Below are 119245 nucleotides of genomic sequence, written 5' to 3'. Positions count from 1 at the left end.
TATATAATTCAGTGCTTATTTACGTTGATGGAGGGTAGATTTTCAGTCAGTTACGATAAACACAACTCGACCTAACAGTTTCATTCATTTGAATGGAATCGTGTTATCTACAAACTATTTACCAGGTATTAAAATTATCTAAGATGTAAATGAAAAACATAAATTTGGTTTTGCGTTTTAGCATTTTGTCTCTTTTCCACTCTGATAATCCTATTAATCCCAAAATTCTATCAAAACATTTGGATCAGAGTGAGAAAATTAAAAAGATAATAATAATTTCAGCAAATGATATGAACGAGAGACTGTCAGAAGAGTTTGTAAATCGTTGACATAAATGATGAATGAGGGGGGACCAAGAAAACTTCCTTTCGGGACGCCAAAATGATTGATGGAGAGCACACAATAGGACAGTGTTGTGACCGTCTGTCACAACAAATATTGTTTTCTATCGGTGAGGTAAATTCTTGATAGGATTTCCCACCCAATTTTCATCAGACTTGCATTCCAATTAATAGAAAGAGTGCAAAACCAATCGTTTTTGGTCGCTGTTCCACCCCCACTGTTCATTTTGAGTCTTCGAGCAATCGATTACGTTTCAAGTCATTCCTTTTAGTTTCTTTTTCCTTTAATCTAGAAAGAAATTCATTAAATCTAACGACTCAATATTGGCATTCAATTTGGTGCCACCTGGATAGGAGTTTGATTTCGTCCCAAGTACTGATTTTAATTTCGTTACTAAGACGACTTCGCAACATGAATTTTCGAATTCAATCAACAAGCTTCTGCACGTTTCTACGGGTCCTCATTTTTTCCACTGTGATATGTTAAATAATATACTTTCATTTTTCATGTCAAAGTTTCATTTGATCAGTTAATTTTGATTGTAGTGTAGGGCCCTTCGGGCACGTCACGAGACCGACACCCACGAGTCATAAACAGCCCACGAGTCACACAGCCCAAGAGTTCGACACTATAAGCAAACAAGGCCCACGAGACCGACACATTAAGCCCCGTGTTGCATCCAGCGAACTCTTGTTACCTGGTGTCGAACTCGTGGGCTGTATGACTCGTGGAAGTCGGTCCCGTGGGATGATCCCTGTATTTTTTCCTGTCGACCTTTCTTCCGCTTTTAATAAGGACCGGCTTTTTTCTTTCGTTATATCGAGATTTCGTTATAACCGAACAAATAAACAATACAAAAAAATAGAGCGGATAACGCTGCGGAGTGAATTTTTACTTCGTTGTAACCAGACTTTCGTTATTATCCGTGTTCGGTATAACGGGAGTGCACAGTATCCCCACCAGTATTGTTGTATACATTTAGGGAATGGCAATATCTCAGATTATTCATTTCTTACGTCCACATCCATTTTACATTTTTTATTCCATTCCTAACTTCCTCATATCCATGTCATAGTGAAAGTTGCCAATATCGGCTCAGTTGCAGACCTGTTTACCCCAAGGGTATTGCCAGTGGAATAGTCGTTTAACTTCGCTTTGTTCATTTTATTTCATTTCCAAGAATTTGAATACACATAAGGGCTTTTTACACTTGTAAATTTTTGCTTAGTCCCGTACCAACGGTGGGGCTAAGGGGGGCCTTAGCCCCACCGTTGGTACGGGACTATCCTTAGCCCACTTTCTGTTTACACTCGTTTTTGCCAAAGTGGGCTAGCCCCACCGATAGTCCGGTACTATCTGGCCCTGCAAAATAGCAGGGTTAGCACCGCAATTGCGGTGCCAAGCAAGTGAGTGTAAACAGAACGAAAAAAATAATCCTGGGCTAAGCGACGGAGACGAAGTCCGACCCTCACTGACCAATCAGAAACGAGGTAATCAAGTGCTGCCGGTGCGTGCGTGTACGTGTACAGTACACAGCGTAATCATGAATATTCATGTGGTTTGGAAAGGCCGGGGCTAAGAAATACGAGTGTAAAAAGGTCAGTTTTCTCCTTAGCCGCGGACAAGAGATAGTACGGGACTAATTGGCCAGTGTAAAAAGCTGAAAAAAATTGGTACGGGACTAACGATAGTCCTGGGTCAGAGAAAGTCCGGGGTTAAGAAACACAAGTGTAAAAAGGGCTATAGATCTCGCTGGTTGTCAATGCTTCACACACTAATTCTGTCCGTATCCGAGATATCCATGCGCGCTCTACTCCGGCCGCAGCTAAAGTCGTATTTCGACAAAATACTCAAAAGCTATCAACTATAGTCCAAGGCAAAAGTCCCATTTCAAGGTAGATACATTAAGCTTGTAATACTTATATATTCAAACAGATGAGTAACTAGAAAGAATATAAACAACAAAAAAAAATCTGTCTGTCAATATTATGTTGTAAACAATTGGTTAATGTTTGCCTTCTCGCCAACTTGAATTCCCCAACGTTCTTCACGGCGGTACTGATGGGAATTTGAATGCGTTGCACGTGCATTAGAACGAACTTTTTACACGTTTACTTGAGAAAATCATGACATCGCACGCTGATGAAATTAAATTAATGCACTAGTTACCTTTTTGAATGTTGATCTCTGTGATCATGCCAATTCACCAGAACTTGAATGATCGCATCGTTAAATCGAATGCAAATATGAAATTGGGAGGGACAAACTTATTAGTAGTGTCATAACCCAGCAACGAAAAAATATTTGGGCTTAGGCATATAACATGCGAAATCTTTGACCGAAATTATTATGTAAGAATCATTAGAGTATTATTAACAACAGAAGAGAGAGCTTTCAAGTAATGAAATAATCGCCTTTTCTAATTTCTCGGTGAAAACATGTGAAACCTTCGGTTTCAACCATTTTCATTCTTTCAGCTCTGAGTTTGATTTCTTCCTCTTCTTTAGAATGCTATAATATGATTTCGTCAGAGTTAACTTTTTTTCGCTATAAGTCAGCTTAAAAAGGATGAATTGCCCTTAGAGATGAAGTATTTACATTCATAACACACACACTCAAATACACACCCACACACACGCATATGCCTTTACCATTATCATGATGATGCGTCTGCTACGCCGAAAGTGTATTGACAATTTGGGCCTCTTTGTTAACGATGTCTCGAATAAAGCGAAAAAAAAAATATCAAACAACAAACATTAATTTCACCGATGGTTGCCAGTGTCACTTAAGATCCAGGAATTTTGATGGGCCGGCGGAGAAAGCGGGCGTGGGCTTTCACTTCAATTATCAAAACACAGAAAGTTTGTCCCCTTATTGCTCAAACTCATTCTGTATGAATAAGCTGCACAAATGGCAGCAGCCCGATGTCCAACATATCTTTCGTCGCTTACTTCTCTTTGACACACCCGTGTGACAAAAACTGACAATAGTAATTGCTTGTCTCCTTGGACTTGTCGAGCATTTTTCTCCGGCCGTGTCACTGGTCCGGAAGTTAGCGCGTGCTAAATTCTCGTTATCCAATCACCTTTCTTCGTTTCGACTGCCCACCGCGTGACTTTTGTCTGCCTTTGCTGGTCTCTACATCTGGGTAGTCTCCAAGGACGGTTTAAAACAATCATCTTTTTTTTTTCTAATTACGTGATCCTGCTTCGATCAGTGTCATTGGAACAAACGCAAGGTGTATTCAGTTATGACCATTTCATTGATTACTACTCACCAATGCAGCCAGGGGTTGTAGACGATTCACGGTTACAACAAGGTCGTCTGACAATCTATACCCTCTCCAGCAAAACAAACAAAACAAACACACCAAAACAAACAAAGAAAACATTACAAAACAAAGCAAAACAAAAACAAAACTAAAGCCAAACAAAAACAGAACAAAACAACAACAGACAAACAAGCATGCAAACAAATAAAAGGTAATAACAATAATAATGATAGTAGAAATAATGACAGATGATATACGATTGTACCTAGGATGGGTTGGTACCTTCATCACGGTCGTTCTTGAAAAGCAATTAATTTTCGTGTATACCTTATCTGGATTTTCGCCTACCATAAAACGAACAACAATAATTATGGAAATGTGACCTGAGTGGATGGCAACCACACCATGGCCGTTGTCGAAAAGCAATTAATTTTTGTGTACCAATGCTACTGATTGGTGACTGAAATTTCAAACTAATCTTGGATCAAAGAGTACAGGCTATAATGTATTGTATTGGCCTACAATATTATATTGTATATTTATATCGTATCATATTATAATTTATCATATTATGTTATATCATATCATGGTATATTATATTACATCATATTACATTATATCATATCATATCATATCATATCATATCATATCATGGTATATCATATTATATCATATTATAGCATATTATATCATATTATATAAATGTATTATAATTATTATTTTATTTCATATTGAATCGAATACGTTATCAATGATCCCATATATTCGTGTTTAGGAAGGTGAGACAATAGGGAGCTTTTAACAGATTTGTGACGCGGACGCTTCAGACAACGACTGCGTTGACCGTTTTCCTCATTTTCCGCGTCGTGATGCAAAGTAGCTTTAGATTACGCGGAGACGCTGCCTATTCAAAGTAAAATGGCGCGGCCAATATGATCACTGCGAAGTACCTGCGTTGAAGTTGCCTGCGACGTGCTGCAAGTAAGGGCCCCCTACTGGTGTTGTGCGTGTACCTCTGGGGACAAACCCTCGCGACTCACCCGGAAAAAGTTTTGAGCATGCCCAAGGCCTTGTCATACCGTATCTTGGGAAGTTTTGCGGCTTGACTTGCGGGGAAATAAATTCGCAACCCGGAGCTCTCCATAGTTGGCCAGCACCTGACAATACCTAGCACGTATCTCACCCGTAATCGCCCGGAGATCAGATTTACCCGCAGCAAAGTTTTGAGCATGACCAAAACTTTTTCCGGGTGCGTCGCGGGGATTGCCTGCAGAGCCCCACGCAGAACAACAGTAGGATGCCCGTAGCTGCCGCAAGTCACAAGCAGTTGACCCGCTTGAAGTACGTAGGTTGCCCGTGGATCTATACAGGCATCTATGCATCAATGCAAGATAATGGCATTCTGTGGGGGTACGGGTTCTGCCATATCAAATTCCTTCTGAGGGATTCCTCCACCGAGATGTCAGCCCTCACTCGCCACCCATGCGCCTGACACGCAGTTCTCATGGAATGCACGTAGAACGGATCCAGCATGTAGGGCGCACGCGAAACTCGCCTAAGATCCTTGTCCGTCCGCAAAAATTGTCCTGCGTGCTGGAAAATACCCATACGCAACAAAGCCCGTGTATAGCTTGCCCGGAAAGGTCTATGTGACACACCAACAAGCAAAAAAAAATCTCCCCTACACAACACACTTCACCCAGCCTGACCACTCAATTGACAATGTAAAGACCACCGGCATCGAGACAATCAGAACAAAATCCCGCCAAATAATCCTCCATAGAGAATCCTTCTGGATAAAGAAACTGAAAACACTGAACCCCAATGGCATTAACGTCGACCAATGAAACCCAAGCGCCCCCTTCCCGAACCCCTCACTTTAACTCCACACTCATAGTAGCAGCACACCCGTAGCAGAACACTCAGCCATGATTAGACAGGACACATAGCACAACACACTCAGGTGAAACACCCTAATAATTTTCAGTTTAGATATATCGCAACTGTTGAGATTTCATTTGTATGTACCGATATCTATTGTATGATTACAAGATATATGAATAACGTTGAGTGTAATGAGTTTATCTGATTCGATATGAATGAAATGTATAATGGTGTATGATGGATTTGGAAATATGTATGATTTTGTTCGATTGTACACTTTTATGTAGAATAATAGGTATTACGTTTAGGCATTAGTTATTGTGAAATGCTGTTGATATTTATATTGCATGATGACACGATACACGATTAATGTTGAGCATCATAAGTTGATTGGATTGGATATGAATTATATGTACCATAGTGTATGATGGATTTGGGAATATGATTTTGCGATGTTTTGATATGACTATGTTTGATTGTATATGTCAAATAATAGGTATTATGATTGAGTGTTAATTATTGTATTTTCTTGACAGAAGATGAGCACATGGTGCTGTGATGCAGGACATCACGTCATAGTATACACGTCCCAGGTAATTTATAGAATGTTATTGTTGTTTATATATTTGATTTGAAAGTTGATATACTTTGGCAGTTGTCAAGGTTATTATATTTTGGTAATATAAAAACATAGAAATATAGAAATATATAACATGTTGAATTAGATAATGTTATATTAACGGTAGTTATGTGTGTGTGTGTGTGTGTGTGTGTGTGGATATGTGTGTGTATGTACAACGTATGTGGGTGTGTGAATGTATGTGTGCATGTATACATATACAATGCAAATAGACATACATGAACATATTATATTATATATACATGTATATGTCTATATTTATAATGCTATTTTGTTTATAATTATTATGCTTTGAATGGTGAGAAAATATCATTATTGTATTTCAGCAGTTTGATACAATAATCTATTTATATATTTTTTGGTTACTGATGTATTTTGATTGATGAAACGATGTTAGGTTAGATTGGACTTTTGTATTGAATTGAATGATTGAATTGTGTGTACAAAGGCAATATTTCAGAAGATTGGCATTATATGTCATTGCATTATATCATGACACATCAGATTACTTAGATAATAACTGATTCTGTTGGTTGGTCCTGGTGAAGGCCTAATTACAGGCCGAAAGCTCGACTGATTAAAAGGGAGACTCAAGATCGAGAGCAACGTCCGCCTCAGTCCAATTTCTTTCAGTATATATTATATATATATTGTTCGTATATAATGTGTGTGTGTGTGTGTGTGTGTGTGTGTGTGTGTGTGTGTGTGTGTGTGTGTGTTTGGTCGTGATAAGTATGCGCCCCACAGATATAATTTATGGGTATAGGCCCGAATTCACGAAGGCAGTACAATCTTTGTCCATGGTTTAAACCATGGTCTAAGTGTGTACCAGGTTTACATACACCACGGTTTCAAATGTCCATGGTTTATAAAACTCGTACCACCTTCGTGAATTCGGGCCAGAGTGTCGATGTCCCGTATCTACATGAATCAATGTGCGTGTGGTGACAGCAATCAAACAAAGAAAAACAAAACCGTTTGATTTCATGCCCCGCGGGTTGGGTCAAATTTATTATGTACATACATATAGATACAGCAGGTTGTATAAAAAAGGGCAAATTTTATATAAATTGTCTCATTTCTGTGACTAAAAACACGTGTTTCCCGCTCAGTGGAATCAAAATACTTGAATTGCTTTTCATATAAACAATGACTCCATATGATATCACATTTCATTCGTTGGTTTACTTTTACCTCAAAAGCCTTAATTCCAACATCTTTTTTAAAGATATTTTCACCAAAAAAAAAAAAATCACTGCTCACTGTTCCACAAGGATTTGCCATTACAGTCATATCACCTTACATTAGCTTCAAACACTGCGTCCCTCCGTGTCGTCTACACGTGAAACATCCCTCCTAGAAAATGGATCAGTCCACTTGCTTGACATAGGTTATATAACGTTACAGATTCTTCCGGGACTGTTCCATTGCCAGTGAGAGGGGTGTCACTTGAAAGCCTCTTAACCAATACACTACAAACAAAACGAATGTGCTGACTTATCAGGGCGGAATATTTTCTTCTTCTTCTTTTCTTACACAGAGCTTGCCGCGATGTGTCCATTCTTTGCCGACACAAACACAAATTTATTAGAAACGATTGCATGGTTTTAACTTATTGCTGAGAAAAATTAATAAAAGACGGAAATTATTCTGCACAGTCAATGACATTAAAAAAACGAACAAAATACAATCTACAGCCATTCGCAAAAATGTGATTTATTTTTCCCATTAGCAGGAATTTGGCAACCAAGTTTTTGCAGAAAAAAAAAGGAAAGAGAACAGAAAGTGATGCAAACAATGAAAGCGCTTTCAATACATGCACCCAGTCCACCAAAGTAGAGCCAAGAGAAGGTACAAAGCTATTTGCCTACAAGGTGTACACCTTACGTCCCCAGGGGGCGCACAAAATCGGTCAAATTGTGCAGCCCTCTACCCATCCAATCTACAACACTTTTCTATTCATCGGACGGCACACGCGGACTGCCAAATAAACGTTGAGCGATGCGCCGACTGTTAAATGGTGACTTGCTATTAAAGAGAGATTGTACTCCTGTAACACACCCCCGCTAAAAACAAAAAAATGATGAAAAGTGGTGTTTGATCCGAGGGTGCACGCCTTCCGTTGTGTTCTACTTTGGGGACTCATTCGGAAGATTCCTTCTCAACTTTGAGCAAAATTTTCCCGTCACAGAGTCTAGGACTGGTGCGAACCACGGAACAATTATTCTTCGTGCGACTGTGGACACTTATGCAACAAAAGTTGAAAGCAATATTTCAGTGAATATGAGGATATGAAACCAGAATACAAGCTACAGCACGGAATAGGCATATTATCGTGCTAATAATAAGCGATATCTTTGCAGTCAAGATACAATCACACAACGTCCAATCGGTTACTGTCTCGGAGTGGGAAAACCTGGTGAACCACCGCTACGAAATAGTACAATGACATTTCCTTTCACTCTTTGTCTTCTTTCAAAAAGGTATTACATGGTACGGAATACTTGGCAACTGCATTATACCTTCGGCCCGAATTCACAAAGGTAGTATGCATCAATTCCATGGCGTAAATCCGCAAGTCCACAGACTACAGCTAGCCCAACATAGGCATACTTGCACGGCAGGTCTGCCAACATTCCCACATCCAAATCAGGGAGATTCCACACAGTAATCAGGGAGATATCTGTGTGTTACATGTATTTCAATGGGCGAAAATAATTCCCACATCAGGAAGATTTTAATAGGGTACATTTTCTTATTCAGACATGAACAGATTTTGACATTTTCAGGGAGACTCCTGCACAATCAGGGAGACTTGCCAGCTCTGGCATAGGTGCGTGTCAGCATGCGTTCATTATTGGATACTTGTTGGCTTACAAGATGTGTCCTCCGCCTTTTTGCGCAGTGGAAATTCACACGATCCACAGATTATATTAAAACTATGTACCTTTGTGACTTTCTACCTCGTCTGTGATATTCTGAAGGTTACACTCTGTCCAGTTCATTTCTGTTTCAAAAATGTGCAGAGATTTCAAATGGGTTTGATTTGACTAGCCGTAAAAGTGAAGAGTTCCTGATGATAAACGTACTAGCAAAGTTTGTACATCTTTACCAGCCAATCCCTACACTTTCAAGTCTGCATCAAGATTAAATCATGATCTAAAATAAGACAAATTATTTATGGACATAATATGTGTGCTCACAACCTTCACACTTCACCAGACGTTATTGTATACAGCATGCCATCATTTACAACTCAAACATTTTTTATCAAAGTCTGTGCAGAAGTAGTTGAATTTTCAGATTTGTCAAAGTAAAATCAATTGAAGTTGGTAATGAATAAGTGATGCACTTGAACTCTATGCACCCAGCACTGTGTCTTCAAAGAACTTGGAAGGCTTCATCAAAGATAATTGAATTAATGATGTATGTACTTCTTGAACAATAGCACTTCATTCTACTGGTGGAAGCCTATACTGACTTTGCCCACAAGAGGGCACTGTTTCATAAAGGTCCGCAGTGCAATTAGCCAGTTCGGAGCTCCGCTTTGCGCATGAGCAGAAAAAAGGGTCATTTGTACCGATAGGCATGTCGGTTTTTGTCTTGTTTTTTAATTCACTGGGATAAGCATCTCTGATGTAATGTTTATTCAAGTACTTCTTATAAATGCCGCTTGACAGCATATTATCCACCTGACAACAGAAGTTGTATTTGGCAATACTGTACCAACAGAAAGAGATTGTTAAAGGGATGGTATAGTATTGGTGGAGATGATGATTGGATTTTTATATTTTTGAGAGATTCCAAGGAATCACTTATGAAGTAGTACAGAGCATACAATTCTAAAAAGTATTCAAAGTTTATTTGATGAAAGTCAGTTTTGGAATGGCTGAGATATCCAAAAGCATAGTCAAACAAAGCAATCATAATAAAATGTGGGTCCCACCTTTTATTACAATAGCTCTGTTTTGGATATCTCAGCCATTTCAAAACCAATTTTCATCAAAGAAATATTGAATTCCTCTTAAAATTACATGCTCTTTCACATTTCTTAAGGAGTTTCTCATTATCTCACCAAAATATGTTAGAAACTTGAAGTTAGGTCTCAACCAAAACTATACTATCCCTTTAATACATGCACATTCAATGCAAACTAATGAAATGGATGCCTTCCCGACTGTTAACTGACGGATCATTCTGGTCATTTGGACTGCGCAAATTCATTTTTTGTTTGAACAGGATTGATGAATCCCACAGATTGAACAGGAAATTAGTGCGATGCTATACATCACTCCTACCTTCCATTGCTAGATTTACACCTATGAACACATCCCAAAATCCAGCAAATAATTCCATCGATAGCAGAAATGCATAATTGATTGGCAATGTTCAAGGTTTGAGAGGTCTCTGAAGGTTCTTTTTTTTCCTATCTAATTAATGTTGTCTTCAAACCTACTCTATTTCATTCTTTCTTCTTCTTTTGTCACACACTCCTGTTACAGTCCTTACACAATTATTTGACGGTAAAACCCAAATGTAAGTGCATAAGTGACGAGGGAATATGTCAATTTATAGTACCAAGCCAGTTTGATTTACTTCTCAAGAATAAGCTGTAAGTCATTACTATGTGTGAGCAGATACATGTATGTGCATTACCCCTTCCAATATGAACCGATAAATTCATGCTGATTTGTTAATTTTGGACAACCAAATTTTGCTCCCCGAATGAAATCAGTTCTTATAAAATGGTGATATGGAACATAATAAATTGATTGGACAAGAGCTATCATGTGACCAGTCTTTACTTTGCCTGCAGGTCCAACTCAACCATTAACCGGTCACAAGTGTACGAATTAAAAGTACTAATGACAACTTGCCTGCACTCAGATGGACTTCCCGTAAATTGCAAATGAATCGCAATTGGTTCTGTGTTCAGTTCAGTTAGTTTGATGCCGATGCTGGCATGCAAATCTTGCGAGAGTGGCTGCTGGGGGATTCACATCATGTCACCATTTTATAAAACATATAATGCACATCACTTGCCGAGGCATTTTACTAAAACCATCCAACCTCCGTAACATTTGTACAGTACAAGAACACACTCTGCTTCGCACTCATGTGTTTCTAGCTGTCAAAAAGTTAAAAGGTGAATAATTCTCACTAATGGCCTCTGTAAAGTGCACTATTAATTTGTATAATCATTATGAGCGCAAATCACACAAGGTTCATACACGACTGACCATCGCAAGTTTAGCCTTTGTACCTACTTCACTCTGCGAAAAATATCATGAAGGATTAAACATACATGATTCTAGCACTGCCTGTGCTGGATCTGTACTTCTTTTACCATTGTATGTTATCACACAGGATTTCACACATGAGTCATGAGCACACAGCCCTATTTCATCCGCTATCAATCGTTCTGTGGTACTCTCCAAACCACTGCGTGCCACTTTTACCACCATTTGTTTCATGTCGAAAGCTGTGAGGTTCATTGTGGCATCACAAAGAAAACACAACAACACGAATTAAATCTGAGAATTACAAGTCATGACACGAATGTTACATTTGAACAAAAGCAAATGGACTCTACAAATTCATTTTCTACTATAAGATTACCACAAGATCATAAACTTGGCATTCATTAGGGGCCTTGAGATCGCTGTTGTGTGGGAGATTCAATTCATTTACATTTGTCCAATAAAAGAAAATTATTATTATTATTATTACTATTATTATCATTATCATTATCATAATCATTATCATTATTATTATTATTATTATTATTATTATTACTACTATTATTATTATTATTATCATTATCATTATTATCATCATCATCATTATGATATTTAACAAAGAAGTTGGTGTGGCAATATTCAAGGTCATATTGTAAGCACTGGCCGTTGATTTCTGGAAAAGATGGATCACAAACCTTCAATGTAAATAGTTTGTTAAGGTGCCGTGCCTGTGCAAATTCCATCTTGCGCAGCTTTATTGAGCCAAAAATATTCAAATATTCAACTGCAGTCATCAATCAACCTATCCACCCTTACCTGTGTCACAGAATATTTAAAAGGATTTAATCACCAAGGATTCAATCACCAAGGTTGCAACAGGCCGCTCCCTCAATTCATATTCCAAGCAGAATATCACTTTGACAAGTCAGGACTTTTTACCAGACAGTTTTGCAAGTACTTCAATATGTGACCCATAACAACAGCAAAAGAATGAGAAATATGTATTACTGGTATCCCATATCATTAGCAAAGAAGTATGTATTATCCCATTTCATTATAAACAAAATATGTACTATCCCATTCCAGTAGCAAAGAAATATGTATTATCCCATTTCATTAGCAAAGAAAAATGTATCAGCCCATTTTATTAGCAAAGAAATATTTATTTCCCATTTTCATTAGCACAGAAATATGTATTACCCCATTTCATTAGCAAAGAAATATGTATTATCCCATTTCATTAGCACAGAAAAATGTATCAGCCCATTTCATTAGCAAAGAAATATCTATTTCCCATTTTCATTAGCACAGAAATATGTATTATCCCATTTCATTAGCAAAGAAATATGTATTATCCCATTTCATTAGCAAAGAAATATGTATTATTCCATTTTCATTAGCAAAGAAATATCTATTTCCCATTTTCATTAGCACAGAAATATGTATTATCCCATTTCATTAGCAAAGAAATATGTATTATCCCATTTCATTAGCAAAGAAATATGTATTATTCCATTTTCATTAGCAAAGAAATATTTATTTCCCATTTTCATTAACACAGAAATACGTATCATTTCGTTTTCAATAGCAATGAAATATGTATTTTCCCATTTCATGAGCAAGAGATTATATGTATTACCCCATTTAAACCAGCGAAGTTTACACTATCTCATCTCAGTGACAATATCCGCTGCATTTGTGCTGCAGAGAGAGAATGTTTTGGTCTGGCGTTACTGCTATGAATTTCAGTTGAATCGAAAAATGTGCAAAGGTAAAAATGGCATGAAATGTATGGCACATGTATACTCGGTATTTGCACCCTGCACAATGTGGTGTTCTGCACAGTACAATGTACAACACTGTGGTGAGTAGCAAAGCAGCAAATGACACGGACAATACCTAATGAAGAATAATAACCCTGTGCACTACAGGACAGAAATTTGACTTCATCCTATCTTTACATACACATTCTTAGTCAGAGGGGCACCTGGGATTTATTTTTCTTCATTCTTTGTGCTTAAAGGGATCATATAGTTTTGGTTGAGATCTAACTTCAGGTTTCTAACATTTTTTTGGTGAGATAATGAGAAACCTCTTATGAAATATGAAAAAAAAATGTGTATTTGATGAAAATTGGTTTTGAAATGGAAGAGATATCAAAACAGAGAGATCCTAATAAAATGTGGGACCCACCTTTTACTACGATCACTTTGTTTTAACTTGTTTTTGGATGTTTCAGCCATTCCAAACCCGATTTTCATCAAATGAACTTTGAATTCCTCTTAAAATGGTATGCTCTGTACTATTTCACAAAGTGTTTTCTTGGTTTCTCACAAAAAAGTTAAAAGCCCAATTCTCATCTCTACCAATACTGTACCATCCCTTTAATAAACTCACTAAGGTTAAAAAACAAAAACAAAAAAAAATGTAGCCTCACATCAGTCACCCAACAGTACTTAGTAAATAAAACTTGATTTACAGTGATAAGCATGGAATGGATGAAAGTGCAATGATGTTACAGATTTGTAGTCAAACAATTTGATGGGCACATTTTTCCACTCCTGAGGTTTTCCCCAAGAAATTTGTGACGATTTCCCCCCTCACTATACCCAGAATACAGCTAGCCACACTTCCATATGACCCGGCTCCTTGCTATAAGATTCTCCCATAATCTGATCTGTTGGTAGTGACAGCATTTATGACATTTAGATTCACTAACTTTCACAAAACTACCTCAGTTTGAAGTTTTTCTGTCTTTCTTTTTTTCTTTCTTTTTTCTTTTTTTTTTTTTTGGGGGGGGGGGAAGGGGTTATTACTGACTGATTTCTCAAAAAATAAACTATTTGCAGATGTGCTTATGATTTTGCATTGAGTTTCTTTTTCCTCCCTTTGTTCTAGGCCATGATCTGCTCTACATTTTATTCCAGACAATACCACAACTTTTCCAATTCCAACTGCAGAGCTGCCACCATTTGCGCATCAAAATAAGGGAGATATATTCTATGGAGCAATTTGGGGAGACATCTGTGTTTGCTTGCTACAGGCATGTAAATGGGCTAAAATAATTCTTGATTTAGGGAGGGCTTTGGCATTATTTGTGTGGACGTATACGGAGAAGGGAGCCTCCAGAAGTTATGGGGAGACTTACAACGCTAGCTCTGCAAATGTGACGAGCGGATAGTACAAAACAAGCAAGGAAAATCAAAAGAGCAATACAGGTGTGTTGCCAAGCATAGAGAGTGATTTTCTTTTCTTCAAAGCAATACTTTCTCGGTTCATTTTACTTCCTTTTTGGGGCTTTTTGTTCCATTCTCTTATAGCTTTTCCCTTCCTATCCACCCCCTGATGACAATCACCGTTTCCTTCACTTTGTAAATGGTCTTATCTTCATCCTTCTCGTTTCAACAAACACTGTGGGCCACATACATCATCCATCATATTATGCTTGTCATGAACTTGCTTCTATGAGCAAAGAGCATGAACTCATTTTGTTGGGTATGCCCAGTGCAACATGACATCATTTTACAAGTAATTCCATCTATGAGCAGTGACGTACCACAAGGGGCTACGGATTCAGTGTTGACAGTACAGCATGTCGCACAAGCATAAACAGGCTCTGCATGACCCATTCCACGTGCTTCAAGGTTTACTTCACGCTTGTACTCTCAGCCAAAATAATACGACAACCAAGACATCTGAATGAAAGTTTGAATAAATTAAGAAGTTCATTAAAAAGTTATATATTGCTTGATGTGTATCCTTCACATCGAGCACGTACATGTGTATATCTAAATCTGCAACATCAGTTTATAGTCACATGATCAGCATTCTTGTATGCTTTTTGCCCTGAATGGTCACATGACAAACTCACATGACAAGTCACATGACCTCTTTGACTCTGCAAAGCACTGAGACTTTTTCTGTACACATCACAAAAACAATTTGGTTTGACACTGTAAGACATTGAATAGATTGTTTTCTGTTTGTATTTACTTTGGCATGCTAAACCCAGGTCCCATGGGATCAGGTCCCATGGGTCCAAAGTTTGGATCCCCGTACGGTGGTCCAGTGGGTCCCATTGGTCCTGGATTCATGCCCCCATATCCAGGCATGCCTCGAGGTCCCATGTAGCCCATGGGGTTGTGGCCAGGAACTTGGCCCCTTGGTCCTGGGCTAGGCCCCGCTCCATGAGCCATTCCATAACCCTGTGACATCATCAGTTCTTGGTTCATCATGGTAGACAAGCGAGGGGCCGGACCCGCCCCGGGACCGCGCGGGAACGACGGATTCATGGCGCTCGGATTCATGGCGCTCGGATTCATGCCGCCTGTCACCATCTCCATTGGGAACGGAAGCTCAATTTGTTTTGGCCCCTGCGCTGGGCTGCTTCCCGGACCGGAGGGCAGGCCCGGATTCACATGCGGGTTTCCGGACTGCCCCTGTCCGCTCGACTGACTTGCATTGGAGGGAAAATACTGGAGAGTTTGTTTTGGTCCTTTACCATCCGGCAGCAGTGGGGGCGAGAATCTACTCTGTAACAGGGACAGGGGACTGTTGGCCTGGCCGCTAGAGGATGGTGGCATATTTGGCCCTACAGGCATACCCCTTTCCATACCCATCATATTAATTTCCTGGCCACCCTGCACCATTCCACCCCCCATCATCCCCGGGTGGGGCATGTTAGTCCTGCCCGGCCCAGAGGGCATCCCGCCCTCCATGAAGCCTGCATTGGGCATCCCACGGGGTCCACTAAACCTCATCATATTTGGATTCATTCCAGGGTTCATCCCATGGTCAAAGCTCATACCCTGCATCACTCCACGATCCATTGGGTGGGGCATCATCCCGGGGCCTCCTGGCATCGGGCCCGCAGCTCCATCCATCATGGGGTGGCCTTGGGGCACACCAGCTGCCATCATTCGCGACTGTGACATCATCATCCGCTGCTGCTCCCTGGTCATTGGTCCAGGCATGGGTCCCGGTTGGGGGCTAATCATGTCCACAGGGCCCATCGAGGGCGACATCATACCCGACTGGTGGGGCATGCTGTGGGACATCATGCTGCTCTGTGGTGAGATCATCCCACCCTGCTGGGGCATTCGGGCCGAGGACATCATGGGCCCCTGTCCAGGTATCATCTGCGACTGCATGCTTGGCGATGGCCCAGCCATTCTCGGATTCATCATCTGTCCCATCTGGGCCTGCTGCATGGACACCACAGGACCACCCATTCCCGGACCACTTGGACTGTGCCCGGGCCCGATCATTCCTGCCTGAGGTGGAGGACCATCCATACCTTGAGACATCATCCCGCTCTGTGGTGCCATGCCGCTTGGAGGCATCATTCCTGGCTGCGATGTCATCATGACACCGGGAGACATCATGCCACTGGACGGTGAGCCGATGGTGGGCATGTCAGGGTTCATGGGGCTGTTCATGGGAGGAGACCCGAAGTGCTGCAGCCGCCCGGGGCCCTTCATCTGCGGCTCCTTGTTCACTGCCTTCTGGTAGAAGGTGGAGGCATATTGCTGCGGGTCCTCTCCGCGTGGAGGGAAATTTGGTGCTTTGTCGCGATTCAGTTGGCTCGGAGGGAAATTGACGAGGCGCTGCTGAGACTGGACGTCCATGGGCTTAGACGCATCTGGTGTGGCACTCGCAGCTGAGCTCACGCTGGCTGCTGAACTTGTCGGGGTAGGAGCATTGCCAACACCTGCAGATGACGCAGCTGGGACACTTCCATTGCCGGCAGGAGTGTTCTGAACGAAGCGATCACCAGGTTTAGACACTGTCTGTTCAGGTGTAGCCTTCTGTGAACCATTTCCAGTGATGGCACTGACAGGAGGAACTGAAGCCGGTTTGCTGTTCATTGAAACAGAGTTTGGTGTACCAGGCTGCGAGGTATTTGGTGTGTTAAGCGAGGGTGCATTCTGCATGGACACGGAAACTGCACCGGTATTGTCCATTCCTACGGGGGTGCCGGGCTGGTTTGGTCGCGGGGATTGTTCTACGGCACCAACACTTCCCGGCGTTTGCACCATGACGTTCATGATTGGGTCACTGCTTGAAGGAGGTGGCTGGCTGGAGGGTACGTTCGACGCTGTCGGAGTGGGGGCACGGTAGGCGGGCTTCATTGGGCTACCCACTGACGCGTGAGGGGACATGGTGTTGGCCATTGGCACTGCACTCGCCGAGCTAACTGGACCAGGCGCTGATCCCGGTCCCTGGACAGCTGAAGAGCCTGGAGGAATACTGTTTGGATTCATGCTGGCAGGTCCCCCACTCATCACGGGCTGCTGGGCTCCACTCTGTAGTCCCGGCACCGAGTTGGAGCGGCTTGTCCGTGGCGACGGCATCCGCGGTGACATCGGGAAGGGCACGTTCTGACCGGACATTCCCGGCCCACCGCCTGCGGCGCCAGCTGGCATCATCCCTGAACCGGGTCCGGCGGGTCCCATCGGGATACCTCCCGACATGCTCGATCTCCTCTGCATTCCATTGGGCCCCTGGACAGGCCCTGCAGGCCCCGTTGGCATTGCTCCTGGACCAGCTGGATAGGGTGGAGGAGGTCCCATATTTAGTCCCATCATGTCGGGTGGAAAGGATCCAGGTGGATGTGCACCCATCATGGGATCACCACGCATTGGTCCCGGGCCGGGACCAGGGCCAGGTCCCATGGGTCCCGGGAATTCACCCATGCGCGCCTGCATCTTGACGTGCTCCTCCATGATCTTGCGCCGCTTTTCGAGGTAGAATTCTTGCTGTAATTTGTACCAGTCACGTTGTGCTGGAGTCATATTTTCCCAGTCAGGCGGAAGAGGGGGAATCATCATGCCTGAAAAAACAGACAATCAACAGGAACGCCCAAGTGAATAAGTTATCACGCACAAAATCAAACCATCTTACTACAATATACTTCAAAATAATCATGATAATGTTTTACCTTTTTTTTTTAAAGGTATTCTCAGTCTGTTTTTCAAGCCTTCTCCACTGTACAAGACTTTCTACACAACCCTCCATTGTAGTGAAAAGACATGTCTCACAAGCAAATACACTTCAGTATAAACATGCATAAATTCTTCAACCCTTTCCTTTATAATCAATATCTCAGTGCAAACTCATGAATATATTGCAGTACTCTTGGATTGAATTGTTTTGAACAACTGGAGTAACACCCCAGAAACACAAGGGACCAGGCTTTAACAATAGCAAACTTGAAGAGTCTACGTAATGTAAATTGCATGTTGACTTTTATTGATTACTAATACCCTGATCATGATGAATATAGCTGCAAGAATATCTAATGTTTGTCATATAGTCTGTCATAATTTTACCACCATATTTCTGTAGTATCTTGTCAACATACCAATTAAAAGAAAAAAACAATCCTAACCATGATTCTGTCAATGATATAATCTGTCAATCACTGTCAGACATAATCTGACTACATCCATGTGTCAGCCATCGCTTAACCAATTGACAACAGGCTGATTTTGCTATCACATCCATTTTCAATAGACACCTGCCTGAATATTCTCGGGACTCGTCCTCAAGGGGTTAAATACAAATATGATTAAACAAAAGACAATGGTATGCACCTTTCACTAGACAAAGAATAGTTTGCTTGTTTCCCTGCAACGTCCGATATTAAGAACATTTAGCAACATGGATATATACAGCTTCAGCTCAGTCCAGGATAAGGTGCATTTCAATGTCTTTTGTTAATCATATTTATACTTATTGCAACTGATTGACAAATTGGCCGTACATTGATGTAAGTATGCACTAATTTAATCAGTGTTTTGGTAGTAGCCAAGATAAAAATTCCTTTTATTATGGCGACTACTGAAACACTGATTAATCACTCATTCTATGTCATTATCATGATAAAATCTCTACCACACTGCTTGTGTGATTTTCATCTATTCAATGAAGTAAACTTAGACATGGTGCAAAAGTCTTCCATGAGCTAACAAACCAGGGACAATTTGTTAGATGGAAACCAAAGCCCAAATATGAATGTGGATTGAGTGAAAGCAGCTATACTTAGAACACATACAACTTTTAGGTGAAATTTTCAATTCAAATCAAACTTGATTCAAAGGTTGTGAATTTTTGAAGTTCCGGTGTCATCCTCGGATAAGGAGACTAGATTACGATACTTTATGGCATCATCATGAACAGCAATACAAAGAACGATTTTTTTTCTTTTTTCGTAATGAAAAATACATATTCCATAGACTTGTTACTGACATATGTCAAGGGCAAAATTACTTCTCCAGCTTCCTGAAAGAGTTACGTCAAACGCTTTTTCCTTACGCTAAATAAAGAGAAATTGTTTAATTTTCTTTTTATATTCTATATACTGCTGGCCATAATGATATAACAAAGTGCTGCAGTCTCCTTATCCAGCTAAGATGCCACCAAAATTTAAAAATTCACAACTGTTTTTAGTGTTTAATCAATTGTCCAATTTTCCTACGATTTTTAATGATCTGTTCTACTAATATAGCTGCTTTAACCAAATTGACCTCTTTTTTTAAGCTTTGGTTTTCTTGGAGAAATTAAAAGAAAGCCAGAATAAATTAAAATGATTTCCCGAAACTGTGTCTTCTTACCCGAGTGTGGCAGCATCATCCGCTGCTGCTCGGGGCTGACTCCCCTCAGGCCCTCCTGGGCGGGCATCCGGGGGTGCATGCCCGGCCCCATGCCCTGGTGCATCATGGGGTGCTGGCCGGGCCCACCGGGCCCCATCATCGGCCCGCTGGGGCCCATGGGCCGCATCATGGGGTTGGCTCCCGGCGACATCATGCCTGCAAGGAACGAAATTACAGGACATAATCAGCAATGATAACCTTGTAAATAGTATTGTAGTATTCTGAAGGCTGAAGAGGAATCCATGATTTTTGCCATTAAACAGTATTTCTACTTTTCCTGCTTTATGCATGTGTCGTAATACAATCTGGGGGGTAAAAGTAAAATATCCATAAAAACTGGAGGACGGCTTTGCAGAAAATATGGCAAAAATGTGATAGTTAGTGTCTCTGCATAATAGAGCCTTCACTTTAAAAGACATCACTGACCACAAACTCTGAGTCACTGACACAATGTACATCTTATGATGGTTACAAGTAACTTTCTATTGTGCTCCTCACAAATATTTCAATGAAAAATGGGCAATACCACTAACACTCAAGTGTATCGATAGGAATTTGTAGCGACGGGAAGATTCCTGACAATCATAATGACTGAAGACCTGGTACATGCGGAATCAGGGGTGGCACGATTGAACTGATCTTCATTCGCTCGCCACAAGGGTACATTTGAAAGCCACAAATCGCGCCCATCAGCGTGTATATGTGCATCAAAGTATACGCTCATCAGCATGAGTTAACTCCAGTATAGATTCTTTGGCTGTGTGTACTTACATAGAAATCAGTGATAAAGCTGTACACAATACCTAATGGGGATCCTCAAACACACATACAGTTGTGCTCAAAAAGTTTCATAGTGAGCCCCTTTAATATGCTATGCACATAATCAAGGTTTGATCAAACTACAGTAAATTCCTGTACGGAATAAGCTACTGTACATGACATGAAAAATCTCTTCTTCTTTTTTTTCTTTGTGCATTGCTGTGCTGTTAAGTCACCATATCATTATCAGTGACATTCACTGGAACACGTTTCTGTTTTTTTCTGCATGGAAGAAGTAATGCTATATGAAAAAAATCGCTTCTTTTTTGTGCTGTTCAGTCACCTATTCGTTATCACTGATAACCACTTGACATTTTTTGTCCTGCATGGAAAAGCTATACAGTGCACTCCCGTTATAACGAAATGCTCGGGACCGGCACTTTTCTTTCGTTATAACGAAATTTCGTTATAACCGAACAAATACAATATATAACGAAAACAAGGACACCACGTATATACAACATGTATATCATATTCTGTTTACTGAATACTCATCATACACTGGAAAGCTATGTGAAATGTGATGGGATAACTGTATCACAAAAAAAAACTCAAGTTCCTCTCAGAAACTGTGCGTGACACAAAGAGCGAACACACAGTGGTGTGAAGCGTTCACCCATGCAGAGACGCTATAAATACTTGTTCCGCTAGGTGTTTTCGAAAGCAATTCGCATTTCGTTGTAACGGAGCACATTTCTTTTGTTTTTCTTTGTCTGTGGCGCTCGGAAAAGACTTCGTTATAACGGAAATTTCGTTATAACCGTGTTCGTTATAAGCGAATTTTTTACCATAGACTTTAATGGTGATAATTTTGGGACCAGAAGATTTACTTCGTTATAACGAAATTTCGTTATAACCGTGTTCGTTATAACGGGAGTGCACTGTATCACATGGAAAATCTGTTCGCTTTTTTTTTTACTTCCATTCTTCTTGTTTGAAGTTGAAGATACTATGATGTCATGGTTTTTTTTTACATGCGTATGTCATGTTTTCTTCTTTTTTGTGTGTGTCTATTAAGTATGCTAATTCTAGTATTTGATTATTGCTAAAGTATATTATGTAATGTAAATTATTGTAGAGTTTTGTAGTTATGTTGAATATAATATTATGTTTTGGTATAATTATGATATATGTAAGGCGCTTAGAAACTGTGTATTAAGTGCGATATAAATGTTCATTATTATTATTATATTATTTGGGCTGCTGTTTGGTCACCATACCTTGAGGTTGTCCCATGGGGTCCTGGGGAGGGGGAGGCATGCCAGTGGGTGACATCATCCTGCCAGGAGAGGGCGACATACTCTGCTGGTCCTCGGGGAAGAGCAGCCTCTGCATCTCCTTGAGGGTCCGAAGTCGCTCCTGCCGATGCCGCAGCTGCTCCGGGGTCGGGTTGTCGATCTGCTGGGGAGGCTTGTAGTTGGGCAGGTCGTAAGGGTTGACAGGGGAGGCCGGGAGGGACTGGGACGGGTGCGAGGGGCTCATAAACGGGCGTGGTCCCTGGGGCTGCTGGGTCACACCGCCGGGGCCCATGGGCTCGTTGGCCATCATGAGGGCGGGGTTCGGCGAGCGCATGGCCGTGCGCATGGCAGGGTTCGGGGAGGCCATCCGCATGGGGGACATGTCTGGCGGGTAGGACGGTGCCATGGTGGTCGTCATTGTCTTTTTGCTCGTCGGCGGGTTCTCCCAGAGCGCGCTGGGGTCGAGGTTCTCTGTCTCCGTCGTCGCAGGCTGGTTGTGGAACTGGGCCTGCGACATGGGCGGCCGCATGGGCATGTTCTGTGGCGGGAACCCCGGACGATAGGGGCCCGGCCCGTACGGCCCAAAGCTGGGCCCGCTCGGCGGCATGCCTTGCTGCATGGGCCCGCCGGGTCCACCCTGTAAGTTCGCTTGCAGCGGCTGCGACGTTGAATTCGGCCGCTTGCGCTTCTTGTTCCCCTTGGTTGTCCCACCTGTCGGCGCACTACTCTCCAGAGGCGTCTTGCGAGAGTTCTCAGTATTCTCTGTGTTTTCAGGGACGCTCTGCGGAGTGCTAGGATTCTTCCCTTTCATGTTGTCCATCGCCTTCCCATCCACGCTGTTGGGCTTTCCATTTTGGCCGTTGGCAGTCTGGCCCGTAGTCCCATCTACTGATTGTGACGTACTGTTCTGCTGGGGTGTACCTGGCCCCGTGTTTGCATTTCCCGCGTGATTTGGAGCAGCGCCAGTATCCTACATGGAGGACAAATTGAAATATAAGGTTACAACTAAAAGAGCAACAACTGTGATAATTTACAGTCCTACAGGAAAAAAAATCAAGTCGTTTCATACATCAAAATGTGTTGCCTTCATATACATATATATATGTATACATGCATGTGTGTCCATGTCATACAATCAATAGCTTTCTTTGTATATGTACAATGTGAATGTGAGAGTGTGTGTGTGTCTATTTTGTACAAACAGTTCATCTCTCTGTGGGAAATTCTGGCATCTTTCCTCTTAACCCGTTGAGGACGGACTGACTTTGCTATAACACGCATTTCCTATAGACACCTGACTGAGTATTCTCGGAACTCGTCTTCCACGGGTTCATGTAAGACTACTATCCCAACAGTAGGACTAATGACAACATTAAAAGGAAGGTATAGTACTGGTGGATATGAGGATAGGGCTTTAAACTTTTTACGAGACACCAAGAAACCATTTATGAAATAGTACACATCATACCAATCTCAGAGGAATTCAAAGTTTTTTTGAAAATCTTCAAATTCCTGAAATTCTTCCGTCGAGATGCTTTCATTGCAACTGATTGACAAATTGCCCTACATCGACGTAAATAAGCACTGAATTGATCAGTGTTTTAGTAGTAGCCATGATTTTAAAAAAATAAAAAATCATGCTCAAGTATGTACGCCCATTTTTTATCATGTCTACTACTAAAACACTGATCAATTCAGTGCTTATTTACGTCGATGTAGGGCAATTTGTCAATCAATTGCAATGATGAAAATCTGTTTTTAAACGGCTGAGACATCCAAACACAAAGCGATCGTAAAAGAAAATGGGTCCCACCCTTTATGAGGATTGCTTTATTTTGGATATTTCAGCCATTTCAAAACCAATTTCCATCAAATAAATGTTGAATTCCTCTAAGAATTACATACTCTTTCATATTTCAGAAGAAGTTCCTCATTATCTCACCAAAAAAGTAAGAAACCTGAAGTTTGGACTCAACCAAAACTATACGACCCTTTCAATTGAAGGAGCAATGGTGTAAATTGATACTCCTGTCATTATGGTGACAAACCAGGACTTTTAATTCATTTTTGTATTTGTTTAGTAACAGACAGACCTCCTCGGGGTCCAGGAACTTCCGCTTGCAGGACTGGGCCCTGTGGTAGGCCAGGATGGAGTCAGTCTGCCCCGTGTAGACGGCCTGGGCCGCCCGGTTGGCCAGCAGAGTGGAGAAGGTGTACACGTGCTGCTGGTCCGGCAGGGTGTAGTTTGGTGGGTGAGGGTAGCCACTGATTTGCCGATGGAGCATGTTCATCGCTGTGGTAACGGAGAAAGAGAAAGGCAGAGGGAGATAGGTGTGTCAAAACAGTAACCTCTGTTATCCGGCCATGTAGGGACCAACACCTGTTCATATACACTATTAGCCAGATATGGGAGAAATTATGTTTATGTAATCATGTATATGACTATGAGTAGGCTTCTAGCCGAGTAGTACGTACAGTATACGTACAGTCAGTGTATACTGCAGCAGTGGTGTAATTTATGCTAGCTTACTCTAAAATCACAGTCATGAAACTGAAACTTTTCACTTAAAATGTATAATGATGTAATAATGATGTATTTTTTACGTTTTGAATGGTATTGAAATTTGTATAAGTCAACAGGTAATAATTCTTAGGTTCCCCCCTCAATTTTATATCAAAATTCCGTCTCCTTTTTTCCACTATTTGAAATTATTTCCCTTTCCTATCCTCCTTTTCTTTAATGATTTACGGACTTGGTATGATAACTTATATGTATTTCTGCTTGATGTTGTGTCGATATCACATTTTTTACTTTTAGTTCTCATGCTTTTGGGCATTGTTATTATTTACCCATTTCTACATTTTTACTTCCTTGTCCGCTTTTCTCCATCTTGCCATACTTGTTATTCTCTATACACGTAAATATCTCCTTACCTGTTGTGCAATACTCTCACCTATCCCATTTTTTGATGCTCAGGTCTGATGTGTATATTTTTTTTTCACGTATGCTTATACTATCAGTGTCATTTTCATTTCTTTTTTATGAGTCTAATGTAAAGCAACAGTATCAGCCTTCGAGCTGCTGTATTGTTATTCTATTTTTTTTTACATTTGCACAATAAACCACATTGAAAAAAAAAATTCGCACCACATGTTTCTAGAGGGAATACTAGTATCATCGATAAATTCCAAGTTTTGTACAAGTGTTAACTGTGTCTGAGATCACTTATATTTTCCCCTTCACTGCTCGGAGGTGTACGGATAATAGAAATGTCTGTGTAACAGACGGCCTGATAATTGAGGTCAGACTGTACACACATCACAAAAAGTTCAGATTATTCAAGAGAATCTATTCAGTATACCTCGATGGATTCTACATGCTATCAGGCCTCAACATGACAGCACTAAATTAATGATTCTCTTACAGAGTTGTATTTATTGCCACTGATTGGCAAACTGCCCTTCATCGATGTGAATAAACAATGCTTATTCAGTGTTTTAATAAGAGCTACGATAAACATCAAGGGCATACATGGTTTATTGCTCAGGTTTGACTCGAACAATGACCTTGTGATTGCTAGACAGGCGTCATACATCCACGAGACTAGTGAGCGTCCACTTGATAAAATGTGGTGGTTCTGATCCCTAATACATCCCCACGTATTACATATCAAATCAATGATGAAAGGCAATTTGTCAATCAATGACAATTCTAGCTGTTATCATATCACATTTTATTACGCAGATGCCTGAACCATTTTAGGGCTAATAGTGTGTGGGGTTTTTTTGGTTTGTTGGTTTGTTTTTTTTTGTTGGTTTGTTTTTGTTTTGTTTTTTTTGGGGGGGGGATATACTGTAAAACATGATGCTTTCGCGGCATGAAATTTTTGCGAATTGGAGCCGACGGCCTTTTTCGCGGCATGAAATTTTTCGTGAGTTGCCTCTAACATTCAATGCGTATAGTGTGACAAGAACTTTCACGCGCATTGATTTTAAATCGCAAATTTTGGCTCCCGCTAAATTTGTTATATCAAAATGCACGCAATCATTCCTCATTTTACCGTACATTCACTACTTGTACAGGGTTTAACACAAATTGTTTCTCCTAATTTTCAAATTGATATTTGGGTAAGGGCAGCAAACGTTTAACTCTTTACGCACCACAGTGCGAACCTCCTAAGTACCACACTATCCTGATACTGCAACACAGGCACTCTTTGGGAAAACATCCTTTTTTCAAATCTATGTAACTTTTTAAAGAAATGTTTAAGCTGGACATCCAGTGAGCAAAGTTGTAGAGAAAATTCCAATCTTTCCTTTGATTCTTAATTTGATTGATTTAATTTTTTTTTTTTTTTTTTTTTTTTTTTGGGGGGGGGGGGGGGGGAACAAATCAATGATTATTCTTCTTTCAATGGTCAGTGGGTGTGTTATTGCCCAGGCCTATATTTGTATGTATATTGAAACATCTACTACTTTACATATTTGTAGGTTTTTGTGTGTGTTTTTTTTTTGTTTTTTGTTTTTTGTTTTTTTGTTGTTTTTTGGTTTTTTTGGGGGGGGATTTCTGCGTAAGATGCTATTCACAAATTTAATAACACATGAAAATATTAACTCTGATCCTGGCATGAATGCAACATGCATGCTTACATTTTTCCATTTATCAATTTACTCCACAATCCCCAACTTCAAATACTCACAAAATTGTTGCTAAGTCCTCACTTGTGAAAAAAGAGGCACGCTGAATAATCGTATATACAGCTAACTGTACAAGCAGAATCCATAAAATAGAAGGGGAGTGGATTTCTTTATACGCCAAATATTTTGCGTGGTTTAAACTTTTGCAAATTTCACGAATCGTGTGGTATTCGCGAATTTAAAAACATGTGAAAATCTCAACTCCGATTCTGACATGTAAGTGACATGCACGCATACCTTTTTCTGTTCAGTACCGCACTCCACGATCGCAAATTTAACCACTCCCAAAACTGTCAGAAAGTCCCGATTTGCGAAAAATTTGACTCACTAAATAAATGAGATGTATGTGTGTATGTGCGTGTTGCGGGGTCTTACATTTATCATCTTGTGGCCCGTTTGTCATCATCTGATTGTTCATGTTCATGGGGCCCAGTTGGGTCATCCCGGTGCCATCCTTGAAGAAGACCGAGTCCAGGTCGTCCTCCTTTTTGAGCCCAACGCCCACTCCTCCGTCAATGCCGGGTATCTTGTCGCCCCCCTTCATGGGGTCCATCCTCAAGTGGGCGGGGTTTCCGGGCACCACGCCCCCGCCCACGCCCACACCTCCAGCATTCTTGCCCAGCTCCATACCTTTGATGCCCGCCTTGTCGTCGTGCTTCATGCCGACGGCCGCGGGCGGCCCAAGCGGGGCGATCTCGTCCTTGAGGTGCAGGGCGCGCATCTTGGGCGAGGCCAGCGACGTGTTCAGCTTGAGGTCAAGGTCGCTGTCGCCGGCCGCGCTGTTGGCCAGTTTGGCCAGCTTGGTCAGTTCTTCGGACATTTCTCTCTCTTTCCCTTTGGTGGTTCTCTTCCACGCTGAAATTTTTGATCTCGTTCCTCTCTTCTTCACTTCCAGTGTCCAGTGTCTCTGATCAACTAAGTTTTGTCCTATTTACGATCCATGTGGCATCACCTACACCTATCGTCAGCATGAAGTATACAGCCATTTAAGTACCTGCAAGAAAATCGCAATAGACACAAGATGTTAGAACAGTTTGAAAGTAAAAGAGATATATCCAGCTACAAAGACAAATGTAGTTATAACATGAAGCATTTTCGTTTAACAAACATATGCAGCATAATGTTTCCCTAATGCTATGACAAGCTAACAGCTCCTTCAAACTGTTAGATGGATACGTGTAAAGCATTACTATAAAAGCAGTGGTGGCATCATCAAAAAAAAAAAATGTCTTGTAACTCTTCAACTTATTTTTTTTAAGACTCCAAAACAATAAGGGTACAAAAAACCTTATGATTAATTGCCAACATTGAGATCATCAGGTGGAGTCCATGGATTCTTCACCAAGGCAAAAACTTCTGTATGTTAATAATAATTTTAGATTAAATTCACATTAAACAGAATAGATCAAGATTTTATTGAGTATTAATAATCCATATTGATCTCAAGTGTCAAAAGAATTTAAACAAAAGAAAGAAGAAATCATTTCCAAGAATGAATGCATCCATCTCTTCAAGTATCACATACGTTTTAATGCTGGGAAATATCAGGGTTAGATATTTAGAGAATTGTCTTTATTTAAACCAGTAATATATTCTACGATCCCTTTAGATGTCTTCTCCCCCCACCCCTCCCCATCCCTCACAGTGCATGAGCAGCTCTTCCAAGAGTTTCAAATTGGGGAGGTGGAATATTCCACCTTTTAAAACAGCTCTGCGAAAGGCAGGAAGATGTAAACGGTGCCTCTGAGGGTGGAGCTGAGCCTCTTCCATCCACCCCAGTTCCCTCCAGCCTCCCCCATCAACCCCACTGATCTGTCCAGCCCACAGCGATGATTCTCAGTTTAGTGAAAATTAGCCTATCGGGGGGAAATCACCCAAGCAGTCCCAACCTACGGAACATGTATAAAAGCTTGTGCCACGAGTGGTATGTGCAAGACATTACAGATGGCCCAGAATTCATTATAGTACAGTTCGACCTCGATTATCCGGCCATGTCGGGACCGACGCTCATCCGGATAAGCGAATTGGCCGGATATGGGAGACACGTAGCTGCCGTCCAAGCTGCCGTCCCAGTGCACTGGCAGCTACACAGGTAGCGTACCCCGCAACGGTGGTGTAATCTATGCTAGCCTGCGCAAAATTGTAGTCCCTTCTTCACAAAAATAAAGTATATCTTTATGTGAAAATCATACATGTTTTACCTCATTAGATATTGAGAAACATTGATTTTAAAGTCACTGTTTTTTCTCAATTTTTGGATGAAAAAAAAAGTCCTTCACTGTGTGAACGTGTCCGGATAATAGAGATTTCCAGATAAAAGGAGGTCGGATAATCGAGGTTGAACAGTATACATTGTACTCAAAATATCAAGGGGAATGAAACCAAAACATATGTACATGTATGCAGATTGAGTAAATATATACACTTGTAAATGTCATACTTGAACACATAAAGTGAAGTTTGAGGAAAATCTCACAATCCATTCAAAAGTTATGAATCTTTAGCCCCACTGCCACTGCTGGATAATACATAAGACTACATGCAAAACAATTTTTGATGTCATAGCAGAACAATGAGAATAAAGAGAATATATCAAAAGAGAATTCAACATACAGTGTATTTCAATTTTTTTCTGCATAATGAAAAAGCACTTGCCTTACCTCTTTCGCAAGTCAGGAAAATCTTTTACATTTCGTTACTGCCACTGCTAGATAATAAGACTACATGCACAACAATTTTTGATGTCAGAGTAGGACAATGATATCAAAGAAAATATCAAAAGAGAATTCAACATATTTCAATTTTTTCAGCATAATGAAAGAGCACTTGCATTACATCTCTCACAAGTCAGGAGAAGTAATGTTACCCTCAATGTATCAGTCCCCATTGAACAGAATGTCTGCCTTCTTGTAAGACATTAAAGGACAAGTTCACCTTCATAGACATGTGGATTGAGTGAATGCAACAATATTAGTAGGACATATTAGTGAGAGTTTGAGGAAAATCGGACAATCTGTTCAAAAGTTATGAATTTTTGAAGTTTCTGCTTTAATAGTCACGTCTGGATGAGAAGACTACTATACCTTGTGATGTCACATGAGTACAACGATATAAAGAAAGTACAAGGAAAATTCAACATATTTTCACTTTTCTCGCATAACAAAAGAATACTCGACTTCTCTCTTTCAGAACGCAGGGGGAATAATATTACCCTAATCATATGTGAGTAACAAGTCGGTACCAGTTCTGTCCGGAGTTCCACAGGGTACTGTTCTCGGACCGCTCTTCTTTCTTCTCTATATAAATGACATCTCTAATGACTCTTCTTCAACAATTCGTTTATTAGCAGACGACTGTATTATGTACAAGGAGATCCACACTACACAAGATAATCAGGCCCTTCAAACAGATCTTGATCGTCTGAGAACGTGGGAACAACAATGGCAGATGAGATTCAACAAAACAAAATGCTTCGTTATGCACATTTCACATAAAAAGAACCTAATTAAGGCAACTTATCATATTGGAGAAACCATCTTGGAGGCTGTTACAGATCACACTTACTTAGGGATCCAATTAAACAATAAATTGAACTGGGCAAATCACATTCGAGGTGTATCTTCAAAAGGAAACCAAATCCTTGGCCTCCTGCGAAGAAATCTCTTCAGTTGCTCGTCAAAAGTCAAATCCATCGCCTACAAAACCCTCGTACAACCCAGACTAGAGTACTGCGCATCAGTTTGGGACCCATACCAGAAAGAATATATAACTCAACTGGAAGCCATTCAACGACGATCTGCCAGATTTGTCCTCAACATCCACCAAAGAACCTCCAGTGTCACTGACATGCTTGAACGCCTTGAGTGGAAACCACTTGAACATCATAGGGTTGCCCTTAGACTGACATTACTCTATAAATCGGTCTACAATTTAAATGCTCTGGATACGTCTCATCTGCAATCAAGTCCACTGGAAAACAGCAGGACGACAAGGCAACAACAGTCCATTTTCTTCAGAAAGTTAAAAACATCAAAAGATTGTTATAAGTATTCTTTATTCCCGAGAACCTGTGCTGAATGGAATCTCCTTCCACCGGATATCAGAGAAGCTCCCAGTCTAAACTCATTCAAACGGAAGTTACATTCATTTGACCTGGGGAAAATTATCCAAAAAGCACATTACAAAATATAAACACTCCGCTTACTCGACCACGCCTGCACGTTTATATCCCTGATGTGGAGTTTGTGCAGTATCTCACCAGATCCAGATCCAGATCCAGTCGAAGAAATGTGCACTTTATTCAAAAAGTAAAGTTTTGTGAAATTTTCTTTTTATTTTCCTTATATCGTTGTACGCATGTGACATCATACACTGTCATAGTCTTCTCATCCAGCAGTAATTGCGCAGATACTTTAGAAAAACCATAAGTTTTAAACGGATTGTCTGATTTTCCCCAAACTTTCACTGATATGTCCTAAAAATATTGCTGCATTCACTCAATCCACATGTATATAATGGTGGGCTTGTCCTTTAAATCTTACGTCTAGTCTGGTGTAGTGTAATCTGACCTGGTCAGGTGTGTTAAGGTGTAACACTGTGTGGTGTTATGTGGTGATGTTTGGTGTTATTGGTGATGTTTGGTGTTGTGTGATGCAGTGCAGTGTAGCAAAGTGTGGCATGGTACGGTGTGGTGTAGCATTGTGTAGTATGGCATTCTGTGACAGTGTGACACGGTGTTTTTTTACGCAAACCTCGACCGCCATCAACGAGACTTACTCAGTGAGGGAATGCATGGCCCTTCCGTGGGACCAACGTCCGAAGGATGCAGGGTTTCGTGGGGCCCCCCTTGTGTCTTAGTGTATCACGTCTTCTACCAACAGTGCAAGTCTAGAAGGAGCTCTGTATCAAAAGACATAAGAGAAAGTATTGGCATATGATTAGTCACGATCATTCGCAACAACATACAGAAAAGAAAAAAACATTTAGAGTTGTTCCACCAACATTAGTAGCAAGACCACAAGAACCAAATCTCAATAGGGAGCTTCAGATTTGTAGCGCGGACGCTTGAGACGATGCTTGAGCTGGACGTTCTCCTCTCCCCTGCGTCTTGTTGAAAACTAGCTTTAGATTACGCTGGGATGCAGCCAACGTATAAAAAATTAAATGGTGCCCCCATATGATCGATGCATGAAATAGCTCTCTAATTCGTGAATTGAGCGGACATAAAAATAGCCCAGAACGCATAGCGAAAAACTCAGACGACGCAAACTATAAATAGATCATCTTGATGCGCGGTTATACGCATGCGCAGAACATGTTTTTTTCCTCTGAACGTCCCCGTCATGAAAATCTAAAGCTCCCTTTTATCTTGTGCGACAACTTTAATGCTGTTCCCAAATTTTGCAGCCCTACTCTGCAAACAACATGAACCCTTGGGTACAGGTTAACTCACTATTAAGAGCCATCCCTTAATGTGATGTTGACTTTTGCATAAACACTGATAGCAACAGCAACTTTACAATCATTTTCTGGTACCTGCAAACATAAAAGTGTATTGTGAGGATATGAAACTGCAATTTTTTACATGTAACCCAAGGACCTAGTTGAAACTTTAGAGTGGGAAGCTCTCAATGAAAATGAAAGGAAATCAAAGATGATGGCAAATAATCAACTTGTTACTGCTGCAACCACAGGTCTTGAAAGAAATCCTTTGCTCTGGTATCTATTCTATCTTTAGACAAACTATGCCAATACTGGACAGATCTCTAGGGAATAAAAGACAGGGCTGAGGAGGAAGAAGAGATATGAAAGTGACCAAATCACACTACGAAATAAAAAGACAAGAAACAAACATGGTTAGTTTCCATAATATCACTGTCCATAGGTTTTCTCACTCTATCACTTTCATAGTTGACTAAATACAAAAACCTAATTCTAACAATAAGAGAGACATACAGCTCTATAACACATACACAAAACGCATTAGATGCATTTTCTTTTCTTTTCTTTCTTTTTTTTTTGAGGGGAGGTTTCTATTTTGCAAGCATTCATTGTAGAGTACTGTGAATTTGTCATACACCAATGGCCATCTCATATTTTCATATATTTTGCACACAATATTTCTAAATTACTCTTGGCGTGAAATTTTTGTTGCGTAGAGAGGGATTACTTTTGTGAAAAACCTGCCGTCGCTGACCATTCGGATGTCAGCTTTCAATGGTCAAACTGCAGAAGACAAACCTGTGTCTTTGACCATTACAGACATAGTACTCAACATCTCGTAGCTTTTTCGCCTATTGCGTACACCCACTCTCGCGAGACGTCTTAATCGCATCATATCGGTGATGAATATTTTCCCAAAATACACGATGACAGCTAGCTGTGGTTACCCCTCAATTTCCTCTAAAAGTCACACGATGGCCTTGAATCAAGACAACTGGCCTCTTTATTCTGCCTCTAATTGTGACTTTGCCTTTCAAGGCGATGAATGCAAATTTCCATTGTGTTGACAATTCAAAACAGACTAACAGTCATTCTCAGAAAGAAAATAAAAATCTAATGCATTCATATTGTACTTCAAAGCAGTTTCTATCGTCAAAGTTTTACTCTTAACGGGTTGTTGCTAAAGCAGGCTGAAGATGTATTATTTAAAAATGACACATGAATAAGGCTTGAAGTCAGGCTAGCTGTGACACAGTTTTTTCCCCCCTCACCACTCTCAGGGTAAGGCCCACTCTGATTGAAGAACCAATGTGTTACACACACAGCAGGGTAGACAGTCTGAGATTCTCTCACTGACGGAAGCATGTCAGCAGGTCCAAGAGTGGTGTGCCTTGGCCCAATTCCCACTTGAAATCTAATCCCAACAACCACAACATTGTGTCTACAAATGTACATAATCCCCTTTCTTACTATCACCAAATGTTGAGCACGACTATGGACCTTAGAATACACAGTTGATAATCATGTAGGGTGGTTCATATTCAATATTTGACAAAACCATGTTGTAAACAACATCACCAACAAAGATTTGATGATAGTAAATAGGTAGAGTAAAATATGTGTTGTGATTGGTTAGATTGCTTCACGTGACTGTGGAAAGATCTTGATATAGTAGACGGTCGTGCCACTATTCACAAAATAGCGGTATTGAAGTCGCCTCCTTCACATAGATGTAGTTTTAACCAGAATCTCTCAGGCCTGATATCTTTTCTCTGAATAATTTGATTATTATTATACCAGGGATATAGGTATTAATCTCTAGCAATGGATATTTTTCTACATTGGCTTCCTTTATTTGTCTTGTTCATTTTTGTCTACTTGATATTATTTTGTTTTGTATTTGTTTTGTTTTGTCTTTTGTTTGGGAATTTCCTAATTTGCCTCTAAACTGGTACAAGCTTAACAACACACACACACACACACATACATAACAGGTATACAAGCGAGATCAAATGTACAGATTTCAAATGTCATTCACACACGCATGTACACATACACATACACATACACACACACATACATACAAAAAAAAGCATACACCAGAGATCAGCAATACATACACTTTTGTACAATTGCATGTACACTAAACACACACTAGCACACAAACACAGAATGTACACACATACATTGTAAAAAAAAAAATAATAAGTCTAAGTTTGTGAAATGCTGCCGGTTATAAATTCATCGTCTGCATACAGACTGAAAAGTCTACTCAAGTTGATTATATTAAAAAGCATTGATCTTTGCATTAAACATCTTCACAACCTTAGATGGTGTTCATTGCAATTCTTTTTTCCACTTTTTATTTCATGCTTGTTTGTTGATTTTTGTTATAGCTTTTTTGGTATTTTCCCCCCTTTATATTTTTCTATGGTACAAACAGGATAGTGGTTTCCTGCAAATACTGTAGCTAAGGCGTCATAAAAATGCAGCACCATATTCTACTATCCCACACACTAATGAATATGATGAGCACACATACCAACAAAAAAAAAAAAATACAAACAAAAAGTAAAACATATTACATCACAAGCACTATAATGCCTCATTAGCATATAGAGTGTGTTTCTTTGTACAAATGCCTCCAGATTCACTGGGTTTCCTTCATCAAACATGGAAGGTCCATGATACTTTTTTCTTTGTCTTTTATTTTCTTTTTTTTATCAAAGTTTTATTGCAACATCTGCCAGATTCTTACCAGGGGCAAGAAAAATATATAAATATCAGAATCAGATATTTATGGTACACATACAAACATATATTTATTCATACTGCAAATGGAATTTGGAATCAAAATGCAGATTGATTTTCTTCTTCAGTCTACATAAGTACAGCATACGGGTGGATTACATTCACCCGGCGCAGCATGGTGGATTCAATTTCCACAGGATGTCACTCAAGTAATAGACGGGAGGGGAAAATATCAACCATTTAATTGGAAAAGCATCGTCGCAGGTATCAAACAAGACTTATCCCCCTGCTGGATGTTAAGACAGCTATTTTTAAAGACACGGGGAACAAAAAAAAAAAATATCCAACATAAAGTTGTCGATGCATTTGTGTATTTTGTAGAAAAAGTTACAGTAAATTCTCAGACGTACTCGGCAGAAAACTTTGCAATGCACTGTAGATGACACGGGAAACGTCTCTACAACAAACAGCATACATCGTATACAAAATGCATGTAATGTTCGCTGCTTTTCAAATGGTGCATGATCTCCCGTGGCGTTAAACGTATCACTTTATTGATGTTGTTCTTGTTGCTGTCCTCACTTCCTAAATCTCTGAACACAGAAAACAACAGCAACAAAAAAAGAAATTGATTCATGAGACACTGAAATCACAGATGAGGCATTAACCTCTGCCTTCTTTAATGTGACCACACTGGGGAATTTAACCGGGCCATTACTGTTGGTGACATCCTAGTGTATTTCGTGCATTGCAATTTCCATAGGGTGGCACTATGTGGGTTAAGGATAGATGGTGATAACGCACATGATTGACGCTGCAAATCAAGTAGCCATTCATTCCACTAAGACACCAGAATCATCGCTTTATGCCGAGCAATTGAATGTCAAAATTATTAAAGGACATCGCTGTGACGTGGTAAATTTTCTTTACCGCTACCCAATGGTCCCGACACACTTGTGCATGGGTACTCTTAATGGATTACAGGGGCACGCAAATGAAACAGATAAAGATAGTGTTCAGCATGGAATTAGATACAAACCATAATCCTACAATGTGGTATTAATTAATATAAAAGAACAAAAGCAACAGGACAGAGTAGCATTTATTACTGCAATAAGTCTTAAACTCCCTCCTTTACAACATACACATTATACATAGCATACACAAACACAGAAAAATGCATACACAGAGACATACAAGTTGTACTTTGTAATAATAATTACATAATGCAGAGCAATTTATATTTTCGCAGCATGAAATTTTTGCGAAGTGGAGCTCACGGTCCTTTTCGCGGCACTAAATTTTCACAAATTGCCGTTGGCATTCCACGCATATAGTGTAGAAGAACTTTTGCGTGCATTTTAATTTTCCGAATCTTGGCTTTTGTGAAATTTCGCAAAACTAAAGTGCACAGTCCTAAAAATTTCTTGATTTACAGTACACACAGACTCAAAAATACATACACACAGGCAGACAAACACAAACGCACAAATACACAAATACACACAGACACACACATACACACACACAGATTCACGCACCCACCAATTTCAGTTTCAGGGCAATCGAAGCAGCAAACAAAACCATTAATTTGCGAGGCCTCCTCCACCTCTTGCTGTATGCCCAAATCTCCTTTAAACTTTGACATTTTAGCCAAAAACTCCAGCGAGTGTGCATTATGCATGTAAAACGAGATATCCCCTTGGGCCTGGGGAAGGAGAATCACGCAGGAAAGTGAGAGAGAAAGAGAAAAGAAAACGAGAGAGAGAGAAATGCCTCCGTATATCGGTTAAATGAAGGAGAGAATGAAGACAGTACGAAGATTCTTCTGCTAGGGAGAGAAAGGGGGGGGGGGAGGGGAGGGGAGTGAGAACACTTGGGATTAGTCTCTGCTCCCAGGCTTTTTAGCGCAAAACATTAGTATAAGTGACCAATGCTGGATTTCACAAGTAGTCTTTTTTTTTTTCAGGGTTCTTTTTTCCAGTTTTATGTACCATAGTAAATAATAATTTAAACTTAGGCTCAATGAGGATCGTTGCGATGTGGCAAATTTTCTTTGCTTTTTAGTGGATCACTCTTTTCCGTCACCATATTTATTTGTTTCTGTTGCAGCTGCATAGTGTGCATCGTTTTTGGGTTTTTTTTTTTTTTTGAGGGGGAACATTTGATATCACGCGTACACATAGTGTATCATGCAGTACTTGATGATTTGTCCTTTCAAATTGTTCAACAGCTGAATTGATTATTAAACGTACATCACCTTGCATTATGTATTTCCTTCTTTTGATGGAAATACAGTTTAACTGAATTTAAATTTAATTTAATTAAATCAAAGTAAATCCAACTAAATTAAATTAAAGTAAATTAAACAAAATTAATTAAATCAAATCAAATTGAATTGAATGAAAAAAAAAACACAGTTTCGACTTGAAAAAAAAAAAGTGGTATGAAAACATAAAGGGCAGAAAATCAATTCAACCAGAAAGTGCAGTTTTTCAGAGTGATTGGCTTGCACACATAGCATTGCTTGTTCGGGTTTTTCTTTCCTTGAATTGTTGTTGCTATGGTGTAGAATGTAACCCAATGCACTCTTTGAACAGGAAAGAAGATACAAACAAGGAAAAGTAGAAATTACGCGGTGCGTAATATATGTCCCCGCCGGAAGTAGCATTTAGTAGCAAAATGCACAATATAGGTAAAAAGATGAAGGTCAAAGGTCAAAGAAGTCAAAGGTCAAAATTCTATGTAGAAGTTTTGAAGCCCTCACCTAGTGCCATCACATAAAGCAAACGGAATCGAAATCGGGTTAGAAATGGCGAAGGAGTAGCATTTTGTAGGCAATGTGCAATATAGGTCAAAAATCAAGGTCAAAGGTCAAAGAAGTCAAAGGTCAAAATTCTGTGTAGAAGTTTTGAAGCCCTCACCTAGTGCCATCACTTAAAGCAAACGGAATTGAAATCGGGTTACAAATGGCAAAGGAGTAGCATTTTGTAGCAAAATGTACAATATAGGTCAAAAATCAAGGTCAAAGGTCAAAGAAGTCAAAGGTCAAAATTCTGTGTAGAAGTTTTGAAGCCCTCACCTAGTGCCATCACATAAAGCAAACGGAATCAAAATCGGGTTAGAAATGGCGAAGGAGTAGCATTTTGTAGGCAATGTGCAATATAGGTCAAAAATCAAGGTCAAAGGTCAAAGAAGTCAAAGGTCAAAATTCTGTGTAGAAGTTTTGAAGCCCTCACCTAGTGCCATCACTTAAAGCAAACGGAATTGAAATCGGGTTACAAATGGCAAAGGAGTAGCATTTTGTAGCAAAATGTACAATGTAGGTCAAAAATCAAGGTCAAAGGTCAAAGAAGTCAAAGGTCAAAATTCTGTGTAGAAGTTTTGAAGCCCTCACCTAGTGCCATCATATAAAGCAAACGGAATCAAAATCGGGTTAGAAATGGCGAAGGAGTAGCATTTTGAAGCAAAATGTACAATATAGGTCAAAGGTCAAGGTCAAAGGTCACAATTGAAATTCTGTATAGAAGTTTCAAAGCTCCCATGTAGTGCTATCATATAAAGCAAACAGAATCAAAATTGGGTTAGAAATGGCGAAGGAGTAGCATTTTGAACGTTTTGATCACACACGGACGCACACACGGACGGACACACGGACGGACGGACGGACACACGGACACACGGACACACGGACACACACACGTACGGAGCCCGTTTCATAGTCCCCTGCTCGAACTCGTTCGGCGGGGACAACAATGGTTCAATGATGAAAACTGAACACAATGCTTTAATATGCTCTTCAAGGTCATTTCCGATATTTCCTCAATTTCGACAGAATGTCCTATACAGATCAGCTATTCTTGCACACGAAAGAGAAATCTAACACTGAGGATACTATTAAAATCACGTTGTTTATTGAATGCATCATGCACATTCGACAAGTCAAGGTCAATTTCTTCCACGCACAAATACACACACAAACAAGAAAACACCACGAACAAGTGCATTCACACACTCAGACACTCAAACATGCACAAACAAACAAAACAAACTGCCTGATACAAAGTTGTCTTCTGTTAATATCCACATTACTGTCAAGTTTCAGAAGAGGACTTCAAGGAAGGCAAGATACAACAGATAAACTATTAAAAATGCAACAAACAAATTATTCAAAATGCAATTGTAAAAGCAACTCTGTCAAAAATTGCAGTGCTCAGACAAACTGTCAAAAAGGCAAGACACACACGATGAGATCGAACCAGAAGTGCTCAAGATTTTTAACTGTTAAGAGTATCACGTACAATCCAACAATACACCAACTCTCAGACATGGGTTATCAGAGTAAAGGCAATTCTTCAAAGGCTGACCGTACATCTACATGTACCTCTTGTCAGAGCGAGAGGGTTAATAATTAGCACCCCCCCCCCCACTCCCCGCACCATCCCATGCCCCTACATCCCCATCCTTACACATCAGAGATCATATGGATGAAATGACTTGTCAGTGGCTGTGCTTTTTAATAATAAAAAGAAAAAGTAGAAGAAGAAAAAATCAAGTCCCCTGTATGCATGACTTTCTTCATAATGAGTAACTTGAGCACTGTGGGAATTAGACTCCTTTCAAGTCTTTAATTCAAATTCAACTAGAGAGCTTTTTTCAGGAGCGCACCCGGAGATTGTCCACGGAAGCCAATGATAAACTAACGTGATTTTCGAGGGGGGGGGGGGGGGGGGTGGTGACCAGGCTTCTCGTGAATTATCAATAATTTCGCAGCAATTGCCAGTAGGCAGCAGGGATAGGAAACTCACTGGAGTTTTATTTACAGAGCATGAGTACATGCGTTATAACCCAAAAGAGAACACCCTGAGAATGAGCGTCCATATTTGAGTTTGGTGTTGCCGTGGATATCAGTATGCACAAATATATTGCAATGAAATGGAATGACAATATAAGTTTTAATAGATAAAAATAAATACTAAAGGATACCAGGGGAAGGACTGTACAACATCAAAACAATACAATAAAGTAAAATTTGCATATTGCATTAACACTTGTACAGCGCTCTCACAAACTGCAAGTTGTTTCACAGGGCTTCTACATCAATAATGAAAGAAAAACATCAAAACACTACATATCTTTGATTCAGGGCAAATATCAAAATGTTATCATCTCTCATTTGCCTTTAACAGATGGTCATTTGGGCAAGGGCAACATCTGTAATTCATGTAGGCAAGACACAATTTAATAGGTGCATCTTCATCAGGCCGAAGTTCAAACTAGCGGGCTATTTTACCGTTTGGAAATTATGAATGTTGTCTTCATTAGTTCGAAAACAGTCTGCTTTAGAAATTGACCAAAAATTAATGCATGCATTTATATATATTGCATCATTTCTCAGCTCAGTGTGTGGTTTGAAAGTGGTTCTCTTGGCAGGGCCAGTGATGGGATCAAGAAAATTTGGGGCTGATGGGGACGTAACCTGAATAGCACGCTAATTCACAAATCATCATCAGGTAGTTTTTAATACCCGTCTCAGTCAAATGGAAAAAGTAGGTTCTTCGTTCTTTCAGTCGAGTTTGGTGCAATATATGCTGGGCAATGTGATCCCAAAGCGGTGCACTTGTATCATCATTGTTTGTTTGTTTGTTTGTTTGTTCATTTCCATCTGAGAAGATGGCTGGATAGCCCATATTCAGCTACACTACGCTGGTCTTCCATGAGGTCCAGCTGGATGTGAGGCGGGACCACTTCACCAGGTTTATACACACCATGCTCTTTGTGATGAATGAATGAAGCGGGATCTTTTACGTGCATGAGTTGTGACTCTCTCATACACGAGACGTCCATTTTATGTCCTATCCGAGGGACAGAGTGTTTTGCCTCTTGCTAGAGGGGACGGTATGATTACACACAACATTGCTCAGTCCAGACTCGGGTTCGAACCCGGGTCCTTAGGATCGTGAGGCAGACGCGCTACCGACTGAGCCATCTCACCGCCCTTATGTCACATTGAAACTTTGTTTTGTTTTGTGTTATTTTGTTTTTGTTTTGTTTTTGACTCTTTCCAGCATCTTTCTTGCAAACACTCAAGACCAATCAACAGTTCATCTCCGGAACGTATCTGAGCACTGGTACGTCTCCTAAAACAGAAATTACAATGTACAACAACAACAACATGGAAAAATGACCATTGTGTGCTGATTCCGAGGGGCGACAGCAGATGTAAATTTCACTGGCTCTCCAGAAGGGATCCCTGGCTTTTGTTGATGAGCAAAAATAAAACTTCATCACATAACTCTTCTTCCCCCAATTCCACAATCTAACAAAACAAAACAAAAATATTTCACAAATACTTGTGTAGAGTTTTTATAATTAACATAAATGTACTTGAAGATATTTAACAATATACAATTGTTAGAAATGAAACAAAAAATGAAATTAAGTAATCATAACAATAATTACTATCATTATTTGATAATTGATAATTACTATTGAATAATTACTATTATTATAATTATTATATAATAATAATAATAATAATAATAATAACAACATTAATAATTATATCAATTATTATTATTATTATTATCATTATCCTTATCATTATCATTATTAATATCATTATTATTATTATTATTATTATTATTATTATTATTATCATTATTATTATCATTATTATTATCATTATTTATTATTATTATTATCATTATTGTTATTATTATTATTATAGTTCAGAATGAGGTATAACACATCCTGGTAAGAATTTTAGATTAAATGAAAAATAGCAACACTTTGAGACTAATCAATTGAAAGAGAAAAATTACAAGAGTCTTCATTAAGAATTACAGTATACTTCAACAAATCAACAGGAAGGGTATATTTATCAAAGTACTTACATGTTCCACAACAGGGGGAGGGGAAAAATACATGTCAGGTTCGAATTTGACATTTGAACACACTCACGGAATTACAGACAATAGTAAAAAACAAAAAACAAACAAACAAATGCACTGTTACCATATCAAATGGTACTGTAGTCAACGAATCCATACTTGTGCGCACTGGTTGTTGGCACGTTTTGGCTACAAAGGTGTTCAGTATTTGGGTGGCTTTTGTTTGTAGGTTTGTGATTTTTCAATTTTTCTTACTTTTTTGCTAATGAAAGCACTCCAGAATCATTCAATCACTTCAAAATTAACCATTTGGTATTAACCATTTCAGCCAACGTATTCTTGTTTGATATCTAAACTACAATGTATACAAGTCGCCCTTTAATATACAGTGTATTAAAGAAAAAGAAAAGAAAGCACTGCCTATGACAACAACTTTTATAGGTAATGTGATATTTGACAACGAAACAAAAGTGTGGTCGAGAGGACAGGTAGAAAGAAATGCTTCACAAGTACATTTTGTATGTGTAACTTTCGTATGGTGTTTCCAAGAATTCACACATCAAGAACTTGTCCTACATGTACAATGTATATGGTTGTTCAACTAAAAGTACTATTAATAACACAATGGCCCGAATTCATGAAGGTGGTACAAATGGAACCATGGTTTAAACCATGGACAAAAACCATGGAGCGCCAAGTGTCGCATGGAATATTTCGTTACGAAATCAGTCATTTTGTCAATGAAATGATTATTTTGTAACGAAATGACAACATTTTGTAACTAAATGAACATTTCGTCCACAAAATCACAATTTCGCTAACGAAACGGTCATTTTGTCGACGAAATGACCAATATCGTAACGAAATATTCCGTTCGACACTTGGCGCTCCATGGTTTTTGTCCATGGTTTAAACCATGGTTTCATTTGTACCACCTTCGTGAATTCGGGCCTATGTGACTATCAAAAGATCACAGTCATCATTAGAATGAACAATTATAATCGTCAAGAAATAGAGTAATGTCACACAAAACATTTTTTAAGGACAAGGTTTGATATTAATACACCCAGGCATTTGCATTAATACAACCATCACCAAACCCCTGCACTTCTACAAAGTCTTTCAAATGGTAGATTTTGTTGCTCGCCGTATTGGGGGAACCCCATCCTTCCTTTATTTTAATACCAATCACAACAGATAAAATCACAGCCAATGAATAACTCAGGACAGCATCTCACACGCTTTGTATGTTATTCAAACATTGACGCTCAGTTTAAGGTCAAAATGTGTCCGTGGCATTTCTTTTGCCGTGTTTGCTCAGAGCCTGTGAGTAAAGCCCTCATGTCTAGACATGAGGTAGGAATAGACACAGTACACAATGTGGGCCGACCAAGTGCAGTTGAGACTAGTAACACTTCAATGTTGCGCATTGTGCGGTGAACCATTTGTACACACAGGTGGGTATGCCACAATGTACAATCTTGCTGACTTATCAAAAGAAACTTCCAAGAATGTATTCAACAAAAAGAGGGGTTTTTTTTTTCTTCTTTTTTTTTTTTGGGGGGGGGGGGAGATGACAATGAACAGAAGTGCTACTGTGCATAAGGTGTACTTGTAGGCTTTGAAGCTTGTCAGTTTATTCACACACACAAAAATAATAAAATATAAAACAAGTGCATTGAAATTGCAGCATCTGCTTGGGTTTTATACCGAGTTGGAAGTCATTTATTAAAGATTTCTTTAAATTCAATTTGTTCTGCAAAGAGAAGTATATTATCAAATGTTGGTATAATAATATGTCCCACCATTTTTAAAAGAGGGCATTTATTGCATAAAATACAAAATACAAACATAACATAATGGTGAAGGCTTGTAATATCTGATCAGGCCACAATCAAGAACGGTATGGGAATTCAAACTTGCAAATGTATGTTTTCTCAGAAGTTTGATATTGGAAGCAACGCAACAAGATTGCTATGCAAAGTAGATCATGATGCTAATGATATCATTACTTGTCGTCACCTCATCATGCACTCTTTAAACTTTGGAAGCTTACATCATTCTGAAAGCATGGGACTAACAGAACACTGATGTGCTCTGGAAGACTATTTCAGCCAACATCACTGCACTGCGAAGCTTCCTTGTCTCACACAAAGAAACTGAAGGAAAACAAAAATAACCTCTGCAGTGATTTGAAACTCTAAATCTGATCCTGGAGACGTACAGTGTACCTTGGTAAATCAACAAACTTGGATGTAGGGAGTCAAATTAGGGACATGTGGCACGGGGGGAAAAAAAAGAAGAAATAAAATCCAGGAGTCGTTGCCAATGTTCACTTTTCATGCCTCCATTGGGGCCTCAAGTCGATTTCCTCAAAGCAAAATACTCTGCCCCGACGATGGCCACGAACAGACCGCAGCCTGCGCACAGTACCACTACTAGCTTTATACTTTCCCTTAACTGGTTACGAAGGAACACGTACAATTGTTTCATTTCCTCAGCGCCAGCGCAGCCCAAAGATCACAACAAGATCCTTGCCAGGCGATATGAGTATACTCAAGCCAGGAAAAATCTCTCCTCCTCTCTTTTTCTTTTTTTTTTTCTTTCTTCTTGTTGTTGTTGTATTTTTCGGGGGGGAGGGGGGGAGTGTTATGGTTGTTTTTCCTTGTTGTTTTTTTCTTGTTCGAATCCAACCATACATGTATGACATGCCTGGCAGCAGGCAAATGGGTGACATGCCCTACATTTCAAAAGTTCAATAGAGGATCGTTTACTCAAAGCCCCTTGCTAGCATTTGCAGATGATTAATAAAAAAAGCAGCATCAGTCCTTCTCAATACAGTGTAGTTCTAAAATGTGAAAATAACCAACATTGTTAATCAATTTGATCAACATCAAGTATTGTTAAATACATAAAATGAACAAAAGTTTCATTAAGAATTATTTTTAGAATGTAAGCTATCATGACAGTATTTTGAAAAAATTAGTAATATATTTAATTTGTGGCTTTACCGCTAATTTTTTTTTTGTACAGCAGTGTGCTTCATGATACAACTGAACTATAATATGTATCAAATGTGATTATTTGAACAACTGTTTAATCACTGCTCCCAATGACAAAGAGTTAATGACAATATCAATCTTCTCAGCATTTCAAAACTCACTTTTCAACAACACAGAAGAGTCAGGAGATGATCTATATTATCTGTGTCTTCGAGACCAACATGTAGTTAAGATTTCCACCCACAGATGTCACAGGCACTTTTAATAATTTCTTCACCTGATGCTACTCTTATACAGATAATAGAATTTCTGCAAATCGCACACGAAGGCTCCCGGAGAATGCATTTCATTTTTAAAAAAAAGAAAAAAAATTGAGAGAAAAGAAAAAAAAAGATCGGGAAGAAAGTGAGAGGCTGCGAAAGAAGAAGGAAACCCATTTGACTTTTAAATACGTGCATGAAGAAACAGAGCGAATTACGACGGACCTCGCACATCAAGAATGCATCAGGGGGGGCTATGGGTAGGAAGATCATCCCCGGGATGTGTATCAATTACAAATGTTGGGAAATGCGGCGGCAGCGCGGTCACGTTGGCTGCGCTCATTAAACTGCGAGCTCCTCTTCCAGGCAGGCAGCGCGGACCCATTCCAAAGTGGAAATCTACAACCTGATGAAGATGTAACTATGTACCAGCTACCAAGCAGTTGGTGAGGGCAAAAAGAAAGAGCGACCAAAAATACGAGAAAAAAAAAAGAGAGACTAGAAAAGAAATCAATGAGGCTGTAATGTAGTAAAGAAGCAGGCCACTCTTATCTTGCTTTCTGTTTACTGTGTCAAAATATCATCTCATCAAATGCTAATGCAGTACAAGGCATAATGATGGGGTACATCATGCACAAATTGTAAGAGAGCAAAGACAATTCAATCTTATGGATGCACCCAACTCTTCGATGTGACCTGACAAGCTACATACAAATAATTCCTCCCATTGGATAGCAGGGTTAAGTCCTCTCCCAACTTCTGGCTAGAGTGTCAGACAAGACTAACCCACTGCAAATCCAGAATGCGCCAATAGTCCCACACACAAGATACTGCGTTTGCACTGGATTCTTTGGAATTGCTTTGTTTTGTTTCACAGCACCTACATGTACAGGACAGTGTATCCATCAGTACCGTAGCATTAGATCTAGAAAACACTGCATGCAGGCTGGCCAGAAAATTCCAGTCGCATGGATGAAGGAAACTGTTGGTAGTTCTTTATGTTTAGTTTTCGGTTCAATTTTTCGGGGTGAGTGTAGTAGTAATAGATAAGTCTTTTAATTACCATTACTTTCGGTAACTACAATCACATGCTCAATCTATAAAAATAAACAGCAAGTAACACAAGAGGGAAAAGGCCTGGGGTTTTTAAAACTTAACCATCTACTGATAACTGGGCTGTCATGATCTCGAACACACACTAGCAGCTTATCACCGAAAATCTAACGAACATCACTGAATGCTTGTACAAACTGAAGTCATGCAGACTTCTGACATACACTGTACAGGTACAGTAATGACGTACGAAAATCTCGCACAACCTTGGCACTCTTTGTTACAGTAATGTGCACATTTAATATTCGGATGCATAAGAGTTAAAAGTGGCTACATGTACCTGAAAGTGGTATAATAGCTTCGTGACATTGATCTGCTGATGATCACGAAACTTCTAGTGCATGCAGGTGATAGACATTTCACATGCAACACACTGCTAACGCCACAACACAGCAAGTGCAAAGAGGGCGAGTGTGAACACAGCCCCAGCCGATACATTCTGACAGTTTCCTGCCCTGACCCCAGCAAGGGAAGACTGAATCAGCAGGCAACGTTCAAAATACGACAGAAAATATAGGTAACTTCACATCCTTCTCTTGAACAGTTCTTGTGTGCTATGAACTTTCTACCTCTCTTTCTTTCTCCCTCTCTTTTCACACACAGAGACAAAAAATTTATTCCATATAAACACATACCACATACACACACACACATACAAACATACTCACACACACACACACAATGTTTTCTTCTCTCCCTCCATTTCCATCTTTCTCTATCTCTATCTTCCCCTCTCTTTTTCTTTCTCATCCTTCCATCTCTTGCTCTCTCTGCATAATTCACTTAAGTCCTGCGTTCCTCTCTCGCCAGCTGAATGCAGCCCAATATCTCTTGCGTTAGTTGCGGTTTTGTCTGTTGCCAAACACTTTTCACCCTGCCTAAACTCTTCCCAGCGTAAACAGAACGGCAAGCTCCAACTCAGGTCCCATTCCATGGAAATCTTCAATATTGTGTGCACAGACATCAGGTTCCAACCAATTTTTCAGAAACCCTTCACTTAATTTTTTTCTTTCTTTCCGAATAGATTCTTCAGCAAATAAAAATTCTCAGGGCAGAGTTTCAGACTTGAAAAATAACTTGCAAACTTTAACTGATTAACTTGTGATTCTAGTCTAAACATCCAAAAAATCTTTGAGACTGCCAACTTTAGCTACAAGCTAATCATCAAAATTCAATCTTCCACCTAATCTTGAAGTTTCAGAACACTGTCTGAACGTTACGTACAAATTGATACACATTTTTGATTTCTAAAGATTCCACCTTCTCTTTATTAACATTTCCAACACAGAAGAAATCCCAAACTTCACAAAGGAAAAAAGTATGTATCATTTCATAGCACACGACACTCAGGTGCTTATCACTGTTGTATCGGTTAAATGTTGCGGATATTTCATGTGAGGAATTGATAAGCTAATTTTGTGCTTTAAAATTACTCATTTCCTGGTTGATAACTCCCACTCCGTAATGTTGCATACAGTACATCAGGAAAGAACGGGCTACCCTGTTTAACACTGCAGCTAAAGACCAGGTAATGTGGGCATACCATGAAGAGGGAACGCTGGTCCGGGTAAGATATGTATTCAAGAATCCCCGTAACGAAATGTACGGCTTTGTCACTGACCTCTATGTAAAGTACACACACAGCCGAAGTATCTCGACTGGAGTTGACCATTACCGATGAACATACATGTATGCTTCAATGCACTTGTATTCGCTGACCAATGCTATTCAAGATTTTAGAATTCCAGAGGCAATTCTCAAATATGTCACGCCATGAAAACGGCCGCTGACTCCAATTTGCCAACATTTTATGCGCGAAAAAGGTAGTTGGTTCCAATTCGCGAAAAATTTCGGGCCGCAAATATTTCTGGTTTTACAGTAATGTAAAAGTGGAAACTTTCTCCTTGCTCCTTTATATTTTGATTCTTTGGTATTAAAAACACACAAAAATAAATTTTACCCTGCCAAATGCAACAAATTACTCACGCAAAAATTTTGCTCTTTTACAGTACTGTAACTCATGTGTTCATTTAACAAGAACACCATGGTTAATTTTCATCAACACCAAACATTACACTCGATTTCGAAACTTCAGCCCGGCAGCGACATTGTAGACCCATTCAGACTAGAGGATTAATACTGATTTGGGAACAAGCAGTGGGGCATCGTATAGCAACAGTTGCAGCTCACCAAACAGGTTGCTGTTATACTGGAGCACATTTCAAACCCATGTGAACGGGGCAGGCCCTTCACTCTCTATTACCAGCCCCCATCCATTAATTAGCGAATGAATGGGAGTTTTAACAGGGCACTCAGTTGAAGGGGTGTATGGCTCTATTAGGGGTGAAATGATTCATTAATTACCCCCCTCAATTTCTTCGTGGGGGCTGGACGCTTTTCCGGGAGGGGCGGCGCGCGGTATTCATCATTACGCAGCCAATTTGTCAGAGACGATCGCGTCCTGATGGTTCGGAGGCTTGGACGTATTTAAGACGAAAGGGGACGAAAAAAATAAGGATGCAGAAAGTACTGTTGGCCCAATCCGATGCGTTTTTGGTTCAAGAAAGATGGAACAAAATGAGTCTGACTGGATCTCCAAGAATTACCCTGAAAGCTGGAATAAAACTTTACAATACAGCTCCATCACTCTCTTCCAAAATTTGTCCAAAATGATGCATATGAGTTTTAGTTCCAGTTTCAGTTTAGCTTATATACACATTTCTTCAAAGATAAACAATACACTGTGGTACTAACACAAAATACAATACAAGTACAAAAGGACGGCAAAGGAAAACATATGAATGAAATTCCCATACAGTGTACTTATAAATCAATTAGAATAGATATGGAAGAAAATGTCAGAGAACAAGAGGAAACTTTAATAAATCATTGTACACAGCTGAAGATGACCACAATGGAACAAGTTGTTGTTGTTTTTTAATTCTTGAAAAAAAAATGATCTTATAGGTACACTGTAAGTGAATTTCATTCATACATGTCTGTCTTTGCTCTTTTACATCTTAACAATCAGCATTTACCAATGAATTATGACTTTAATTGTATTCGATACAGAATATGAGAATAATTATTGAAAAAATTGATAAACCTTAATATGCTGTAAAAAATGCACACAGACATGGGCCTAACTGGAGAGGAAAATACAAACTTGTGCTGCCAAGACGACAACAGGCTCGAAAATTTCAGTTTATCATTTGCTTCTTCTTGCTTGATGGTAATAGTCTTTATAGTCTACTGCTACAGAGCCAATTGATGCAAGAGTTAACAGGAGAAGACAAACATGGTCTATTTAACACTTGGAGAGGATAAAATATCTCACATAACATACCAAAGCAATAACAACACTTGCATTTCATTGGCATGGCTGTATACATTCAGCGCACGTAATGATCGGCACACAGAGGTGAACTTGAATTCTGCCATCTCTCCCTTATACTCTTGTCCGGGTCCGGGGGACGCACGCTGAAATTCCCCGCCGGCCGCCCCCGCCGCATACAAGATGAACAGCGAGCCGGCGCTCTTGTCACAGGCAGCAACATGAAATTCGTCCGTCGCTGATTTATTACCCACAGTATACATATTTACCCTGGGCACGCACAGTGCTGCATACAAAATAAGTGTGGGTGTTGCGCATTGTTTCTTTCTAAGGAATTGCGACGGACACAATGTCACCAAAGAACTGAATTGTTTTTATTTTACTTTGTTTTCGGGGGGGGGGGGGGATAGTGCCTCTTACTGTACTCATTGTTTTTGATTCACTGTTTTGTTGCTGGGTTTTATTTTTCTGATTGCTTTATAGATTTTTCTATAAAATAGAGCTAGCAAGATGCCATCAAATAAAACATTTGTAAACTGTCTACAAGTCTCTCTTTAACTCTTTAACTGCAGGGCACCATGACTAAAAGATTAAAAGAGATAGTACAGTATTGGTGGAGATGAGAATTGGGCTTTTAACTTTTTGTGAGATACCAAGAAAGCACTTATAATATAGTACAGAACATACCATTTTAAGAGGAATTTAAAGTTTATTTGATGAAAATCGAGTTTGGAATGACTGAATCATCCAAAAACAAAGTAAAACAAAGCGATCGTAATAAAGTGTGGGACCCACACTTTATTAGAATCGCTCTTTTTTGGATATCTCAGCCATTTCAAAACCAATTCTCATCAAATAAATGTTGAATTCCTCATAGAATTACATGCTCTGTCATATTTCATAAGAGGTTTCTCACTATCTCACAAAAAAAAATGTTAGAAACCTGAAATTAGGTCTCAACCAAAACTATACGATCCCTTTAACCTCTACTACAATACTAGCATAGATGCTGCTTGTTGTATACTTTTGTACGTACCACAGTGAAGGGCTGTCAACTTTCAGGCTATATAACAAATGTTGCTATGTTAGGTAATCCATTTTTCCAACAGGACAATGCTGATTCTCTATTTTCTACCTTTAATAATCCCTGTTGTAATCAATCCTAATTTGATCCTTTGCTGTGTTCAATTTATATTCAATTTTCTTTCTTATTATGAATCATACTCTCCTTTATTATTCCTTCTCTCTTTTTGATATGTTTCTCTTAATATCTATCTCTTTTATACTATTCATTGCTTGTCAAAACACATTTTACTTTCTTTGTGTAATAACATAATCTCTCTTCTTCTCTCTCTTCCTTTCACTATCTGTCAGTCAGTATTTTTCTATCTATCTCTCTCTCCTATTATGCACTCACAAACTATGTCTGCCCTGTACATACTGGTAGTGCAAAATACATTTGAACTCCTTCTATGTCGCCCCCCCCCCCTTTCCCTTTCCATCAGAATACCCCCTTGTCCCTTGCCCCCTCCCCCATCCCCACCCTCTCGACTGACCCCAAATGCCCCTGTTGGTAGGAAGAGCATTGTGCAGAGTAGCCCTTTAGGACAAATTAGCAACCAATGGCCCCTGTAGAATCAGGTCAATGGGAGGGTGAAGCTTTTTGAGGAGTTTCTGGGCTAGTCTCGACCCAAGACCCTCCCTCTCTCTGCCGTTTTTAGTTTGCTCTGATAGAAGAGTTCCTCTTTCAGGGTGGGGGAGGAGGGGGGAGGGGGTTAGGTTAGGGGAGGGATGTAATCAAAAATAATTTCATTGAAGCTTTACGTAATCTTCCTAACCTCTCTTGTGATGTCCTGTGATGACAGATGTACAGTGAACACAATCAATTCTATCCTACCTACACTCGAGAAACTTTCAGTATTTTCGGAATATATAATGCAGAAATGCTCCATATTTTTTACTTTGTTCAAATGCTCCACACTGGCTAGAAACATCTGTGTAATGATATGGCGATGTATGGAGTCCTGCTCTTCACAAATACATGCATCTTGGGGATTCCACACATTTTCAGAGGGTGAAGAATGTACAACTTCTGACAAAGAGGGCAGCATCCCATCCAGCTAAGGCTAACTACACCGAGGTAAACTGTATGACCAGAAGGCAGAAACATAATTGCAGCATGAAACTTTCGCAAATTGGAGCCAACAACCTCTTTCATGGCATGAAACTTTTGTGAATCGTCACTCACATACAATGTATTGTGCAGAAAAACACTTTCACTTGCATTTCACTCTGGCTAAATCTTGCCTTGTCGCAAAATCGGCATACGTTTCATGCACACACAAATTTCTGGATTATACAATCTATCTTTCTCTCATGAATATCAAATCCATTCAAATTCATTCTTCAAAATTTGTATTAATAAATGACGTACGACATTGATGATGATGATGATGATGATGATGATGATGATGATGATGATGATGATGAAGATGATGATGATGATGATCGACAACAATTATGATTTGTATAGCCCCACATATCTGTTTTAGAAACATTCAAGGCACAGACTCCTCCAAGAGACTTAGAAATTGAATGCCTGGTGAAAAATGTGAGTCTTGAGTGAGGCTTTGAAGTGATCCAGTTTGTCAATTTCACAGAGAAAAGATGGGAGGGAGTTCCATGGGCGAGGAGCAATATAGGGACAAAAACAGAGGAGGAAAAAAAGATAGTGAGGATTCAGGCAGCCTATAACATTTGATTCTTTATTTGACTTTGTGTATTACAAGACTAATGATATTTTCAGATGATATGCCAACACTTCAAAAGTTATACTTCATAAAATCTGCCCAAGGGATCATACAATATCTTGCCTCAGCCATCATATATGACATTGATAACATTCTTATTCTTATCTCATCATTGTGTCTGGAAAAAAAGAAGAAGAAGAAAAGGTAAGGAAATCAAGGAACACTGGCTAAGACAAACACACGCCCACACAAATGCAGTGCAAAGCGTGACATTTAAGCTTTTGTCCACACCAGAAGATACTACATGGCCTTAATCTAAATCAACATCAAACCCAACCTTCATCTTTACAGCATTCACACCTAGCTCCCAGCTCCCACATTTGTGTGGGAGAGGTTTCAGACTTACAACAAAATTTCTTTGTAATCGCGCTGTCGAAACACGTTCCTAAACAGGCCTACAGGTTACTGAGTGTTCATGCTGACCACATGGACTCCAAACGACATTAGACACAATAGCGATGAATACTACTTTGCAAACTCCCATGTCTTGCCAAACAATCCTTTTGATGTGCTTGATAATGATTAAAAAAAAAAGAATGCAAGAGAACTTCAGGACATGCACACACAATAGCAGAAGTAATACTGATAACGATAAAACTAGCTCAGTCTAAATCAAGTATTAACAGTCAAAGCATTCATGTTGCCCCAATGTACACTGAGAGAGACAAGCAACGCTTGATTGGACGGGAACACCTTAACACCGCGAAAGGTCTAGCGGGACTGGAGGACTATCGCCAGTAACACGCGGGATTCAAGTTTGCTTGCTTTTATACTTTATAAGAATTACTCGATTAGTTAATGAAGCGTGTTTTCCCAAACACATTAACAAACTAATTCTTCGGACAATCTGAAACAAGCTCTGGGGACACACATCTTGTCCCCAGGTTCATTTATCTACACATCTCTGCACACAAAGACGTAATACTTTTTTTTTGGGGGGGGGAGTGGGTCTTTTTTCCCCATTTTGCCTTGTTTCTTGTCCCCCTCTTCACTCGGTCCCTCTCCTTCTCGGGAGACAGAATTCCATGCTACCACTCAAAAATTCTTAGCTTGGAGGAGAAAGAAAAAGAATCCAGGGATCCTTTGTGAGTTGAGCTGTAGAGGGAGAGAGAGAGAAAAAAAAAAGGAAAAGAAAAGGGACTAGAAATGAAAAATAGAAAAGAAAAATGCTAATTCCCAACCTCCGCAAATGCTCCCTCATCTCCTCTCTCTTTCTTGCATGCCCTACGGACCGAGGATGACTAGGGAGGGAGGGAGGAGAGCTTGTGCCCGACTTGCAGGGGACACACACTCACCCTCTCCTCCTCTGACTGGTGCAAATCATACCCCGTCCTACCCCAATTTCATTCTCTTCACCCTCCAATCCCCCTCCCCTCTCTCCCCATCACCCAATCTCTCCCTCTCGATCTCTCCCTTTCTCCGTCCCTTTATACCTTCCCCCATCTTTTCCTTCTCTTAATCTTCTATTTTTCTGCGCTTCCTACTCTCTCTCCTTCTCTCATCTCTTTTTCATCCATATTACTTTCCCCATCTCTTCTCCCTCTTCACTGGCCCTTCGCTCTATCCATCTTTTCTCCTTCCATTCCCTCCTCCAACTCTCTTCCTTGTTCTCTTCTCCTACTTGTCTTTCCCTCCTTCGCTCACTGGACTATCAGGTATCTCCTCTTCACTTTCTAGGGCTGTCTTTTCCTTCTAACATTTCTCGCCACTTATGCTGGATAGTTTAACTTCGTTGTTATACCTAAAAAATCTACTCTGTCAGTGTATTTTATTATTTCTCCTATTTTTCCCATCTCCTGAGTCTCACATATCGTCATAAACTGACATCCCTAGGCATTACCATGGCCACAATCATCATGAATCTAATCAAACTCTTTATTGTTATACTGATTATAGATTTGTTAAGCAATTACCAAATCCCTCATCACTTTTAAATCATCACCATGAAATTCCTTCATCATCAACATCCAATCTCAATGTAACCCCTAGTTTGTAGCCCACCTGTATCACCATCATTATTAACCATCCTCGCTTCCCATACAGGGCCGAGATACCTGCCGTCACCACGGTTTATAGCAATGATTATTAACACATTCATCACCACCACCACCACCACCACCATCACCACCACCACCATCCGCATCACCATCACTTTCACACATCACCATCATCACGATGTCTTCATCTTCATCATTGACATCTTCATCCTCATTAAAGTGACAATCAATACAACTTAATTCGCTCATAAAACAGTCATTCTTCTTATTCCATATTTATTCAAAGGGTTAAGCCTGTCTTGAAAGGAGAAACAACCATGCCCCCCTCCTCCCCATCCAACCACACCCCCAATACCCCTCTACCTCTTCCATCTCCCCCCTTCCCCACCCTACCCCATTCCTATCCACCTCCTCCTCTCCCCCCCCCCCCCCCAATCAAATGAACAGCTCAAACTGCCCAAACACTCACACGCACAAGGAAATTCCAAGCTGGAAAACAAAATTCTAGACATATCCAGCATCCCCCGAGCCACCTCCTGCCCACCGTCTCTGCGATCCATTCGGTTGTTGACTCGTAGCTAAGAGGGGCATGGGAAGGTAGCGCAGGAGGTATCGCATAGCCTCATGAATATTCAAAATTGCAAATGGCGTTTCACACTCTCGGGAACCGGACTCCCCCACTGCCGTTCTCCAGAGACAAATAAAAGCTTATTTTTCATCGAACAGAGCCCCTATCCCACCCCATCCTCCAATATCTATAAACTTTTCTTTTAAATGATAATAATAATAAAAAAAAATAAAACTCCTGCCTTCCTTATTTCAAGAAGAAATGGGTCTGATATGCAACTGATGTTTGTGGAGGAATGTTATCGAACTGAAGATGAATGCTGCTTCAAACGGGAGACTCTTTGTAAGGACGTTCTAAAGCAGTCATTATTCTCACTCCCACATCACCATCATGCAATGTATTACTTCGCAAACATGCATAATGTCCAACGTGGCCTGCGGCCATGACAGCGGTTTGCGAAGTGGTCTCCAAAAATAAGCAACGCTTTCCTCGAAATTCATGATTTATGAATAAGACATGGAATTTATACGCAGATATTATATACACTTGTACAAAAAACATGCACCAAAACTGGTCAGCATATAGGCAATCCCACGCAGATAATACAACTTCTCCAAACCTATCAAAATTGCAGCTTGATAGGAAATTTTTGGTCTTGTCTTTCAATTCTTAAGTTGACCGTAAATATATCTTGCAAAGTCTTCAGTAAAATTTTGGCGTCTCACGAACAAAATGCTCAGGTACTCCAAACAATTGGGAGAGCATAATACTGTAGGCCCTACAAGCCAAATATTTCGCAAGGATTTAATTTTCGAGAATTTCGCGAGTCGCGTGATATTTGCGAATTTGAAAACACACGAAAATATGAACTCTGATCCCGACATGAATGTGACATTCACACATAAAATCCTCCGTTCAGTATTGTACACTGCAATCACAAATTTAATGACTTGTGAATTTGTTGTAAAGTCCCCATAAGCAAAAAATAAAGAATAAACAAATAAACTCGTTAGAGTTTTCAATGAATATCAGGATGTTATTGTGTGTAATTGCTGGAAACATATCAGGGCAAATACCTCTCTTCAAAATCAGTTTTATAATGACTGAGATACTCAATACAGAGCCATCCTAATAAGAGGTGAGACCCACTTTTGTATTATGAGGATCCCTTTGTTTTACTTTTTTTTTTGGATATCTCAGCTGTTTCAAACCCAATTTTCATCAAACAAACTTTGAATTTCTCTAAATAGAATTGTGTCCACTCTGTAACATCTCATATTAAAGGTGGTTTCTAAAGTATCTCGCAAAAAGTTATGAAAGAATCCTCACCTCAACCAGTACTAGATCATCCCTTTAAAACTATGTGCCACTTGCAACACATTCTTCAGAAAGTGGGGAAGAAAGTAGACCACATTGCTCTAATTTTAGGGCCTTTACCCCTAGCCAAACGTCTTCCCTATCTAGAAAACCACATCTCCATGCCAGCAACAAGTGGAAAATCACCAAGATACACGAATATATTGTGCCATGTATGCCACTGGATCCCTACAACCCAGTTTCAATACCAGGGGTGCACTGTTACCCCCCTTTCTCTGAAAAGGTGAAATTCCGGGGCTCTTCCAGCCAAGAAGTGGTATTTACCTTCCTCTACTCCCCAGGTCAGATAAGGTCAACTACACAAAACCTTGAGGCTGTGGGTAGGGTGAATGGGTGTGTGTCTGTGTGTCTGTGTGTATGAAGAGGGGAATGGAGAGGGGGATAAAAGAACCATCTCCCACCTCCTCTTTTTTCTCCTCCTCCTCCTCCTCCTCCTCCCCCCCCCCCCCCTTCAAGTCTTTCTTTTGTTCTTTTAGTATGACCTAGACTCTCTTTCAACAGTTAGTAAACTGTTAAAACCAGAAATTTTTGCATTTGAAAACTTTCACACATTCTGTAAGCCAAGATTTAGAATAAAAGTAATATAACGCATGCAAAGAGTTCTTGTCTGCACAACTCATCCTCTGCCACCTCGCTTCGAGAAAAGTTGCATGCCACGAATGGTTCTGGTTTTGAAACAGAAGTTGCCAAATGATCACGTGCACCTTCATTACTTCTCCCCGACCATAAACCCCCCTCCCCCTTTACATCAACATGGAATTTGCTTATAATAACTCCCCTCCTCCCATCCCCTCCTCCCACTCCCCCCCCCCCCCCCCCCGCCCCCAGTTTCTCCTAGCTCCTTCTTGCTTTGGGGAAATTTTGTTCTCAATACTGGCATCAGGTCTTTTAAATAACTCTGAACTAGCCAGATAAAGACATTCCTTTCCATGCACAAAATATTAATAAAAAGGAAACATACACTGTAACACAAAAGTCGAAGAATGCAGGAATGTAAAAACTCCTACTATAAAGAATGGGTGTAAAAGGGGGGGAGGGGTGAGTGTACACAATTAATATGCCATGAGATATATAGAAAATGCGACATTGCCAAATGAAATGTAGACTGGGAACAGTGAGTATTCAATAGCAGTTCTAAGTGCATGACCTAAGAAAGTTCATTCAGTATGCCCTCCTTGTCCCGAGCTATCAAACTTGAATGTCAGGGAAATAAAAAAACCCTTGGCACATGTCCAGTTAAAAAGCAACCACTTTGTAGTACTAGTATCAACTGGATCAAAGTGATACACAGAGTGTTGTAGAATAATATTCTACAACACTCTGTGTATCACTTTGATCCAGTTGATACTACTACAAATACCTGGAACTTTATGCTATACACGTGTATGTCAGCTCAAACAAAAGACAATTATGGATTTACAGAGACTCTCCACTCTTTACAGCAACATTACCATCATAGTACACATCTCTAACAGTGTAATGTGAATGTAGGCCTACCAAGACCCCGTTTACAGTGCGAGGCTCGGCCGCGGCTCGGCCCGCCTTCATTTCAGTGTAAACACGCAAAAGGCCAAATGCGGGGCCAAAATTGGCCGCGCATTTGGCCACGCTCTGGAGGTGGTCTTGGTTGCGGCCTAGCCCGGCCTTTTCTCAGTGTAAACACAAACTGGGCCAAATGCGCGGCCAATTTTAGTCTGGCTTCCAAACCCTCTGCCCGTACTACTTTGTTATTCATGATATTAACCCCCTCAATGTCGAAAACTAGTATAATTCAATGGCGTTTTGTCCTGCAAAGGATCTTTCATTCGGCAAAGGCCTTTGCCCGAATGGCGACTTCGTCGCCACGGAATTCAGTTGGCAAAGGGTCTGAAAACCAGACTATACCAAATTGCATTTGTTTACAAGCAGAGCACCACTACGACAAAATATTGAAAGGTTTGAATTAAAAGCACGGCCGAGCCCGGCAATGTAAACGGACAAAATTTCGAGGCTCAGCCCCGCAATTTAGGCTGGGCTCGGCCGCGGCTCGGCCCAGCCCCGCACTGTAAACGGGGTCTTATTCTTTACAATAACTATACGTATACGGTCATTAGTGTCGTGCAATGCAGTGCACATTTGGTAACTCATCAAAGATTCTCACAAAGGTCAAGCAAGGTAAATTTGTTACCTCCTCCACCCCCTCCCCCCTCCATCCCCCAACCGCTTCCTTGGTAGAAGGTTTAGCAGTCCTTTCCAAAGTTGTACAAGTGGAAGTGAGTATAGGCCTGTAGCAGCGGCATTTCAAAAATTGTCAGTCACTGAGCATAAATGCTTTGAAAATCAAGTTTTGAAAACTTCTTGATGCTATGCCAACTTTCCCATTGGTCTAATAAATATGCACATAGCATACGTGTACATACAACCTCTTCTTCCTCATTTTCATCATTACTCTCACTGAACCTGCAAATGGGGATACAGCGTATATGGATCATAGAGATTGTGTGAAAGAGTCTATTGCCCTTTTGACAGGCTCAAGACCAAGTTTCCAGGAAATGGCATCACAAGTAGATGATCAAATAGACACCCCTATAATGGCACTGATCAAGGTACATGCTGTACACTATCTACAATTGTAGATTTCCAACATGTAAACCATACTTTGCAAAGAACAACTTTCTGGACTATTCTGGTGATACTGTGGGTAGTAGTGCTTTTAATAGAGAATCTTCCAGTCATCCAATCATGCCTATTTTCAGAAAAATGAATTCTTGTCATGAATATTATTCATATTGAAGGCAACACCATTTCGAATGAAATTCAAGGCAAAAGACAACAAAAAAAAAAATAATTCTTCAACAGAAACTTGTAGTCTCATTGGTGCCAACAGACAAAAGGTCAGGTACGACGGACTTCATTTTCACGACATACTTCTGGCATCAAAATCATCAAGGTCGTGATTAGAAAACTACAATTCTGGTACTATAACTCTGTACTTGACTACTGTACCCCTCTACTGGTCTTTAGCATGTTTGTTTGGAAACTGACCAACGAAGAAAGAACCAGCTTTCAATTAATCTATGCAGGACTACTGAGTGGTGTACACACACCATACTCAAACACAACTTTGGACCCTGATATGGATACTGCAAGAATATTTTGTCATCCACATTACGGGAGAAAGGACTGCACAAGATAGGATATGATGTAGGCCTAAATATTCGGCAGAATGGGACGAGGCATGCTGCCATCAGACACAGGGTTTGAGAGACTCTGTCCAGACAGCTAAATTGATTTGTACCACCCAGTGCCTTTGGCGGTGCAATGCATTGCACCGCATATTTTCTGAGGGTTGGAGACAGGTGGTACCCCGGTGGGAAGAATTCTGAGAATTTCTGCCATGTGGAAATGGTACAAGGAAATCAACAGGGCAGTTTCTTTGACTGAAGTGGGTACCATGGGCTTCGAGACTCGGTGACAACCTGGTGATTACTCAAGTCTCACTGGAGACTAGCCCATCTCTGGGGAATTGCGAGAGAATCAAACATGTTCAATTATTTTGGAGATTTTTTCCAGTCTACAGCTGGTCTCGGAGACGTCTCCTCGACGACTTCCTTAGTTGCGCACACGTTGCGGAAACTAATTCTGTCAGCAACATTGCCAAGACTTCTCCGCGACCTTGCGGAGACTCACTGGTCACCTACTAGAGACAGATATGAAGTTGTCACCTTGTTTTGAGACATCTCGAACATTGCCCAGGCGTCGCCTTCTAATAGTCAGACTGCAAGCCATTTATTGGTCTTGGTAGAGGACGTTCACATAAGTCGCGGTGACCAGTAGTCGCAGCAATAGCCTCCACTGAGATATACCATTATGTGATCGAATGTGATCAAAGTCCGATTTGCCTTCTCTAAAGTAATCTGCATTCTCTGACTTAACGGTGGAAATAATTTCCATTAATTGAATGGTTCGATGTTTTTGTGCTTTCAGGCCTGGCTACATTTCAATGATTCTGTATGAATTTACATTGTAATGTGACATTTTGCTCCCTTTTTTTCAAATACACTCTCAACAAATATCTAGGAAAATAGGAAGACTACGTTAAATGTGGACTCACGCTGCAAGACATAAATCATTGGAAGAGCTGACGAAAAGATTCATGAATTTTGTTAGCAAAGGGCTCTCAAGTGTATTGTCTAATATTGCTATACCTCCAACCAATAAAATCACTGTAACACTATATTCAACCAAAGAAAGAGCTTTAATATTAACACAAGCATCATATTCTATCTACATTATAGTTTAGTTTGGTTTGTTTTGGTTTGTTTTTCCAGAACATTTTTGATCGCCATGACCAAGGATGAGCATTGCGAATGCAAACAGTACATTGGACCATCAACATTGCCTTTGGTGACGCCGCACCCTCGGAATGATTATCAGGAATTGAAATCCAAACAAACGGTAAATAAACAAACCGGAAATATGAGCGAATATTCTCCCGGTCCAAAGTCTTCACAGGGCAGAGTGCGCAGGGGTGAAAAAAAGCAAAAGATTGAAGGAAAAAAATGTATAAATACGAGATGCAGAAAGTCCACACAGACATAGCATGAGTCTGGTCATAGGGTGCGTTTATCAACTCCTTTTTCTCGGCAGAAACAGGTTTTCCAAACGGTTTTCAGAGAATTTTTACAAGATGATAAACGTAAAGCTGTTTTGATTATGGGGTTCGGAAGGCCTTTTTGAAAACCGCAAATTTGTGCTTTCCGAAACAGGCTTCCGAAACAGGTTTCCAGAAACCTGTTTCTAGAAGCCCTTTGAAGTGAGATAAACGCAAAGCTGTTTTGAAACGACTTTGTACTGGCTTTGTACTGCGGTTGCGGATCAAAATGCGCAATGCAGCTGCGCAGTGACAAGGCAAATTTTTGTGTTCGCGATGAGTTGATAAACGCAACTATTTTGGAAGCCGTTTTTAAAGGGCTTTGGAAACGGCTTTTGAAAGCCGTTTCAAACAGGGGAAAGATGATAAACGCAGCCATAGTTTGGCAACTGTGTATCATTATAGACAGCAATATTTCTTGTTGCAATCATACCATGTGTCTATCACAAACACAATTGAACTCTAGCATTTAGTGCTTCACTGGCATAGAACATGAAAAGATTTTTTTGTATGTTATACTAAGAAAAATGGGTCAATTCAAAAATCAAATCTTTAGTCTTAAAAAAAAGACAAACAAAATGTTTTATTACAGAACAAGAAAGTAAAGCAAGCTCAGTGGAGTTCATATACTTCTGAAACAAAGAAGAGGTAGGTTTCTAAACTGTGAAGATGGACTTTATTCTATTCCCTGTTCAAACACACATCAAATCTACAGAAAACTTGCATTCCACAATGACAAACATAAATGCTAGCAACTAGAAAAACAGGCTGAGAAGATATCAGCAAAAAGCTGACCCCTCTCAAAAATAAAATCAAACAAACAAACAAACAAACAAATAAACAAGCAAAAGAGACCCTATCACTGACATTCACTATTTACACATTTCATGGGTTGGAGTAAAATGTACATTGCTGTTAACCTTCACAAAGCAAACAAACACACAAATACACACAAACATACATTTGTAAAGACACGTAGGCATCCGTCTTGCAGCAAACACAACCATGAAATACACAAAGAGGTGGACAACCAACAAACAAAAAAACAAAAAAAGTGACCACTTTTTTGAATGGTCAACCATGGTCAAGCTTCCTGTGGAAGGAAGCTATGTATCAAGGCTCAATAGCTCATCTGACCCACATAGAGAATGTTCAACACAATGTTCACCTTGGTTCACTTTGGTCAAAATCAATAGTGTGTTTTGAGTGCTGATAGGCACAGAAAACCCCATAGCACTGTAACACACTGTCCAAAGTCCCTCGCATAGAAAGGGGTTTACAATCAAGGAGAGAACATCCCTCTTACTACAAAACTTCTCTCTCAATTGGACACAAGGTGTAAAAGGTGTATTAAAGATGTAAAGGTGTGTACCTTTGCGAGTCTTTTCCTTGTCTCTGCCATGTTCCCCGGGCAAGGCATTGTAAGGGGGGCGTGTCCGGTGTCGTCGTTCGGTGTTCGGTGTACGGTACTTGGTGTTTGGTGTCGGTGGGCGGTGAAGGGGCGGGGAGAGGGGCAACAGGCTTCCCGCTGCCTGCATCAGACAGGAAAATGGCCGTCCAGCATCATGGTGTCATCTGCACAGATACACAAACACAAACACAAACACAGAGAGATTACAGCATATTGTATAGCATTCCTATAGTGTCATCAGACAGGAAAATGGCCGTCCAGCATCATGGTGTCATCTGCACAGATACACAAACACCAAACACAAGACACAGAGAGGTAATAACACATTGTATACCATTCCTGTGGTATCAATTAATGAACACTGGTCATCAAAAGCTCCAGGGAACAAGCTCTCGTTTCCACTGTCACATGGTGTAAATAGACAAGACATTGAAGTCACTTCATTGTAACTTAAAATAGCCATTCCTTTGAGGGAAAAGAGATATTTATTGAAGCCTTGCAGCTTTAAGAGGATGGTACAGTTTTGGTTGAGATGGGGCTTCAGGTTTCCAACTTTTGGGGGAGATAATGAAAAACTAATATGAAATATGAAAGAGCAAACAATTCTACTCTAGAAAAATTCAAAGTTTATTTGATGAAAATTGGTTTTGAAATGGCTGAGATATCCAAAAACCAAACGTAGGTCCGAAAAAAAGGTGGGGACCACTTGGTTTTACTTGGTTTTAGGACATCTTAGCAATTTCAACAACATCAACAACAAAAAACATTTCATCGAATAAACTTTACATTCCTCTTAGAATTTTGTGCTCTCCAATATTTCATACAAGTGGTTTCTCATTATCTCAAAAAAAGTTTAAACCTGAATCCCTCTTTTCAACCAAAACCATACCATCCCTCAAGAAGCCTCGAAGGAAATTCCCTTTTCCTACTCAGCTAACAGATTTTGCGACCATAGAGTCAAGAAAAATGAACGGATGAAAGAAATTATCATTTTCAACTGCCTGACTGGTGGGAAGTACGAGGGGGGGGGGGGGGGGATTGAGGCAGTTTCAGATGTAAAAGTCATCATAAATAAAAATCGTTGAAATCATACCTCTCCCTATGCAAATTAGCTTCATCTTTTTTCATGATATTTCAAAGTAAATGGAAGAGTGAAATAGCACACAGGGACTTCTAGGTTTACAGAGTGGGTGTTTCATTACACCTAAAGAGAGGGTGTCAAGTGTATAGCTGATAAATGTTTATGAGAGTGTATTTTCACATTGTACAGGAGTATACTTCAAAGGGGTCAGTTTTACATTAATGCGAAGGTGTCAGCTTCACTAGAATACATACAGTGGCTGTCAGCTTTATGTACGTGCAAAGATCTGATCATGTTCATTTTCACAAACATTATTTAATGGCAATTGTCACCAGGAAAAAATAAATAAATAAATAAACAAATCATCTATAGATAAATAGCAAAAGTGTACCAAGTTTTAACTGCCCATTTGTTCTGGTAATATTTGTCAGCCCAGCTACTAAGCATTGTCACAGTATTCACAGTAAACATCTAGGAAAAATCATCTTTAAAAAATGAGGTTTTTTTCAAAGAAAAGCAGCGGGAGAAAAAATGAATGAACAAATTCCAGGAAATTCTGCTAAAATAATGCCACCACCGTAGATCTACAAAGATTGATGATACATAGTTTGCTTTGACATTGTAAACCTGTCTAAACTCACTGTGCAACAGATAATCAAATAAATTTGACAGATTTTTTTCTTCTTTTGGGGGGGGGGGGTGTAATCACATATCAAATAAAAAAAAAAACATTGTCAAAAGAGGGCGCTCGAGAAAACCCTTCTTTTTTGTGATTGGCTAATGGTCCAAGGTCAAAAGTGGTCATTTATTTCTCTCTGCGAAGCTGTCTATTACTTTTAACATACGTTCGGAAATTATGCTATCTCAATTGACTACGACATGGACACGAATATGATACATTTGTATCAGGCGTCTTTTCTTCTTTCCTATTGCCAAAGTGCACTATTATCTACCTTGGAGAAAAGGAAGAAAGAATGATTAGTCACGACATTGCCATTATGGTACGCCCACACGTGTACAGTAGTGAAACCAAAACAGCTTTGATTGCAAATCCCAAAAGTCTATATGCAGACAAGGTGACTGTAATGTACATTAAATACAGCACATTTTAGAGAGTGTAATGTTGTCTGTTCATACACTATGACACAAATATTTCCTTCTTCTCTGCACCAAGTTCCTTTCTTTCTTCTTTTTTTTCAGGAAAACACACACCTACATTGAAAGATTGTTGTATGGCTCTTGAAGACATGACAATATTTATAACTGTGCAACATCGAACTCGATATTTCACACAGTGCAATATATTCCAATGTCACACTTCACCAGTCAATATTTACACTATATGCCAAGTGCCCACTGGGCACTATCAACAGTATGTCAGTCCTCAATGAAAGAGGAGGATACTTGTACATTGTGTATCATGGTGCCACATCCACTGTCCGGTACTTCCGAGAGTGACACGGCCTTGAATGTTGACTGCAGTCCCGACACTTCTGCGACACCGAATGGGGGGGTCGTGATACACCATAAGGTATATTGCCCCATACATTGTACATGCATGTGTGCGTGCGTGTGTGTGTGCGTGTGTGTGCGTGTGTATATGGTGTGTGTGTATCTGGGAATGACAATCATACACTGTAACACCGAATGGGGGTCATGATACACCATAAGGTACACGTTGTATGTATATTGCCCCATACACTGTACAATGTGTGTGTGTGTGTGTGTGTACAATGTATCTGGGAATGACAATCATACCCTGTGACACCGGATGTACACTTGAAGCAAGGGCAGGAAGCATTCGTTAGCCTCTTGACATCAACAGGTAGGAATGCTCGGGCAAAATACATGATTCAATGCTGCTTCCTCTTCTTCCCCCCCCCTTCCCCCCCCCCCCCCCCCCCCCCCCCCCCGGCTCGACTTACTCTGTCACTGAGCCACATTGCAGTACGTGAAGAGAGCGGATCGCTGGTGAGAGCTAATGATGCAGACACAGTATACAAATAAATACATGTACCAAAGTGGCGTGAATGACAAGTGGTGCTTCTCATGTCAGTATGTATGATGGGGTAAATATACTCACGACACATTTGTCAAAACAAATTATAAGAGGGAGGATTTAAGTCAAAGCAAAATAAGACAAACAGAAGAAGACAGAAATAAAGACAACACAATTGCAATGATCCAGACAACAGTTAAAGCTTTCGCATAATTTTTCGCACTTGGGCGGGTAAGAAAAGTTTCGGGTGTTTTTTTTTTTTTTTAATTCCGTGGACTTGAGGCATCAACCACTGGGACATACTATATGGCAAAGCACAAATATTGATGTGCATTTATTTCCGCGCTAGTTTCTGGTTGCGCGAAATGGACAAAAATTTCAACCATCAAGAAAATTTCAACTTTTACAGTACATTAGTCCATAAATTATTTCCTGCAGGTTTTGGAGCTCCTTTTGCTCACCAAAGTTTCGTTTTTAGGCAAATACTATCCAAGAAAGAATAATCTTGCTTCTCCTTTCTACGATGCAAACACTCTACAGGGGTTGCTCCAAATAGAGCTTCCATATTTTCCTATTGTAGATTTTGATCATAATACGTATTGTGGAGAAAATCATTTTAATAAATGAACTTCCTCCATAAAGACAGTATTGCAATAGAATGCCTATGGAATGAATGCCTTCTACTATACCCAAGTACGTAATACAGTATCTCTTCTACAGTGATTCCAAGCATACTGGTTTTTTCACACTTTAATCAACAATGAAGTTTCACAGTGATTTATCTAGATAAAAGAAATTGTTATCCTATTGACATAATTCTGAATCATATTCACAAGAAGATTGATTGATTGCAAATAAAATTCATTTTTGAATCGCGGTGCAAAAACCGACAGCTCCTGTGTGAATGCGGCTAATAACCCGCATCAAAGAAATTCACGGCAGTAGTTCTATTCTCTATATTGTGTTTGATAACAGACAGATCCTTTATTTAAACAAGCACATGTTCATCAAAAAAATAAAAAAACATCTACCAATATCACAAGGTCATATGTTTCCGGAACACAAGCAGGAAGAGAAAGAATCTTATATACGACTGTTTATGACCTTGGTAAAATAATAAGCCCATATTAATGGGCCCAGCAATCTCACTATGTCAACAATTTTTCGTATTTACCAAGCAGAGCAACGGTAAGGATTCAAGGTTAGAACAGTGACATAGTCTGTCAGAGACATTCTGCACTTAGAATTTCTGTTTGATCAGTACACGGCATGCACTTCAATAATAGCGCTGTTACACATTAGGGTAGCATACAAACTCTACATGATGTCAAATCTCTCACTCACTGTAAAACTCTTAACCCATTGAGGATGGGCTGATTTTGCTACAACACACATTTCCCATAGGCCCCTGCTCGAGTACTTGGGACTCGTCCTCCACGGGTTAATACATAGTAGATGTCAGGGATGGGGGGGAAAACAGAACGTGATACATGTAGATCTGTCCAGAGTTCATGAATAATTCATCAGTATAAATTTATGAATCATTCATGAATGGACAGTACTTATACAGTACATTGTATGAGGTCAAGCCACAAGAGGTAAATGCCTCCTTCGGGTCTGGGAGAAATATGGCTACCAGTACTACCAGGAGTCTTCCCCACTCCTCATCCTAGTCGCCATGGCAGCATCATCCTCATCCTCAAGATCTGAACCGCTGGCTCTACTACGATGTGCCATTCGTCTTGCTGCTGGAACACTTAATACATTGCACACTAATATCATCACATCACTTCACAGAGGAACATGTAATAAATCTTTTTCAGCATTAAATGTGCATGCATTGTACACATACACACACAAAAACATACACACACACACACGCACACACACACACACACATACATTTGTAATAGAAAGAAGTTCGTTTCCAATCAAAATCACAGCCGGCTTCCACTTTAGCGGATTCATCTTTCCTGCAATGATGTATGAGATAAAAACACTCATAACTTTTACACACCTGACATTTACTGTAAAACGAGAAATGTTCGCGTGCATTTTAATTTCGCAAATTTCGCGAGCGCGAAGATTCGCGAAATTAAAATGCACGTGAAAGTTCTTTTCTACACTATATGCATTGAATACCAGTTCCAGTTCGCGAAAATTTCATGCCGCTAAAAAGGCCGTCGGCTCCAATTCGCGAAAAATTCATGCCGCGAATATATCATGTTTTACAGTAGTTCATAACAGTCTATGTGTTATGCAAAAAAAAAACAACAGTAATAATAATAAAACATAAATAAATATCAAATTCATCATAACATTCATATAGTCTGAAATAGCTTATTTAACCCTGTCCACACTTGATCTTGTCTTCCGGTACATTGTACACACCTTGTGCATGCATTCATGGAATGCCATCCTCGCATCATAGCAATTGTTTTGTTTGTTGTTTTTTTTTATATACGTGTATGTTTCACTTCCCAAGACATGTATGTCATACACATAGTCATAACATGGTGTGTATCTTAATGCATGACGACAGCTTTTGTACACACTGCAATTCTGTAGCTTCGCATAGCTTACAGGTCGTGACAGATAGACAGATAGATAGGTAGGTAGATAATACGTACATACTATCGATATTCATGATCTCTTTCCATTAGCGCAATCTCTTCTTGCACACTGCGAGCACCTTGAAATGATATCTGTGCATAAGACTTTTGACGTCAGCATCGCTCAAGGTACTGTACGACGGTAATTACATTTCTCATTCCGTAATTCCACCACTCTTTCCTGGCCTTCTCCTCTCACTTTGGTATCCGTCCGTTATCGGTTCCTCGCTCCATCCATCCATCCATCCATCCATCCATTCATCCATCCATCCTTCTGTCTACTTTCATGTCTACAATGAACCTGCATTTTCCTGGATCTCCTTCTACTGCACACCGCAAACATATCTTCCAAATGTTCCGTTAACTTCTCTCTTCACGGATCGAAAACCGAACTACTACGTTTACTTTTGACTGAGCAATGCAGCCACCTCCATATATAATGGTGTCTCTCTCATAACTTTATGTTTGTAATATAATTCTTTCCACCGTCCGCACAAATACTGACTACGGTTTTAATATATCCAGCCACCATTATCCCTTCATTTCTCAAGCCGATCAATCTTCTCCCTTATATCTCTCTCCCTCTTCCTCCATCTCTCCATCTCTCTCCATCTCTCTCCATCTCTCTCCATCTCTCTCCATCTCTCTCCATCTCTCCATCTCCCTTTCTCCATATTTCACCCTTCTCTCTAAAATCTACTTCTCTATCTTTTTTTTTTCTTGGGGGGGGGTACATTTATGATATGGAATTTAATCTCCATATAACAGGCATACTTTGCTTCAATTAAGTTTTCAAGATAGTTGAAGATTTCTTAATCTTTCTGGTTCTATTCCATAATTTATACTTTTGACAGATAATGAAATGATTTATAAATACCACACAGTAGCCTGCTATAATTGTAATCAAATTCTCTCTTTCTGCCTTTTTATATCTCCCCCCTCTTTCTACATGTACTGTACACTGTATACTTATTTCCACATCCCTCCCTATCCCCTCTCTCCCTCTTTTAAAATATCTCCCTATTTCTCTATCTTTATCTCCCTATTTCTCTATCTTTATCTCCCTATCTATCTATCTCTATCTCTATATCTATCTATCTCTCGCTATCTCCCTATCTATCTATCTCCCTATCTACCTATCTATCTAGACTATCTCTCTACTTCTCTCTATCTCTCTATCAATCTATCTATCTCTCTGTCTCAATTTCGGATCAGTCTCTCTATCTATTAAATCAATCTTTACACCTTTTTCTTCTCAGCTTCCCCTCTTCTCTTTCTGTCTATTATATCTTTCTATTTCTACCTCATTTCGCTCTCTCTATCTCTCTTTTCTCTCCATCTCATCTCCATCTTCTGCCTTTCCCCCCTGGTCTCCCATCTCCATGACACTCTACTCCTCTTGTCATCCCCGCCCGCATCCCTGCCAATCTTGAATTAAACTGAGCCCGGCGAAGCTCCTCCGCATTTAACATCAGCCAGGAGTGCAGAAGTGTACACACACTGCTGGAAAATCCAGCTTGCACAGATATTGCGGAGTGAAAAAGAGAAAAGAGAGAGAGGGAGAGATCGAAAAGAAAAAAATATGCACAGTCGATATCAATGCACCCTCGAGAGCAGGGTAGCAGAGTATGGATGGCTTGCTGTGCAGCGTGGGTCTGGCTTCCAAGCTGTCCCGAGATTATGCGCCGCAATCTTGGTGCGGTGTTATAACCGCTCGCGTGCCACCAGTACGCTGCCATTACATACGGTGGTGCACGGTGCATCGCGATGTTTGCGAGCTTGTTTGTCTGTGGGTCTGTGTATGTGCGTGTTTGAGTGTGTGTGTGGTGTGCATGTGTGTGTTTGTGCGTATGAAAATATATGTGGGCCTTCTGGTAAATGTATCTGAGTGCTTCTGTGTACCTGTGTGTGTTGAGTGTCTTGAATGCATTTTGTGTATATGTGCTTCCCTGTGTCTGTCCGTGTGTATGGGTGTGTGTACATTTTATGCAAGTGTCTACAGATGTCTGCCTGTCAAGCAGCCAGCGCCACCGGTGGTAGTGATGTGATGTTCGGGCACATGACTTTGCGCAAGTGGTAAAACGTGATTGATTGATGGATGGGAGAACAGGGAAAAGGTAGAATGGAGGGGGGGGGGGGGTGGGGAGGAAAGAGTAAAATCTGAGCAGAATCCCACATCAGTAGGGCCATCCCCCATCTTTCATGGCATCGAGTACACGATGTCTCACCAGCCTCAAATTCACAACTGACACAAATCTAATGTCACTATAGATAGAAAAGGCCTAAACCCAATTAGAAAGCATTTTTCAACATCACTCAATTGTCATATGACAGAGATTTACAGCATTCTATTCAATTTCTTTCATAGCATGTAGTCCAAACCTGTGAAGAGATAAATATCAAAAAAAAGTTTTCAGGTATTCAACCCTTCTGCACACTCAGTGAAGGGACACCTTGTAAAGAGGTCACTGGGGTCACCAATTTTACCTAAGTACACATAAGTACACCTCGTTGGAAACGTATTTTTTAAAAGAGAGACCAGCTAATACAGTCATGGAAAGTCAGGATTATCCCAATTTCCCTTGTTAAAAGTGGAACCTTATTGTAGGTAAGCATGTAATAATAATAATAATAATGATACATACAATTTCTATAGCGCCGTTCTCCACTTTGATTAAATGCTCAAGGCGCTTTACAATTGTACATCAAAGCAAACAGACTGATTGAAATTGATTAAATGATTTCCCTATACACACGTACTGCCTTGGAGTTGTAACTCAATATAACAGCAAGGAGGGATAGTGAAAAAAAAAAAGGAATTCATGATTAAATCTTAACTAAACATTTCACACTAGGATGCATCCTTCTATTGGAATTCATTTAACTCTGTTAGCATCAAGTGTGACTTGCATGAGAATCAAAAGCAGACAGAATATTACGGGGTGGTGTTGGATGAGTTCAGCATTGTAACTACTTTCATACCCAAATTAGCCATTTACAAGACAGTTCCAAACATTGCATTTCTCCCATTTGTTTGAAAGGGTATTTGTTCAAGGGTTTTAAGAAACAATATTTTACACAGACAAGTTAACTGTGATTCCTTCTTCACTTGTACTCGCCCAAACAGTGAGTTTTAGTTGCCCCCTGGGCAAGCACGTTTGTGTAGCGCCCTGCTGTGAAATTATTACGCTTATCACAGCTTCAGAGAAGTGAATGACCGGCCACTTTATGGATGATCTGATTTCTCATTTGGAGAACAAGTGGCGAGTTCGGCCTGTACTGACATTTAGAGAAGTACTGAAATGCCGGCGCCTATACACCATCTGTGGCGGCTTCACAGATGTACAACAGGATGGAGTTTGTAAACGAGTGCTTAACGCTTTCTTGGACAGCAATTTGGCAATTGCGGAATAAATCATAAGCTGAAAGAACTGGCCGCAGGGAGTCACTAGTGAGCTGGTTAGTGACCGGACAACTCTTTAACAATATGACGTTGACACGAGGGGACAGCCGCTGACACGGCGCTGGATGCGGGGATGGACGACAGCTCGCCGATGGGGAATCGCCATGGCGACAAGGTGAAGTGTCAGGAAGGCTGTTGCCTGCAAAGGTGAAGATGTCCACTTCAAAATATTGAGCTGCATCGCTTGGACATTTGTCAGATGCAAGGAATCATGTTCTTGATGACAAATCTGCACTCGCATCCCTCACACTTGTACTTCACAGCGGAACCTATCATTGACTATTCCACTGTTATCTACATTGTGTACGTTCCTCATCTGTAACAATTATTTTATCACTGCCTCAATATCACTTGTGGGAATTTCATACGAATTAAAATGCAATTCTCCTCAAAACAGTCAATCATGCCATGGAAAATCACCAAATACCATGTTGCATGCAAAGGTTTCACACACACACACACACACACACACACACACACACAAATGATGATCAATAAATGCTGTGAAGTGACTTACACTTGTATTCAGAGTCTGGCATGCACACATTTTTTTCAAATAAAATGTCAGGACTAAAGAACCTATCGTTCAGTACTCTCTTTTTTCCCTGACAAAGATATGAGTACGTTGGACTAAGGACAGCAAAATCTTTAATATTTTTAAAATGTCACTTCATAATGCTGTGCAGAATACACCAAAAACAAGTATGTATTCAGTAGAAGATTCCGACTGAACCAACAAGTTCAGGAAACAAAATTGTGGCAACTTTTTTCGGACAATACCCCCCCCCCCCCCCCATTATATACAATGTAAACAGTACCAGAAGATCAACTTCATACATTGTTGTACCTGCTAGAATCGAGCATTGAACATACCCTGTCTTTGATAAGCATTCAATTGATTTCATTAAATAGAGCCACCTCATTCAGTATCAAAAGAAGACAATTTTGTTGTTCTCTAGTACCTTTATTTCTCCTTCATCAATTTACAACAACAACAACAAAATAGAAGAACAAAAAAATCATCCAAGGAACAAACCATGATGTGACAGCAATTTTCTTTTCTTTATGCACAGGTTTTGTCACAGAACTGGCAAAGTACATACATTGTACAATGTGGAAAAAAAAAGAGGAAGAACTGAACATTCATTGTATGGTAACTGTGTAATGCAGCTCCTTTGCTTTGATTAAAAAAAAAAAAGTGTGTGAGAATAAAAGCATTTGTGGCAAAACAACCAAATAGCATCATTTTTACAATCTACTCTAATACACTAAGAAGAAATATGTACACAATATGACAATATGATAAAAGTATAAACCTCACAGAAAACAAACAAATACACGCGATCCTATCAAAATAGGTACAATGCACTTTTTTTTAATACATTGTATGAAATGAAACATACTGTTATGTGTGTATCTCTCGCAACACAAGAAAACTACAGGGCAGACTACATGTATATGAAGACTGAATCTTAGGGGCTACCATATCTACACAGTGTGCCTTTAATACTGAAGCAGCGTGCAATATCCAAATGGCAGCTTTCAACGGTGCTGGAGACCAGAACTATGCGAGTAATTCGAGGAATCTCATCCTAACTGTCAGTGTGTAGTGTGATATACTCACACTTAGCACCAGGAGGGGGGAGGGGCATGGTCCAAAATGGGGGAGAGAAAATGTGAATGGGGAGTAATTTGTGGGGATTTGTGCTGCAGCGCAATGTCCGTAGCATGCCACACAGTATGAACGGGGTATCCATTCATGCATGGAATCTATGGCACTGCATTCCCGTACTTGAAATTTACATTGTAGGCCAACATGAACGGGAGCTCTCTTCTTCCACCCCCCCCCCCCCCCCTCACATGTGTGGTTATTGATATAGTATTGGTTGAGATGAGGACAGGGCTTTAACTTTTTGCGAGATACCAAGAAACCACTCACGAAATAGTAAAGAGTATAACGTTCTAAGAGAAATTAAAAGTTTATTGGATTAAAATTGGTTTTGCAATGGCCGAGACATACAAAAACAAAGTAAAACAAAGTGATCGTAATAAAAGGTGGGTCCCACCTTTTATTCGGATCGCTCTGTTTTGGATATCTCGGCCATTTCAAAACCAATTTTCATCAAATAAACGTTGAATTCCTCTTGGAAGTACGGTTTTTCATATAAATCTAATAACAGTTTTCTCATTGTCTAACCCAAAAATGTCAGAAACACGAAGTTAGGTCTCCACCAAAACTACATGATCCCTTTAAACTTTGTATCTCATTAGAATCTTACAGACGAGATGAAAGTCACTGTCATATTGACAGCTGACAGTCCTCAAAGCAATCACCAGTTTTTGATATAACAAGGTTTATTGTGAATATAGTGCTCACTTTCACTCCAGATTTTATTTCTATCTGTGTGCTTCATCAAAATGCTTGGTGAAACAGTAAAGTCTTCATACAAACTTGTTTTGGGGTTAACAAAACTTGCACTAAATGCCTCATCTGGGATGAAATTGATTGAAAGAATTGATACTGCATGAATTGCATCCTTAAAGGGGCTGTACAGTACTGGTTGAGGTGGGGATTCATGTTTTTTACATTCCTAAGTGAGATAATGAGAAAACTCTTATGAAATATGAGAGAGCATTATGTACTTTTAAGAAGGATTCAAAGTTTATTTGATGAAAATTGGTTTTCAAATGGCTGAGATATCCAAAAAAGTGATGATAATAATAAAAGGCGACAGGCCACAACTTTATTAGGATCTCTTTGTTTCACATTGTTTTTAGATATCTCGGCCACTTCAAAACCCATTTTCATCAAATAAACTTTTGATACCCCTTAGAATTGCATGCTCTTTGACATCTCATAGAGTGGTTTCTGAATATCTCACAAAACGTTAAAAGCTAAATTCTCACCTCGACCAGAACTGTACACACCCTTTAAGGTCCAAGGCAAAAAAAAAAAAAAGATGCAAATGTACATTGTAGCCCACACTCTTAGAAATGGAATGTCATCTTTTCATGCACGATAAACAACATTTTCAACACATGATATTGAATCGATATGATATGGCATACTACTGCACACAAAATACAGTTCTGGTCAGCAGCACAGTGATACAGGATGCCTGTGACAGATTTTAATCTCTGACACATATAATACAACTGCAAGTTCTACACAGGAAATATTTATACACAGCGACAATGTTATTTAACCGGATGCATCATTGGTTTAGATACTGTAGTAAATCGTGCTGACAAATATTTCCCATACAGGGTTTGCAAATAGCCAAAAAAGAGAGAGAAAAAAAAAACTAGTGCGCTCGACCCTTTAAAAATTCAGTATGCACAGATGCTGGGAGGCATCACCCCCAGTGTTATGCCATATCATTCCCACTGATGAACGGTATGAAGCACCGTGAACACACACACACTCACAATCACACACAATCACACACACACACACACACACACACACACACACACAGAACGGACCACAAAGATGCGGGGCTCCGCGGAGCAAGGGGTCAAAATCCAGCGCTTCCCTGTCAAATTTCCTCCTCCGAGTCATCAGGACACGTGGGAATGCTCGGCAAAAGAAGAAGAAAAAAAAAAACAGAACTGATTTCCCCCCAGCTCTTCTCCTTATCCCGCCACTCGCATACATTTCTATATCTGGGACTGTGACGAGTCGCGACAATGTACACGTACAGTGTACATCGAGACAGGAGCAACATAACTTCGGCACATCCACATTACAATTAGAGAACTTCTCTTCGGCATAAAATAAACCACACCTGTTTTGTCACGGTTTGTCTCAAACCATTCATATAGAGATGCCTTTGTCTAGTATAGGCTACATATCCCACATCCTCACTCAAATCTCCCTTCCTGGCCTATACACGTATAGGAAAAAAAAAAGGAATCACAATTAAAATTATATTAAAAAAAAGAATAACAAACTTCAGAAGGCTTTGACATATCAGATGTCATTATATCTCTGGGCAGTCTAAATATAATCTCATTCCATTCATACGAAACCTGTGATCATCTTTTGCTAGATCAAACATGAGCAGAACATAAATTGTAGTGTAATACAAGCCCTATACAGTGTCCACACAACAACAGCATCCACATACAATCTACATTTTATATACGTGTGTATTTGCATCATCCTAATCACATATTAACCCGTTGAAGACGAGTCCCGAGAATACTAGGGCAGGTGTCTATGGGAAATCAATGCATGTTGTAGCAAAATCAGTCCATCCTCAACGGGTTAAGATCATCCTTTAAAGTCATGAGTGCAGTACAACTTCACTTGCAGTACAGCTTTAATGCTGCCATGGTCTATTGGTTAGGGCTCTCGGCGCTACATCAGTGGATCATGGGTTCAATCCACACCAGTGTCTGTCGACTCTATACTGTCCTTCAGTGGGACAGTCAGTCTACAATACAGTTGTCACTTGTGTTGCTCCCTATCGTAAAATCTGCGAACTGAAAACTGGATACATTGAGAAAGGAACTTATGGGGATTGAAAAATTTCATACGGAGTTTGCAATACTATGGCTAGCATGAGGGTGAAGAATACAGTCTACATGTAGGAAGTGAAAGTTGCACAGATATGAAGTGCATACAACCGTGTAGCTCGTATCAAATGACTATGGAGTAGAAAGAATGCACTATGACTTTAGTATACAGCACATGGATTTTTATTGTGCAATGTGCAGTGTAACAGCAGCTACGTTACATCTGTACGAGAATAAAATGTAATCATCACCACCATATCATATGCACACAGCAAATGATCAAGCAAATGATCCAGACGATGATGATTAAACAGCATTTTATACAGCACCATTAATCTGTAGAAACATACAAGGGTACCCGGTTCCCACAATGTGTCACACATCATTCTCAAAGTTCCTGGAAAAGATCTCTACAATTGTATAAGGTCTTTTGTTCAGATTTGAAGGTACTGAGGTTGTTACAATTCCAAAGTGGGGCTGGTGGAGAGTTCCACAGAGACATGACGCAATAGAAGAGAAGGCTCTATCCCCACACGTGCAGTATAATTAACCCCAAATAATCCTCGAAATACCAGCTTTTACAGTAGGCTTGCTGATGGACATACTGTACTGTAGGGCAATAGATCATTTATGAATATGGACTACAAGGTACTGTAGAATACTATATCTGGCAGACATATGGGTAATATTGTACTTTAATAAACCCGTGGCAGACATATGGGTAATATTGTACTTTAATAAACCCGTTGAAGACTAACTAGTCTCGAGTATATACTCTGGCAGATGTCTAGATGGGAAATGCATTTTGTAGCAAAGTCAGTCCATCCTCAATGGGTTACGATGTACCTGTATATACACAAAGGCACTGCAGAAACGCTGGAATCGGAACACAGAAATCATACATTTTCTGAACGCAAGGAAATGTCAGCAATGCGTCGCACTATTCACACCGAACAAGGGAAAGAGAGGGGGGAGCTCACGCCTACAGAATGCCAAATAACATCCTGTGAGACAGCGGGAGAGGAAGAGAATGTGAGACATTTTATCTGAATGATGGCCAAAATGACTGAAAAGGTCAATATTTCGCTGCGCCCGAAAAGAACACGGGGAAATATGATAAAGCAACCAACAACAACAAAAATAATACTTCGTACTATCAACTGTATGGTGTTCTGTCTTTATCTATGGTGCAGATCAAAATCCAAAATGTCAACTTTTGCGGCGGTTTCCTCAAAACTAAACACAACTAGGACGAGACAACCACTTGATGACTAACGATTTCGACATTGAAAACTCTTTTTTGATCAACACTCTTTCTAACATTTGTTATACAATGTTGTAAATCTTCTCGTATTCAAAAGATTTCGTTTGAGAGAATCCAAGAGATAAATGGCATAACTTTGCCATGTGAATGACATGCAACTAATAACACATAAACGTAGGCCTACATGTACAACTGTACAATGTACAACATGTACAACATGGACAAATGTACAATTAAATAATTATAACTTCTTACTTGTGTTCCATGGTAATTACATTCATGACAAACATACAAGGCAAAATGTCGCCACAACAGAATGAAGATATCATTAACATTTAATTACTAATGGGTGAGCATGACAGATTATTCTCTTTTTGGGGGGAGGGGGGGGGGGATAGGGAAGGCAGGCCTTAAAACTCTACAGAGGAAATGGTAAGCATGTATATACAGAATACAAAAGGGGAAAAAAAAAAGGTCACAACTATCTCGGAAACATGCCAATTGGATGTTGCCCGACAGTCTAACAGTGCCAAATCTGGTGTGAAAAGCATTGATATACTTTTTGCAGTTTGTCTTTGCAGTAGTCTTCAGCCGCAGACCCACAAAATATGCAATAATCTGCTACACAGCACATGTACCAATCATTCTTCGTGTGACTACTCAAGACAAATAACTGCATTTTTGCTACTGTTGTACGTCGTTCCAAACAATATCATGCCTCTTGCACCCCTAATCAGAACAGATCAATTACAAAAAAAAAGAATAAAAACAATTCCTTTCTACTTCTGTTACTTCTGTATGTTCAATACTATTTTGACAACTTCTACCTGTAAAAATGCTAAAAGTATCTAATAGCAATACTGCAAATTATACAATGATTACTTCAACACTTCTATCACTCTTTCAACCACTTCAGTTATTCCTGCTTTTGTCAGTACTATACTACTACCACTTCCACTGTACTATTACTACTACTTCTACTACTACTACTACTACTACTACTACTACTTACTACTTACTACTTACTACTACTACTACTTGTACTACTTACTACTACTACTACTATTTCTACTACTACTACAACCGTACTACGTGTACTACCACTACTGCTACTACTACTACCACTACAACACATGTGCAAGGTACAATATACACACAGTGTGGTTCAACAGCTCCCACTGGACATTTCCACATTATTCAACCGTATTTAATGTTCTGTGAAAACCCTGAATGACATACTGGCACCTCAATGCTGATTTGATGTATAGTCAAGTGTGCCTTTGTCCTATTTCGAAGAAACGCTGCATGGTCCTGCGAAAATAGCTGTATGGGGAAGAGCAACGCTCAGTGAGTCAGACAGGTGTATACACAGAATTTTACTTGTAGGCAGGCCCTATTCTCTGTCTGTCCGTCTGTCCGTCTTTCTGTCTGTCTCTCTCTCTCTCTCTCTCTCTCTCTCTCTCTCTCTCTCTCTGTCTCCCTCTCTCCTCCACTATCTCTGGATTTAACATGTGGTATCTCGGTGTACTTTCTTTCGGAGGAGAATACCTGTTCAACTTGCCCAACACCAAAACAGACTGAACATTCTCCAACACTTGTATAGAATAGCACACTGTGAATCTAATGCATTCTAGATTGCTAGTTACCAATACTTCGGGCACCAGGGACTTTGGACAGTGTGTCCAATGCTATGGGATTTCACTGACCAATCTGCACACTAAGGATTTTAAGAGAGTGAAGGGTTAACAGCTTTATACTAGCAATCTGTTTTATGGTCATTGTTCACATGATGACTTGTATAGACGGGGAACATACAAAATATTGTCACTTTAGAGTTTGAAATGCTATCAAGAGATGTCCTTTAACCCGTTAAGGACGGACTGATTTTGCTACAACACGCATTTCCCATAGACACCTGCCCAAGTATACTCGGGACTCGTCCTCAACGGGTTAAAGTCCCAAAATTAAGTTGAGGGACTTTAATATCTTCATCTACTATTGGACACGCCACATATTTTTAGCAAGTATAATTTTTTTCACGAATCAGGACTTCCTTACTATTTCGCGAGAGGTTAAATTAGCAATTGTGGAGTAAAGCACTGAACAGAGAAATATGTATTGTGTGTGTAGTGTCACATTCATGTCGGAGTCAGAGTTTAAATATTTTTGAGATTATTTTCTTTTTTTTCAATTCGCAAATGGCACCAGATTCACAAAATTTGTGAAAACAAAAACCTCAACAAATTTTGTCAAAATACTTACTACTTCTACTTCTACTGCAAATACTTTTGCTTGTAATGCTAGTATTGTATAATACTATGACAGCCACTTATACTACTACTGCCACTTCATACAAGCTCTTGAAAGGAGCATTTGAAACCAAGAGGTCAGAATATTGAAGTTTTCACACACACAAAAAAAAAAAACCACAAGTCATGACTGAACACTATTTCATGTGTGTCAGTGATCAAACTTTCAGAGGAATATATAACATTCCAATACAACTTTTGCAGTCATTACCAATGGGCCCCATAGTTTCATTACATGGCTCTGTAAAACCAACGCACAGCTTTTGAGTACAATGTATTTCTGCATCTTGTGCACACCAAGTGCATACCCTTGTTTTTACTACACAACTGCTTTATATGTTTGCCCTTGAGATAGTCACGAAAATGTTCATCCAAGGGACAACATTCCAAAGAATATTTTTGGGTAATCACCTTTACAAAACCAAGTTGCTGACTGGTAATTTGGTACCCAATACTATGTGATTGGTTACTGGAAAGGGACAACTGTAAGAAAAGGGGGCAAGTTTCAGAAATTTGACCTTACCTGGGGTCATAGGAAAATGTCAGGCATGCATTCAATACTTGCCAGACAGTAAGTTTTAGTGGTCAGGGACAAGCAGGGCAAGAGGGTTTTTTTTATGGGTTTTTTTTTTTCCTTCTGTTTTTTGGCACCTTGCACTACTCTATATTTACATGATTTGTCAGACAGTGGTAACAGAAGTAACTCACACTTAACACTGCATCCTCGTGAACCAATTTCCCAGTTTCATGCCTGTCTGTGACACATCTCTTCAATGTGTTAATTGTAGAAAATACCATAATTCTTTTTTTTTCTTTTTATTTTTTATCATTCCACCCCCCCCCCCCCCCAACACATTTTATCTCGCCTGTGAAAAGTAAATTACACAATGATCCATCATTCGTGAGCTCCAGAGGTTGAGAATTTAATCAACTTTTACCATCGGACAAACTGACCGGTCAGCCTTGTGCATACACACGCTGCAATGTCGCAAAGCTTTTTCTCTGGCTTGGTCCGTTCTCCGAAAATGACTCACTTCACCAGCAGTATAGTCTACCTCACCAGACCTCAGTAAAGCAAAATCCCACTGACATATTGATGTATCGTGATCCCCAGCCCCCCCCCCCACCCCCACCCCCAACACACAATACAAGTTGAAGCTATTCAGTAAAACCTAATCCTATTGAATACATTAATATTTTTGAATTTAACTTGCAAACATTCTATATTGCAACTGTCGGAAAGCCAGGCTGCCAGATCTCTAGTTATCAGAAATCAGTCATACAATGTTGCTGTACAACAGATTAAATACACTACAGTTCTCAATGTTCACCTATGGTTGCTTAATGCACTCTGCATGGCTTTAATATGTATAAAACTGCAACAACAACAAAAAAGAAAGCAACCAATTCTTACCATCATAAATCATGAACTACAGTATGAATTCTACCATAAGAAACATGAAACTGTATTTCTGTTAAAAAAAATAAAAATAAAAAATAAGATATAATAATTTTCAACAAAGTGATGACACCCCAAACATACAAATCAGGCCAAAGCCCATGTTGTATCAATATTTAATAGTTACAGTGTAGTCTGCATACCTGCATCCGTAACCACCCCACCCCCTAGACGCAATAAAATTGAGCAAAGCACATTAAACCCTGTTATATCCCTTTGACCCCAGAAGATAGAGGAAGGGGGATGGAGAGGGGGTGATGGAAGAAAATGATGACACTGCTATGAAAGATAATGAGATAATGAAGAGGTTCCCTACGTTATCCTCCTACAAGAAAAAAAAAAGAGATAAAAAGCTAATGAAACACTTTGACCATCGACAAGCAGCAGGTTTCTTCTTGGTTTTACACACAGGTCGGATTACTTAATGGCCTGTCTTATTAAATGACGCACTTGTTTTCTCCCTTTGGTACAGTGTAGCATGTTTAAAAGGCTGCATCCTCAATTAGTTTTGTTGCTATTGTTGTTAATTTCGAAATCCACTGCAGTGCAGATTCTGCCATAAATGCACTAATTACATGCAGAACAAAAAATGCAACATGTCTTCCAAAGCAACCACCATACAATGACATACATGCAGGAAACAAAGATCGGTATTTGTTTGTGTTTTCAAACTGAATACCTAAAACATAGGAGACAATAGATGTAGATCACAATCAGTAAATGTCCTCTTGAGGAATGTTACATTGTATGTAAACAACCTCTGTTTGCACATTTTGAAAACTGTGTATATTACACTGTACCGGTTTTCTTGGTGGTTTAAAAAAAAAAAACAACAACAACACATGATCATTGTCTCGTGAAGTTTATGTTCACAAAAAAGGGGGAAAAATGATTCCAAATGTTTTGAAATAGTTTTTCGACTTTTATTCCTGCCTCATCTTTGAAGATCAACTCTTAAAACATTGCCCTATTGTTATTGGGGTTTTTTTTTATTTGTTGTTTTGGCTCTGTGTGTGTGTGTGTGTGTGTGTGTGTGTGTGTGTGTGTGTGCCTGTTGATCATCTGCCTGTCTGGGTTGGGTTTTTTTTCTGTCGCCTGGTGAAATTTTTGTTATTCCAATGATGCCTTTAAAGCAGAGACTAGTCTTTGTTTTAAAAACTTGAGATTATTTATTGATACAGTAAGGGGAGAGAAGATAAAATATCCAAGCGTCCAAGGTTTATCCAGGATGTGGCTTCCCCCATTTAGCACACTACAAACATACGCAAACTCTGTATAGAGGAAGCAAACAAACATGCCAAAACGTCGTAAAAACTTTCTGTTCCAAATGTGTTGCTTTAAGCAGTGTAATAGCTCACTTTGAAGAACTACTGCGCTTTGCTGACCAACCTATAGATGCTGTTCGCTTCTAATAAGAAGCATAAAAACGTTTTCAAAATATTATACTATCATTCAAAGACCAAGATGTCTGGATGAATAAAGTATCACCATACTAATGAATAAACTGCCTGAGAGAGGAATTTAAAGGGAAGGAAACCTACATGTACATGGATTGAATGAATGCAGCAATATAAAGAACACATCAGTGAAAGTTTTACGAAAATTGGACAATCTGTTCAAAAGTTATGAATTTTTGAAGTTTTGGTACAGCCACTGGAGGATGGAAAGACTAGTACTACAGTTTGTGATATGTCACATATGAAGAAAAATATAAAGAGAAAATATAATGAAAATTCAAGAAAATTGTATCTTTTATGAAAAGTACATGTTCCTTCAACTTATTACACACATATACACATTGTATATTACGGGTAACAATAATTTACCCTGCTTTCTGAAAGAGGCGTAGAACTGCTCTTTAACCCGTTGACGACGAGTCCCGAGTATACTCGGGCACGTGTCTATGGGAAATGTGTGTTGTTGCAAAATCAGTCCGTCCTCAACGGGTTAATTATGCCAGAATATTAGTAGCGAAAATATGTTGAATTTTCTTAATATTTCTTCATATTGTTTTCCTCTGGTGATGTCACAAAGAGATGTAGTCTTCTCATACAGCAATGCCAGCACTGAAAATGTACAGATTCAGAACTTTTGAACACACTGTCAGATTTTCACTGTAATGTGTTCTACTAATATTGTTGAATTCACTCCATTCACACATATATCTTTGGACAAACTTGACCTAACAAAAATATGGTAAACCAGTCACTCACGGATTGTCATTGTTTGCAATTAGTTTCAACATTTTTTCATGGCTTCATTTTTACATATATACTGCTAGCAGTCTGAATTTCATTACTACTGGGTGATAGTATCATTGTTTTTGCTACGATGCCACAAAAAAGTAAATAAAAGTTTACCTCAAATAGGACTGAAAACATGTTTTTCATTTCTTTTTTTATCTCTCCCTTTCTCTTTCTCTCTCTTTAAGGACAAATAAATAGCAGTGATTGAAGAAAATAGATATATATTATTCTCCATTAGTTCTCATTTGTGATTAATACATCACTTTCATATTGTATTCAACTCAGAACAACAAACACTGTATGAATTATCAATCACATCCTCAATTTTTGCCAGAGTTCATCTTATTTTTAGCCGCATGTCACCATCTTCCAGCCTGCTGCCGGCTTGATTTCCAAAGTTTAGCCATCCCACAGGTTGCCGTTTCCGAAGAAGACGGGGGATTGCGGTCGGCGGGCGATGCGCGGCAAATATTACGACCTCCCCGGCTTGGCTTACCAGAGATAGTCACAATGCATTCGTTTGACATTTAAGTTGCATCCTCTCAAGTGTCTCAATTTACAGGAGAGGCAAGAAATGATTGGACAGAAGGGTACATCGAAGTGTATGCTATGTGGAAATAGGAATTTAATACAGAAAGAAGGAGACAAAAAAAAAATGCAATATATGCAATGTGTAAGAATGGTACAGCTGTACACAGCAAGTTGGCATGAACGAGGAATGGCAATCTACAATCATGACTGGAGATGCCAGCTTCAATGGGGACTGACGTGACAAAAATGTTGCAAAAAAAATATTGAATCCCTGCAGAACAAATTCCCACCAATTAATCTCTGTTCTATTTTAACATAATGTGAACAAACATTTTAATAGCAAAAGCTTTCATTGCATTACAATCATACACCAGCATGCTTCACATTCTGACAGAACGTGCAGCCATTTGTTTGTTTGTATTTTTTTCCTTCGTTTGGTTTTCTCTTTGGTGACAAGTAAACTTCTTTTTTATTTTATTTTTCCTCATCCATTAGTAATCTTCTGCCAACCCTGAAATTCAGTAAATAGAAATAACTGGGAGAAAATATAAAAAATTAAAAATTGTCATCAATCTCGCATATCTAAATACAGAACTATAGCAGATGTTGACAAATATAGGAACACAAACTTGAATGACGCTTCTGTTTTTCCAAAGAAATAACAATATTCCTATCAGATGGGAACAGTTGGCAGATTTGTATTTTGATACAAATCTGCTTTACTGTTCCCATCTAATAGGGATATTGTTATTTCTTTGGGAAAACAGAAGCTTGTAACTTTGAGCCTGTAACCTTACAGTGTGGTATGTAGGTTCATGCAGGATTTCAGTGTTTTTTGGTCAAAAATTTCATGCGACATTCTGGGTATTGCAAATGCCTGCGAATATTGACGCCATGCTAATAAAAATGTCGTGAAATTACAATAGCCAAATGAGTACGAAGAAAAAAAGAATAATAAATGAAGCTCTGGAAAAAATATAAAATGGGCATTTCCAAAGTAAAAGGGTACTTTTCAGGGATGTTGCTTTATTTTCTATTTCCAGTGTGCATGACCCTCCCCCCCCTCCCCATACAATAATATGGTCTTCTAAAACACGATGAGACATAACTTTGCCCCATAATTGCTTCAAACAAACAATCTATTAGAATAAATTATACGCTGTAGCTTAAATTAATCCTTATTCACCATGGCCAAAAGTAAAGATAGCCCAGAGAACTTTGATAACCATAGAGCTTGATACATTGGAGCCTCTCAGAACACTGGACCACCACTACAAGAGCCTTCAACCTATTTAATAGATTCACACAAATTTCCGAGATTTTTCCTCTCACAATGCAACAAGCTAAACGGGTGTATCAGTAGTGGACCTTCCTGTTCGTTTACAAAAGGTCATAATGGCAGAATCTCAACAGATGATATCCACACACATTGATCATTAGAACACATCGCAAGATGAATTCACATTTCTGTGATTTTGCTCTAGCTGTCAACAATTCAAACCCTGTATAGAATAGTTGCAACTGACTGACAAATTGCCCTACATCAACAGCAATTTGTCAATAGTTGCAATGCAAACAACTCGATGGACGAATTTCATCGATCTGTATGGAATGTCTATATCTGCAATGTGAGAAATAAATCAATCTGAAATCACAAATTTCTGGCACACCTCCTGGATATAAAATTCATTCTATTTTTTTTTTCTCCTGAAATTCCAGTCATCATCTTTTCTTCCTTTCTTCATCTTCTGTTTTTTTCTCCCACCACGGTTATTTTGATAATACACAAAAGCTGTATGGTAGCTATACCATGAATCAGAACAGCTCTAATAACCCATTTAAGACTAGTCCTGAGTATACTAGGGCAGGTGTCTGTGGGAAATGCGTGCTATAGCAAAATCAGTCCATCCTCAATGGGTTAAATTTCTGCTACAGCTCAACGCACAGAGAGGGGGGAATTCCCTACACTTGGGAAGATTCACAGGTGCCATAAATCTTCAACGGCTCACTTGAGGCCTGTCAGTACTCACTAGGCATGACGTGCACCTATCACATACAGGCTTAACCCTCCCAGTCCCATTGACTTTAAATTGCCATAGACATTGCACACTTATTCTTCTTTTGTGGCATTGAAAGGGTACAAGTGTGTTTCATATTGGGGAAAACGTTTTTCTGGCTAACAGAAATTTCAACACCTGGGACTAAGCACTCTGGGGTTTATCTTTGTTATGAACTCAAACTTGCAGGATGAGGTACCGTTTCTTTAGACATTTGAAGAGTTTCACTGCTAAATGATTTAACTTCATTTTTAATTTGAGGTACCAATGGTACTTGAAATCAATGAAACAGTAAAGGAAATATGGGATATTTGTAATCATACAAATTTACGTTGTACACTGTAGCTTCAAGAACTTCCCTTGTCGAAAATGTTCTCAGTAAGGTATCACTGGAAAGGTTTTATTTTGCTCTATCCGTTGGTGGATTTACTGTTTAAAATGGCATTTACCTGTTTTGCCATTAAATTCTTCCCTTGTTCACAAAATTGATTCAATGGATTCAATGAGAAACTTAACCTCAGCAGACTAAGGACCACTGAGTTTACATGATATAGAGACCTACTCACACTGTTACTCAGTAAAGAAAGGAAAGTTTGGTTTTTAGTTTACCCTGAGCCTGAACGTACTGGATAAATGATGCCATGGTGTACATAATGTATTATATGGAGCTTGCATGTCAATCTTGATCACCAAGGTATGAATATAATTATGGTAGTGGGGGGGGGTTAACAGGTATTGGACTTTTCATACTTTCAAACTTTTCCCTATCCCTCCCTTTCATTTTCTTTCTCCCTCCATCTATCAGTCAATCATCTCCCCCCCCCCCCCTTTCTGTGAGTTCCACTTGTCATTCATTCCAACTTGGCTAAAAAAATAAACAAATAAATCATACATGTAGGTATTGACATAATTTTATCATGTTTTAATACCTGGGTAATTCCCATGGTTTCTAAATTTGATATGGACATACAGAAAACAGCAGGGAGCTATGATCTGATCTCTGGTGTAGGCCTACTCTTTGCAGCACAGGAAAACAAGTCATTACATACAATCTTCAACATGCGTTCTTGTTATTTCTCGAGTAGAATGTCCATTAAAAGTACAACTTTATGAAAATGCACACATCTGTACAAGGATATGACAGAAAAGAGAGTAGGTTCAAAAAAAGATGATAATAATAATCTCTTAAATCTCTCTTGTGCAAGGGTCTGAACTTCAAGACTAGTAGGGCAATTCCGCGGTTAGTAACGTTACATTTTAGGGACATTCTCATGATTTAGATTAGACTCATTTCTCTATCTGTGGATGTGAAGTCTCATTAATGTCACCAGAGATCATTCTAGTGTAGACCTAGAACAGAGCAAAGAATGAAATCATTTCATGAATTATTTTAGAAGAAAGGTCTGCTTTTAATGCCGGTTAGTAACGTTACAAAAAAAGGACATAGAAAATTGATGAGCATCTTTGAACAAAAAGTTTGCTAAAACTGGTATAGCTTGAAATATATCAACACTTACTTTTCATTTCTAGCTTTAAGGGCAATATCTACCCCAAATATCCTTTCTCATTATAACTTTGTTTGAAAATTAAGTACAAAAATCATGGTTAGTAACGTTACGGTTAGTAACGTTACGGTTTGTCCAGTGATTACAGATTGTGTGTTAACTCAAATCATTACATGTTTCCCCATGAGAATGCAAAGTTAAAGCTAAGAAACATCAGATAAGACATGAAACTCTTATTTCAATCATCAAACTCATGCAGTATAGTACCATTGTACTTGTACATGTTAAAAAAGACTAGAAAAAAAGTTTGCATAAATTACAAACTAAAAAAAGTACCACTTTTAAAGACTAGGTCAAGTGATATCCACAGTTTCATAACTTTGCCAATCACTGTTCATCATGACTCACAGTAATTCACAAAAGCAGCCTGTTTTATTGAGCAAAACAGTTAATGTGTTCCTTATCAAGAGTACTTTTAATAAAGGGGAAAGAAATCAAAGAGCAAAACTAATGTACCGGTATGTAGTGTGTACAGTGTATGGCCAATTGTGGTGTGCGTAGTCATTGCACTACATAGGAATCCAGCAAAATGCAATGTTTTACATTATTGTGAAAGTAGTTTAAGTCATATGACATTAACTCAAATAAAACAGTGTATTAGTTGAATTCATGTTTATTCAAGTCTAGGGACATGTATTTTTTTTTTCTTTTAGACCAGTTTGAATGTCTAATCTCTGCATTGTTCTGAAAATAAAAGTCTGTTCGCTGTACCTGAAGCGTAATTAACCGTGACAAACCATTGTATGATAATTTCAAATTGGGACAGAAAATTTGAAGTGATGGCCTCAATTGTTTTTAACACTACTTTCCACACAAAATGCTCTGCTGGCCCACAGATTCCATCAATTGCCCCTTCACATGGGAAGTGGTTTAAAAAAATTTTTTAAAAATCGCTCAATGTGTACCTTGTGAGCCTTCTGTAGTGATGCGAATGCTGTAGACCCCCCCCCCCCCAACATTTCCCGCCCCGATTCCGCAATGTGCAAAGATTTTGCCGCATCGTCTCATGACTTTTTTCATTGAAGTCTCCCGCATATTTTGAGACCAAATTTGCGACGTCCGGGTGCACCGTTCTGCAGTTATGTAATGTTTTGCATAAATGCATGTTGACCTGAAAACAGCTCAAATTCATGATATCGTGTGCACATCCAATGCAAATTGTGTTTTTTCTTTAATTTGATATTAATTAGATTGTTTCAACCTTTGACCAGTGAAATTAATCAATTGTAATGTAGATAAGCTTGAAAAAGTGCCTGCAACAAATTTTGGCCAAAAAAAACAATAGAAAACAAAAGGTTAAAAAACATTAAAATACATAAGAAATTAACAAAACAATAAAAAACAAAAGAAACTGATTTTGATTTTGCTATTTTTTTGCAAGAAAATTGTTTGATGTGTCTTGAGGAACTCTTACACAAAAATTTAGCAATCCTTCAGTCTTTTTTATGGCGTTATAGGTGAAAATATGATTTCAAGCGTAAATTTGCATAATTAATTTACTATAAAAAAAAGCCAATATCTTTTTACTGTATGACCACGTAATCTTGTAGTTGACATCTGGCTCTATCATCAGGCAAAATTTTGCCAGACCAGGACCTGTCCATTGGAGTCTTATTCACTTATTTCATGGTTAGTAACGTTACAATACACACAGGCTGTGGTTGGTAACGTTACGTGGTTAGTAACGTTACACATTTTGACTGCTGTTATTTCTAACTTCTATAATGATTAGTAATACTTATTTTTATATTTCAGTTAGTCATTGGACACAGCAGGAAAAATTGAAATATTATCATTCATAGACACTTTATACTCTCTGGAGGTAAATAATTTCACTTTTTGGTTAGTAACGTTACATGACTGTCCGATGGTTGGGGAAATGCACACATGTTTGCATTTCGAAGACATGTAAGTTGATTTTACTTAATCTATCCATGAAAGCACAGCATTGCCTCTATGAATTCAATATTTGTGGCTAGAAAATAGCATTTAACTTGACTAGCTATCTTCTTTGCCATTATGGAGATTTTGCTGATGAAATTCAATCTGAAAGATTACTTGTTCAAAATTGGTGAATTCAATACCTAAAACTATCAAGATACCCTAAAAAATAGTTTTTCCTCACTTATCAATGTGTTCTTTCTAAAGTCAAACACAAAAATCAAGGAAAAAACCAAATTGAAATTTTATGGTCATGTCCCTCTAACTGCGGAATTGCCCAGTATCATCTTTTCAAAAAGTCCTGTCCGCATCCACAGACAACAACCTTCCTCTCAAAATGCCACCCCCCCCCCCCAACCACCACCATCACCACTACCCCACCCCCACCTGCAAAGCAAACATTAGTAATACACTGAGCCAATACCGCAGCCATGTCCTGTCATACGAAGCCAATGTGGCTGATGTGGCCCAATGCCATGCATACTGGAATGGAACGGTTTTTACTGGCTAGAACACTAACCATTATCACTTTCATATGAAATCTTCATAATATTTCTTCTTTAACACCCTGAATTTTCATCAGGCTTCCTCTTTTTCTCCTTTTCCTCCTTCTTCACGTTCTTTGGTAAAATTACTATATAACGTGTAACCAACCCTTTTTGGAAGACTCTGTCAATAATCACATTCAATGTTTACTACATTTAACCCCATACATTGTACCACAGAAATTGACATCTTCAAGTATCACCATCACCAAACTGGTACCACTGAATTTTATTCAAAACCTATGACAAGACATTGTATCATAGTATAAAGAAAGATTCTTTGGAAAATACTTTCACAGCACTGCATAAAATCAGAATGAAGTTTTCGAGCCATACAAAGGTTTTAATACCAATTAGAGAGAGAAACAGCAATTCTCATCTTACAGCATGTTTTGCCAAATATAAGAATTAGATGTAAAGATTTCATAGTTATTACAGGTCTTTGAAAATTCTATAACTGAAACATGCAATCAAAGGAGAATAAATGACCTACAAATGAAAAGTGTTTTTATTTTCGCAAATGTTGTGAATCGGATTATATTTGCAAATTTTAGAACTTGTGAATGAATTAGGCCTACAATTTTGTACATGTAACTCTGATCCGAACATAAATGCAACCTGCTTTGGTGTACATGGACTAGTACACAGTACAAGTATGAGCACGGTACGCAATACTGCACGCATCGATGGCAAATTTAGCCATTTGCGAAATTGTCAAGAAGTTCCGATTTGTGAATAATTAGACAGGCTAAATATCTGGCATAAAATAGTGTGGTATACATTGCCTTGACCAAAATGAAAACAATATCAATGAACATTACACACTCTGACACAGAATATGAAACTTTGTGAGGCTAAACAAAACTGCGATATGATGATCCTACACCACTTGGCCTACACAGTGGAAATGCACAAATACAAAGGCATTCTGCACGACAATCTACATTGTACTTGACTGCCCTGTAAATAGATGGATACTTGAACTTGTCATCATAAAAATTTTGCGTGCTGCAGCCGGATGGTATTATATGGATAGGGTTGGACTCGAATTTAAAAAAAGAATATATGACAGCACAGTGAGCAAGGATGAAACGTGTAACGTCTTGTGAGTAATGGTGCACACAGGCCAAGTTACTGTACACCTGACTGGGGGAATCTATTAAAAGCCCACTGTGTTCCAGCCTCTTTTGATCTTCTCCTCCTCAGTGTCAATACAACAAAGTCTATGGTCAGGCGAAGAATGCACGGAATGCGCAGATCACTTCCCATACACAATGTAGATTTGTGTGCACAAGTCTTGCACTGCCTAGGCGAGTGGATTGTGGCTTTCCTTCAATTCTATACTAAATAACACACCGTCAAAAAAGGGAGAGAATGCTGTGCTGAAATGTACATTGTACATAGCAACCAGCAGTGACACAGTTTACAAAACTATAGCTGAATTCTTGAGATAGTTTACTGTTCACTCACTCTACAACTTTAGCCTAATGTACAAACAGAAACATACTATTACACGTACATTTTGTATATAGAGTATACAGCATCTACAGCACTATCGTTCTATAGTACATGGACAAATTATATTCAAGTGTGTAATCTGCAAGGTTCCTTTGTGTTTCAAGTAGCAAGAAAATGGAATCCACCATTGAATATTGTCACTATATTGTGTTATCCTGATTTGCATACTATGCTTTGTTTGAAACATACAGATAGTTTTCACTTAAGCCTTCACATTCATCACATTGGGTGCCCACCCCAATATCATTCTGAAAGCCTAACTATCAAATCCAGTTTTGTACCTGAATGAATAATTTGTCAGAATGCAGCAGTCACAAATCTTTTCATTCTTTTGTTTCCTCTTGAAAGCCAGACACTGCAATTTCCAATAAAATTGTTAACCAAGTCGCTATTTAAACACTTAACAAGTGTTGGTATTGAAGTCCTACAGTTACACTGTAGGGTCCTACTACAAATTGGGGTTGTCATTGTCTTTCAACTCCAAGTTGACTAGATGAGAAACTGGGCAAATACTGTCAACTTTCGAGACTAATTAATACTAATATACAGGAATCTCAACTTCCACACAGTAATTGCTAGTCTAGCACAGGACTTGCTGAAGAAAGCGAACAAGCAAAAACATGACACAAATGTGGTAGTCTGGGACCAGTCTGATCATCTTGCCACTGAGACAAGAGGATAGCATGTACGTTGTACCTGATTCAATTGTCAAACCACTTGTCTCCTGCATGTGACTTCTTGTGCTTGAAAGCGCCTGTCTACATTTTCATTTAAGATACAAACATTCTAAAATGTATTCAAATTTTTTTTATCTCTTTGTATTTATTTCTTCTTTTATGTGTTAGCCCCCCCCCCCCCTTTTTTTACGGGGGGGGGGGGGGGGGATCTCTCTCTCTGAATATCATGTATATGTATAAATGTGCAAAAGCTTTAGCTAGGAAATGCAGTTAGCAATCACAAACAAATCTTCCCAGTATCCAGTAGACTTGGGTATTGATGGCATGTTGGAGCTAATGGCATGGGGAGGCTACTGCTTTACCGCAGTACAGTCCCTGTACAATTCAGGCAGAATGCTCCTAAATTAATTTTGTAAGGAAAGTGGGTCATCCCCACATCTGGGTCAAATGGGATTCTTACACTGCAGAAAGCATCCCATACATTTTTTTTTTCCATCTATAAAAGGCAAGAACTATGTAAATCTGTCTCTACACCACACACACAAATTTAAAACAAAAATTGAATAAAACGCCTCATTTTGAATGACATGATTCTCCCCTAACCACTTTATGTACAAGTCGTACTGTATTTGATGTAGGATGCTTTACACACATAACACATCTTCCTGGTGGTTTTTGCATTCAACCTTCAATATTCGGACATAGGCAGCATGTTTTAAGGTCATGACACTCTATCAGGAAAATGGTCCCCATAGCTAGAATGCTGTGCAACCTACTTTTCTCACTAAGAACCTAATCAGCCAAGCAGGCAGGCGTCCGTTATTATAACATACTATCAGCAAGCTTCCTTACTTTAACTCAGTCGCAACCACTGGTCATGACAATGTATGAAAGTCTTACTGCCATTTCTGAAAGGGTGCTCTTCAAAAGGGCCAATGCACATAAGGGCTTTTTACACTTGCAAATTTTTGCTTAGTCCCGTACCAACGGTGGGGCTAAGGGGGGGGCCTTAGCCCCACCGTTGGTACCGTACTTTCCTTAGCCCACTTTCTGTTTACACTTGTTTTTGCCAAAGTGGGCTAGCCCCACCGATAGTCCCGTACTATCTGGCCCTGCAAAATAGCAGGGTTAGCATCGCAATTGCGGTGCCAAGCAAGCGAGTGTAAACAGAACGAAAAATAATGCGGGGCTAAGCGACGGAGACGAAGTCCGACCCCCCAGTGACTAATCAGAAACGAGGTCATCAAGTGCTGCCAGTGCGTGCGTGTACGTGTACAGTGCACAGCGTAATCATGAATATTCATGTGGTTTGGAAAGTACCGGACTAAGAAATACGAGTGTAAAAAGGTCAATTTTCTCCTTAGCCCGGGACAAGAGCTTAGTACAGGACTTATTGGCGAGCGTAAAAAGCTGAAAAAAATGGTACGGGACTAACGATAGTCCTGGGTCAGAGAAAGTATGGGGTTAAGAAACACAAGTGTAAAAAGGGCGTACAGTGAGTTTCGAGATGTCAGGGGCGTGCTGGTGGGAGAGGGGTCATCTTTAGCACCCTCCTAAAACTTCTCATAACTTGTAATGGTTTAAGGGCTTGTGCTCCTACGGTGACAACAGATTCTTCTTTCACGCAGTCCGCACAAATCCCCACTGCAAAATAGCTGTAAACTTTCCAAGCATACAGCTTGTAAAGTTAAGGAGATTTAAATAGTAACATGGTACACATCCAGCAATCCTCTCTTGACTTTAATACACACAAACTTGATTGACTGAACAAGTCCAAATTAACAAAAGGTAGTTTAAATCAATTCAGTTCTTCGAACTTCAGCACCAAAATCTTAAATTATTAAGCAGGTCCATATTCACAAAATGTAGTCTAGATATACAGTGTACACGTTGTACATCGTATCAAGTAATTTCTCTTAATTTCAGTATTTTTAAAAAAAAACTTATATTATTTGACGGACCTTCACAAATTCACAAAGGTTAAATCAACTGAATTACCTAAACTTCAGCACCAAATCTTAGATATGGGTGTAAATTTTCTCAACTTTAATGCCTAATAAAACTTGTTATAAAATGGGTTCAAGAATGTAGCCAATAGGAAGCGCTGAAATGAGACACACCTCCTTCCTTTACTTCAGTACAACTGCACTGCCTGTAATCCTATGGTAGATTGCCGATCGTCTGTGCGCGCGGCGGCTCCTTTGATGAATTGCATGCATACGCGTACGCGCTGTCAATCCTGTAAACAACTTCTAGTTCGGGCTGCCGGCCGGCCGGCCTGTCTTCCCTTGTGCATAACATACAAGCATGTATGTGGCGTACGTACGTATACTGTACTATACGTACACTTTGTACAGTACAGTAGACCAAGCGTTATGGGACCGGACGCGTACATGGAGTCACTTTGAAGAGCAAATCCAACGATTTAGCAGGTTAATTCTCACGCCGTTTTCAGAGTATGTTGTCTAGTAGGCCTATATGAGGAGTCTATATCAAGTCTTTAAGGTAAAGGGTGCATATTCTATGTAAAATAAGTAAGTTTTCATGCGGGTGTCCGGAAACCCAACCCTCCATTATACTTATACTGTATGTGCGGGACTTCCGCGAGTGCGACGTGCGTAAAAGTTTGGGACGAACATCTTCGGACGTCTTGACCCACAAAGGTACGTGAAAAACGCTGAAAAATGATGTTAGTTTTCGAATTTTCGATCCATTTTATAAAACAAATGATGCACAGGATTATTTCGTGGCGTTAGTGTAGGCGTAGTGCACTCGAGGGTATTTACAATTGTGAAACATGCACGAGGTAACGCACTCTATCCTGTGCATCATTAGTATATTATCAAACAGGCCCAAGTTCACAAATGTACTTTAAATCAAGTCCCAAGAATTTTAGTCCACAGATTTTAAAGACAAGCATCAAAAGGGTGTTATACCTATACATTTGACAAACCCTCTTGGGGAAAAACAAAAATAAATCAAACATTTCCTACAGTTTATTGATGTGCCAATTTGCCCTGTGAATGGACTTGCCCTTGAAAACTTGCCAACCATCTATTAGGCCATGTATACATACACGGCAGTGCGCATGGAATCGAAAGAAAACTTGCCATTCACGTAGGATACAATCACATTCTACAACATATGTAGATCCCTTTCTTTCTTTCACAGTGAGTCAAGTTACCATCACACACCACAATTTGCCATGGAAATGTGAGCTGCGTTGGAAAGACCCAAAATACGACGCTTCGTTCCTCACCGACTACTGAATATTTGCACGGTTTGTGGGGGGTTCAACAGTTTGCAGGGTTCAGGCGGCTCACCCAGCAGCGAAGATGGGGCTGACACCACAATGAGAGGCGCCAACAACCCCTCAACGAATCGCCTCATCACCGAAGACCCAATCATGCAGTCAAGTCACCCCCAAGTTCGGCGACCCCCTACTGTGACCTCTGACACGAGGTGACGGAGGGGGTCGGCAAAAGTGGGTCAGTGGTACCCTCCCCTCCCTGTCGAGTTAACAGAGCCAGAGGCAGGGCCTGACTCACTCAGGCTCACTGCCAATAGTCTAGCATGCCAGACAACACGGATGCTCTTAGATGTATTTGACCCTATCAAGTTGACCTCTTCATCATCACACTATTCACTTAGCACTTTGTTTGTAGACTAATTCATCACTGGACTGCCAAAATGCACCCACCAAAATGAGGGGAAATTTGAAAGAGCAGTCAAGATACAGAATCAGGGAAACAATTGGCAACCAAGATATTGTTAATATTTTAGAATGGAAATGCAGTATTAACTCTGTCAGCGTCATGATCTTTTTAAACGCCATCAACATTAAACATAAATTATGGAGTTAAAACTGAAACTTTGAGCACACGATGCCATGGGCAAACACACCACACGCACAAAAGGAAAGGTATACAACTTATAACTTCATTTCTCCATATACTTTGAAATATAATTTGGTTTACTCTCTATTCTCAACTCACAAGACTATAGTTGATCATACTAATATTTTCAGTAGCTCCACACAATACACTGTTGGGCTTTCACCAAATCATAAAGCTGATTTGCTTTTAGAGTGACATGTACATGGACAAAAGACAATATTCCATCTGAAAGTGTGAGTATGGAATCTGAACAAACTGGATTTATCAACCATCATCTCCAATGATAAATCATGCTCTACATGTAGCCTGTCTGATCTCAACAGAATCTATAACAAGTTCCTCTGTCAGTGATCATACACACAAGTTGAATGCAATCCCCATCAGAGCTTGCATACTGTAAAACAAGGAATGTTCTCGTGCATTTTAATTTCGTGAATTTTGCGAGCGCCAACATTCGCAATATTAAACTGCACGCGAAAGTTCTTGCCTACACAATGCATTGGATGCCAGTTGGCAATTCCCGAAAATTTCATGCAGCGAGAAAGGCCGTCGGCTCCAATTCGCGAAATTTTCATGCCGCGAATATATCGTGTTGGACAGTATTTGGTTTTGGTCCTTTAGTTCTAAACATTACAAAAGCAGTCTCCAACAGATTTGTTGTGGAAATTGAGCACAATTATAAAATATGACAGAATAAAAGTCAAGATTATTTGAACTTTGCTACAATTGTATAAAGGGTGGTAAAAAACCCATCAGCCAGCTTGCTGACAGCAATGTGAACATACAATTTGGCGAGTTTAAACTCACAGGGCATTTTATGCTTGCTTGAGGTATCATACGGGATCTTATCATCCTAATTCCCTATTCTTGAAATCAGACATTCAGCAAATCAAGGGGGGTAAACATGCTGTACATTTCACATTCATGACCATGTGTGTGAGCAAAGGAAGTACTCACGAAAGAGGGCTGGGCGCACGAGACTAGTCGGCTGGTTCGGCCACAGCCAGAGAAATGAGAGTGCTCACATTATACGCATACCTCTCTTACAATAACCAACATAGATTGAATTCACTTCATCGTTCAACTTGGCAGGTGTGGGGGAATCGACGCACACAGCGAGAGGGAGTAAGACAGAGTGAGACAACTAGCTACGACTACACTGCTATCGTTGTATAGTGGAGAGTGTGTTGCATTCGATAGGCAGTTTGAAAAATGTATTATAAAGCAAACAAAATGTACAAGGTAAAACGAAGACCATGTACTCTCCTTAAACCTGCACTATTCTTCAAAGACCATTCTCATCTGATAAAAAAGCAGAGTTGTCCCACATAATGAAATGAACAAAATGAAAAAGATAATCTGACAACTATATGTACAAATGTATGTAGCTGTTCATAGTACCATTGGTAGGACCTATGTTTGTATCATATAGTGCCTTTTTCAGCAGAACAGAAAAATGTTTCAGGCAGTAACGATGGACAGTGACTGCATTGGGACTTGTCCCAGATGAACTGTCAGAGACAAGTCCCGTTCAATTGTGCGCAAATGCCATTCACACACACTTAAATTAAAGTGTACTTACTCATTGACCCATTGAGGACAAGTCCCGAGTATACTTGGGCAATTGTCTATGGGAAATGCCTGTTGTAGTGTCGCAAAATCAGTCAGTCCTCAACAGGTTAAAATGTGACCACCCAGCTCAAATCCACAAAATGTAGGCCAAAAAGCAATCTCCCCTCAAATCTACACCTAAAGAATAACGCTGAACGTTTTGAAAACTACGTGTAGACTTAACCAGATTTAAATATTTGTGCCTAAAATTGCTATACTATTACAGAGACCATTCATTTTATGGTTTATGTTTGACACAATGTGGAAAATTCTAATACATGGTAATTGTGTTTTTGTTGACTGGTTTTCCCTTTTTTTGAAGCAATACAATATAGAAGGGTTCCATATTATGACACCAAATATTCACAGGGCTTGATTTTTACTCAAATACTAGAGCCACAGGTGGCATGAGAGACCATGCACAATGTGAAGCTCACAACCACACTGAAAACAATGTTGAACAGAGTCCTTGAGTAGGTAGAATTAAAAGAAAGGAAAGTGCGGGATTTTAATAATATTAGGCACTTTTCCTCCTGACACGCAAACTTTGACGGGCTTTGGATGTCGTCATCAGAGGAGAATATATATAATGAAGCTGTTAGGGATCTGCTTAATGCCATGCCGATGATTTAATTACACACTTACTCAGGCCCGTATTTCTCAAATCAATCAATGGAACACCTCACTCACACATGTGGAAACGCCGTGGGCAAGTCTTTACACTTCCAAATCGCGATGGTAGTCAATTGCACACGTGCTCGTGCTCTCCTTTTGTCTTTTTTTTTTCCTCTCGGCGGGCACGCGCCCGCGACGGACAACGGCTTCATTATTCCACACCCCTAATTAGCTAATCATTTATCGGCTTTTCTTGCCACCTCGTAGATCACTGCCTGACAGTTAAAATTCAACGAGCAGCAATTCACACATCAGATTAGCCTAGATCGCATGATTACAGAGGTTTGGTCATTACACATGGACAACTCCTACTTCCGATTACTTCGGTACTCTGTGCGTAATGCATTCATTTCAAACTACAATGTACAGTGCAACGTAATTCCGGACTACAAACACCATATATCTCTGTGACTGCCTTTCTTTTTTTTTTTTTCAGAACACAATATGGCAGAATTTCAAGTACTTTTCAATGGTGAATGATTCATATTTTCCAATGTGCTTGAGTGTAATCAGCTAGTAACGGGTAAAATGTCATTATCACACTTCCGCAGTCATTTGATTGACAAGTATGATGAATTCAGCAAATCATAGAAAAGTAATGCTGAATGTACACGTACAAAAAAAAAAAATGCAAAATTAAAACAAAGGCAAAACACTAAATTTTTGAACCTATGTTCACAGAACTTTTGAGATTCAAGTTTTGATCGACGGACCTTAAGTACTCAACATTTTTGCTTTCATCCCCGCTAAATTTTGTTTTTTTCGTTACCAGAGCTACAAAAGGTGCATACACAGAAAGGCATACAAGGGACTACACAGCCCCGTGGTACCTATAAAGAGGATGAAGTACACCAAAATTCTTCAGGAATACAGGTGAAATATCTCACAAAGAGCTGGTGTTTAAATATTACCACAAAGATGGAGGTGTAATTCTGATTCAAAGAGAGAATCATCCAAAAAAGAATGATCTATATTAAGATCATTGTGAAAGTAAAACTGCTGGGTAGTTTATAACCCTGGCATTTAAACAAAAACAACTCCATCCCCCCCACCCCCCAAAAAAAAAAAAAAAAAATCTAAAGATCAACAGATTCAAGAAAGTCTGTGTGTAATTACTTTTCACCCAAATCCAGGAAGTCATTGCAACTTTAATGGCAGAAGGTTCTACAGACCAGTAAACCCATTGAGGACTAGCTGATTTTGCTACAACATGCATAAAATTCCCAAAGACACCTGCCCGAGATGCTACAACTCAGGACTCATCTTCAATGGGTTAAGGTTGAGAATCTGCAAATACTGGATGTAGTATTAAAAGCCTTTTTACATTCCCTTGTCCAGTGCATAGCTGGCTGATTGGCTCAGCATGTCTAAAAACTATTCATCAATGAACAGAGATAACAGGTAAATCCCCCCTAATCCCTATTGTGCCACCATGGCCATCCCATTGGACCGAGGGACACTGCCACACCTAAAGTGAACTTGCTAATCTACATCTAATCTACACCATACATCTAGGCCAAGTTTGGATGGATTTCTGGATGTTGATAGAAAAACTTGGCAAGTTTAAAGCCTAATACCTGGGCACAGAAAGTATTAAAAAACAGAACTAATTGATCTGGTGAGCAGCATACTACATACAAAACTAGTATAAATTTTGGACTCTTTGTTATGATATCTTTATTCTAACCGCTAAACCTGTATAAGTTGGATAATGGGAGCACCATCACTCTACTAATTAATGGAAATAGTTTTAAAAAGAAAGTATCTGTTTCTCTTTTTCAAAACCTAGCACCAAACAAACATACAAAAGTATTATATTTCATTGATGTTGCACAGCACCAGAACACTACGAAATTATGCCATGAATACATACATGTACAGTATCACGCATTCATGCAGGTTGTTGTCTTCTTTAAAAAAAAAAAAAAAAAAAAAAGAAACAAATTACTGAATGAAATCAAAGCAAGTAGTCCCACTGGCCCAGTTCGGCTACAGTAACTTTCCACACATAGTCTTTGCCCTATAAGAGCCCTGTACCATGAAAACCACTCCGGGATCTTTGCTTTTAATGATGATATTTTTTTCTTTTTAAAGTTCACAAATTGATGGAAAAGTGCACCCACATGTCGTGGAAGAAGAGGGGTAAATGTGGGTTAGGGATGAGCGCTCAGCCATTCACACAGACGCGCCTTGCTCCAATGAGCCAGCACTTGGGGGATGTCGCTCCACCAACTCTGCAGTTGAAACAGGTGCGTCCACCTCTAATAGCCATGGCTGCCAATCTACTTCAAATCCTAAACTTTCACTCTACAGTAAATATCTCTATCATGCCAAATACACAAATTATCATACCGCAGCTCCTTTGCATAAAGACTGGATGGAGCCTTTACAATTCATGCTAACTCTGCAGTCAGTGGCATTTTACCATATTGTAGCAGCATGATTCCATGGCAAACCAGAGTCAAGAAATCACTGATGGTTGTAGTACTGAGTGCAGAGTTGCCACGGTATTAAAGTATACAACGGATCCCAGGCCCATATTTGCACCACGGCGTTAACTGCTCAATGCAGTGAAGAGAATGATTAATGACGATAAACCCACTCTCCTGCTTGACTTGAAATTAACTGTCAGGCCGGTAAAAATGCATAGATAAAGGGTACTTGTCTGCTCGTACAGTAGAATGGGGCTTATGAACAGATGTCCATTCAAGCAGGTGGAATTTCATGCGTATATATATTTAAACTGTAAAACCAGAAATTTTCACGTTTGCATGAAATTTTTGCAAATTTTGCGTGGAGCCAATATTTGTGACTCTGCACCTCAAAACAAACAAAAAGTCGCCAGACATGAATTTTTAGTTAAGACCATATTCTGAAAGAGCAGACTTTAAGCTTTAAAATGATGTATAACTCAAATCAAATGGACTCTCCCAACCTATCTAAATATTGGAAAGAAAGCACAAACTCAGGAAAAGTGTGAACTGAGATAAGAGGCTCTGAAGTAAAGTGTCTATTCAAGCGCTTAATCTTTACCAAACCGTGCTGGCTGTGCGATGAATGGGACAAAAAACAGGAAGTACACCACCAGAGTAACAACAATGAAGGGATTATCAGATTAAACTGAAATTAAGCATGCCTCATTAACACGTTCTGTCCATAATTAATGCCGAATTTCAAAGCAGTAGCACTATCCTTTCAAAAGTTATTATAGTTGAAAGTGAAGAGTGTGGACAAGGTTTTTCAGAAATGAAAAAGGGATTCTAAAGACACACCTAATCACATGCACTATTCTACCAAAAATGTTCGAGATAAAACTGCTAAAAAACACTTTCCTGCCCGTTTTATGATACCAAATTTTAGCATAATGTAAAAGAAGATCCGCTCTTTCAGAAAATATGAAAAAGTCAAGTTCGGCTAGGTTGACCCATTTCAATTATTTTCAGTCCTCATGCAAAATCAGTGTGTGCGACTTTATGTTCGTTTTGAGGTGCACGGTCACATTTACAAAATCAAAATGCCCGAGAAACTGCTTGTCCATGTATACATGTACTGTACACTTAAAATACATTAAATGAAAGCTTGGCAATTGGAGAAAATTTCATGTGGTGAATATTTCTGGATTTACAGTAATTTGTGTAGCACTTTATTGTAAGACATTGTTGGCAATTAATATCCAAGGATGTGCCTTCAAATCTCAGTTTAACACAGTGCATGCAACACTTAAAGGTATAATTTACCATTTGCAGATGAAACAAAAACCCAGCATTAGTGCTTTAAAATAATTCTAAAATGTGAGTTAGGGACAGAAACAACCACTGTAAAAATTTGAATCCGTATAATCGATGTTAAGTATTGTTTAATACACAAAATGCGAACAATAGTTATAATTAAAACGTTTCCAGACTGAACCGTATACAGTTACGGTTTATCAAGAAAACACTGATATCTCCTTGTATTTTAGGCTTTATTGCAAAAATTGTATATGGTAGGATATTTTGTGATATGCACCAAATGTGATATCTTGAACATTTTTTAAATCACTTCTCCCAAAGGTAAATTGTACCTTTAATACACAAGAATTCTGCTGCACTAAAACATCTTTGATATCTGTACTACTATTTAAATTCAACTTTTTGTTCCAACAAAATTGTAACCACCACCAAAAAATCAAAAAAGTATTTGCAGAGACCAATTCCAAAGATAGTGGAATATAATACAAATACTTTCAACTGTAGAATAATCTACAGGCTAGCGATTAAAATGTCATGAACTAGGGCAAAGTCAAAGGTCAAAGGTCAGCCAGGAGTGCACAGCCACAGATTTGACAGGTAATGTAAAAAGCTTGCATTCTATTTATCCATGTGGTATTACAATGTATATCAAAACAGATGGCAAGTTTCTTTGATGGGATGTACCCTTGAATGCTACTGGTACTGTATGTGTATCTGAGAGCCCTACATTTGTACCATCAGGGAAGCCAAAAGTGGGATTTCCGCTATAGCGAGAAATGTCTCCCAACATGTTGACTTTACGTGACACAGATGACGGAACAGTTCCGTTTAATCAGAAATTGCATCATCCATGCCATGGTACAACACGTATATGGTAAAGATTAGCTATTAGATTACAAATTCAATGATAGTTTTTTGTTTTGTTCTGTATGGTATTGTTGCTGTGGGTTTTTTTTTTCTTCTTTTAGCTGTACATCAGAAATGCAAACGGTTTTCAAGTGCTTCCTTCAGGATGTCCAAGAAATTAAAAAGTAGATGCGTATGTACAAATTTGTAGTTCCTGATATTTTTCTCAGCAGCTTCTACAAATGTAAACCACAAACTGTCATTACTTCCTTTACAAATGTTCTAAAACCTATGCCAGATTAACTTTTTGTTTCATTTTCTCTTTCATCAAAATGAGGGTGACCGGTGGTGTGCCTGAAATGCATGTATAAAACTTTATAGATTGTAGGCAACATTTGAAACACACATACATGTACACTGCTGCAATCAAGTTTACTAGACCCATCAGCATGAAAAATGAATTATGCAGTCTTGTATACGGTACGCTAATATTTTGTATTTATACAGCGCTAACAATGCCTGAAGACCTACACTTGTAGGTGCATGGGTAGGATTTATGTTATATCATATTAACACATACTCACAAATGCCAGAGACTTTTTAATCTCTAGAAGGTACTCTGGTATTTTGGGTATTTTCAGATGATACTACCTACCAACCCTTTGCTATTGTGAAGAGAACACTGCAGAAACTATCCTCTTGAGAAAATTCAATGAATTTTGAAAACAGTGTTACATGTAAATTCCTGGCTTTGCACCCACTGGGTCTAAAGAAAACAAATAAATAAAAAAAAAAAGATGATTTGGTTCAAAAGTAGGAAAGTAAGAGCAGTCCCCTTAGGAACTTGTAGTAAAATTATCAAGAAAACAGGAAACTTCCATCTAAATTGAAACAAGAGCTTGGAATGGTCAAAAAACATTATCTCATGAAACTTTGCTGCATTATTGTCATCTTTCTAGTATGGGAGAGTCATTATTCAGGACTACAAAGAGTGTTATTTTCTGTACAGAAGTTTGAAAGCCCATGAGTGGTCCAGTCACGACATTCCACTATAAAAATATTTCTTACATTATCTCGTCAACTTGTCAACCCATCTATCCACATTGTATCTACAATCTATCTTTCCATTATCTGTGAACTAAGATCAGAAACCTCACGTGTAAACTGATAATGCCAGTCATTGCCATTTTGTTCATAGGAAACAGTAGGTCTTCCTCAGCAGAGCTGGTTTTACTTCATCACACACACACACACACACACACACACACACACACACACAAACACCTGATGACTCAACACAGAGGGCTCTGCAGCCATTCCTGAAGGGCAAGCGCATCGTTGATTCATCCCCCTCGCACACATTCTCTTTCGTTTGCACGCTGCAGACAAAAGGATGTTTTCCACTTGTTACTGTCCTTGCGATACATAGCTGGAACACTGCCAGATGACTGCTTGAATGACACGTCCTTAAATACTTTTTCAGAACCCAATGACTTTAACATATAAAATGTACTTTTCAACTGTAATTTTCCTATCACTTTTAAGATAATGCTCAATTACTGACATAACATGAATGTGAAGTCGCAAGATGAAGTTTTAACAGGAAGCCCCCACTTCGGATACACACAGACAACAACAAAAAAGACGACTGACACTTATAGTTTCAAATGATCCTTATTTCGACCTACACATATGTACAACGTGTAGTATAACCTGAATTCTTTATCAAAAGTTTTTACCTGAAGGCAAAGATTATTTGATTAGCTCTTTTATAGATTGTAATGTGTTCAAAGGAGCTGTACATGTACCTCAGAGTTCAGTCATGATCACGATCTCACCAACCACCGTAAAACCAAAAACGTTCAAGGCATGAAACTTTCGCGAGTTGGAGCAGACAGCCTTTTTTGCGGCATGGATCTTTTGCCACTGACATTCAATGCATTATGCAGATAAAAACAAACAAACAAACAAACAAACAACTTTCACGTTATGAATTTCATTTTCGCAAATCTTGCAAAAACTTCTGGTTTTCCAGTCTATCTTCACTCTACTTTTTTATGCTACCATAATTTGCATGGTTCATTCGGTCACCCTCTCAGTTCCAGCTTAAATCGATGAACAAAAATAAATGTTCAAACTGAAATGTTATTTTGGGCTCTCAGGATTCATCAGGCAGTCTCAGAATTTCCATGAAATGATTCTCCTTCCATACACTTATAATCTACCACTTTCATGAGTAAAAGAGTAGCATTAGCACATACAGTATTAAAGATGTAGACTGTGCCTGTACAATATGATAAAGACTTACAAACTGTAGTATGGCTATGAATCAAACAGTCTAATCTCCTACACCATAGGCAGTTTACACAGCAATATTCACTGTAACATGCAACACCATCAGCCAAACCCATGTGTTGGTAGACTATAAACACGAAGAAAGAACCAAAAATACAAGAGGAAGCAAAATCATCAAGCATTACAAAATTGTGAATGACTTTCTGGTTTCATATTCCTGTGGACCCCACCACACAAACCCCAACAGGTACCCACTAGTATCGGGCAGCCTAATATCACTGTTGGGATTATTATGTAAATGGGACTGTTTTTTGTTGTTGTTGTTGTTGTTGTTGTTGTTGTTGTTGTTGTTGTTGTTGTTGTTGTTTTGTTTTTGTTTTTGTTTTTTGCAGAACTTAAATGCAGAAATTCATTGAGGTGAATCCCTCTCTGCACAAATGAGAAAAAACATTTTGTAACACCCTGCTTGTGTGCTGGATATGAGGGGATGCCTTTAAAGATGGCTTGAGGTGGCAGAAGAAGGGATGCAAACCTTGGTAAAAGCAGCACTGCAGTACTCTGATGCCTAAAAAGGTGGATTTTCGGTGGAAAAAAAACATGTTCATCATTTTTCCAATAGACATCACTACTACAATTTGGGAAACACAATATTTTTTCCATAATAAATAAATAAAAATTATTACAGATCTGAACAGCAGTCGGCATCTCTGCAGCAGCCAGCACTGAAACCGAGTCCTTGCCTAACGATAATCACTTCCTCCCCAGTGCAGTCTATTAACTCTTTATGTGCCACGTTCGCACGTCCGACTCAGTTGACGGCGTGCCAACTTTGCATATTCTGCTCAAATGCACAATACCGCCCAAACCGATCGATAAATCGCCAAATGCCGCAGTACAATGAAAGCATTTCTCGCACTTTCGTTCCTCTCACATATAGCTTGCATTTTATGTAGTGATTGACTATAAACAAGCGGTGTTCAATACTGGATTTAGGTGTAAATTCTAAGTTTCTGTCACTGTTTTGTGAGCAATAAACATGCCTTTATAGTAATTTACATATCATGTAGCTATGCGAGTCATTTGAAAGAAAAACAATCATAGATTTGTCATACACGTTATCATAGCAAAGCTGGGCATTTTCTCTGCAATTTTACTGACTATATGTCCACCTGAACAGAAATCTATAGAAGTAGCACAGATTTGAAATACAGAATGTTTTCTCAAAGCATGGCATCGCTGGTGTCTCAGAATAATGTGGCACACAGGGGGTTTCCACCATGGCACATAAAGAATTAAACTTTCAGTTTGAAAAGCGCTCCCAAACACTGGAGTGTTGACCTCATCCAGAGCAGTGGTGTTCAATCTGTTTGATGGCACAGTTTGTCTTCATTGTACTGTACATGTGCAGGTGAGAGATGTAAACCAAGTTGCTGCAACTAACATTTTCGTTTCATGTTCTTTACGAGGTGTATAGTGCCTTAACTTGGTACATGCTTATAAAATGGTACAGAAGGGCTTGTAGTGTACTTGAAGTGTGGAGAGATACATGCACATACGTACAATTGTACAATGTACAATTGTAGGTTGCTATTTGCACAGTTTCAACTTCATATTTTATGCAAAAATGAGCTTTTCCAGGATACACAGGACAGAGTGAGTGAGTGTAAAAATCCATATCTATCTACCAATGTTTTCATTATGGTTGAAATTCATATTATTATTGCCTTTCAAACAATTATTTTCATAATGAACATAATCAAATGATTGGAATACAGCCATCTAAGGCAGAGTAAAAAAAACACACAAAACAAAACGATTCTCATCCTTGCTCACATTGTTTTTTGAAGATGCATAAATTTTTCCCTTTTTTTATGATAATTTTAAGTCAAAATTTTGATTGATTTTCCCCGATTCCAGCCATTGAATCTCGCACCATACCAGGATGAGTTCCATTATTGCAACCCCATGAAGTATCATGAACATGTAAAAACATATGGTAGGGCACATATTGAAGTCTTACTGAAAAGTAACAAAAGGTCTATCTGTAGTGTTCTAATACGGGAAACACTGTTGTTTTGGAAACGGCAAAAAAAAAAAACTAAAAACAAAACCCTCACTCTCCTTTTTCTTTTAAAGTTAGGACAACAAATAATTATGTTTTTGTTTTCTTCTTCTTCTTCTTCTTCTTTTTACTCATGGCCTAGACCTAACTAAATAAATAGAGTTGACAGTCCTGCCTTAAAACTGACAAGTAAATTACAACAAGGAGAGCTGCAAGCTAGAAACATTCTTCACCGAAAGATCGGTCTGTATCTGGTCGTCGGGGAATGTTCCCGGGAGACTGCATCTGGCTTCACGGATCCCCTCCTTATACAGACCGAAGTCAATGATTCCGGCTCCTGTGTGGAGCAGTCGCACACAGACCAAACATTATGATAAACCAAATTTCAGACAGCTTTTTTACATTCAAACAAGTTTGACATGACATGACACATTATGCAGCAATATTTAGGGTAAATTTCTCACATTGTGCAATCGAAATACTCACAGTAACTAGGTTATAATGCAGAAATTTTATCCATATCGCAACATCGGCCGTTCGACAGCTGTAAATCGCCATTTTGAATCTGTAAGCCAATCACATGCACTGTACGTGTTTTAGTAAAAAAAACACGTAGAAACTACCTCGCATGTGATTGGCTAATGGATTCATACTGTATGCTTCTGCAGTTTGAACGTGACGACGTGACAGGCTGGTTGATGTGTGTTTTACTTTGAAAATTCTACCAAAATGTTGGATTATTCATTAATTTGGTGAGTGTAGTGCATTCTTAAAATGTTGATTTTGCTATACAAGCTTAAATTTGCTGACCTAGGGCCGTGAATTAGACGCAATCGAGAAGGGTGAGGTACCTCACCCAATTTTCCATAGAGACAGTGGTTACGAACATCCACACAGCGATGGGTACTAATACCTTCTGTCTGTCTACGGAGGAGAGCGATAACATCAAAAATATGAAAGACTCCTCCACACAGACGGATCTTTCTGTCTAGAAACATTCGTGCTACAAGTAACTTCTTCTAACAGTCACAAGCAAAGATCTTTGTTGAAGTTCTGGCTTAATTATGGCAAGGTCTGAAGATGAGTGAATAATAATGTATGATGGACATGGTGGTGGTACAATGTGTGCACGTGTGTATGTTTAATCTATATGCATGATTCAATCATTGCTTCAGCAGGCAGCAATAGGCTCAGTGCCCCTAGCATAGCGGACACAGAAATGGCAGTAGTGAACTTCATGAACTCCCTTGACAGCTAGAGTAGACGGCGGAGGTACTGACAGTGACACATCACTGCACTGGACGATGTTGCGGTTAGTGTTACAGTGTTGGTTCATGATGGACATGGTTGTCATCATATCAGTCACATCCCACACAAAATATGGAAGACTAAGAGTCTACATAAAATGAATATAATAACACCACTACACACTACCTACAGGGCATGATAAGCACTCAACACTCACACACGCAGTTTAATAGGTTACAACAAACATTAACACCTCAATGTCGCGTCATATTAGCGATCGTCTGTGTACTGTGCAGTGACAGTTGCCCTCTCGCTTTCTCCCTTAGTCCCAAGCACACAGTTACTCTATTGCGTACGCTGTACATGAGAAGCCACCACAAATGATATACCCACAGAAACCACTCAAAATGAATCACAGTTACCATCTCCTACCTGCTCATTGTCAACGATCTGGTACAATTATTCCACGTCCTCTTATCAAATCCACATCCAGGAATGTTCCTTGCTCAGTGTAAGAGTAAATCCAAGAACGGTTCAAAGTGCATCCACGATTTTCTCACAGTATCTCCGGTCAAATTTTGTGATTTTGAATAGGCTATTCCCATATAACAATCAGATAGCGTTAACATTAGCGCAGGCTAAACTGTGTAGGCACACAGACACGCATTCCGTAATCCCTTTACAATGCAGTTTATACACTGTGCACAGCGTACGCATAAACAAACTGTACTCGCTTTACACAGAAGCAACGACAGTGACCTGTCGCACATATAGACCATCGAACTATATACAGTCACATAATATCCCGTAATTTGCCCCAACAACGGATAATGAAATGACAGGGTAATACCTACGTACCTGAAATTCTGTCACTATAGTCCCTTAGGTTTCAAAATCGCAGTTTGATTCCAACTTTACCCCTTGTTGGGCGCCATTTTCCCCCTTCAGGATTCAGCTCTGGGATGATCAATTTGCCACACTAATAGGGGTCGCGAAATCAATCGAACGATGACATCTCTTTTAAGAATGTCTCTGTACACATAAATTGCATTATGCCGATGTAATTTTATCAAATACAATGCAAGGTCATTAGATTTGTTGAAACGAACAGCATACTACAAATCGCACAGGTTGTGATTTATCTGTCACATTATTTCACCCCTGTTTTGCGGAGGAAAGTAAGGATTTCCCTTCGGACTTAATAGACGCTTCCTACTCGAGGTCGCACAGGGGTCACGTGAAGCCAGCCGTGCAATATGATTGGCCAATTAACTTAAAAGGCCTAATTATCAAAAGAATCTGGCTTGGGTTAGCCAAAGTTTGGGTTGTGATTCTATTGAATAGCCCCCGATCCCATTCTTCGTACTGGGACCCTTTATATCTTTTTCTTCGCAGGGAAATGCTGCATACAAGATTTAACTTCGGAACTTCTTTACGTTTGAGGATTGTCAATACAAGCGGCGAGCTTTCAGTATGGCAATTGAAAAGAACGCAGGTATCAAATGCGCTTGACCAATACGGTGAACGCTATAAGCAGCAAAAAATCGATTGTGTAAGTGACCAGTGGGGGTATTGATTCTCACCTATAGTCAGATTGGTAGGCCTCAAACGAAATTCTTATAGCTACTGGTCAAGTGGGTGTACATAGAAATGCCTTCAGTGAGTATTAGAGCATCGTACGTTAGGAACCTCCTAAGCATGACATATCGTCAGCTATATAATGAGACTACACGGGTATTTATTTTACCTACAAGACATTTTAAACGAGCTGAAAGACCCTGTAGGAGTGCTTATCAAGATCAGTTGAAGAAATTAAAATGGTTACTTGATACATCCCTAATTTAGAGCTTTTGGAGACGAATAGAACACTTCAGATGATGATTTAAGGTTGTTGGCTAGTGTAAATTGCATGCGAATATTGGGGGAGATAACAACAGCTTTTTTCGGAATGATGAACTTGCGGGAGAGAATGAATGATTGGTTTGCCTGCATGCTAATTTCTTGGCTTGTGTGAGGAATATAACTAGGCTCCTGCTTTGTCTATTATGTGACGGTGATCTCGCTATAATTTTAGTGAGTTGTGTATGGATTGTCCTTCTCCATGTCAAAGAAACTAAGAAATGAACACTACTGGCTGTTCAGCTACGAGAAATTAATTCGTTCTGGTCATCTCTATTGAAAAGGGTTTCTTACTGGAGAGAGGATGAGAGAGAGAGGGAGAGAAGGATAGATTTGGCAGAAATGCCTTATTCCAAATAAGCAGATCGTTACAAATTTAAAGAAAGAAAGAATGTCAGCAAAATTAGGTACGGTTCCCTACATTAGAGAAACATTATATTTACTTCGTCGATGAATTAAAAAACTTATCTTACATACTTCTGCAACTTGAGTCTTTCATTTGCTATAAACTTTGCTAATCGCTCAAGAATTTCACTCGTGTGCTCTACATAACATTTCATCTGTTGTGTGTGTTTGTTTTCTTTTGTCACTGTTGTTCTTTTTAAAGGCATAATTTACCACTTGCAGATGAGACAAACACCCAGCATTTGTGCTTTATGAAAAATTCTAAAATATGAGTTAGGGATTGAAACAACCACTGTAAAAATTTGAATCAGTAAAGTCAATGTCAAGTATTGTTAAATACACAAAATGTGAACAATAATTATAATAAAAAATGTTTCCAGACTAAACCGTCTACAGTTACGTTTTATTGAGAAAAAATACTGATATCTCCTTATATTTTAGGCTCTATTTTCTATATTTTTACAAGGTAGGATTTTTTTTTGGTACAACAGACCTACTCATATGCATCAAATGTGATATCTTGAACATTTTTTAAATCACTGCTCCCAACGGTAAACAGGACCTTTAAGCATTTCCCGTGTACAGTAATCATTCCCTTGTATGTTTATAATTGGCATAATCGCCTCCATTCACACATGAGAAGACAAAGATATGTGACGGTTATGTTATATGGAAATATATGAAAACAAACAATGTCTTGTTCCTTTTCGTTATTATAAGAAATATGACATTATGATAAACGCATGTCACGTATACTAGTTCTATAGATAAAACAATATACCTCTCACGTCATCAGGCGGACAATTAAGATGTGATTCTCTCGTGGCAAGAAAAATGTACCACTGATCTTCAGGCCTAGAAGTATAACTCTTAATTATTTGTTCTAAGTTTTCACTGATAAATGGCCCACGGCTCTCGCTCAAAACAATGTTCCATAAAGGGAAAATCCTGTTTTGATGTAAGAGAGACACGAGATTGCATGTAGGCACAAAATAGGTTGAAAGACAATCCCTGATATCTAAGTTTCGGGTAAAAATAGACGGAAGAATATCACTTTATGCAGTGACGTAAGTTGCATCCTCTCAGAGGGTATATCACGGAGTCATGGCTGTGAGGTATAGCACGTAAAATCAGGAAACAACAAACTAAATGTGTTTTTTTTTCTTCTAGTCAAAGACATTAGCTCTCTCATTTCTTATTTCTATCACTTGCGCAATATCTTGAGATCGGGGGGGGGGGGGGCAGGTGGAGCCACAAGAGATGAATTTTAAGGCATGTTTTCCGGGTGCTGCGTGGAAACTGTAAGGACATCCGAGTCAAGTCCTACTTATAACGGCAGTCCATGCGTGATTACATAGATCTTATTACAATATATCGGAAGAAGAAAATTGCCCAGATGATCTCATATTTTAAGACTTTTTGTCTCTATATATTTCGTTCAAACGTGTTTGTCTGTACCTATTACGACAAATATCATGTTAAATGACGGTTGCAGTATAAACAATGTTTACACAGTAAAAATGTATCATAGTTTTCCTTTTTCGCGCTGATGACATTTTCTTCTCTATATTTTTTGCTTGTTTTAGTTTTGTTTCACACACACACACACACACACACACACACACACAAGAAAATGGACACATGCACCGACTGTGATGCAGAATGCCGTCGAAGCTGTATCTAGCATGTTCTTATTGTCCATTTGTAGGGCTTATACATTGGCAATGAATCATCATACATAAATAATATATAATAATATACACTTTGTATATTATATATATATATGAAGAGTTTGTTCGCAAAAACCGATAAGTCCATTTTTGAAGATTTTGAAGTACGGTCTCTGTCATAAAGCACAAAATGATACCTTTTAAATGATATATTGGTCACTACATATAAAGGTACATTTTTGAAGTCATGGTCAAAAGGAGTAAAAATCTTCTTATTATTCTCTTTATTTTTCTCGACCTTTAATCGCAAATATCTCCATTTGGCAAATATGGACTTATCAGTTTTTGCGAACAAACTCTTCATATATATATATATATATTATACTGTGATATATATATAAATATATGTATATACATAATATATATATATATATATATATATATATATATATATATATATATATAATATGTATATATTGCAACCATCACTAAAGAATGTATTCCCCATCATACCTCTCCATCAAATTTGCAACATTATAGACACAAATTGTTGTAAAGTGGCCATTACAATTACTTTCACATTGGGATAATTTTGTGAAGCTAGGTGGGTAGTTCACCCGATTTGTTCACCCGATTACAAGTTTACAATAGAATACTTTTTTGAATGTTATTTTCTTGAAAAAAAAAAGAATATATACATAATACATGAAATGAAATGAGTAGGAGTAGAACGTTATTAATCTTGATATCTCGGTTTGCAGTGCTCTTCCGATTGAAATAAACAAATCAATAAAAACGTTCTCTAATGTAATCAGTTGATTTTCGTTATTCCGAAGGTTCGATAATCCAAAATTGATATCAGTTCGTTCTTCCGATGAACACATAAATTCTGTATACCTGCATGTTTGTTAATCAGAAAATAAAAAAGGGTTCGTTAATCCGACCATTTGTGGCGTTATTCCTAAGAGTTTTTATCATTCCTATATAAGGTTCGTAATTCCTAAAATGCAATAAGGTTCGTTATAACAAGGGTTCTTTAATCCGAAAAATGAAATAAATGTTGTCATTCCAAAGGTTCTTTAATTCAAAAGATGAAACAAGGCTCGTCATTTCGAAGTTTCGTTAATCTGAAAATGTAAAGACCGTGCGTACTAACGACCTGTAAGGGAATTACGAACCTTATTTTTTGTTCGGAAAAACAAACCTTAAAAACAACGAAACTTTTTTTAACTTTCGGATTAACAAACCCTAGGAATAACGAAATGTAACCGACATTCATAGTCAACTTTTCAGTTGCTCACCACACTAACTTGCAGTTGTCAGGCATTCAATTGCATGCACTATCTCGCCAACAGGAATTATGAAATTACTATACACCAAGGGTACGATAACATCGTGCCAGTCATTAAACACTAATCAAATTTCAAATTCAAATTCAAATGAATTCATTAGGAATGTTCTGCATCAAATATGTATTACAAATGAAATACGGTAATTTCTTTTCGTTTACAAGACAATAGAACATACAATGTGTACATTCGAATATAAAACTGAGATATATACGTGTACAGATTAAAGAAAAGAATAAGAGAACACGTCAATTGGGAACCACGTCAATTGGGAACACGCCAATTGGGAATCAAAAACAAAACAAAACAAAACAACGGAATTTGATCTGTGGTGCAATGCGTCAGTTTAGTTCATCATTAATCTTCCAGCTGAAGAAATGTTAGTTATTTATCAATTTATTCCGTTTCATTTTCACATGGCAGATCTTTCAGTTAAAAACTGATTTACAAAAGGGCCCTGAATAAAACAAAACAAATGGCACACAAAGCTACATACAAAAGTAAAGTAAAATTTGAAAGACAAATGCATATGGCTGACAAAATGAATACAAAATCAAGATAAAAGAAAAATAGATAAACTATGCTAGACATTGGATGTCCATCTTTGGACAACGCATGGGTATTGTTGAGTGATACCATAAACGACCAAAAACATCCATCCATCCATCTATCTATGTATCTATCTATCTAATCTACCTTTCTAGTCGATCTATCTATCTATCCATCTATCTATCTGTTTATCTATCTATCTTTCTATCTATCTCTATCTTTATAGCTATCTACCTATCTATCTATATATATCTATCTATCTATCTATCTATCTATCAATCTATCTAACTTATCTATCTCTCTACCTATCTATCTATCTCTATCCATCTATCCATCTATCTATCTATCTATCTTTCTTTCTCTCTATCTATCTATCTATCTACCTAACTATCTATCTATCTATCTATCTACCTATATCTATCTATCTATCTGTCTATCTATCTATCTATAGTTGCTTGTCTGTCTGGTTTCCTGTCTATCTGAAGAGCTGTGTTAATGATTCAACCATCTATCAAAAAGCTATGACTAATATTCTATCCATCTATATAGCTATCATATATCTATCGCTCGTTCTATCTTTACACCTGTATATTTCAGGGAGGTTGGAGCTCACTCCTCCCAAATCACGCAATTAAGACATGAAATAGCAGGAAGTCTAGCTTTACTTGGATGAAGAAAAGGCGAGGAAGAAAGGGAATGAGACGGAGAAGACAAAGAAGAATCAAGAACAAGACATAAAAGAAGATCAGGAAGGAGAAAAAGAAGAGGAAGGAGAAGAAATAAAAGAAAAAGATTGGAAGAAGAAAGAAGTGGGAGGAGCCTGAACGTATGGCGATGTCATAGGTCTGGAATTAAAGTAACATTTCGTTGAGAAGAACGAGTTACACAACTCCGAAAATCAATTTTTTGAATCGATTATCTAAGCAAAATAGTTCAGCTTTCTCAATAACTATAAGATCAAGGAAATCATGCTCCAAATCGTGTATCATTTCTTCACGAAACAACGTCTTCGGAGTCGGCCTGAAGAAGTCTTTCTTTTGGTCAGTACGTCAAATTCTTGAGACAGTTCATGATAAAAAATGCGGAAGCCCATATTGGAAGCTGTATCAGACATGATTTGAACTTATACCGAAAGTTCGTGTCAGTCCAACTGTATGATACGAAAATTATCATTTTAACATTCTCCATTGAAGTATAGAGGATTTTAAGTATGTACAATCGACGAGAAAACAGTTTATAATGTCAATAAATAGAAAAAAAAGGACAGTTTATGATATCAGAGTGGTGCTCTCGTCGCTTTTTATACTTTCCTAATTACATCATGATTATGGTGTTAATAATCTAGTATTCTCTTCTCCTTTTCTCATTGTCATTCTCTTTTTCTGGATATATTATTTTGAGTAACTTTCAAAGATTCAAAGATTCACAGATTCAAATTCATTTTCACTTCCATCAAATAAACAAAGAAATTATACACAATGCATATGTACAGGATATTTGTAATAATTGTAGAATTATTATTATTATTATTATTATTATCATTATTATTATTATTATTATTATCATTATTATTATTATCATCATCATTATTATTATCATTATTATTATTATTATTATTATCATCATCATCATTATTATTATTACAGTAATGTATGACTTATACTGCGCCAAATTAACTCTGTAGAGTGCTCAAGGCGCATATTAATAAATACTATTATTACCTCGGTCACTGGATATGCCTTCATTACTTCCAACCATCACTGACAGTGCTAACTCTTTACTCCTTGGGATTATAGGATGATGATGATGATGATGATGATGATGATAACAAGAGTATTACTGACGATAATTATACCCATTATAAAACAACTGAAGAAGAAAAAATAGAAGATGATGAAGAAGGAGAAGAAGGAGGAGGAGGAGGAGGAGAAGACGAAGAAAAGAGCTAGCAGAAAGCGACGGTAGTAGAAAGTGAAAAAGAGTAGAACAAGCTAATTCAAAACGAGAAATAAAAAAATGTGTATGTTATAACGTCTAGAAACATGAAAATTTTAACTCATAGAATTACTTTTGGAAGGCACAAAGTTTATTGTTATGTTAGTGCACCTTGTGTATTATGTCTGCTGTAGAAAAAAATATATAATTCAATTCATCGGCGTCTTTGTCAGTCAGCCTTTATTATTTCTATCTTTATATTTCATGTAAATTCGTCACTGGATCTTAATTGTCTGGTTTAATTTTGTTACTTTGATTTTTCTGTTGTTACTTTGCTTAAAATCTCACAAGTTTTCCTTTCTGTGCTGAAAATATAATTGGTTTAAAAATGACATACACCTTGATTTGTTGGTGCGTTTTGAATATTCGTCATTTATTTTATAAGTATATAATATAACGGAGAAAATCATGAAAAAAAATATGGCATATTTTTAAGCATAACGTACAAAACATTGCTTGTTTTATAACAAAAACCACTGGAACGATATAGGTTAAAAATAAACAGGTCGAAGCAACATGTGGTCTGGTTCATTCTTTGATAGTCATTTTTTTTTTTCGTATTGGAATAATACTTGGTATTCATATTTACTTGATATTCATATCCGTATTCCGTCATAAATCCACATCCACCAACTGATTTTGTTACCAACAGCTTTACAGATAAGCCTTTATGTATTATAGGCGCCATCATATTAAAGCCAACCAGAATTACTGCAAATACTGCAACACTAATTGATAATATATTTACAAACAATGCAAAAAATGTAATGAAAACCGGTATTATTATGGCTGATGTGAGTGATCATTTTGGTATTTTTACAATCGTTGATCATCATAACTGTCCAAGTTTAAATGTAAAGCCTAAAGTATATAAGAGAATAATAACTGAGGAAAACATATACAAATTTCAATCAAGGCTCATTGATATGAATTGGCAAACAGTGTATGCTATAAATGATGTTGACGGTATGTATGATTCTTTTATACAACAATATTTAATTATATACAATCAATGTTTTCCATTGAAAGAGAAAAGACCCCCTAGAAGTAGTATAAATCTGTGGTTTACTGATGATATAAAGAAATTATGTAGGAAGAAAAATATGCTTTACAGAAAATACATAAAAAGTCCAACTCAGTATAGAAGATCAATTTATGTTAAATACAGAAATATGGTAAACAGTGCAATTCGTTTTCGAAAAAGAGAGTATTATAGCAACATGTTTGAGAATGTACGTAATGATATGAAAGGTACATGGCAATTGATTAATAATGTATTGAATAGAACTAGAAATGATGTGCAAAACTTGGAAATTAAACATGATGGAGAAGTTATATCTGACCCTCAAACTGTTGTCAATACATTCAATATATTTTTTAGCAATATAGGATCCAAACTCGCACAGAGTTTACCTGAATCTGACTCAAATTCTATGCAATTCTTGCCACATATATTATTCTCACATTCTTTTTTCTTGCAACCTATCCATGTAGACGAGATAATTAAGATTGTGCGAGAATTGAAAACAAATAAGAGTTCTGGATTTGATGACATCGATCCTTCAGTTGTAAAGAAGTCAATATATTATTTTGTAACACCATTGTGTCATATATTTAATTCTTCTATAGAAAAGGGTATATTTCCAGAAAATTTAAAAGTAGCCAAAGTTATACCAATATACAAAAAAGGAGAGAAGAATGTTTTATCAAATTATAGACCAATTTCTATCTTATCTGTGTTTTCCAAAATATTTGAGAAACTTGTTCATACTCGTCTCATGTCTTACCTCTCCCAAAATGATATATTGTTCAATAAACAATTTGGATTTCGACAAAAATACTCCACATATATGGCATTATTAGATTTTATAGACAAAATCACAACTTCCATTGAAAATAAGAACCTGTTAGTAGGAATATATTTTTTGATTTGTCGAAGGCCTTTGACTGCATTGACCATACTATACTGTTGAGTAAACTGCAGTTTTATGGAATAAGAGGTACAGCTTTGAATTGGATTAAGAGTTATCTTTCAAATCGTGTGCAATATGTAACATATAATGGTTTTTCTTCTCCCCGTGTGACTGTAAATATCGGTGTACCTCAGGGGTCAGTTCTAGGCCCATTACTTTTTATTCTTTATATAAATGACTTACAGTATGCTAGCAAATATTTAGAGTTGATCTCATATGCAGATGATACTAGTTTTTTTATTTCATGTGAAGATATACAAAGTATCAGTGCAATCTTAAATTGTGAATTAGAGAAAGTTAATCAGTGGTTCATAGCCAATAAATTGAAATTAAATGCAGATAAAACATCATGTATGATTTTTAGACCAAGAAATAAAGTAGTAAGTATTGATAATTTTGATGTTAACATTGCTGAATTTAAAATTCCGGTTGTTTGTTTTACCAAATTTCTTGGAGTCATCATTGATGATCATTTAACATGGAGATATCATGTCAACGAAGTATGCTGCAAAGTCTCCAGAGCAATAGGTGCAATCAATAGCATACGTGCAATCGTACCCTCTGAAATTCTTATAAAGTTATATTATACTTTGATTATGCCTCATTTATCTTACTGTAACATAATATGGGGAAATTGTGCAAAGTACCTCTTAGAGCGCATTTTTATTTTACAAAAGCGTGCAATTCGTATGATTAGTAATCGATCATTCTTTAGCCACACAGGTCCTTTATTTAAACAGCATAACTTATTGACGATTTTTGATATGCACAAATTCTTTCTCGCTGTTTTCATGTACACATATATGAACAACATTTTGCCAAAGTTTCTTGATACTTCCTTCATCCAAAATAAGAATTATTACAATACTAGAC

General features: G+C 38.8%; 1 protein-coding gene across 2 annotated transcripts; it reads right to left on the bottom strand.

Annotated features, from left to right (window-relative positions):
• Positions 1–14594: 14594 nt before the first annotated feature.
• LOC139730200 (uncharacterized) lies at positions 14595–109512 on the bottom strand. 2 transcript variants are annotated; one of them, XM_071641097.1, is made up of 8 exons: positions 108965–109512; positions 62342–62544; positions 31566–31688; positions 27165–27783; positions 24185–24384; positions 22074–23061; positions 19996–20190; positions 14595–18212 (listed from the first exon to the last, which is right to left on the bottom strand). In XM_071641097.1, the coding sequence occupies exons 4-8, from the start codon at positions 27607–27609 to the stop codon at positions 15370–15372; spliced, it is 4671 nt and encodes a 1556-aa protein (XP_071497198.1). In that variant the 5' UTR covers positions 27610–27783; positions 31566–31688; positions 62342–62544; positions 108965–109512; the 3' UTR covers positions 14595–15369. The 2 variants fall into 2 exon arrangements, with proteins under 2 accessions (XP_071497198.1, XP_071497197.1); XM_071641096.1 differs by having other exon boundaries at positions 109391–109479.
• Between the last annotated feature and the right edge of the window lie 9733 nt (positions 109513–119245).

The sequence above is a fragment of the Diadema antillarum genome, unplaced genomic scaffold, assembly GCF_040938485.1.
Source record: "Diadema antillarum isolate AM-2024a unplaced genomic scaffold, OU_Dant_1.0 seq00000297_RagTag, whole genome shotgun sequence".
Lineage (NCBI taxonomy): Eukaryota > Metazoa > Echinodermata > Echinoidea > Diadematoida > Diadematidae > Diadema > Diadema antillarum.
This window is presented reverse-complemented; position numbering and strand designations above follow the sequence as displayed.

Excerpts from the sequence above, each read along its gene's own strand:
- LOC139730200 (XM_071641097.1), bottom strand. The coding sequence starts at position 27,609 with ATGTCCGAAGAACTGACCAAGCTGGCCAAACTGGCCAACAGCGCGGCC. Across the intron at positions 24,385-27,164 it reads CGGGCCACAAGATGATAAAT|CGATGAACATGCTCCATCGG; the intron begins GTAAGACCCCGC and ends CCGTTACCACAG. Across the intron at positions 20,191-22,073 it reads CCCCATGGGACAACCTCAAG|GCATGATGTCGCCGGGAGCC; the intron begins GTATGGTGACCA and ends CGTTCCTTGCAG.